Here is a 144,179-nt window from a genome sequence, read left to right on the forward strand (position 1 = left end):
GTAAATAGTCCAGCACTCGTTACTATGAATAATTACTTATGCCTGTTACCTCCGTGTTCTTATTTATATTCGTATATGACACAAGTATTGTTTTGTACTCATGATCAGCTGCATTGTCCACCATTATTCTTTTGTTAATTATTTCAATAAACAAGTTGATTTGGTACAATCAGACTTGACAGATCTAAACAATTTGATGTAGTTTTTCTACTTTCCATTTGGTTAAAATATCGAAATAACAGTCAAACACAGCCGAGAAAAAAGAAGAAAATCGACACAAATTGTCATTAAATTGTAAAATGAAACACCCTAAGACACGCGACCCTAAAAAATCAGTATTATAACAGCCATACAGTATTAGTATCGTTATTATCGATCGTCACATCAAGGTACTGTGTCAACACTTGTCTCCGGGCGTCCTCACTAACAGTCAGCAATCACTGGCTATATATCGAATGACAAACTATCTATCGAATGACAAACTATCTATCGAATGACAAACTATCTATCGAAGGTAACAATTCGGTTTCAAACATTCAACAACTGATGCAAAGTGAAATCAATAAAAAGTGTATATATATCACTAATGAAATATACTTTACAGTGAATTTATTAATTTATCTGCGGCATTCGGTTTTTAGTTCGACAGAGAGGACAATAGTACGGGCGGTGTGTTAGTGAGTGTGTGATCTGTTAGAAGTGCAATTAGTCATTGTCTGATTTCTGTGACTGAAAGTCGGTACTAAAGGGAGGTAATGTGGTTCATTTTGATTGGCTTTTCATGATAGTTGACGACGAGCGCTTCAATGAAATATCAGCAACAAATATATTGTTTTCTTATCGTGTTTCGTTACACATTCATAAGTGTTTTAGTTTCACCCTCCAACATACACTGTCGTGACCGTTCTTTCTACAACAACCCGTGAAGATCCGAGCTAGAATTGTTCTTCAGTAACCCATTATAAATAATAATAATAATGGACATTTGTTATGCGCTACAATCCACACACAAGTGCATGCTCAAAGCGCAGGGGAAAGAGAGAGAGAGAGTCAGGTATATACAAAGGAGAAAAGGTAAGTCTTAAGTCGTGATTTGAAAGCTGTCAGAGAATCAGAGTCTTTGATGTGGACTGGCAATGAATTCCATAGTCTTGGGGCTGCATGAAAGAACGATCGTTTACCAAATGAGGAAAGTCGAAAAGTTGGTACAGTAAGTGGGAGCTGGTTCTGAGATCGAAGAGTTCTGGCTGGTGTGTATACATACTATACAGTGATCAGGTCAGTGAGGTAGGATGGGGCTTGGTTGTGTAGACATTTGTAGACGGTGCAGAGAACTTTAAAGTTGATATGTGATTCAATTGGGAGCCATTGAAGTGATTTGAGGACTGGAGTAATGCGACATGATTTTGACTGTAACGAAATAATGCGGGCGGCCGTATTCTGTATTTTCTGCAGTCTTTTATGCTGAGCCCTGTTAAGACCTACAAGCAGCTCGTTGCAATAATCTAATCTGGAGGAAATTAGACATCTGACTAGAATCTTCGCGCTTTCTTCTGTGATGTACTTCCGGATGTTCCAAATCCTGGGCAAATGGAAATAGCAGGTTTTACAAAGTCTGTCGATATGTACATCCATGGCGAGATCCGACTCTAGCCATACGCCAAGATCCTTCACCAGAGGAGAAAAGGCAACCTGTGAGGAACCTATTGTTATACTATCACTTGTGATAATCTTCAATTGTTGTGATCTGCCAATAGGTAATACATTGTACTTCAGTTTTATCATCATTCAGTTTTAAAACTCTACTTGTCATCCATGTTTTTATCCGGGCTGTGAAGTTTTCAATGTTCTTGAAAGTAGCTGCTGCTGTATCTGGTGTAAAGGTATTCACAAGCTGGGTATCGTCAGCATCAGAGTAGTGGGAGGTATGGAAGGATTTCATGATGACAGAAAGTTGATTCATATACAGGAGGAAGAGGACAGGTCCCATAACGGAGCCTTGAGGGACACCACACGATATAATGGACTTCTTGGAGAGATTATCAGCAACTAACACTGTCTGGCTTCTGTCTGTCAGGTAAGAGGAAAACCATGACAGAGCAGTACCACCTATTCCAACGTGAGGTTCCAGAGTATGTAGCAGCTTCTTATGATCGACTGTATCGAATGCTGCACTTAAGTCCAAAAGTACCAGTGTAGCCATATTTCCACTATCCACGATACATCTAAGATCATTGACCAGTCTCAGCAGTAAGGTTTCAGTGGAATGATGCTGTCGGTATGCAGATTGAAAAGAGTCCAATATGTTGTTGATTGACAGATGTCTCATCAGCCGTTTTATGGCGGCTCTCTCAATCAACTTGGACAGGTAAGGAGAGGTTAGAAACTGGCCTGTAGCTTTTCATGACATTTGAATCCAGTTTCTCGTTCTTGATGAAAGGCTTAACAATAGCATCTTTCAACAATTTTGGAAATGTTCTTGACGACAAGCTTTTATTGATGATATCTGTGATGGTCGGTAGTAATATGTCGAGATGCTCCACTACAAGCTGACCTGGGACTGGATCACTCTGACATGTAGTAACGTTGGCTGTCTTGATCAGAGCACGAACTTCAGATACTGTAAAGGGTTGGAAGTCAACTAGTAGAGTTCCTTTAAACGGCATTTCCTCCTGGTGCATGACCTGTTGGGAGCCTTGGAGAAGAGTATTCCGGATATCTTTGATTTTAGAATCAAAGAAAGTATTGAATTGTTCAGCTAGTTCAGAAGCAGTAGCTGATGTCGGCAAGATTACCTCAGTTTTCCCACCCATGAGAGAGTTCAAGAATTTCTGAAGATGACGTTGTTTGTTAGCAAGATCAACAATCTGTTGTCTGCAGTATGCGCGTTTGCTTTCTTGAATGAGTTTACGACACTTACTCCTCACAGACGAGTCAATCTCGAGTTTTGACTTACGCCACGCTCGTTCCGCCCGGCGCCTTTCTGTGTTTGCCTGGTGTATAGTGCTGTTGTACCATGGACATCCCGGCTTTTGAATGAAAGTTCTAGTTTTGAGAGGGGCATGATAGTCTAGAATATGAAGAAGCGTGTCATTATACTGGTTTGTCAAGTCCTCAATATCAAACACAGGCTGTAGGAGAAGATCCGAAGCAGCAATCTCCTCACTGAACTTTGCCTTGTCAATCCTTTTCAGATTACGACATGATCTGGTGTTGGAATTGTGTGGTTGACTCTGACAGTTAAGTACAAGCACTACCACTGACTGGTCAGACAAAAGTCTGTCCACTACCGTTACACTTTTTACAATACCGTTATCATCTTGTCGTGTAACCAGTGTACTAACCACCCAGTCCAGGGCATGTCCCGATCTATGTGTTGCAACTTTAACATGCTGTTTCAAGGATTGTGAGTCCAAAAGTTTGATTATTTTCCGAACTTCCGGTTTGTCTGGTTCATCAATGTGTACATTAAAATCCCCAACGGAAATGATGTCGTGAGATGCGACTAACGGGATCGGGTGATCAGGCTCGCTGACTTGGTTGACACATGGCATCGTATCCCAATTGCGCAGATCGATGCTCATGTTGTTGATCACTGGATTGTCTGGGCCCCGTTCCTCAAAGAGATCGTAGCGCTACGACAGTCGTAAGTCTATGTTAAAGTATGGGAGTTACGACTGTCGTAGCGCTACGATCGCTTTGAGGAACGGGGCCCTGGTCCAGACTTGATTATTTACAGACCGCCACCATATAGCTTGAATATTGCTGAGTGCGGAGTTAAACAACGAACCGATCTTTCTGCATCAGAAACTGCTAACGTCAGTATCCACTAAAATACCCAACCGCTAAATACACCTCCACTTTTCACCACAAACATTGATATGCAAAGTTTCAGTCAGGATCTTGAGACCGCATTGTAATATTTCAATTGCAATTCTGCATTCTGAAGTGGTTGGTCAAGACAACAGTGTTCTGGTGGTTGTTGTTCAACAGCACGCTCCGTTGTCAAAACGCAATGTTACGGTAGTGACTCCATATAGAAGGACAAACGTGGAGAACCTGATAGACAAATGCGGAGGACTGGTTTAATTATCCAGAAACACCTCCATGATGCACAGAAGAACCATGTCACGGCTGTGGTCAACTGGCCAAACGGAACTTCTTCACAGATACGCTGAACGGTGCATCAGGAGTGAAGGGTGTTCATCCAGTATCGGATAGGCTTCTTTTTAAGAAAACGAGAAGGTGCTTATAAGTCAGTTAGTGCACTCTGTGCCAGATTTTCAACATTTTCAATGAGTAAATACAACAAATCGGAGACAGCCTAGAGGGCATGTGAAGTCATATAGTTTAGGATGTTGTCCTCTGTTACTCTCCTCCGTCCACCAGTTTCTTTGTACACAGACTTGACTTTCTCATACCTATAGGAGTGAAGCAGAAGTATGTAAAACAATTCGGCAGAGTCGAGGTAAGACCTGTGCCCTTGACCCGCGCCTGCTTGGTTCCTCAAAGATTGTAACCTACTGTTCCTATTTTGTCACATGCCATCAACCCTTCTTCACTATCAGAAGGAAATGTGCCGACATCTATTGAAGAAGTGCTTGTCAAACCTCGCAGCTCGATCCAGGGGTACTAAATAATTATAGACCTGTGTCAGACCTTTCCGTCATATCAAAGATTCTTGAACACATTGTGGCGCACAGACTGAAGGATCATTTGGAATGTAACGTCTCATGGTCTCAGTAATGAAAATGTCCTTGTTTGTGTGCAAAATAACCGCCTCTGTGCTATTGACACAGATGGTGCAGCTGTTCTTGTTTTACTGGATTTGTATGTGTGTTATTTTGATTCTACAACGTGACTAGACACGCACATATACAACATCTGTAGAACTTACTGCCTACTATCACATCCAAAATAGCAACCTCATCAGGAAATGTCCAAGCTTATGTTGCATCCTGACTTGACTACTGAAATGCTTTGCTTTACGGACTTCTGGCGTATCTCCTGGACATTCCCCAGAAGGTCAAGAACTCAGCCAGACAGCAGCCAGAGTCATAACCGGCACAAGGAGATATGAACATACTACACCTGTTCTAAAGGAATTACACTGGCTTATATCCACCAACACATCCAGTAGAACCTACCTGTCTTCATGTCCAGGGCATTGGACAAGGCACCATCAGTCTACTGAGCAGATGGTGTCCAGACATATACACCAACACAATGTTTCAGATCATCAGATCAGTGTAAGGCCAGGGCTAGTTTGTCTCACAGTCCCTGAATCACATTATTGTCCCTACTGCCAAGCTCTCTCGGCAGTGCTAAAGCCTTCAAATAAAGAATCTCTGGTCTCCCTAGGGCTCCTTTTCAATTTAAATGGGCTTGTTTGTTACTATCAAAATTATATATATTCAGAGACTAAGCATTAGTCTAGGCCAGGGCGGTTACTAGGACTTTCGGCAGTAAGGCTGCTGGATGATGTCTATGGAATAGACTTCCATTTGAGACAAGAACTCCCCAGGAACTTAATTGGAGCTTTAAATCCAGTCTGAAAACTCATTTGTTCAGGACAGCATTCATAGTCCCAAAGTGTTTATGAGCATGCAGTTTGCTCAGATTCTTACGGCGTCCTTGAGCAGTTTCCTAGTAAACTGGATACTAGCAATATAAAATCAGGTCACTTTATTCAGAATTGAAGGCCATGTGGCCAAGAGTACAACAGGTAATACAACATTGTCAGGTGTGTCGAGTTGAAATATTATAAATGATAATACAGTTATGTTAAAGTAGGTTTTTGCTTCAGGAATATACATATCCCTTTGAGAACATTGACATTTTGTATCTTCATAAGGGCTCGAAATTTGACAATTGAAGGTGGGCTGTAGAAATAGGCTGGAATACATTGGTATCTGCGTCGGTTATAAAATGGACACATTAGCAACATGTGATATTCATCTTCAAGCAAGTTTAAATTACATTTGCTACAAATTAATTCATTACATGGGACCATTATCGTTGAAAAACGTTGTTTTTGTATTTTCTAGTTATGTGATTGACATTGAATGATTAACATTCGCACTAGATCTTTGTTTAATGCGCCACAGGAAATATACAGTTCAGGTTCTAGAAGTGACTGAAATGTACTATAATTTACAAGAAATGATGAGTTACTTAGTTAATAATAAGTAAAAAATAATATGTGTATTTATAATGCGCTGAATTCCACACATAAGGCATGCTCAAAGCGCTACATATTTACACATACTTACAAAGCAAAGGTTATGCTAGAACGAGGCTGAAATTTTTGGAAAGTTAAGTTATAGATTGTAATATTTTCTGAAAAGATGGGTTTTCAGGGAACTTTTAAATGAGTCAATGGAGTGGGACATTTTGAGTTCAGTCGGGAGTTGATTCCACAACTGTGGAGCACCATAGCTGAAGGAGCGAAACCCGAATGCCCGGAGTTTCTGTCTGGGAATAGTGAGAAGGTGTCTATCTGCCGATCTTAACATTCTGGAAGGATTGTGCTTGGTGACTAGCTCAACAAGGTACTCTGGAGCCGTAAGATGGTAACACTGGTAGGCAAGACTCAGGACCTTGAATTCAATTCTGGATCTGATTGGTAGCCAGTGAAGAGCCTTAAGAACAGGCGTTATGTGGATCCTAGAGGGAACTTTGCTGACAAGTCTTGCTGCAGAGTTTTGTACTTTCTGGAGTTTTGATAGAAGTTTTTCGGAAAGTCCATAGAAGATGCTATTACAGTAGTCAATCTTTGAGAGAACCAGAGATCGCACCAGTGCATGAGCTGCCGCTGTAGTAAGGGAGCTTCGGATGCTGCTAATGTTCCGCAAATGGAAGTAACAGGATTTGCAGACTGTGTCAATATGAGCTTTCAAAGAGAGATCAGAGTCCAGATGAAGTCCAAGGTTTTTTACGGTTTTCGAAAATGGAATGACAGTGTTGCAAACTGTGACTGAGTTAGTCATCACTTGATGAAGATTCTTCTTAGTGCCGACAAGCAACGCCTCTGTTTTCGTCTCATTCAGTTTGAGCAAATGTGTCGTCATCCATGTTTTTACGTCACTTGTACACTCTGACAGTCGTTCCCACATTCGATGTGCTGTAGTGGGATTGCACGAATCAGACAACTGGGTGTCATCAGTATAAAAATGGTGGCTCACATCATGTGTACTGATTACATCTCCTAGATCTCTGGTGTAAAGCGTAAACAACACTGGTCCCAGAACCGATCCTTGTGGTACTCCACAGGATAAAGGGTTTTTCTTAGATGCATGATTATTTATGATAACTGACTGCTGTCGATTGCTGAGGTACGAAACAAACCATGATAGTGCCATTCCGGTTACTCCAAATGAAGTCTCAAGTTCTCTCAGAAGTATATTGTGGTCACTATTCCAGTGTTGTATATTAATATCTATACAATGTTGTATATTAATATCTATACAACGTTGTTTAAAATCTAACATGAGGTGATTTACATCGCCACAATATTGGGCTAACCAGACATAGGAGAATCCTGTAGTAAATAAAAGCATTCGAACATGTGAAACCCAGTTTGTGCCTCCGTTGTCATCATAGACTTTCATCATATTATAGCAGGCATTTGGGTATCTTTGTTGGCTATAAAATCTATGTCAATCTATACTTTAAAGGTTGGTAATAAAGCAAATCCCTGCGGCATACTGTAAAAGTTGATACTAAAGCAGTTCCGTCATACTGTAACGGCTGGTCATACAGCCAATTCGTCATACTTTACAGGTGGTGGTAAAGAAATACCCACAGCCATACTCTAAAGTTATAAGACAATTCTTCCTGGTTGGTCATGAGGTAATTCCCTCCATTACTCTTTAAGGTCTGTCATAATGCAATCTCTTAAGGTCAGCAGTCAAAATGCCATTCCCTCTCTCAGCCTACAAGTTGTCCATAAGGCAGTTCACTCAACCATCCTTTAATGATTTGACGTCTTCGAAAACAGTAATTTATCAAGTAAAACTAAAACACAATTCATTTGAACAAACGTGTTATTTATTTAGAGAAATATAACAAATACATGAACACAGTATTATACATCGTATACTTGAAGCATAACATAGCTGTGTGCTAATCACGAAATCACCTTTTAAAACTATCACGATGCAACTACACATTGAACAATGAATTTGTAACAATGATATTGTACAGCCAATGCTCACACAACCAATGATTAAGTTATTACATACATTATAATACAGATATTTAAGCAAGAAATCAATAACTATGTAGACAACATCGTAGTTCCAATACTTTGACCTAATAAAGTCCTTGACTTGAACCAATTATTTACTATTCATTCAACATAATTACTATACCTATTCAACGAGCTTTGACGAATCATTTGAATTGTGCCCGAAAAGCACATTCAGACACATTTAAGTAACAAATAGGGTATAACAATTTCTCAGCTACATTGACATGATTTAAATGAACAGTTACTTTCAATGGCAACAATAGTACAGATCTGCTTGCCGATGAGCACGTTGGTCCCCTACACAAGTGTACTGATATAATACATGTACAAGCCAAAAGCTCGCAGTGAACGATGCAGATTCCTGATAAACATTTACAAAACGCCCACGCGTGCGTGCGTGCGCGCATGCGCGCGTGTGTGTAATCGCATTACACCTAGAGCCATTGCGGAAATAGTTTGATAAATGATTACACTGAAGAAGATCAATCAACATTACTTTGATAAATGAACACTTTGAAAAAGAACCAATATTTTGATAAATGAACACTTTGAAAAAGAATCAATATTTTGATAAATGAACACTTTGAAAAAGAATCAATATTTTGATAAATGAACACTTTGAAAAAGAATCAATATTTTGATAAATGAACACTCTTAATAAGAATCAATATTTTGATAAATGAACACTTTGAAAAAGAATCAATATTTTGATAAATGAACACTCTTAATAAGAATCAATATTTTGATAAATGAACGCTTTGAGAATAGTACGTAGTATGAAAAATGAACACTTTGAAGAAGAATCAATGTTCCATTTTCACAGGTGCTATTAAGTATTTGTACACCGTGGGTCTGTTCCTGACGTCGGATGTAAGGAATAACGGGCTAATCGGAAGCTGGTTCTAACTCACGAGGAAAGTAAAGCGCAGTAGATACAGATGCTCCAGTCGCCTAATGTGCAGCAAATCGCTGTACAGAGTTGCTTCCCTTAGGCGTCCCGGGAACCTACTCTCATAGATTCAAACAACAGCTTCACACCGAGTATGTTTCTACGTTTGTCAGAGCCATACAAGTGCTGATGGGTTTGACCAGTAGTAAAGGTCCGAGACCTGCACTCACTTCGGGCTTCCATCCCACATCAACACAGACCATTACTAAACGCATCATCTGTCAGTTCTAATGGGCATTTACACTTCCCATTATTCAATGCTTGGTGGAATATGATCTCACCGACCCGTGTGCTTGAATAGTATAGTATAGTACAGTACTGTACAGTACAGTACAGTACAGTACAGTACAGTACAGTACAGTATAGTATAGTATAGTATAGTATAGTATAGCTTGAATAGTATAGTATAGTATAGTATTCAGTGATGTCTGGATGCAGAGTGCTATAATGATGCAGCTTTAAGTCCACGATGAGAACCAACCTGGCCATACCTTTACAACAGTATTGATGGAGGAACAAATATTCAGGGACTGCCAAGGAAGAAATAGCAGCTGTATACGCCATGATTAGGATATATCTAAAATGATAAGATGACAGTAATTGTGACGATAATAGTAATAATTAAAATGTAGAAAAGTGGCAAACAAGAACAAGAAATAATATTTTTAGATAATCCCTGATCAACATAACTCACAACAATACAATGAAGAAGATGTAACGACGATATACTATTATTATGATCGAATGGAAAAAAAGTAACAATTAACTGTCTGTCAGTTACACATGGGTCCCTGCACTACCGTAAGTGTTTTTTACACCGATATCCGATGTATAACAGCCATATCAAGAAGAATCTTGACCAGATATATATTTGTGGTAATGCAGGGGCAACGTCAAATCTAAAACACATGTGTTAAAGTTTTCATCCTTGTCGCGGGAGCGAAATTAGCATACAGTTAGCTATAAATTACGATATCACAAGGATACCATTTCAGCTGCAAGCTTAAGAACCTTCCAGGCCTCATTCACACCAATCTTATACTCAGATCAGATACCTCCCTGCTTAAGAAGTGAAGACACTTCCCACAAGAAAACCTCCTTATTTTTTAGTTTTCCTCGATTCTGCATTTTCGATCGCAGCAATGTCAGAAAACCATCACAGAAAATGAGCGTACCCTCGTTAGTACAGGAAGTAGATACCATGGCGCTCAAAACGACCGGATTGATAAAACATTAGCAATATAATAACGCGGCTGTATTTTTTAGACTTCGGATTTCTTCGAGTATATTTGATTTCGAGATAGAGAAGTCGTATATACTTGTATGGATGATCAGATCAATCGTAAAGAAGAATAAGTCTCGAGGCTTATTCGACTTATAAGATCTGCTATGGAGGAACCCTTGTATTTCCATGCAGAAATTTATTGTATCGTTACAATTTTTTTATAAATCTATTCAAGAATAACAACAGACAAATGGATAATATTACAATGATAAAATAATGGTCATGTCTAGTTGGTAAACGATAGGCACTAAATACTGGTCGCCCCTCAGGGTAACAGGCAATATAACTGTATCTAATAAAGGGAGATAACTATGATAGGCTTATTTACAAGAGGGTTATGTTTCAAACTTGCTGGCATATTTGGCATTATTAGTACCAATGACGCGCATTCTAAAAACATTGATGTAGCAAAACGATCGATACCTATTCCTTTGTGTCTAAGCATGGCTTTTAGTAATATTTCATCATACATACGTTCCTAATTAATTTCTCAAATATTTAGTGTTGGAATAGAGATCAATGCAGCAAATTCACACGACAGACGTCTGCACTTAAAGTGGATCAATATGTCAAAACATTGTCTTTAACACAATTGACAATGATGAACGTTTTAGAGTAGCAATACAATATCTCATAGCTCTTTCATTGGAAAACATCCATCAGGTAACCATATAGATTTTCTTTCGACAATATTCTGCAAAGTAGAAACAATCATAGATATCTCAAGTGCCACCCACATCTTCAATCATGTCGATTAAATGCACCATGCAAGATGCACCATAGCTATTCAATGTGTGAACGCTGTCACATGTTAGAGGGAGACTTGCCTCTGATTGCCTTACACTTCGATGAGGTATTAATGTCAATCAGTGTCATTAGTTCCCGTCAGAACAGACGCACTGCCTGCAATGGACAGCCACCTGTGGGCATCTTAGCAAAACGATCTATAGCTTGAACTGTCTTCACTTATCCTTTGGTGATGGTGTTCCGTTAGACTTGTCCCTGTCTGATGCTCTCCGCTTAGACTCGACCTCAACTTTAACTGTGTATGCTTTGAATAGTTTGTCAGTAATGGAAGCCGGAAGTGACATCAAAATATGCGCGCGCACATCTGACTTCCAATAGGGGACATAGCGTTGTTTGGGTTTGGAGGTGGTAACAGCTTTAACCATGAGATCCACGACCTCATTGGTGTTGGGTCGCGCCCGTTTCATCTGCTGTGTGATGTTCTCCAAAAAGGCGTCGAAATATTCTTCTCCGTAGTCATTTTTCACCTCTTTGGGGGTTTCTGCCCACGACTTCCGGTTCATGTCAATCAAATAGTTCTCACTTGAAATCGGCGTTCTGCAGCAAAGAATAAGTATTGTTGGATATTAGATAACGGAATGAGATGTATATGTAGCCCAATTCATGGTGTAGCATGTAAAATGAAGAATACCAGATAAAGAAGAAAGAATATACTCCGAAACGTCGTGTTCCTCAAATAAAGAAGTTGACATCCATAAATTCTCGCTTTGAGGAAGAACGGTGTTACAATAACTTACTTTATCTGTTCTGCAAATAACGTAAACCATACCTTTTTATATTTATCAATATTGTTATTGTATATTTCATATCATCCTATACAAGATCTGACATTAAACACTTGAAAAGTAATACTCGAAACTTGCTGTGTAGGCAAGACCTTCTCCGCCCTTATTACGCCACATAAATAGAACACAGATTTTTAAGAATAATGTTTGAAACTTCCTGGTTCTTTCTGTTAGAATAGCGTCAAATGAATCTACTTCAGGTATTATTGTTCTGACCTTCTCCGTTTATGCCCTTGTCATGCGATAGCGACCATTTTACTGAGCATATTCAGTCCGCCCATCAAAGACATACGTAGAGTGAGTGAGTGAGTTTAGTTTTACGCCGCTTTAGCAATATTCCAGCTACATCACGGCGGGGGACACCAGAAATGGGCTTCACATATTGTACCCATGTTGGGAATCGAACCCGGGTCTTCGGCGTGACGAACGAACGCTTTAACCACTACGCTACCCCACCGCCCCAGACATATGTAGAAGTGGTACTGATCAGTGAATGTGGAGGTTCTGTATTTAGGCTAAATTTTAGTTTACTCTGGAAAGTATGATACGATATGAGAATATGACAGAGAACAGTAGCGATTATCTGACGAAACTGGTTCCATGATCAGTATACATCAATGAACTGGTTATTGCGAACAGAGAAGGTATGTCATGTTCTACCGGAAGAAGCACCACTGGTGGTTTGTAATGGGAGGAAACAGAGAAGTCTTTATGTTGTTATCAGTTGTAAGACGAACCTGTACAAGCCTGGTTCGATGGTGATCACGCTGACGTCAAACTTTGCCATCTCCAGACGCAGACCATCCGAAAAGGCAATACAGGCCTTCTTGGACATGGAGTAGGCAGAGAACGCGGGGAGAGTGAAGCGACCTGCAACAGACATTCACCGTTACCACACGAGGACCAAAGTGGCGCAGAATGCGCAATACATTTTTTAAACATACTTTACGTTTTAACGTATAGAAAACAATATACTCGGTCATTTGGTGACATATTTCAACAAAAGTACAATTAACTGACAAACATTCCTGGTGCATGTGTTGAGAATGATCCATTTGAGTGTGATATTCTAAGTGCACTCCTATGTTTACAGAAAGCTGCTTCTTATACACTGATAGTTAGTGAGTGAGTGAGTTTAGTTTTTTACGCCGCTTTTAGCAAAATTCCAGCAATATCATGGCGGGGGTACACCAGAAATGGGCTTCACACCCTGTACCCATGTGGAGAATCGAAACCGGGTGTATGAACCCATTTCTAGTGTCCCCCCGCCGTGATATTGCTGGAATATTGCTAAAAGCGGCGTAAAACTAAACTCACTCACTCACTATCAGTGTAACGAGCGAACGCTTTAACCACTAGGCAACCCCACCACCCTTATACACTGATAGCATAGAAACCGGCTGCCTCGCATGACACTGGTTGATGCGATAAGGAGAAACCAATGCATGACAACAGAATACGCACGAAAGAGTTTTATCTCACTCGCAGGTTGTTTCCCAATGAAGAAACTGAACAATTTGTATCATTTGTAATAAACATCGTTCATTATAAACTTGACGAGCTCTTCATAAAATGAAACTCTTATGCAAAGTGATGGGACTTTAAGCTCCCACGGACTTCAGTGGGTACTTTGCTTACAGTCGTATCTCAAAACCTCATAATAGTCGCATCTCACAACGTCATCTCTCAAACAGACGGATCTCACAACTTCATCTCTCAAACAGGCGTATCTCATTCCGTAATGCCCCAAACAGTCTCAAAACAACTACATGTCTAACACAGTTGTTCTCACAAGTGTTTGTGAATGCAGACTTGATCTCTCACTATATGCCTGGAATAGTGCCGATGTGACGTAAAGCCCAACTCAACTCAATTGTTCTCACAACGTTAATGTCTCAAACAGTCGTATCTCACAACGTCATCTCTCAAACAGACGTCATCTCAAACAGCCGTACTTCATCTCTCAAACAGTCATATCTCACAACTTCATCTCTCAAACAGTCGTATCTCACAACTTCATCTCTCAAACAGTCGTATCTCACAACGTCATCTCTCAACCAGTCGTATCTCACAACGTCATCTCTCAACCAGTCGTATCTCACAACGTCATCTCTCAAACAGTCGTATCTCACAACTTCATCTCTCAAACAGTCGTATTTCACAACGTTATGTCTCAAACAGTCGTATCTCACAACCTCATCTCTCAAACAGTCGTATCTCACCACGGCATGTCTCAAACAGTCGTATCTCACCACGGCATGTCTCAAACAGTCGTATCTCACCACGACATGTCGCTGGTGGTACGATGCCTGTACGATATGTAAGGGAAGTGTAAAGACAAACGATGGAGGATGGCATCTTGTTTGAGCAACACTTGACGCTCGAGTGTACACTAGGGTGGCTTGTTTGCCTCGTCGGCTATGTAGGTTAGTTCAACTGACATACTGTTCAAAACCTAATCATTTAAACCTAAACCCTTGCTCGTCTTGAAGTACTCGACATGGTCCCAATGACCCCCGTCCCCATCTCACCTATGGACAGCCCACTCCGGGCTCCAATGCTATTGTACGAAGAGGAGCTTTCTGGAGCGGAAGGTCGGGAATTACACTAATTTCGTTGTAACTGTACACTTAGAGTGGAACCCTGAAGATAATGAAACCGTGTTTGTGTTGTGGAACGTCAGGTATTTACAGGAGTGCTACATTTTGTAGAAAACCATATGTCTAAAACAGTCGTATATCATACCGTAATGCCCCAAACAGTCTAAAAACACAACTACATGTCTAACATAGTTGTTCTCAGAAGTGTTTGTGAATGCAGACTTGATCTCGTCACTATATGCCTGGAATAGTGCCGATGCGACGTAAAGTCCAACTCTACTCAATTGTTCTCACAGCGTTAATGTCTCAGTCAGTCGTATCTCACAACGTCATGTCTCAAACAGACGGATCTCACAACGTCATGTCTCAAACAGACGGATCTCACAACGTCATGTCTCTAATACAGAATACTACACTCGGTCTCATAACATACGAATTATACCAAACGAGTTTCCTTCTTATGGTATCTGACCGAACGAAAGCGAGGTTTAGAAACCATAGGAAGGTCACGAGTTTCGTATAATTCGAATGTTATGAGACCGAGTGTGGTATTTTATTCATTACCCACGTCTTACATGGTTTAAATTGACAAAATAGCGTATTTTTGTTATTTTTATCGTTTCAAACCGAAACCGGTTTCATAAAGAGGGTGCGGAAGAATATTGTTCTGTAGTACACTTTTGCATGACGTCACACTGTAATGACGTCACTACGCCGTGCTCGTCTGCCCCCTTGGTAACCGACGTCACGATGCATGTCCGTTGTCATCGCCTCGTACAGCCTCCTACATTAAACTACTCCGTAGTACCCCGTTTCTTAGTTTGCAGTTGCTTCACTCGGCTAACATCACTGGTGGAAACTTTGCGTTTATGTTTTTCGACTCATATAATGTCTCAGTTCGACTCCCAATTAAACAGCGATACGGCAACGTTCGCAATGTTTACATTCCCACAATGCAATTAAGTTGTAGAATGAATGAATTCACGTGTTTGTTATGAATGAAAAAGTAGTTCCGTCACAGCGTGACCTAATTGAGAGGTCATCGGTTATCCAATCAAATCGTTAGAATCTCAGGTCAAGTCGTTACAAAAACAGCACACTTCGGCACAGGCTAATTTGCATATCACGTGACCGGACTTTTCTCTTGTTTGTAAACAAACGCGCATATTCATAATATGAAGAGACTGGACTCAGGAAAGCTTTTCGGCGCTCTCTTCATATTGTTTTACATTGTTACATATATATTCTTCCACAACTGCGACAGTAAGGTCTATGACAGTACATATTTAGATATCAAACTGGCTGCATCGTTTGCTCTCCATCAGCTTCGATGACAGCACGTGGAGCCGTACAACCTATGTAAACAAAGAATCGCTGCGCAAATCGAAATAGTGTTACATGTTTTCGGATATTTTCTCAGTGAAACTAAACCATTCTATTAAAGATGTTTAGTTAGATGTGTAGACTCGTCAAAAATAAAAGAGTAAAATAAATCTGTACATTATATTGAATGGACATTGCAAGATGTGACGAATCGTCACATTTTTATGGCCTGTGGCAGAGGTACTATGCTGGCTTGCCGCATGGAACTCTGAGTAGGAGAGTGCAAAAACAGGTCAAGGCGATACGATACTGGTGTGACGTACGAGATAAGTATGCAACTACCCATACGTTGACGACGTGGGTAATAAACAGTCGTATCTCACAACTTCATCTCTCAAACAGTCGTATCTCACAACTTCATCTCTGAAACAGTCGCATCTCACAACTTCATCTCTCAAACAGTCGTATCTCACAACGTTTTCTCTCAAACAGTCGTATCTCGCAACGTTATGTCTCAAACAGTCGTATCTCACAACCTTATGTCTCAAACAGTCGTATCTCACAACGTTATGTCTCAAACAGTCGTATCTCGCAAAGGTATGTCTCAAACAGTTGTATCTCACAACGTTATGTCTCAAACAGTCGTATCTCACAACGTCAAGTCTCAAACAGTCGTATGTCACAACCTCATCTCTGAAACAGTCGCATCTCACAACTTCATCTCTCAAACAGTCGTATCTCACAACGTTTTCTCTCAAACAGTCGTATCTCGCAACGTTATGTCTCAAACAGTCGTATCTCGCAACGTTATGTCTCAAACAGTCGTATCTCGCAACGTTATGTCTCAAACAGTCGTATCTCGCAACGGTATGTCTCAAACAGTCGTATCTCACAACCTCATCTCTGAAACCGTTGTATCTCACACTGTCATATCGCTGTTAGTACGATGTCTGAACGATAGCAGGAAGTGAAGAGACAAACGATGGAGGATTGCAACATGTTTGAGCAACACCCGAGTGTACACTAGAGTGGTTTGTTTGCCTCGTCTGCTGTGTAGGTTAGGTAAAACATACTGTTTAAAACATCCAACCTACAGCAATCATTTATACTTAAAACCTCGTTGATAATATCTTATCAATAGACCACCTACCAATAAAGGTGGTAACGTGATACCGAGTGGCTGACTCATCAAATACCCGAGTTCAGAGTCCACATGGGTACATGTAAAGCCCCTTCTGTGTACATCTGTGGCTAAAAGCGGGAGAAAACGCTAACTAATCATTAAAATTAAATCATAATATATGCTTCATTAAACGGTATGATATATGCTTCATTCGGGGTTGTGATATATCCTACATTCAGGGGTATGATATAAGCTTCACTAAACGGTATGATATAAGCTTCACTAAACGGTATGATACATGCTACTATTGTCTCATCTGCTGACAATTTCCCTGTACATGTATAAATCCCCGAGAGTCATCACGGACAATTCCCCTCTACATGTATAAATCCTCGAGTGTCATCACGGACAATTTCCCTCTACATGTTTAAATCCCCGAGAGTCATCACGGACGATTCCCCTGTACATGTATAAATCCTCGAGTGTCATCACGGACAATTTCCCTGTACATGTATAAATCCTCGAGTGTCATCACGGACAATTTCCCTGTACATGTATAAATCCTCGAGTGTCATCACGGACAATTTCCCTGTACATGTATAAATCCCCGAGTGTCATCACGGACAAATTCCCTGTACATGTTTATATCCCCGAAGGTCATCACGGACAATTTCCCTGTACATGTATAAATCCCCGAGTGTCATCACGGACAAATTCCCTGTACATGTTTAAATCCCCGAAGGTCATCACGGACAATTTCCCTGTACATGTATAAATCCCCGAGGGCCATCGAGATCTACGGACAGTTTTGCCGCGTCATGGAACAACAAGGCGTGTGGGGCGCCACATGGAATACAGCGCAAGCAATAACATTCAGTTTGTGTTGACTGAGCCCTTCACATGCTCGGTATACGGTACTTGACACATTATGTATACTGGAGGCTGACACGTCAAGTGTGTGGGTTTATGTACAGAAAATACTGTCCTCCGAACGCGCCCCGATACACGCTATGTGTCCTGTCACAGACCCTGCAAAATGAGTAATGAAATAATGCAGAATAAACTCAATAAAAACCCGAACTCCTATATCAATCAAGTCTTTTGTGTGGAGGTTTTACGTAATGCTTCCTCGTGTTCAGCGCCGGCATGGAACTTGTCAAATCTCGAAGTTTATGATGTGTGTCAAATCCTGAGCGTGGGCATGTAATGAGAGGATATTGGCGTGCAAATGGGGTTCAATCAGTCCAACTGGACTGCCCACGCTTTCCTGTCGAACGAACAAAGTTTTTTAACAACATTCAACTGCGAGCGTGTATGCAGAACTGCAACAAGTGTCTTATGTTACTACAAATGTCAAACGTCATTATCTGTTATTTTCTCTTTAATAGAAATGTCCAAGGCAATATAAAATGCACACATTTGTTAAATTATTGCAATATCGGAAAAATGCATGGTAAACCAACTGGGAGACCATTGCGAGTACTTTAAGCAATTGTACAAGAAATAACACTATTGAGATACGACAACTTTACACGCATAACCATTGAGATAGGTTGTAGGAAAAAATGTCCTTGAAAATAAATCATAGCTTTGGGTCATAGGAAAAAAGTCATAAACTCAAAAAAAGGTCAGTATTGATAAATGTATTTTTTTAACAAGTCATTACAATATTATCATCAACAGCACTACCACATTTGAACCTAACTTATATAATTAATGTAATCATTCAAGTAAAATACATGACATCAGAAAATGCACTGTCATCATAACACTATCATCTGCAACAGCACTACATCAGTCAGTTGTCCTAGCATATTTTATTTAACCGAACGTTCCAGCCAATGCCGTGAAGAGTTTGAGTCTTACGGCCAGCGTGTCTTATATTAGCTGCAAGAAGAAGCCATTTGAGTAAAAGCATTAACTGATAATCCCATGATTTCATTAATCGGTGTGATATCGTCAAGCTCAAAGCAACTAAACAAATAATCATATGACTTGTGACTTTTAATCCCATAATCCTTTAAGAACTAAACAAATAATAATAAGTTCATTTCTCCTGTTTTGATAAGATCCAATTGCTTACAACATCACACTGAAAGGAATAATTATCTTAAAAGTGAAATAGTATAAACAAAGTAAATGGATGTCAGGACGTTTTTGTAACAGTAGTTGTTGTTGAAATTAGTTTTTTACAAATAACTGGAGAACAGGATGTTTTTATTATTGACGATAAAAGTGAAATATATAAAATATAGTATATACAAAGTAAATAACTGGAGAACATGATTTTTTATAATAGTTATTTTTCCTATGACTTTTTTTCCATGATTTTTTTCCTATGACATTTTTTCCATGACTTTTTTTCGGTCCACCATGAGATACGACAACACTCTCCGTATAAGTTTTGAAATGCGACAACACTAAACGTATAATTACTGAGACTAACACAGTGTGGGCACACCGATTGTGATACTCCTAATACGTTAAGGTACAACCATTGCATTATTTTACAATATTGCTACAACTATTACGATAGAGATGTGATGATGAGTGACGTAACCTTCTCGTGCAATGCAAATTCCTCTGTTCTTTTCGACATGATGGTATCTGGTGAGTTATAGATGCTCGCTCGTGACTGACCAGGCGCTGTACCGACAGATCGGGAAATTCGGAATAACAGCCAAACAGATTTGTGTTGTAATAAATTATTCTGTATCTCCCCGAATACTCCCCTGGTACATTCGTCACCGCTCCACGCTTCATACTATAACTGGACAGAGGACATTCGGTATGTCCCGGAATGAAACGAGCAATTACGGTAACCAAGGCAACTGAGCAAAATAAAATATAATACCCCAAACTTATCCTATGTTTAAATGTTAAATAGGCATTCAACATTCCACGCATGCTCACACTTCCTAATGCTGTGTGTGCTTCAGAAATAATATCTCACACATTTGCCACTCAGGAATCATATAGGAACCCCATGCACAGGCACACTGTTCCACATGCTTACGGAAACAGCGACTGGAACGGGTAAGGGAAAGGCAACTGGCTGTTGTTGGTTATGAATTATGAATTGTAATGGAAAATCAATCAAAGTAGTGACCAGGCTCCCGATCCACAAAGTGTTCGTAGCGCTACGACATTCGTAAGCATATGATGAACTATAGAGTTACGACAGGTCGTAACGTTACGAACGCTTTGTGGATCGGGATCCAGGCTTGTGTTATCTTAAACTGCTGGGCAAAAGATACTACACATTTGAAAAATTGGTTTTGACCAAAAATGTCGCTGAAACACTGCAATCAGAGCTTCCCAAACATAGCTAGTGATACTCTTATTAACATCGAATAAGCAGTTGGTTGTTATCGTCGGGCCATGAGGGACCTAATGGGGGTATACTGTTCAGGGTAGAACACATATTTGATTTGCAAAACACGAATTCCAGTAATGAAACGAAAACAGCAGGCAGACGATCTTCATCCACATTTAGATGATTTCGTATTTTAGAACAAGGTTTGCGACGTTACTACTGACCAAACCGAAAGCATGATTGTCATAATACTTCGCAATGTTCTGAGTACTGACTGTTGACCTCCCTCGTCAGGGCCCTTTAATGTAGCAGTAGCGCCTTACAAATTTACACGAACAAATAATCACTTCGAATGTTCTGTCATTCACGTTTTGCTAGATTTAAAAGAAAAGAGAAGAAACCCAGAACTAATGTGTCTGTACATTAATAACTCAGGCCATAGCTACCTCCTTGTCTGACGCCAACACGCTGAAATATCAAGGCTGAGAATTTGTGTGTCAGGTCCTGACGGTTGTGTCGGCTAAGTAATCAAAAACATCCTCGAATGTCAGTCTCTCCCCTTTGGTATTTCTTACGAAATTCATTCTTCGCTAAAGAAGAAAAAAGCGTCAAAAATACTTCCTGTTTTCGAGGCGTCATAAATATTTAACAAACGTTGTGATTACATCACTGTGTGTAATACATACATCATCCAAACACAACAAGAAGACCTAATCATTCAGTTCTGAATAATGGATGCTAATCTGGTGAGAACGTGGTCTCTCCCAGTCGAGCCTGTCCCTCTTTCAAGCGCGGTTTTCTATTGGCTTTAAGTAGACCATACCATCGTAAAATACCTCTGTATACCAGACTTCCGTCATTACGGAACCCCATTTTGCCAATTGTTTGTTATAACAAGTCGTTTCCTCCCGCCTGCAGGGACTTGGTGGTCTGTGTAGTAGCTTCAGTTACAATAACACTTAGTTGCTCCACACGTGTTCGGCCCACAAAAGAATGAAGTTACACGATACACTGCTGTGATCGTCAGATTCCCATCTCTAGCGCCTGGTTAGCCGGAAGTCCTAATGTTAATGTCGGCACTGTGTAGAATAAATAATACGTTCCAGTCTCTATTGAATTACTTAAGGTAATATTTTTTATGGTTATATCGACCTATGTTGGAGTCATCATTGCGACGTATTGTGATAATATACTACTCAGTAATAATGTGAGCGGGATTTTACTGTTAGCATTTTTCAAGCATGACCAGGAATGGCTTCATATATTGCACCCATGTCTAGAATCAGAACATTACAATCACAATCATGTATGTAATGGACCAACATTACAATCACAATCATGTAATGGACCAACATTACAATCACAATCATGTAATGGACCAACATTACAATTACAATCACAATCATGTAATGGACCAACATTACAATCACAATCATGTAATGGGCCAACATTACAATCACAATCATGTATGTAATGGACCAGCATTACAATCACAATCATGTAATGGACCAACATTACAATCACAATCATGTAATGGACCAACATTACAATCACAATCATGTAATGGACCAACATTAAAATCACAATCATGTAATGGACCAACATTACAATCACAATCATGTAATGGACCAACATTACAATCACAATCATGTAATTGGCCAACATTACAATCACAATCATGTAATGGACCAACATTACAATCACACGATACAGCGGTGATTTACTATGTTTAAACACCAAAATACACCTTACCGGCACACCATGTAACCACTTATGCAACATTTGGCACTGATATATCCCTCACTGCAGAAATTCAACAGAGTATAACACAAGTACCCGTGTTAACGAACTCCGTGATATATACCGGTAGATAAATGTCAGACTTCCCTCCTCCGTATGCTCTCTGCAGACCGCCAACTTCTCAGAGGGGTGATAAACATAGCATATCCTTATCTCACACAGTTAAACCATGATATTCTTATCTGGAACCGTAAAACTATAATTTCTCTATCTAAAACCGTAAAACTACAATTTCTCTATCTCAAACCGTAAAGCCTGCCGATCGGTATGATTCCAATAATGATTATACAATTGCCAGCTTTAACCGTTCGCGTGAAGGTTATCCTCCTGAAAATGTAGATACTGCAATCATTAGGATATAGCTTATATGGCTAATTATGATAAAGGAAGGTATTACCCAGCAACTGAAGTTCGTAATCTTCTTTTCAGTTTTCAGATTTTTACATAAATTTCCTTAAGTTACTGCAATAACAACAGATAGATGGTATCAAATAGGTATGATTTTTTGTCACTCCCTACACGCCCTGTTCATTGTAACATTCCTGAAACAGTCGTGCTGGGTGAACCTTTTGTATTATGAGAAATGTTTACGGTAGATGGGCCAGACAATCCAGTGATCAACAGCACAGGCATCTATCCCGCCTCTTACGACAAGCATGGGCTACTGAAGATCAATTCTAACCCGGATCTTCACGGGTCTGAAAAATATAGGAACAGTGGTGATGACACCAGGTGTTGGCGAGAAGGGAAAGCTGTGTGCGGTAAAAGAGCAGGCTGTGAGCAGTTTTCCCGTGGACACACCAGAAACCTATGAGTGTGGGTTCGAATCCTGGATGGCCCCGTAAATGTTTCACATCCGTGTTGGCGGGGGTTACGGAAGTGGTAACCATCTGTGACCTCCATCACCTCTGAATGTCCCCCCTCTATAAGCTGACGCGAGGTGATACTGAGTGTTACTGTGAGAAGCGGCGTAAAACTCACATCACTCACTCACTCATAGTCGCTGTATGGCTGAAATATGCCGATGTGATGTAAAACTTCAACTCAACTCTGCATCATAACTGAAACACCGATGCGCGTGAAAAACGAGCATTAAAAATTGAACGGGCTTTATTCGAATTATTTGTAATGGCGGCCCTGATATTCCGAGGCTGATGAACTACTAGTAGGCTGGAGAGACAGTGTATGACGGTCTGCCAACAACGCGGCACGAGCGTGAGATCAAATTAACATCTGACAGGTGCATGAGCTTAGTTTAGCACTTTTTTATACAAAAGCAATTTCTCAACTTCTCGTCAAGTACCCATCTGAATTTACGCTGTACTGCAAAAACAACAAAAGGAAAGTCAACCTTTAAGGAGAGTGCTTTCTGACAGCTAAATTAAAAACCTTATTATTAATAAGGTGACTCACAGCCTTGTCACTCCATGCATTCCCCTAATGACCCAGAGACATAACTATCTTACAGTTCTACTTGAAGTCGTCCGTCCCACGGTGTGTGTTACAAGCAACATATACACACGAGTTCGCCCAAACAATATAGCCGTTACAGTGAGTGAGTATGGATTTAGGCCGCTTTTTGCACTAAAATACCTGGACACTAGACACCAGAAATGGTCTTTACACACTTAACTATTTGGTGTATTTAAACCCTGGCCGAGACGAGAGAACGTTTTAACTACTCTACCCCTATACAGTTACCATAAACATATAATTAAATTACCATTAAATCAGTATGTAGTTAAGAAGATTATATTCACTTGATATTTCCCTTAGCCAAGCAAAGGTTCCTCTAGTCGTGAATCGAATTCCAAGCTTTTCTAACACTTAGCTGACAGGTCTTTTAACTAACATAGTGTAAAATTGTTCATAAAGCGTTACTGCAATTAATTGCCTATGATTTACGTATACGCTAAAGGGTTTTCTTTTTGATGGCACCTATTGGAGTAACCGAAAAACGACACTGAATTGGATCAGATATTATTTATCTAATGTACATCAGTCTGTTTGTGTTGATGGTACACACTCTTGCCAAATGGAACGTATCTAGGGCGTCCCCAAGGGATCAGTGCAAGGTCCACTATTGTTTACACTCTACACTCATATTGTAGGTGACATTCATATCTAATATTATCTTGCCTCACACATAAAATGTAATGTCGTTTTCTGATTGACTGAGCGCTCTTCTATTATTTTTAATGTACCCCGCTTACAAGAGAGTAACATTTTACATGTACCCCGCTGGGAATGCCGAACTCACTTGGTGCTTCATGGTAGTAATTCTTTATCTCAAATAACATTGAATCACGTGTGATCTACGGAAATTACCGATGTTTTGCGAATGCAAATCGATGGGAGGGAGATAACTCTAAATTTGTTTTTCTTGTCGTCTTGTCGTCTGGTACTCCATACTACGATCCGATACCCGTGCTTCAAACAGTTCAAAATTACCATTGAGGTGTTCGGTAAGATAAATACGTTGTTCACTGGTCCCTCGGGGCCCATGGGTTGATGTACCCTCGATGTTTGTTATGTTCCCTGAGCCCCCTCTATCGAGACCAGTGAACAACTTATACTATTTTTTTCATTTTACGCAGCCATATCTATATCTCCCTTAAACCGCTCAACAAAACATCTGGGTAAGACTTCCGCCCGTATCCCCCTTACATTTTAACGATGAGGAAACATTTCTTTAAGTGGCATTTTTAGAAGTTGAATATGTGTTTCAGTATGTTCAGATACAATTAAAAAACATGTTAAAACTCATCCTGATGAGGAATATATGGTAGATTCTGTTGATATGATTTGAATGGAATTTAAAGGGGGGGATACGGGCGGAAGTCTTTCCCTGCAATGACCTTTTCAACAGTCTTCCCGATTATCTATCTCCAGACACCAGAAGGTGCAAAAATCTGCAGCCAGAACTATCACAAGACCAAGCAGATATGATGACATAACATTGAATTCCCATGAAAGAACGTATTCAGTTCAAGGTTCTCACTCCGAATGGATTGGGACAAGCTTATCTTTCTGATCTTGTGTAGGCCCATGAACCTTAACGATCACTACGGTCTGTCTTCTTCAAACATCCAAATCCTGTACAAAAACATATGGAGATCGGGCATTTCAGAACCCTACAAGGAATAATCAGCGCCCATGGCTCAAAGCGCTTTTGAGCCGCAATTTATAGCCGTAATATACCAGCTACATACGTGTATAGTTTGATTAACACTGAAGGCATTAAAAAATTCATGTGGCGGACTTTACATACGTCAAACGTTGCTGGAACACATTCCCTTCAACCAGAAACAATATAAAAAAACAACCAAGTCAGCGAGATTGTTTGTCGCCTCTTACGACAAGCATGGGTTGCTGAAGACAATACTATCCCGAATCTTCACGCCACATGCATCAGTGAATATTTGTCTCACTTACCTGCCAAACTGGCCACATTGATGACTCGTCCTCTAGACGGGCGTATTAAAGGTAGGAACGCTTTGGTTACTCTCACAACGCCAAACACATTTACGTCCATGACCCTTTGGAACTGGTCGACAGAACACCACTCGATCTCCGTGAACACGGCGATACCTGCATTGTTCACTAGGGCCCATAACACTGAAATGAGATTTACCGGAAGAGTCTTACTACTTCTGTATAAGCTGTAAATGTGGCAGATTGCAATTCCCTTACACGCGTCCAAGAACTAATGTGTATGTAAAACACGCATTTATACCCGCTGAATATGTGTCTTGTATTCGTGCAGCATGTCTGATCATTGATAACACTTGTGATAATGGTTTAAAATAGCAGGGGGCTACTATTTGATATCAAAACCAATACCTACGAAACAAAAACACCAGATTTAAAACTATGGTATATGTACGCACTATAATAAAATGATAAAAATAACAAGGAAACATTCTCCGAATCTGAGTGATTTACTGTGTTTGGATCCATTTAAAACGTGTCGGATTCTTATCATAATGATGCAGACATTATGGGGAATATGTTTTTGTTTCCAATTCGTGCAGATAATATTTCTTAAAGAGAGTGTGCATGTTCTTATGATGCACATTATACGGCACAGTTGTCTTAATTTCTGATTACACATGACCAGAGGTGATACTTATGTTTTTGACCCCTAGCATACTATTCCATATGACATCATGATTTTATATACAGACCGTCTTACAGAAGCCTACTCTTCTGATCATTTGTGCTTTTCAGCAGAGAGGGAAAGATTTCAAACAAGTGGTGGAGGTTCCAACCGAACTGGAATCCAGAACGTAAAGCTTCATTAGAGCTTAACCTTGGCTTGTTTCAGGCAAGCAGCAACACATTCGTCTCATTACTGTGTAGCGACTGCCGGAATGGGTCTGTGGGCGATGATTTGTATACGTAGGGGTTGTTTATTTTGGCTCGTCATATTTAGGTACTACCGATATGATCATGGCTGTAGGCAAGTGTTGAACAAGGAGGTAAACAGTCACCATGTTTGGGGGTTAATTTTTTTATATTTCGTCGACGTTGAACGGCAGATGCAGTTGGCGAGTAGGCCCGAGAACCTGACACATGTGACCAAACTTCAGCAGTGAATCAGATGTGCCGATAATGTACGTTCCAAATGTATACAGACGTGACTTTAAAGCATCATGTTACATGTTATGTAGGCTTGGAAAAGTCTGATTAAACTAATATCTATATGTGTACAAGAATTACTTGAAGCAAGGTCTGTATGACCTTTGCTTGAAGCACGGTCCGTGTGTGGTTTACTTGAAACATGTTTATGTGCGGTTGTAAATATTAAAACGGGACTCGGTAGCTCAACCGACGCATAGAGAGAGATTTTTCATTGCATTCGCTGAAGCCCTGTTCCTTTCGGCAATTAAGAATATAGTTTCAAACTTTTTGAAAAAAAAAATTCAATATTTGATTTCGACTGCAAATGTCGGTGTCGGGTTCACCTGTGGATCACTGGGACATACTAGTATATCACTTACGTTGACCGTCACAAAGAAGATAACGTACGTGAAACGATACAATAGTTCATTTGCCCATGCGTAGAGGGCCAAAGCAATTTAAGTTTTGGCTTTGAACGGCCAACACTTGTCAAATAGTACAAAACGCTGACACAACGCCCATTGAAGCTTTGTAGGGGGTTTAACTGTGTAGTTAGTCTTTACCATATCAACAGACGTGCAACGAAGGCGAAACCATTCTGCCGACAGCTTCTCTAAATGTTGCAATAACAATTTCCTTTCGACGTTAAATATAATCACCTCGGATACATACATGAGAGCATACTGCGAGCACGTATTAGAGGTAGATACGATACAATCATTTATGTAAATTTCCATCACCACGGGCCTTGTAGCCGATGTCGAAAAGATAACGAATGACAAACAATGTGTGGTGCACGTCGTAACGCAGGTTCTACACTGTGGCATACACAGTATTCTGTAATAGTCTCACCATTGTCTTTAAGGTTTTCTTTGACGTATTTCAGGGCTCCGCGCACCTGCCAGTCGTCAGTGACGTCAACCTTTACGATGTGAAGTTTGTCCGACGTCTCCTCATCCAACTGCCGTGCACCCTCTCGGTCGGGCATCAGACATCCGGCGAACACAGTGAAGCCTAGTTTGTCCAGCCTCACTGCCAGGTTGTAGCCGAAGCCGCTGTCACACCCTGGAACAGGAAGAAAGAGGGTCTAACTGCATGAGCAAACACCGCCATTTTGAAATAACGTCATATGTAAATGGATCCTCTTCACCGTAAGCAACTAACGGGAATGTGTTCAGTGAATGAGAAACATCGCATCGTTTCCCTAAAAGGAAAGTGGTTATGTTGGTAGCGTGTCATGTCATAGGTATCGAGGTGTTTATGAAAGAGTGGATGTTTTTGCTTTAACGCTGCTCTGAACAGTGATTCAATTAAACCACGGTTCAGATTGACGTGGGAGGAAAGGCTCAAATTATTCTTTAAAATATCTTGCACTTGCGATTTAATTTCTTCGATGAACAGTTGCATTATTTATTAACTTTTTACAATGAATAATTATCAGTTGTAGTTATGTCTTATGATCCTCCAGCATCTGGATTGTCCTGTTACAAAAACACCTAGCAACCAGTTAATAATAACAGTAAAAACCCGCTCCTGATGACCTCCTACTCATGACACAATCTAAACATGATACTGAATTTGACATTAACAGGTTTGAACGTGCAATTATTTAGGTGTTGCGGTAGCCACCAAGATTCCTCTTGCCTCCTTTATACCACTTGAAGACGAAGCTGTGTTTTGATTAGATATGACATGTGTTCATGGCCCCTTCTCCAGGAGCACTTAGTTGGGGGAAACATGAATCATGTTAGGAAGGAACATTAGTTTCTCTCACTGCTTGACAGAGGTATACTGTTTTACGTCACCTCGTACAGACACTCGCCTCTATACTGCTGGTGGTAGGATGTGTGTGGTTGTGTCATCTAGTAATAAGTGCCGCCCTTCACAGTCAGTTGTAACATTAAAAATACACAGCAACATCACTGAGGTTTCCGAATGTCACTTTTACTTTTTCTGCCCTATTGAAATTGCTTGCTTCTATTTGTAATTCTTCCTTGAAACGTATGTAGGCTTAATATCCACCGTCTTAGAAAAAACATATGTGCGTCATTTGTGGTGTTTATAATGAATGGAAAGGTCTAGCGATATAGAGGGCCTTGAAAATTGCTGACTGCATGAAGGTTTATTGCTGCTTGGAACAGGGGATGGTAAGGTAGCCCTGTGTTTGAAACGTACGCTCGTCATAACCGGGACTCTTACAGGGACCAGACACGCTGGATGTCGTCGTTTAAACGTCGCGTAGACGTTGAATATATACAAACCATTCACATGTTGCACATCGACGTGAAGCTGGTTCCCAGTGCTAACTGGTGATATCATCAGAATGTTAACAGGTTCGACGCCGTGGCGAGTGGAAGCCGGAGTTACAATCTGGGAGGTTTGATACCCAGTATAATGACGTTATGGTGCTGGACTATCGCTTGGGGTGGGGGTGGTGGTAGGGGTGGGGAATAAAACAGTACCCACTCAGTCTTACGTCACAACACACCCAGGGGGTCAGATATGCACCCGTTGTCATAAACATCATCAGTGTAAGTTCTTTAAGTCGGTATGATGTTAAACATTTTTCACACAAAAAATAATCGTTTACATGACGTAAAGTTTTAACCTAATACCCAGTACTCATATGTGATTGTAAGGTTACATTATGTTTTTTTTCTGATATACCTAGCCAGACATGACTGACGGAGACCGTGTGTCGTATGCAACATTGCCTGGAAGGGCGTCAGAACATTTCTGTCAAATCAGGGTTGACGTTTTAAAGTTATATGCATGTTTTCATTGTGCTATGAGATGACTGGACTCCAGACTGACCTGCTGGGTGAGTTATTCAGCTCCACATAACCTGCTCGTCCTACCTGTATCACGTGTCGACTCCCCTTAAACTCTCCCCCTGGTGTGAGTCACTACACATGCAGGAAAACCGTAGACGTTATAGTGGAATACTACAGCTGAGACACGTTCACAGAATGATTATTCCGTGTGTATGACAAGCAATGTTAACCTATCCAATGTGTGGTATCACAAACATTGGTTACTATAAGTAATGTGTGGTATGACAAGCGATAGTTATTCAAGGTAGTGTGTAGTTTGACAAGCGATAGTTGTACAAGGTAGTGTGTGGTATTACAAGCGATAGTTGTACGGGGTAGTGTGTAGTTTGACAAGCGATAGTTGTACAAGGTAGTGTGTGGTATTACAAGCGATAGTTGTACGGGGTAGTGTGTAGTTTGACAAGCGAAAGACAAGGTAGTGTGTGGTATACAAGCGATAGTTGTAGTGTGTGGTTTGACAAGCGATAGTTGTACAAAGGTAGTGTCATGTTTGACAAGCGATAGTTGTACGGGGATAGTTGTAGTTGTAAAGGTAGTGCAGTTTGACAAGCGATAGTTGTACAAGGTAGTGTGTAGTTTGACAAGCGATAGTTGTACAAGGTAGTGTGTGGTATGACAAGCGATAGTTGTACGGGGTAGTGTGTGGTATGACAAGCGATAGTTGTACGGGGTAGTGTGTGGTATGACAAGCGATAGTTGTACAAGGTAGTGTGTGGTATGACAAGCGATAGTTGTTCGGGGTAATGTGTAGTTTGACAAGCGATAGTTGTACAAGGTAGTGTGTGGTCTGACAAGCGATAGTTGTACAAGGTAGTGTGTGGTCTGACAAGCGATAGTTGTACAAGGTAGTGTGTGGTATGACAAGCGATAGTTGTACAAGGTAGTGTGTGGTATGACACGAATTGTTTACAATAATTAATTAGTGGTTTGACAGGCGGTGGTCTAGCAAGCAATAGTTGCATTATTCAATGTGTTGTAGAAATGTGGATATTTTGAACTTTGAATCATAAGTGCCAGTATGGACACAGTGATGGAAATGTCATCCAAGAAGTGTTCCCTTAGTCATGGTGATGCTATCCGACAAGTTACTATTACTCGACATTCCCTTATCAACAATGGACAGTTCCCCTGGATGGGCACTTGACCCTTTGGTCGCTGTAGAGCAATCGCCGCCGACAGCGACGCGTCAAACAGAAACACTTGGCGGCAATCCTCGCCTCTATATATGGACACAACAAGCCTTCATATCCATGTATATGGCTGTGACGTAACCATGACGTCAAAAAACGGCCCAATTGTTCCCGAGTTAAGTTGTTATGAATGAAACCGATCCAGTTACGTTAGCAACCGAGTATAACTTTGACCTTGACGGTTTGAGAGGTTTCTGTGTAAGGCCAATCCTTTCTTAACATCGATTGACAAAAGGGTCATCTTCGTCATGATAGCACTTTTCAAAGAAAGATCATGATGCATGCAGCGTATATTAAACTGGGGTTGATATTTCAAGCGAGAACCTGTATTTGTTAAACATCACGTGCATGTCTCACTATCCACGACCGAGGAGTCACCATATTGACTTTACATTGAAAGAAGAGGAAGCAGTAAGGTTATTACGAGACTACCCACTTCAAATGCTGCCGACATTCCAGAGTTTCGCAAGATTAGTAGATAACAGAGAAATAACACTGAAAACGGAACCCTATACCTAGAGGAACACACAGGAACACACGTTTCTGTGCACCGTCGTGCTTCTGTCGTATGGTCATTCCTTGTCGAAAACTGGATTATCACCTATCCGTACCTTGAATCTGAGTTAATCAACAGAGAAAATTACCTGTATAAAATATATCCCGAATGCGCACACTGACTGTCTGTCTATTAAACAAGCATATACTGTACAATAATTGATACTCGCAGAATCACAATATCACACATGAGTTAAACCAGCATTGATGGATGCTCGTGATGTCCGGCATTGTCTGGTTCTGAGTCAATGTCATAAACACCGATGATATAATATTATAACGGTAATATTGCAGTCTCAAACACGAACACGTGCTTGTATCAGCATGGCTCAAGATGGAGCTGCCTACCGGTCTTCTGATGTACAATACGGCACGTTAAATTGGTTAATCTGGCTAGGTATTCTCGAAACGTTGTAGCCCATTTTTAACACATTGGCTGCGATCAAAGTTAAGAATTCTTAGGGCTACGAACGTTTCGAGAATAAGGGCTGGTGTTAACGTGGTGTTAACGAATTCGAAATCACCATCATAAGGTTCTGGCTCGTCCAAGGGGCGCAAATCTAAACTATTTATTACGGTGCTGTAGACACCTGTGCTAGCACGTTACTGATGTCGTATGTCCATCTACTGATTTAACATTAATTACAAAATTTGCAAGAGTGAGTTAATGAAAATATTATTCCACCAGTTTTAGCATTGTTGCCCATGCAGGTAGGGACACAAAGCATAAGTGTCACACTTGGTATATGGGAGATAAGACCTGTGACGAAGTTTTTATAACATTTAACTACTCAATCGCACGTTTATATTAAGGAAGCAGTGGTACCAGGTAACGGGTTAAGTGCACTGAGAGTGCATGGTACAGACTGTGCTCGTTACCCGACTGGTGGAGCTGACATAAGAGGAGGGAGATTACTAGTACAGATGGATGTTGCGATACAGATACAACGTGCTCCGTCTGCAAATGTTTTTCTACTTGAATATTTCAGCTATGATACCTGTTTGTAAGGTCCTGGGCTACACCGCGGTGCATGCACTGAATACACGGGGAGGTTGTATAGGATATCGGTTTACCTCGCAGGCCCAGTTGTTGCTTAAACACACAGAGCATATGGAGTTATACCCCAAGGTCTCCATAGTCGCATTAATGTGAAGGACAATCTCACAACAGAAACGGAGATACAAGACAAACAAACAAATAAAAAAAGGCCCCCAGAACAAACATACGACAACACAATATGTCCTAAAGTACTATAGTTATGAAGTCGGACACTGTGTTGTAGCGGAGATGGGCTACTGAGGTCGGACACTGTGTTGTAGCAGAGATGGGCTATTGAAGTCGGACACTGTGTTGTAGCGGAGACAGGCTATTGAAGTCGGACACTGTGTTGTAGCGAGATGGGCTACTGAAGTCGGATACTGTGTTGTAGCAGAGATGGGCGGAGACATTGAAGTCGGACACTGTGTTGTAGCGGAGATGGGCTACTGAAGTCGGACACTGTGTTGTAGCGGAGACAGGCTACTGAAGTCGGATACTGTGTTGTAGCGGAGATGGGCTATTGAAGTCGGATACTGTGTTGTAGCAGAGATGGGCTATTGAAGTCGGATACCGTGTTGTAGCGGAGACAGGCTATTGAAGTCGGATACCGTGTTGTAGCCGGACGTACCAGGTGTTGTAGCGTGAGATGGGCTACTGAAGTCGGATACTGTGTTGTAGCAGAGATGGGCTACTGAAGTCGGACACTGTGTTGTAGCGGAGATAGGCTATTGAAGTCGGATACTGTGTTGTAGCGGAGATGGGCTACTGAAGTCGGACACTGTGTTGTAGCGGAGATGGGCTACTGAAGTCGGACACTGTGTTGTAGCGGAGATGGGCTATTGAAGTCGGATACTGTGTTGTAGCAGAGATGGGCTATTGAAGTCGGACACTGTGTTGTAGCGGAGATGGGCTATTGAAGTCGGACACTGTGTTGTAGCGCAGAGATGGGCTATTGAAGTCGGACACTGTGTTTGTAGCGGAGATAGGCTATTGAAGTCGGATACCGTGTTGTAGCGGAGATAGGCTATTGAAGTCAGATACTGTGTTGTAGCGGAGATGGGCTATTGAAGTCGGATACCGTGTTATAGTGAAGATGGGCTACTGGTGCTGGATACCGTGGTGTAGTGGGGAAAGGCTGCCAGTTCATGAGTTACCGTGTTTTAGCGGAGACAGGCTAAAAACAGAGACTAGTTGTTAGTCTAAGGCTATTGGAGCCAGATACCGTGTAGTAACTAGAGGATATGCTACTTGTGCCGGATACTGCCATGCAGCAAGGGCAGGCTACTAGTTCATGAGAACAGTCTACTGGTGCCAGATACCGTACTGTAGGGGATACAGACTTCTAATGCATGATACTGTGTTGTACGGAGTACCAAGTACCCGTACCTGAAACTGTCTGGACAGATATAATTGCGCGGTAACACCAACATATTAAAAACATCACTTTGGGATGCTGACTCGGTACTGCGACAAATAACACCTGGAGATATCCATACATCGTCCTCGATTGTCAATACTAGTTTCGATCGCCTCGAGATAGATCAATTCCGGAAATCGATAACTTACACATCAGTTAACCCACTCCGTGCAGCAGCACTGACTCCTGATGGACCACCCGTGATTTGGGCTATGCGGTGTGAGGTATGAGCCCTGGACAAGCATTTGAAACCATAAAACGTTGTCATTTGTTATCTGGGTACGAGTCAATATCAGAAGTAGGCCGTGTCCACCGTACTATCTGTTAACTTGGTTACATTACAATGGAACGCCTACACCCCTCAAAGTGAACTCACCCATGCTCAGTAATAACGGTATCCCTTGGGTACTCTCCAACTCACCGCTCGTGGATGATCAGTAAAGGTGAACACGTACTTGATTGGAATAAGTCGATTTTAATTATATGTTTTTATAGTGGATGTCCTAGATTTTAGAAATAGTGCAAGTGAGAACGAAGTCCAAAGAGGATCAAGTGCAATCACCCAGTTTTTCTCGTTTTGAGCAAATGACCATTATTTGTTTGAGTGGCATTCTAGAAGTTCTTGATATAGGGATGACAAGACTTTATGGATGATCAACTTCTTTATTTTGACAATGGCGACGTTTCATGTTTGAAAACGGTATAAGAATCTATACCGAAACGTCGCCATTGTCAAAATAAAGAAGTTGTTCATCCCCAAAGTCTTGTCAACCCCAAATTAACATAAATTTGAAAGCAAGCTACGTCTGTAGTACGACTATAGTCTATACTCTGTACACGTCGATACATACACACTATATACAGGTGTCTTCTTTAACGAGACATGACGATATATCAACGATTTATTTGAATTCCACGTAAATTCATAATCATTCATTACGTCATTTCAGTTGAACCAGTAAATGTTTACAGAACTAATTGAAAATCGTAATGCTCCAACCGTAATCCATCACATGTACCAGTAAATATGTCGCCGCCAGCACAGAGAAACACGCCGCCTGGGGCTGTCACGTGGTGAGTGCAAGGTAAACACGGGGTGGTTCATTACAGGTATCAAAGAATCAAGCACGTCTAGCCGCATCGGGTGTGTGATACCCGCACTGCCACCCGGAAAACCTCTGTGGAAGGTCTAACTCGAAGCATATGTGTATGTCGAAGTATGTATCGCGTCCTAAAAGTGTACATAGGTATTCTTCTATACATCGACATACATTATTTCTGCTCTTTCTCGCAGGATATTTCTTTTCCCAAGTATCTCCATCGTACAAAAAGTGTTCATTTCTTTTCTTCTATACACCAGCATAGTGGTTAAAGCGTTGGCTCGTCACGCCGAAGACCCCACATGGGTACAGTGTGTGTCCCCCATCGAGATATTGCTGGAATATTGCTAAAATCGGCGTAAAACTAAACTCATTCACTCACTCTTATTTCTCGAAGTATATGTGTGTATTGAAGTATCTATCCCGTCCCAAACGTATTCACATATACTGTCATACACACAAGATATTTGTATATTCTACCCCTGTTGTCTCGAAACCGTTACTTACCTCGAGGTATCGACCAGTTCTTACGTGTGTCCACATTATCTTATAAACAGAAAGAACATGTCATGTTCGTGCTACACCGCAAAGTCTTGCTACGTATATAACGTCTTCAAAACATCTGCTTCCTCGAAGGTTACACGTATCTTGAGGTTACCACGCTACCGATGGATGGCGTTTAGGCTAAATTCCCTGAATTCATACCAATACACTGTGGTATGGACAGTATGATCAATGACATCATCAGTAATAGTGAGTTATTAATGTGAAGGTACATACAGCTACCAGGACTGCATCAGGTAAACGAGTCTGGTTCAAGCTTGCTGAATCCCTATATCCAACTATTTACCAAAGTAAATCAAAGAAGGGCGGTTGGGTAGCCTAGTGGTTAAAGCGTTTGCTCGTCAAGCCGAAGGCCCGAGTTCGATTCTCCACATGGGTACAATGTGTGAAGACCATTCCTGGTCTCCCCCGCTGTGGTATTGATGGAATATTGCTCAAAGCGGCGTAACACCACGCTCACTCTCACTAAATTAAGAAACATTTCTTGGGGCAGTCCAATTTGAAAGTAGATAAAAACTAAAGTTATTAAGATCTCTGACAAACACAGAATCTATTCCGATATATCATCATGGTGTGTTTATGTGCACCCGTCGGACAGTGATGACATCCGGTTCTTAGTGGATGTTCCCGTCAGATCTCAGATCAGTTACTTCAAAGTATGTCGAACACGACTCCCTCACACCTTACAAAAGAACACACAGTTCACCCTCATCAAACTATTCCGTGGTTTCAAATTACAAAGGGTATCAACTCTTTCCCGTGCCGAGAGCATAAATCTTCAGATCACACACAATAAAGTGAGGTGATGACTGTGACGACACATGATACCTCGGAGATGGTGTGTGGACACGTACCCATGTGATAACCGATGTTGGAATGTGACGCAGTAGGTCAAGTACATGGTCAAGGGGAGACACTGACCTCAGGCACACTCGGGCTACACATCCACCAGCTCCTTCTGCGCAGTAATGACGTGTCACAGAGTAAATAAGATTTATTACAAATGTGCTGATCTGACAGAGCGATGTCGTAAATTGTGGTAAGTGGCTGCCAGAGACTGACAGAGCCTAATGACCTGGGATGGTGGGCGCTGTAGGCGCTATTGATCATACCAGCGCCATGACCTTGTACACCGGACTGGAAGGAGCAAACGCATCCCATATCTGCAGTTATTGCACGGCGCTGAAGATTATTTCTAAGTTGCCAGTGCAACACTATTATGAACAATAAACGACATCGTTCTTCCCATAGAATAGGCATTACAAATATATTTTTAAAAGAAAAAGTACCTGTTCGTGCTGTTACATATGAATGACATAAATAGGACGTATTGTTTATAATAATAATATAATAGTCCAATTTTATAGCGCCATTCCAGGATGAATATCTTGCTGAAAGCGCAATTATTATTACCCGGGATAACCCAAGCTGCCTGTGAGGCGCTAGACAGTTAATAGCCACATGCCTTATCCCACCGGGTACCCATTTTCTGCTGGGTGATCAGAGGCAATTATGAACACTCACTTGCCTAAGGTGAGACCACATGTATCACATGCGCTTAGAAGAACTGGCTACCTGTATCCAAGAGTGTGATACGTACATACTTTAGTGCACAACTGTGTCTCACACACCGTCCCCACATACTAGCGCTACAGTGTAAAGTGTACGATAACACTAACTATCCTTCAGCAGTCAGTCCTAACTCTGTAGGCAGCAGGCAAAACATGCAAGGTGTTAACTGACGTATGTGTACATGAACGAGTCATCGACATTCCTTCTCACAGAGAAGTGTTGCGGCTTCATTAAATGGCCTTTGCCTTGTGTGTTGTTTCTCAATTCTGCACTAACCCCACCCCGTCCCCACCCCACCAGTCTCAGCCCCCACCGACCTGCTCCCTCCCTCCTTCACCCCTTCTCTGTTGCCTGCCTGCATCCCAATCTCCCAGTGATGGACCCTAGTCATGTTTCACTAGGATTTGTAAAGAAAATATACATACAGTGGCGAGTGTTGTCTATATAGGCTGTACGTGAAGCTGCGCCAGAACTGTCAAGTTTGAGGACAGTCAGCTGCTGGAGTGAAGGCTGTATTTATATCCTTGGTTTAGTTCTCTGTAGAATCATAAGTTTACTCCCTGCGTGAGTTGTGGTCGCATTGTTCACATTCTGACGACATGGGGTGTAACGTGGAAAGGGCGGCGATACGGGGAAGCAACACAACCGCGAAATATGCCCCAGCAAGAAATTCGAGGGAAGTGAGGTGTAGCGATTTCATGGAGGTGGAGAGTGGAATATAACAATGGACTTAAAGTAGAGATTTCTTATTATTGAAAAAGTGATGTGGCTGTTATTTCACGTATGCTTTTATTTAATGGTACGCTCGGAAGATCCGAAACAGGTACTTTTCCGGTAGCTTGGCAAGGGCCGCTAAGGTGTTTAGGTGGTAATGTAAGGGTGGGGCAGGGTCTCGGATGGTATAGGTATATACGGATAAGAACAGGTAGGGTATTTGGACAGAGGTGGATGTTGTGGCGGGTGGTATAGACGGATAAGGACAGGTAAGGTATTTGGACAGAGGTGGATGTTGTGGTGGGTGGTATAGACGGATAAGGACAGGTAAGGTATTTGGACAGAGGTGGATGTTGTGGTGGGTGGTATAGACGGATAAGGACAGGTAAGGTATTTGGACAGAGGTGGATGTTGTGGCGGGTGGTATAGACGGATAAGGACAGGTAAGGTATTTGGACAGAGGTGGATGTTGTGGCGGGTGGTATAGACGGATAAGGACAGGTAAGGTATTTGGACAGAGGTGGATGTTGTGGCGGGTGGTATAGACGGATAAGGACAGGTAAGATGGTAAGCGTTATAGCTGGGTGAGGACAATTAAAGATGGGGTGGGATTACCCTGGAGGGATAGGACAGGGTGAGGGAGGAAGTAGGTGTTAGACAGGGTAGTATAACGTGGTGCGAGGTGGCCGGAAAGGGTGATGGTCATACGCGGATCTAGAGGAGCCCTGGTTGTAGCTGTCGTAGGGCTAAGGTGACCGTAACTCCCATAAATTAACACCCGTAAAGATCCGGGTTAGAATTGATCTGAGTAACCCATGCTTGTCGTGAGAGGTGACTAACAGGATCGGGTTTTCAGGCTCACTGACATGGTTGACACATGTTATCGTAACGTAATTGCGTAGATCGATGCTCATGATGTTGATCACTGGATTGTCATATCCAGGCTCGATTATTTACAGACGGCCCTTATATAGCTGGAATATTGCCGATTGCGGCATTAAACAACAATCAACCCATACTTCAGCACAGACTTAACGGCTGCCGGTGGGCCAAGATCGCTTTGTGGGTCGAGTACTGGGGCGGTAGGGTGTACTAAGGGTGACAGGAAAGTGTGGATGGGCTGGAGATGCTGTGGATGGAGTAAGAAAACCAGTCTTGGGTATGGTTGAGAGTTGTGTTTCAGTAGGCCGTGAGTCAATGTCACAACAACCAACAGACCCGGCACAGCAAAACGCCAAATACAAAGACATTTAACTTGAGGCCTATTCATGTGTAAAATATACTTTTTTACTATTGAATTAGCTTGACATGCATCGAGATACGCCCACGTGCACATACATAATCGTGTACCTTCGTCATAGCCATCCACATACATTAGTCATTTGTCAGATTAGTTGAAAGTATCAAGTTTCAAACACACGCCCAAAAACAACCGAAAGTCATTTCATATGGGAGTGTCTGCCAATCTCAGTACAACCTTCGCCGACGACCACGGATTAAGTACCTGCTCTACATGTCTGTCCTAATGCATGCATGCGTGTCCTTACAACCAGGATTGTACCAGGTCAAAATGCATTGCTCTTCGTGAAGACGATCCTTATCAAGCAATTGTAGGCAAGACATGCAAAATGCTCTGTGACTTATATACTGGCTTTATTAGACTAACAACTAGTCTCTGAAATGAAAATATTTTACAGAAAAAAAGATCATAATGCAGAAAATGAAATATAATGAAAAGGAGCTCTGGGACTTTCTTCATTTCAGATGACTGTGGAAATCTAGACTTGCCACATATTCTACACTTGCATGGGCTTTCTTGGATATATTTGTTTCAGGGTCTGTATGACAGACTATGGCTTAATGTACACGCAGTTCAACGCGAAGAATATATATGTTACTAGCTAGCATCAGTGTCTAATAATGACAACAATAACGACAAGCATCATCATCATCATCATCATCATCTATATAGCACATAAGGCTCTGTATCTATACCGAGCACCCCTTGTCATGTCCTTGTTTCAGGAAATCTGGTAAATGTTATAAACAAGTGACATATTGTAACTGCAAACAGATTTATGTAACTGTGTCTGAGGGTCTCGGCACAAAGGAGAACGCTGTGAAATATTGAACACAGCCTGTGACGCCCGCTGCCGGGACCAACGTCCTGTCATACACTGGCGGGTAGTATTCCCATGGCCCTCGTCGGCTCTGTCGTCATATATTATTTATTTCACAAAATGACGACTGTACCTGAACACAGATTTACCTGATTGTTGATAACGATTTCTTGAACGGCTTTTTACAAAATGAAATGAATCGTACTGTGTGATATGATATGGATATGTTATGAGCAGTAGACATTCAGATGTTTATGAAATGTATTGATTCTCAATATCTACTCAAATTATTGAAGGAAAGTGATGATAAAACGGGTGAAGTTCAAGCCCTCCTCAAGTCCGGACCGTGTTAATTCAGTCTGTCAGGGAGTAACGATTTAATGAGATGGGTTGCCGGGGTTTGAGATTAAGATTTAAGTTTATGAGCTCACTGTGTCCCTCCCGACAAGAACAGTTGTTCAGTTATTATATTTAGATGAAGGGGCATAAGAACTGTATTTTGTGGACGACTGTCTGAAGGGAAGGGCACGTAATGCATCTTCCAACAATGCGTGGCAAAAGTAGTTGTAACAGTAACAATTAAAACACACATGAGTATTTCTTGAGATCACCCCAACAATCAAATGGTTGCTTCCTTACCGCTTGATATATCGCATATTCATGGCAAACGTTAGGTTGGGTGTCAATATAAACGATAAGGGTTTGCTATGTTGACAAAAATGCCCCACGTTAACAGATTCCACTGTTGCCGAGAGCAACTGGCTCTGATCCAGGTAGAAGAGGGAGGTCAAACGTTAAGAGGGAGAGATTTATAGAGACCTTCAGCTAGGCGAGGGCTCACCAACAGTTCATCAATAACCTGAGGTTAATTAAACGGGAACTAGACAATGCCGAAAAAAATACACCGTTCACAATATGTTCTTCCCTCGAATCCAGTACTAGTGACCCCCTATTCGTCTTTAGAAATAAGCAGTCGTGCTTGGTATGTTTACTTTACGCTGACACATCTAAACTGTTCTGTTGTTATTGACATACATGTCTAAAGTGCGTGTAAACTTTCCTGCTGTACCTCAGTATGTTAGCCCCACACAATCGCTACCGAATATCTGCATTTGATATAATCAAGTAAATCTGTTTAATATATTAAAAGCTGCAAATGATATAAAATATAGGAGCAAAATGTCATTAGTATTGCATAATACATTGTGAAATAAAAAATTACATGTTATCATATTACTGTTACATTTTAAATCTACAATGTCAGAACACGTAAACAGCAAATACTCTCCGTGCCTCCATGGCGGTTATCTACGGTAGTGTTAACCAAACACTCGGATTACACCTATATATATCACCACCAAACCTCTCGAGTCTTATCTCGGGGGTCTAATGCCCGGACAAGCACACTTCCATTGGGCTCATGGTTTGTAATTTGTCATGTAAAACGGCTGACCCTTTGGACTCGGCTGTCTCCGTATCAGGCCGAACATCCAGGTACTGGACAGGGTTTGGTTACGTTAGGTCACTCCAACATGTGTATTTGTTCTACGTATATACATCCAGGCGGAACGGTAGATCATGTTTCTGTCCTCGACAGAACATGAGTGATTAATGATTTTATTTATTTATTGACTTTATGTCATTCTTTCAGGTAACGATGTTAATATAACAAATATGAAATTGATCTATTCATAAGATAGTTGAATGTTTTTACGATCAGGAAATCACGATAAAAATATATATCAGTGAAACATTTTTGTCAGATTATCTAGATATTTAGGGTCATAGTTTTACTGCAGAAGATGTTTGGTTTTGCAGGTGTACAAGTGAAAACATCCAACCTACATGCAAGACCAGTCTCTTACCAAGAGGTCATTGTGCACAGGTCATTCAGCTCATTAACTACACGATCGGGGTTCTCTCGGTCATTAACATCCCTTCATAGACTCTCCTCCTTGGCCACAGTTAGCCTAGCAGTAACTGGACATCCAGTCTGATAGGGTTAGTTATCGGGAACTATGACCATAGTCCTACAGCTATCTGACCGTGTGCCCCTTACGTTTGATAACTACCGCTGTGTGGAATGTGCCTGGTCATGCATTCGGAAGCGTGTCAAATAGCTTCTCACGGTTGACGTATAAATAAGTACATCTGTATTACTAGTCACTTCAACAGCCCCAACATGTAAACTTAGACGTACATATTGGTTGTAAACTTCCGGTGGTCACTTCCGGAAGTCAGTCTCATCTAACTACTCTACTCTACTCGGCGTTAGGTTCTAGTTCATACCTCAAATTACGGACACAAGAAGAGACTGAAGGTTTGGGCGTTCAAATACTTAATATATGACTATGTAAATAGGGAGTGTGGACGATCAATATTGTGAGAGTGGTGACTATGAGGAATGTATGGTGACACTGATGGGTGCCGTGCCAATGGTGAAGAGGTCTTTGATGGTAATGGTGTTTATTGCCGTGATGTCGATTATGGTGATGTGATTGTTGTCATATTTTAGTCATGACACCAAAGCGAATGACTACAGTAATTCCTATCTTGTAAGTCTGAACCACGACTTACATGAACAATTCGGCTGTGTTGAGAAAACCGACGTTCTGAAGTCAATGTTGTGGAATATTTACACGATGCAACACTTCAGTAGTCCGTCCCATTATCGCCAAGTTCTCTGAAAACAGTGCTTACGTTCTTCATATCTGTTTATCAGCGCACTACTGAGTCATTAAAATTGTTAAAAATTCTTGACATTAGACTCATTCACCGCTAAGCGTGTTTTCATAGGGCCTTTTACCAGAGGATGACAGGTAAATTAACACACACTTTCCAAACTTTCTCTCTGGTAATTCGTTTACCCAAATTTCCGGAAATGTTTACTCTTGTGATTACAACACGTCAAGAGGTGTCGAATTTAATAACAGATATTGCCTTATAAGCAGACATCTTCATGCCGTGAGAGTGAATTCTGTGGTGGCGGGCACGTGTCTGCAGAGAGACTTTCACTGTCATACTTGACATCCTACTCAAAAACTACAAACCAGAAATAAAGAATTCACATAATCGCTACCTAGGAACGAGTCAAGATGGGTCACACGCCTTTCCATGTTGACCTACACGAACTTTATAAATGAAATTTGAAATTTGAAATCAAATATTTCTGCAAAATCAAGCTGCGATTACCTCTTTCAAGAAACTCATTTCACGTTCAGTTACCGTTAAAGAGAGATCTAATAATAGGATATTTAATGAAGCGATGCTTTTACAGCCAACAATTTCCACGGGCACACGTACCAGTTATAACGCGGCAAGCATTCTGAGAGGCACTCGTCTCGGGTGCAGTGTATACTCAGGAGCTCGCTATATATTAATTATCATAATGGGAGTAGTTTTATTGCGCTGGTTCCTCTATAAAGTTATATGCTCAAAGCGATAACATTATTACCCCCTGCCAACTGGTCGTATTCAACGCACGCTGACTATGAGGCGCTACAACGGTAACAGTCACATTGCCATCTCATCCCCCGGGTACCCACTCATAACTGGGTGACAGAGTCATGAAACAAAGTCACTTGCCTAAGGCGACACAACATGTCTTACATTTGGCAAGGTAACAAACACGGTCACCCAGTGTTAATTTCCCTCGTCCCTTCTTCAAATCGGTAAGGTGGCAATTCTTACCACCCTGCGGAATAGTAATGATGCTATAGGAATAGTCATGTTGCTACCTACTGTCGGCAATTCTTACCACCCTGATGCTATAGGAATAGTCATGTTGCTATCTGTTGTCGCAATTCTTACCACCCTGATGCTATAGGAATAGTCATGTTGCTACCTACTGTCGGCAATTCTTACCACCCTGATGATATAGGAATAGTCATGTTGCTATCTGTTGTCGCAATTCTTACCACCCTGATGCTATAGGAATAGTCATGTTGCTATCTGCTACCACCCTGATGTTGTAGCAATTCCTACCACCCTGATGCTATAGGAATAGTCATGTTGCTACCTGCTGTCGGCATTCTTACCACCCTGATGCTATAGGAATAGTCATGTTGCTATCTGCTGTCGGCAATTCTTACCACCCTGATGCTATAGGAATAGTCATGTTGCTATCTGCTGTCGGCAATTCTTACCACCCTGATGCTATAGGAATAGTCATGTTGCTATACCTGTTGTGCTATAGGAATAGCAATTCGGCAATTTACCACCCTGATGCTATAGGAATAGTCATGTTGCTACCTGCTGTCGGCAATTCTTACCACCCTGATGCTATAGGAATATAGTCATGTGATGCTACCTGCTGTCTATCACCCTGATGCTATAGGAATTCTGCTATCTGCTGTCGGCAATTCTTACCACCCTGATGCTATAGGAATAGTCATGTTGCTATCTGCTGTCGGCAATTCCTACCACCCTGATGCTATAGGAATAGTCATGTTGCTACCTGCTGTCGGCAGTTCTTACCACCCTGATGTTGTAGGAATAGTTATGTTGCTATCTGCTGTCGGCAATTCTTACCACCCTGATGCTATAGGAATAGTCATGTTGCTATCTGCTGTCGCAATTCTTACCACCCTGATGCTATAGGAATAGTCATGTTGCTATCTGTTGTCGCGATTCTTACCACCCTGATGCTATAGGAATAGTCATGTTGCTTGCAATTCTTACCACCCTGATGCTATAGGAATAGTCATGTTGCTATCTGTTGTCGCAATTCCTACCACCCTGATGCTATAGGAATAGTCATGTTGCTATCTGTTGTCGCAATTCTTACCACCCTGATGTTGTAGGAATAGTTATGTTGCTATCTGCTGTCGGCAATTCTTACCACCAGCCCTCACGTCTTAATCTCCCCAGATAATCCACGCAACCCTATCGATATTCCTCGCGACGTATCTCAACCTGCACAACTGGATAGCATCACACGCAGTCGGGCGATACACCAACTCGGTTGTTTCATTACAAGATAAAACAAGATTTTCTAATTACATGCTGCCTTCCAGATTACAAACAGAGGACGATGTCGGCACTCTTCATTAATGACGTAAAAACCTTGGTACCGTCGAATCCGACATATGTAATACTCCACACAGCGATTAGAACACACGCGCCACCTGTTCCCACTTAGCATAAGCTGTATGAGAAATGAACTCTAAACAAAAATACCAACACGTAAGATATTTAGTCTTCGACAGGTTTCCAAGAATGATACAAACAGTTTACAAACAAACTGACACTAGCCTTGTGGGTAAAGCATTCACGAATGGAGCTAAATAGTACATATACGTATACACTCTATGATACAACGAAACCCATTCATTTGTGTGTGTGTGTGTGTGTGTGTTAGGGCATGCGTGCGTGGATGCCAGAGCGCGCGCGTGTGTGTAAGAGAGAGACAGAGAGAGAGAGAGAAAGCGCGCGCGAGAGAGAGAGAGCAATAGCAAAATGATACATTTGCATATCTTAGAAGAGCCTGCCAAAGCTGTGAACATGTAATGTTGTTTTTTTATACAGTTTTTGCTATACAGGTTTCAAGCAAAACTCGGGTTCATTTGTGACATTCAGGATATTCTCGCAGATTCTTGCGGAAAGTGGCGAGTTGTGCTGCGGAAAGTGGCGAGTTGTGCTGCGGAAAGTGGCGAGTTGTGGCGAATGCCTCGGCGGGTCGAGGGTGACTGGACATTATTATATCTTGCTGAGCCAGCTTCTCCGCGTGTACAAACACTGGGCCACATTCACCTCTGGTAACCGCAAACATCCACATCGGCGGCCCATGGTATTGCTCGGCTCTCATAGCCAATCTGTGAACCATCTATATCTGAATAAACATGTAACTTCAATAGGCTATTACCCAGTATGGGCGACACATATATGTCCAGAATCACTTGATTGCCATTACTTATAAGCGTGGAATATCAACTGTTAACCCCATGTATTGTACACTGACGGTATATGTCAATGACATAATCTGTGTCAGATGACCTTGGGTAGATGAGCGTTGGGTCAGAGAAGGTGCCACCTTAAGTCTGGAGAGGGTTCGGTGAGGTGCCCCGGGGCGCCAACACAACACCTACAACAACTAGGTACTGGCCTCTCTCATAATGAGTATTGTACCTGTACAAAGCAAACTTGTATATAGAGTGCTATCACTTCAAACAGAGAACCTTACACCAATTGTACATAGGATATACAAATACACCTTGTTCGGGTTAGTTTGTCCAGCGCATGTCAGAGTGGTCGTGGTTGGTTTGGTGGCGAATCGGGTAACGATCCTCTTGCAATCGACGCGGAAATACTGTTGCTTTGGACGCCAAAGATAACTAGGATAAATGGTTTTGCTTACGATCATAGATAAATTATTGGAGTCAAACTTCCTTGATGGTACCCTGTTAAAACATGTGCATAAAATACTTATTGCACATATTTTAAAAAAAAATTGTTTTACATTTTATTCATATGATTTTCGTATTCTTCGTACATACTAATAACACCTTATAAAGAGAAATTGGAAAGAGGCGTTCAACGAGTAACAAAATAATATGAAATTGTGTTCAGTAATACGCAACACTGATGTTTGATGGGGGCATGAACAGCTTTGTTCATTACCACCATGTCATATAAACAAAATTATCTGAATTGCGAGAACCTTTACATTTAAACATCCACAAACAGCCTGATCACCGCAAGTTATAAAACCTAAGCCTGGCAAAAGGTCCAAGTTATATTTGATCTATTGCTTGTTGTTATTCAGCAATTTTCCCTTTCATTTTTATGGATATTGGTTCCGCTGCACCAACCAAAAGAGCGGCCAGCTGTTCTTAACATCATAACATCCCCTAAAGGTTTTGGAAATGTGAATGTACCGGCAGGCTGGGAACACCAAGCTCTTATGCCATCCAGTGTTGCATGTCCACTTATCCCCATACAGCATTGAATGTCCCTATATTCTTATACAGTATTGAATGTCCCTATATTCTACAGTATTGAATGTCCCTATATTCTACAGTATTGAATGTCCCTATATTCTTATACAGTATTGAATGTCCCTATATTCTTATACAGTATTGAATGTCCCTATATGTCCCTATATTCTTATACAGTATTGAATGTCCCTATTATACAGTATTGAATGTCCCTATATTCTTATACAGTATTGAATGTCCCTATATTCTTATACAGTATTGAATGTCCCTATATTCTTATACAGTATTGAATGTCCCTATATTCTTATACAGTATTGAATGTCCCTATATTCTTATACAGTATTGAATGTCCCTATATTCTTATACAGTATTGAATGTCCCTATATTCTTATACAGTATTGAATATTCTACAGTATGAATGTCCCTATATACTATACAGTATTGAATGTCCCTATATTCTTATACAGTATTGAATGTCCCTATATTCTTATACAGTATTGAATGTCCCTATATTCTTATACAGTATTGAATGTCCCTATATTCTTATACAGTATTGAATGTCCCTATATTCTTATACAGTATTGAATGTCCCTATATTCTTATACAGTATTGAATGTCCCTATATTCTTATACAGTATTGAATGTCCCTATATTCTTATACAGTATTGAATGTCCCTATATTCTTATACAGTATTGAATGTCCTATATTCTTATACAGTATTGAATGTCCCTATATTCTTATACAGTATTGAATGTCCCTATATCATCATACAGTATTGAATGTCCCTATATTCTACAGTATTGAATGTCCCTATATTCTAAAGTATTGAATGTCCCTATTTTCTTATACAGTATTGAATGTCCCTATATTCTAAAGTATTGAATGTCCCTATATTCTTATACAGTATTGATTGTCCCTATATTCTTATACAGTATTGAATGTCCCTATATTCTTATACAGTATTGAATGTCCCTATATTCTAAAGTATTGAATGTCCCTATATTCTTATACAGTATTGAATGTCCCTATATTCATATACAGTATTGAATGTCCCTATATTCTTATACAGTATTGAATGTCCCTATATTCTTATACATTATTGAATGTCCCTATATTCTTATACAGTATTGAATGTCCCTATATCATCATACAGTATTGAATGTCCCTATATCATCATACAGTATTGAATGTCCCTATATCATCATACAGTATTGAACGTCCCTATATCATCATACAGTATTGAATGTCCCTATATCATCATACAGTATTGAATGTCCCTATAGCCTTATATAGTATTGAATGTCCCTATATCATCATACAGTATTGAATGTCCCTATATTCTTATACAGTATTGAATGTCCCTATATTCTTATACAGTATTGAATGTCCCTATATCATCATACAGTATTGAATGTCCCTATATCATCATACAGTATTGAATGTCCCTATATCATCATACAGTATTGAACGTCCCTATATCATCATACAGTATTGAACGTCCCTATATCATCATACAGTATTGAACGTCCCTATATCATCATACAGTATGACGTGTAACTATATCCTCACGACGTAGTGGAGACATAAAGAAGGTCCAGCTGTAACGAAACACTGTCTCTACCGAACACTCCAGTAATCCCGGAGCTGCGATACCCAACTGTAGTGTTTAAGTGAATGAATGCATGAACTAGAGTATACACATACAGTCGGTGTGATACTGCAACATATGGCTGATGCTGTTTGGTCGAGACACCGTGTGGGCCATAGCTTCTCTACTTGGATCCTCAGCCACTCAAGTGCAGAGGAGTATTTGGCTTGTGTCAGTGTTCTCGTTGACACATCGCCGTCACAGTGTGTCGGGATACCCTCTTGTAATGTCTGTATACATAGCACAACTACAATAACATACTGCCTAAAGCATAGGCCAATCTAGCGAGGGGGCCCGCCCCGAGTTAACATCAAATGAAACTCTAGTCACCGGCGTACCATCTTGGCTTAAGCTTCTGGTAAATGTCGTGGGAACGACTCCACTGTTTACACGTGCATTACATGTAGAGATATCCCAAGGTAGATCTGATTGTGTTATGAACACATAGACCAGGAAGTTGTGGCGGGAACTGGGACTGGCGTCTACAGTGTATTCATGCACAGAATCAAAGAGCTCTCTATTAACTCAAACAACCCCCACCCCACCCGCCGATTGAAGAATATGCCAGAGGCACCACGGTAGTTGTGTATCGGTAGTGCTGTAGTGTTTACTTCTTTCGAACACATTTCCGTTAACTTTTAGGGATTTAAACCGCAAAGGAATCGATGCACAGGACCTATCGCAGTATACCGGAACAGCACATTTAAAGTGCATGTGGTGTTTTAAAATTGATAGGAAAAACTCTTATGGAACACTTGTGTCGTCTACTCAACATGCAGTGTCTTTCTTGTAGGTGGAACAGGCCAATGTATGACGATATGCTGGTTGTATGGAATAGCGATGCATGACGACATGCTGGTTGTATGGGGAATAGCGATGTATGACGATATGCTGGTTGTATTTGGAATAGCAATGTATGACGATATGCTGGTTGTATGGAATAGCGATGTATGAAGACATGCTGGTTGTATGGAATAGCGATGTATGACGACATGCTGGTTGTATGGAATAGTGATGCATGACGACATGCTGGTTGTATGGAATAGCGATGTATGAAGACATGCTGGTTGTATGGAATAGCGATGCATAAAGATACGCTGGTTGTATGGAATAGCGATGCATGATGACATGCTGGTTGTATGGAATAGCGATGCATGACGACATGCTGGTTGTATGGAACAGGGATGCATGACGACATGCTGGTTGTATGGCGAATAGCGATGTATGACGATATGCTGGTTGTATGGAATAGCGATGCATAAAGATATGCTGGTTGTATGGAATAGCGATGCATGATGACATGCTGGTTGTATGGAATAGCGATGCATGACGACATGCTGGTTGTATGGAATAGCGATGTATGACGACATGCTGGTTGTATGGAATAGCGATGCATGACGACATGCTGGTTGTATGGCGAATAGCGATAGCGATGATGAAGACATGCTGGTTGTATGGAATAGCGATGCATGATGACATGCTGGTTGTATGGAATAGCGATGCATGACGACATGCTGGTTGTATGGGGAATAGCGATGTATGACGATATGCTGGTTGTATGGAATAGCGATGTATGACGATATGCTGGTTGTATGGGGAATGGCGATGCATGACGATATGCTGGTTGTATGGAATAGCGATTTATGACGATATGCTGGTTGTATGGAATAGCGATGTATGACAATATGCTCGTTGTATGGGGAATAGCGATGTATGACGATATGCCGGTTGTATGGAATAGCGATGTATGACGATATGCTGGTTGTCTGGGGAATGGCGATGCATGACGATATGCTGGTTGTATGGAATAGCGATTTATGACGATATGCTGGTTGTTTGGGGAATGGCGATGTATGACAATATGCTGGTTGTTTGGGGAATGGCGATGTATGGCGATATGCTGGTTGTATGGGGAATAGCGATGCATGACGATATGCTGGTTGTTTGGGGAATGGCGATGTATGGCGATATGCTGGTTGTATGGGGAATAGCGAATCATGACGATATGCTGGTTGTTTTGGGAATGGCGATGTATGACAATATGCTGGTTGTATGGGGAATAGCGATGTATGACGATATGCTGGTTGTATGGAATAGCGATGTATGATGATATGCTGGTTGTATGGTGAATAGCGATGGTTGGAAAAGGGGGAGAGGCACACACACACACCCACCCACCCCTTTCTCAAAAAGCTGTATCCGTCCCTGGATACCCAAGCGTGTTCCTCTGAAGGCGTGTTTTACCAGCGTTGCGAAGGTGCTTCCCGCATAACACTGCCCGTTGTAGGAACCCGCGTGCACTGACTATATTGTACTTCATCCAGTCGGGTATGCAGTCTACCGACAACACAGCGGGAGACATAATCAGCAGAGGGAGAAAAAACCTGGACAACAATTACGCCACGTAAACGAAGTGTGCCTAATGTACGACAAAATGTCCGACAGTTCTATATCGAGCTGAGGTATATCTTAACAAAGAAAATTTACATAAACATAAATAAACGTGCTTGGTGAAATACCATTTGGGCCAGACTCCTCTACACGGGATATGCGCTGGTGATCCTGGACCGGTAATTAAGACAGGGGTATGCGTAGTATCAGATGCTACCCTCAAGTTAGTGGAACGCTCTCATCAAATGAGTGGGTGAATTTAATTTAACGCCGCTTTGACCAGTATTCCAGTTATATCGCGAGGTCGCAGCTTGATGTGGGAGGAAAGTGATGCATGTCCCAGACAGCTACCAGAGACGTGGAATCTACCTGGGAAACCTGGGGAAACAATCTCATCAAATGAAAATAGAACCGTACAACGCTGTTTTGTTTCCAAAAGACTTGAAATCTCGATGATCCTCGGTACCGCATGTTTGAGTCCCCGTGGGGTACCGGCTGGGATAAGTACCCCAGTACTCCTTGCTTATCGTTACAGCCGTCTAAGTGGAGACCTGGTAGTATGGGCGCTGGTATGTTATGGTACTCAGACACCAAGGAACACCTGAGCCAAATATCGACAGACTCCTTGTTATACATCTAGAATAATGTTGGTGGCGGCATAAAACAACAATAATAATAATTATAATAATAATAATGGAAATTTATATAGCGCTAAATCCAACCGCTAAGTGGTTAATACACATTCCTCTAAGACTTGCTATAATACAATCAAGTTTTGGGTTGACCGCGTATTACACTGCACACTGACACGTCAGCTATCACTTACAACAGAGGGGCACTAGTCGTGGTAACTACTCCTTAACCTAAATCAAGGGTAATATTTCTGTTGTGTACTATGAGGAATTGCTGTTGTGTTGTATTGGGAAACCTTTCTGTTGTGGGAATATATTTGTGTGGGGTGTAATGGGGACGTATTTGTGTTGAAGGATACATGAGATCTTGACATTTCAATTCAGGTGACTATACTTAAGTATTTTTATATAATCTGACGCTGATAACTGTACACAAATTGCATTGCCTACTTGTACAAAAGCTTGTAAATGTTTACCCATTCTTTTTGGGTCAACGGCAAATGTTGACACACCCGTACCCCGACTAACCTACTTCCCCCAGCCACTCGGCTGGAGCCCATCTGCTGGCGATACCACCGATAACAGGCAGAATGTCGTAACACGTGTGTCAATTACTTCTAAATACATCGGTCTAATGACCGTGGCCCTAGTCCTGAGACGCCCCAGGGTAATACAGATTAACACTTAATCATTTGGACCTAATTTGCAATATACTTGCTAGTTTGTGGTTTGGCGATGTCGTTCAAGGTATATCTGCCGTGGCTGATTTGGGTCAAAAGTCCACGTTTATTGATAGCCTATGTTGAAACGAACACCGTGTTATAAACGAGGTGTTACACATGTGTTATGTGTAGGGTCCAACTTCCTAGATGCCAGGTTGTGATATATTTCACATGACAGGTGATGTTTGACATGTGTCATGCAGTGCAATAAATGCCTAGTAAACGAGAAAATGAGAAGTCAATAATTGATTGTAATGTACTATTATTTCGCATATTTTTTGATGAAATATATATAATTTCTGTTTAAGGAGAAGAAAGAAGATACATGATGCATGGTATAGATGAATCTGTTATAAACAACGCAACGTTATATAGTAAATAATTATCATATATGGTGATGACAACTGATCATATAACGGTGTTAAGCATTACGTATGTCAATTTAATTATTAACGTAAATACTTATTTATGGCATAGATATAAACAAAACCGCTTAAATGATCACAGAATGTAACAGATGGCTGATAAAGCAAACCCTTAGGCGACAGGCTTGCTTCAGTATATATCATGACAGCATTCACCTCTCAGTGAAAGAAACCGCTAGACCACAACCGCAAAAGCCGAGTTCTAGAATGTCATCTGAAGCTACGTCGAGTTACACAGAAATGTCTATTCGATAGTTGATACACCTGGTTAAAAAGTCGTGCATACACAGAGTTGAACCCACTCACCTGTGATGAACACTGCCTTTCCATTGCTGCCTACATGTTCCTCGGGAGCCTTCCTCATGAATGCAAGAGTTAGTGCCACAATAGCAACATAGAAAACAATTGAAGTGATTTCGTTCGTTAACACCATAGATCGTAGCGGCTCAGGTTGAACAAGGTATACGAGCAGTCCAAAGGCTGCAGTCGTCAGTCCGAGTAGTGTGTGGTTCTCCATTGGGACGCACCGGGCACAACCGCAGCTCTCAACAAAATGTTTGTATACTATTGAGAAATGGGTCTTAAGTAAGTGTGGGGTTCTATTTATATCCGTTCCCCCAACTCTCGACAACTGTAGAATGTGATCACCGCGTTCATGAATGGGACTACAGAGCTGAGCCTTGTGTTTAGGTTTAAGACCAGTCCATTAGCTGCGGTGGGGTGTGAAGGTTGTTTACAGTTATTCAAACGCGGTTGATGGGCCTCGCGAAGCAGTTAGTACTACGGTTAATACCAATGGTTGCCCCTGCATGTACGGAATTGGAAAGGCCGTTAGTACCTACGTGCTGGCCTATGTGAAGACAGTTTGGTAACCTTGTTTGTTTTCGTGGTAATGGGGGATTGTGCAAGTGTTTGATGAATGCTACCAAGCTTGACTGCACAGCAGGGTGGGGGACATGCCAATGTAAAGTACAGATACAGGGTTCACGATACACTCCTGTCGCTGATGTCCTGAAGCCAATAGTAGGAGAGTCAATAACAGAGTAGAACGTGGACATGCACGTCAACAACTGCACTCCGGCAACAGGGAGTGTGGACTACACCATTGGGAAATATTTGATACTGCACGGAGAGAGAGAGAGACAGGGGTGGGGTGGGGGTGGGGTTAGGGAAAGAGGCGGAATGAGAGAGTGGGAGAGAGAGAGAGAGACAGATTGCAGACAGACAGACAGACAGACAGACTAGCTGACAGGCAGACACATATCTAGAGAGAATCCTATGCGTTTAACGCCAGTGCATCATATAGTATGACTAGAAATTATTGAGAATTTTTGGAAGATGTTTAATTGGATTTCTAGTATAAACAACCTTGACCAGCTATCAAGTGCTTGATTTCATTCAAGAGAGACAACTCCGTTAATCCTTTTTCATTAGTTTGTGAAGAGTTATCCCCCTTTGTTTACTTGCTAGCAGACGAAATTTTCAATGATCCTCAGTATGGATGATTTAGAGAAGAGGAAGTTGATTTTAGAGTATTGTAACAAGGACATCAGATCAGCTAAAGTGATTTCAAGTAGAACAGGCATCCCTTTGTCCACTGTTTATCGTGCATTGAAAAATATTGCAAATGGATATGGCATTGAGCACCAGGGAGGCGCAGGTAGGCCCAGAAAATTGACTGTCGGTGACAGGAGGCGGCTTGGTATTCTTGTTTCTAAAAGCAAACGAAGGAGTTTAGAAAACTTAAGGCTGAATTTGATTGATAGATGAACTGTGGCTGTCTGTAAGGAGACAATTAGAACTAAGCTGCATGCAATGGGTTGGCAGAAAAGTCGAGGAATTCTATCACCGATCATGAAACCTGAACAAAAGGAGCGAAGGTTGAACTGGTGCTTACAGCATAGAAATTTTAACTGGGACAATGTGATTTTCTCAGATGAAAGTTCTGTGTGGCTGTTTCCTAATACACTGAAATTCTGGACCAAACAAACTGAAAAGCTTTGTATCAGCGCCCAAAGTACAGTCCGAAATTTAACGTGTGGGGTGGCATATCTGTGTTAGGGGCAACGCCCCTCTGTGTATTTGAAGGGAATATGAACAGTGAGCGGTACACAGATATTCTCGAGGGACATTTACTTCCCTCTGCTCTGCTCGTGTTCTATGGAAATTTGTGGGATTTTACAGCGACAACGACCCAAAACATCGTTCAAAGCATTCACTGGCCTGGTTTCGGACCCAAAATATGACATTATTAGATTGGCCAAGCTATAGCCCTGACCTAAATCCAATAGAAAATGTTTGGGGACCTATGAAGGAAAGTGTCAATGAGAAAAATCTGACAAATATTGCTGAAATGAAAGAAGAGGTGGTCCGATATTGGGACAGCATGGACCACGACTTTCTAACTTCTTTGATCGGTAGTATGCCCCGCGGCATTGAAGCCTGCATTGCTGCCCATGGTGACTTGACAAAATACTAACTGTTCACCTGTCTTTGAATCTGGAGTTATGTTCTGCTAATATTCACATTTAATACGTGAGTAATGAGTGAAAAAAAAAAAAAATTACAATCTTTAAATTGTCAATAATTTCTGGTTGTACTGTATAATATTCTATGTTAAGGTTAAACGTTACGATGCTGTCGACTGCCTGTCAGCCATTCACTTGTAACAAGCTAGTGTAATAAAGTTACACACACCTTAATATTGTCCAACTTGTTGTCTGTCGACTGGAATAGATGTGACGTCATTACATTGTGCTGGGTCTGATGCCCGACAAACAGAAACATTCATATTGTTATTTCTCCTTTGTTATGCACCAGTGGGTAGTAACAATGATGTTTACCCACAGTTAGGCGCAGTGGAGAAATACATCGTCATCCGTGTACAAGAAATACAGGCTTATGCATATACATGTATATGTGTGTTTCGAACAAGAAGGAGGAAGAGGAAGAAGAAGAAATAAAGACTATAATTTATTTTTTTACCACAAGACACCCACTGCATTCATAGTCACAGCTAAAACAACACGAGTTGAAGAGGAGTTCCAGCTAGAAGGTTCGACACAACACATTGTGGACATGATTACATTAGAGTGAATACACAGAGAGTAGTAACCATTTCATGATTAAAACACATAACATTACATCTCACACATCCGCTATGTGTCAACTACTGTATATCCCCGTTTCAGATTGTGTCCCCTTTAACAGCGGACATAAAACCCTAGTACAATATTGTGAAACATTATCACAGACATTATCCAAGCGTAGTTCTGTGACTTTCAGAGTTGTGAATCGATCAGTAAGTACCTCCCACCAGTGTGTAGGTGCGCTGTACAATTCCAAAACCGGTGACAAGTTTCATGTTTACATTGATTGCCCATCTGTAAACAAACTTCACAAAACATTTATCAACTGAAAAATGAAACAATCCACCAGGTAAAAAACACACAAAGAGTGTCCATGAGTAAAGCAAGGTTATGTACTACCTACTATGTCTATTAGTCAACATGTTGATAAGCTATGAATCAAGTACGCTTTGTTTCCGTGTATTCTGCTGTACTTTCCTCTGATACGACAGCATGCACAGGGACGGTTGACCCGAGATTAGAGGTGCAGTTCCAACAGCTGGTCATCGACCATAAAAGCGGACACAAGATGCACACATGGAGCCATGTACATATTAGTGTGTATCCGGAATGACAAGCGGCAGCATCATATATAATCACGCCACGACCGTGCACATTGATGTATTGGTCCTATACACCGTGTGTGTGTCATTATATCTTTTGATCTTTGTCATATGCATATATCATATCATTTCATGTTCTTATCCGATGCCTGTTTCATCATTCGCCTGCATTATATAGATCGTTATTGACAAGATTTAGTGATGTGCCGGGGAAGCGAGAATGTTAGCGTGATTGACATGCCGCTTCGATGAGTTTCGACACTATTTGCTGTCTTGTGTCAACAGTTGGCGTAGTTTCAGGGCAGACACATGGACAGTTGTCCTTGAACAGTTTAGGGTAATATAACCAGTAATATTAAAATACCGTCATAATTAAAACAGTAAAGAAAGTAACAAGGTTTTTATTTCTCAGATCACGAGAAAACAAAAATGGTAAAAACATGTTATCTCAGTAGAGTATAATACATTGTATTGAGGGCGATTGTCCTGATGCTCCAAACTTTGTTGTGTAAAGTACTTGAGTGAGTGAGTTTAGTTTTACACCGCAGTCAGCAATATTCCAGCTATACGGCGGCGGTCTGAATTTTTTCGAGCCTGGACCAGACAATCCAGTGATCCACATCATGAGCATCGATCTATGCAATTGGGATACGATGACACGTGTGAACAAAGTCAGCGAGCCTGACCACCGCCTTTTACGACAAACATGGGTTACTGAAGATCAATTCTAACTCGGATCTTCACGGGTGTAAATTACTTGATGACATAGAGGTATATCAATACAGATTTAGTCAACTGAGTATATATACTGAAAGCCATTAAATATGCAATTTGACATTCATACTTTCTTTACTCACACTTTTTTCAACATATATAAACCTAACTGGCAGATATGTTTTAAGTGAACATCTGTGAATAATTTCATCTGAAAATGTCCAGTCAACAACAACATCAGTGACGCAACAACGACATCACACAAGGGAGGGGTCACTTGCAGTCAATATTGTGTGTGTCAACCGCGCGCTGCAAGACATGCTCGCAGTCTTTGGGGCATTGAAAGACACACATTTCTCAGGAACAGCTGTTGGATGGTCTGCAGCCTCTGATGGTCTGTGGTCTGATCATGACACCACCCCTCCAAAACGATCATGTTCAAGGACACAGTTTGGCGCAAGTCTTTCTCATTTACGTCGATAAATCTGTTGACGTCCATCTGCAAAGGATAAGTTAAACCTGGATTCACCTGAAAAAATGACCTCTGGCCATGTCCTGGTGACAAGATTGGCCCCATTTGCGGCCCCATCGCTGTCTGGCAAGTCTGTGGCGATGCAATGAGGTTGGACCACGGTACGGGTGACGACACCGGATGTTGAAGGCAGCAAGGCGTCCTTGCACCTTTTGGGCGCTGAAATGACGTTGACTTGTCCCAGTTGTCCTCCTTGCCTAATCATCAGCTGTTTGGAACCGATTTCGCAAGTGTGAAACTCGGACATTAAGGTTTTGTCGAGCTGTTATCACAGGTGTTGCACCAGGTCGCGGACGATCAGCAACACTTCCGGTAGCCCGAAAACGTTGCCTGAGTCGACCTACAGTGGATGGATGCACATTAAAGTGCCTGGCAATCATCACATCTAAAGCACCTTGGCTGACCATACCGATAACCTGATTCCTTTCGTCTTGTGTCAAGCGTGGCATTTTCTCAAAGTGATTGAGTTGCACAATTCCTTGTGCTTTTACAGGGCCTGGGTGCAGGTAATGCATGTGCACAACGTGTTTCATGAATGTGGTTGTGTTTACGAGAAATGTCAAAGGTTCAGTTTTAAGTATCAAAGTTCATGTGAGAGGAATGCTCCGGGACTCGAACTCGAAATGGGCCAGAATAACAGCCTTTTATCCCTACATCCTCTGTATCGCAGGAAAAAATCTTCAATAGAACTTTTGTAAGTTTCAGGACAATAAATACCAATTGCGTTTTTAAAGGCTTTCAGTATAGTTTCGTGGTGACAATTAATGCACAAACTTAAGAAACATTAAAGGGTTTCGGAGAATTCATGGATGTCAACTTCAGTTTTACGAGGAAGACGACTTATCAGAGTATATTATTATTCTTTCATCAGATGCATGAATATACAGGGGAGTTTCCTTATAATAGCTGACATCCACAAATGTTACCCCATATATGTGTATCACTTCTAAATGTCATTCAAAGATAATATGTTTTCAGAAATATTGATCATCAGCTTGCACAAAAAGGTCTTCAACCAACACCCGTCCACGAAGATACGTAATTAACGAACACATTTCATTGCGGTATCTCGCCGGGAAATTGAAAGTCAAGATTGTAGGTGAGCTAAATATGAGAACGTTAATTTAGCAAGTTTCCAAACATTAGAATCAACATCATCGTTCAGTCGCAGTTACCTATTATCTGAACGGATGTGTTCAACCTGAAGTGCAGAAAGGTTTGTGCTTTTTTACAACACATTTCATTAACTGATTTCCACGTTTGCTCCACGGATACGTCACAAGATTAGGTCCGGTTTGTCGGGGTACCCACATGTACGTGATATTAGGCAATGCCGTAGGAAGGACCCTTCCTCTGTCGGAGGTAGGCCAGAAGTACGGGGCCACCACATCATTCAGCTTATATGGAAACCCGCTAGTCCCTCTCTGTGAAGTTGATGATGAACGTGTGTGTATTGCAATTGTGCTAATGAAGAAATCATTGGTTGAAAATCAACTATGGCCATGTAATGTAATGTAATGTCATCTCAATTAGTATTTCAATAATATGATTTATATTGTAATGTAATCTCAATTAATAACTCAATAATATGTAATGTAATGTAATTTTGTGTGAAGAACTTTAAATTAATGATGATATGATTAAATCTGATAAAATGTCATTTAACAGTCTGTTTTGTATTCTCTGTAGGCATTAGCGCACAATGAAGTGGGACCTACCACTTTAGTGAAAGGGTAGAGGCAGGACCAATTTGTAACCACAGGTGCGTAAAATTGTTTTTTAAGACTGTAGGCGTTATTCCCTGTAGGCATCAGTAGACTCCACCATGACCATTGCTGTATCTGGAAGCATGCATATATCAGCCAACAATAATTAAGTATTGAAAACAATCACCATCAACATGTGCTAAACAATAGCAGCCTGACCTCGTACACATGATCGGGGTTTATTAAATACCTTCTTCAAAATGGGCAATACGGTTGAGCGTTTGTTACATCCATCTCTTGTCTACATATCACCACACAATGTGTTTCTAGTGTGACGATAAGTAGCCTTCTTTTCAGTATATTTTTATTCTCACAACTCAATACACCTAAAGACGGGAACGAAGTTGAGAAAGTCACGCGAACATCAGAGGCCATACATTTCAGGGAACCAATCATAAAACTTTCAAACAAAAATCGTTTTTGTTTTCAATCAGTGATTTTGATTTTGACCTATAAAACAGCTGCAAGGCTCAGCCATGGACAGCACGATTACTTTTCGTCAAACATTATTTAGAAATTGGTCTTTTAATGTTAAATGAATATTAGCGCGCATTACAGGACTAAACTTCATTGAACCACTGTCAGCGAATATGTCAACGGGGGAACTAGCTAACTCTTTTACGTTGACCACGACAAAGGAATACCTCGAGTCAAAATATCTTAAGTTGGTTATACAATTAACAAATTGCATTCGGAAATAAGTCGAGCAGTGATTATAACCTTACTATGATGGGACTAGTCCAGCAAGCATGATTATCCTACTCACGGCCGTACATACAGGTGCAGCCGGAATACTAGACTGTCCGACAGTGATATTGATGAATCAAATGTACATGTCCTATTTGGGATTACACTTTCTCAGTAAAGTAAAGATTCTATTTCTTTTATTAGGTTGTGTCCCATCCGCGATTCGAACCCACACTAACAGACAGATAGACAATTTATTTCAAGTATTCAAGGCCATGGCCCAGATTACAAAACAATTTTCACAAGTGTATTCATGCTGGTCTTGTTACAGATATCTTGTTACCAGCCGAAACAACGAAGCTCTCGTAAAATAACAATAGAGATGCTACACTAAACTATCAAACAATATTTCAGCATAAATACTGAAGATCTAATCATAATTTGTTGTATTTCTTATCCTAAAGACTTTATATAAAAACCTTGCCAAACTTAGTGTTACATTGATATCAGTACTTGACATAATGCAAACAAAATTGTCCATAGAAGGGCTATTTCTTACACTATTATGATCACATTCTCTTAACGCTTCATAACGCTGACAGATCATTAAGGCATGAAATTCATCTTCTACAAGAAATATTTTTTTACAATGACAATATAAGCAAAATCTTTCACTAGCAATTAAATTGCAATGCCTTCCTGTTTCAATAGCTAGCCTGAACTTATTACACCTGAATTTACAGTCAATTGAAAGATAAGACTCAACTGGTAACATTGTTTTAAATTGACAATAAGTTTGACACTTGCTCAAATGTGAAGTAATACAGTGCCATTCCTGACTCAAGGAGTCAAATAATCGCTGTTTAAGGCTGAAATAAACATTTTCACATTGCCAATATCTTGACCTATCCACACAATTCCGAAACCGTATTGAAATAAAATATTTCTCACATGAGAGGCCCATGTAGTTCTACCCACATCATCAAGGTATTTAAGCATTAAGGAAGACTGTTAAGGTAAACGATTATAATCTAAATGAATTATTCTACACCAATATTTTATTAGTATTAACATATAGTTATACTGAAGTGGTACTTTACCACATTCACCAAGTGCCATAACATCACGTGGGTTCTTATGTAACCGTAATATTCTCTTGCAGAAGCTAGTATGTACTCTTTCAATGGTTTTACAATACTGTGAAATAATTGGAAAAATCATTGTATCAAATATCTTGAAGGCATCAGTACAAGAGACAAAACCATGCTTTCTTTGATAATTATATAATGACATCATTGCCTTGTTAGCCTGGGCGGCTAAACAGCTTTGTGCCTTTGACAAAGTTGGTGTGAAAACAACCCCAAGATACCTATAATTATTAACAACAACAGCAGCAACGTACTAACAGCAACCTACCTGAAGCACAAGTGTAGGCATTGTTCATAACATAAACCGATCAGAAAGTTGATCATTACAACTTCTACCATTAAATATATACTTCCCATCAAAAGTTTAGACTCACTTACAACACTCACCATATGTTATGGTTACATCGAAGATTGATTTCTCCACTAACCTGGGGTAACCAACTGCAAACCTTATGCAGATGAACTGCACCAGGATCATGCATCAAATTGCTGAAAACCATGTGCAAATATTGTGCCATGTGAACAGCTGCGTTTTGGTGTAAAGTTTTGTTAAGAATTCAGCATTTTTCACTGATTTGAGTATTGAACTCATGACAATAATCTTTTCAACGTTACGAACATGTTTTACAAGACACCAGTTCATGTGTAAACAGTACCTTTAAACAGTATGGAACATTTTGCAAAATTTAGTTTTGAACAGTTGCCTGAAGTAAGTGGCAATATTTACACTAGTGAGTCTTAAACTTTTGATGGGAAGTAAAGTATCTGTTGGTTATTTCTGACACGGACCTGGACCTATCATCCCATGACAGGACACCCATGTCACATGTCATTCTAACTCAAGTGTAGTCTTCAGCCACAGTCTGTAGCATCTTCTTGTGAGGTCTGTTACCATCCCAGGACACCATGCATACAGGGGATGTTCCAGAGTCCAGGACGTACCAGGGTAGTGACTTGTCACAAGCTTCACCTGATGTCACTGCACACCAAAGAAGCCTTTAGCCTACCAGAAAGGAGACATTTCAATGGCAGATTGAAGAAGCAATGTCGCCCTGAACTTTGAGTATATTTTAAACCAGAATAGAAATGTCAGCTTGGTCCATTCTCAAGTGACCATTTCTGGTGTCCCCTGCCATGATATTGCTGGAATATTGCTAAAAGCTGTGTAAAACCAACTCACTCACTCACCATTCTCAATTGCATTGGTATTGGATGCAATATATACTGGATATCTTGGATCAGTTAAAACCCAAAATATCCTAAACTGAAGACAGTATTTTGATGCAAAATCATGCTAATGAATCTGGTAAATAATGTGTTGCGCTGACTGCTCCAGCAAAGATAAAAAAAAAACTTGTGGTCCTTAACACTTGTTTTATTTGCTCCACCCAAGGAGAGGACATCAATGTGTTCATCTACACACAATATTCACATACAGGAAGAAGTCTTCCCTATAGTCACACACACACTAGTCACTGCTTGGGCCGCATCTCGGCCAGGTACTCAGCATATGTTATACTGGGCCCATGCTTTGCCGGATCATAAAATTTCTTCTGGATAAACTTCCTTCCTGAGTAACCGCAAACGCCAAATTCATTCTTATCCTGTAACAATATAAACAGTTATCATATAGTGGATGGTGTAATATTAACCAATCCAAAAGTGTCTCTAACAATATAAAAATGAGGTGACATAACTTTAAGTAAGTTATATTCATGGATGAAATGTCTGCTTGCTCAAGACCATGATGAAAGGCTAACTTGCTCAAAACTCATTGCCAAACACAGCCAAAAGGCTTTGATAGGTGCTGAAGGTGACTGATGCCTGAAGCATTTCTTGTAATCTAGCCATGCACATCTATACCACACAGTAAAGATAACAAACATTGCCTCAGCACTTCCTAGATCCCAAGTCAGGTCGTCACTGCAAGGGGATGTGAGCAAACATTGTTTTACATCACATTCCAACCACATCATGATGACCTGTACATTGTTTGTCAGGGCAGGACACAGTATAACTATAAGCCAATACCAGGGACCTGTCAAAGAAGTCAGACCAACAGGACTGATATGTCCTGTCATACCTCAGTGATATATGACATTTTTCCAACTATTTGTTTTCAAAACTGTACCCAGATATATTCCACTGGCCTGGAAGTAATAAAGATCAAACAAACATGTGACCAATATTATCATAAATCAACCAAGACACCTAACATGACAACATCATCCATTTAGTCACCTCTCACAACAAACATAGGTTCCTTGGGAACTATTCTAACCTTGAATCTCTAATATGAGAACAAGTAATGAGCAGATATACAGACCAGATTGATGTAGACCTTGGGGTGTCCCAGTGCTCCACCACTGTCGCTCCACACATTGCGGGCCTCAACCACCACTACAGGGTCGTCGGCTATCAGGTTCACAGCAAACTGCTTGTTCACCTGGAAACATACATCAACAGGTATACCACACAACTGTTTTGTCAAAATGTACTCCAGAATTTATCAATACTTATTACAGAAAAACATGGTAAACACAGTAAAAGGGATAATCATATGTTAACACTGCCATATGTTCAAAGCCTATGTCTCTCACAAAATGACAGGAATAATCATCATTATCACATGGACAGTTGCAATGCATTGAATGGAAGTTAGATCTATTGTTTTTACCACTTAAGAAAGATTTCTTTGTTTCATCCTATATTACAACCATATATTCCTTACCATATATATTCTCTTCAGCAAGTGAGTTGGGTTTTACACCGCTTTTAGTAATATTCCAGCAATATCACAAAGGGAACATGAAAAATGGGCTTATCACATTATATCCATGTGGGGAATTGAACCCGGGCCTTCAGCGTGACAAGCGAACACATTAACCACGGGGCTACTCCATCGCCCTTGAACAACAGTAAGCATGTTTATCATACCAATGGACCTGATAGTACTGTTCCAATGACAACCAATAGCTGAACATGTAGATCCAGAGTTTGTATGTCAACATGCTCAACGTCTTGTAATGTGTTATCATCAGCAAGAGAGTGGCATATGGAACATACAACATTATATTCTGGCCCAGCTCTTACCATCTTGTCCTTGTCAAGAAATCTCACACGTCGGTAGTCTCCCTTTTCCCATACCTGAAATATACAACACAATCTTCAAAAACAGGCTGAATATGCTAATAGCATGGACTTAACATAACCATAACCACAAACAGATTAATCGGTGTGAGTGAGTTTAGTTTTATGCCGCACTCAGCAATATTCCAGCTATATGGCGGCGGTCTGTAAATAATTGAGTCTGGACCAGCAGATCAATCTGAAGAAAGAGGAATAAACTGACACTAAAGATAACATACTGACACTATACATATTTTCATATTCATTATTTAAAAAGAGATATTCACCATGCTCACAATGAATGTTGCCAACCCGCCTGCCAGACATTACCACCACAAGAAAAGCTGCTTTCCACGTCAACAGCTGAAGGGAAAGAGCTGACAGATTGTGAAAAAGAAGACCGAACAGCCAATCAAGAACGACTGACAGTCAACGGATCCTGTCCATGCCTGCTAAAAAGCAGTGTACCAGAGGGTGCTGCCCCAAGCGAGCACTGTCAACAGGAATGTGAAACGCTGAAATAGCCGTTGAGTAACCTCTGCCGACACACCAGCGCTCATAGTATGTCCATCTATCCTCATACTGAACGTTTGTCGAATCCCTCCGCGAAGCCAGAATTGTGTCTGCAACTGGTGCAGGAATTCCGCTTGACTGGAGGCGATTTCGGACAGTGGCCAAGCCACCCACTGATTCCTGGGATTCAGGTGGGGCACTCCGTTCTGGGATAGTAGGTCCAGTCGAAAGGGTAATAGTATAGGAGGCTGAGCCAGAAACCTGATGATCACTGGAAACCAACTTTGAGCTGACCAAAGGGGTGCAAGGAGCACAATTAGTCAAGCTGGCTGAGTGGCAAGCTGCAAGAAGACTTTGGGAATCAGCGGTATCTGGGGGAATGCCCACAGAACCCTGTTCGTCCAATCGAGCTGGTACTAGTGGTAGGCGATGTTGGTATCCGAGAACAAAACATCAGGTAATGTGTCACCATGTGTACCATGACATGTATGCAGGTGAGTCAAATATTTTTTTTCCAGTATTTGAACTGTGATTGGTAATTTGTTACACGAAGGTCACCTCACACGAAGACAGGATTTGAACCTGGCACCTTTAGTCCATATGGCCAGTCTAGCAGCCATGACTCACCAAAGTTTTCACATTTCATAGAAAATACATTGTGTTTATGTTGTGTGATTATGGCTGATTTATCCATTTTGAACAGTACACATGTTACAGCTATTAAAATGTTTCTGAATACAGATGTATAACTAAATCTCCATCGGGTAAAGGTTGATGATGCAGTTTGCATATACTATAAAAGAGCCTCAATCTCATATAAACCTCATATAAGTAAAATCAACAATGATTCTCACCAAAGCAAGAATATTCAGATGCTGACAACTGTCTCATTGGTCATCTTCCTTGGTTAGATCACTTGCTGGATTGTTTCTTGTTTTACATGGCAGTCAGTTAACTAAGGTGCTTGTTGACAAGGTACTACAGAAATATACACAAGGTACCCTTCTGGTAATACACAGAAGTACCCTCACCCTCATTGGAGTAGAAAACATAACCTAGTGTGGCACTGAAGTTGGGATCAGTCGTTGTAAATTGCATCATACTGGTACCTTAGCACATTCGTGTAGTGTAGACTTCCAGAGTGCATTAACAAAAACCTCAGACAGAGGATTCCAACAATATTATGACAGCATGTAAATAGTCAAAGTCTAGGGTAGGGGACAGACAATACAGTGAAAGATACATTAAGAGTACCATCCCACATACTGGGATGTTAGGGCAATCACCCAGATCACAAAATTGACCACTGATCCAGTTCATAGCTCCCTGTTATTACAAACAGGCTTTGCAAACAGCAGGAGACCTATTTTAATGGCTTTACTATTAGGGAGACACTGGTCATGTTCAGAAGTAAGATAGTGCCTGGCAATTACCCTAGCCGAGAGCTGTGATGGGACTACAGACAATACTCTACATACACAATTGACGAATTCTGCTCTAGTACCTAATTTTACACTGGGGACAATGTATTCATACAATGAAGTTTTTTACATAAGATGTTCTATAAGGATTATATTTTTCTTTCACAGAGGAAAAAGTGACACCTAGAAACTAGCCTACAATGTCTACGCTGAAGGGTTCATTGTTGGCATGGGAACTACAGATGTGTATGCCAGGTATATGTCTCTGTACAATTCTTGATTGTGCCGTTTCCTTGATTGGAACTGTCATACTGTTGTATTAGATACATCTGGCTGCCTTGTATATGAAACGACAAATCATTCGCGATGCACAATACAACTAGCAACCAGATGAACGGGAACACCGACTCCAACATTACGGTAACAGGTACGTTTCTGTATTTTGATTTTGTTTATTCCCGAATTTCGAAGTCTGGGCTAGAATGTACTTTACAATTGTTTACCGGGCTCAGCCCTCGCTGCTCCATTTACGATCCTTAGGGTTAGGGTTTAGGGTAAGGGTATGCCACCCTTTACGATCCTAAGGGTTTAGGGTTTGGCACCCTATACGATCCTTAGGGTTAGGGTTAGGCACCCTTTACGATCCTTAGGGTTAGGGTTAGGGAACCCCAGCAGCGCTAATTAATCTGAAAAAGTGCGCCCGGTAAAGTGCAGTACTCCCGAAGTCTGTGGTCAGGCAGTCACGCGAATGGGTGACCCCCTCCCTACTGTTTATGATACATCTCTGTATACAAAAACGTACCTGCGGTACACATCTGTAGAACCTGTGCCGACAACGACCCATTCACTAGGCTTCAGCCATGTTTACTGCCTTTGTTTAGCATATATTCCTGTGTTGAAGCAATGGGCTTCAAACTCAGCATGTCTCAATGAAGCAAACATAAACATAATGTAAGCCTAAATAGTTATAAACTAAAATCAGAATGAATAACTGAAAAGTCACATTCTGGAAACAAGTTGATCAACTTGATGATTATCGTGACTCGGTGTCATTTGAGCGCGTGCATTCTTATAGCACCTGACATCCGACCGTGTTGAGTATACCTGTCCTGTGTGTGTTTTCTCATCCACATGCGACTGAGATCCCAGGGCTTTTGGTGTGGTTGAAAGTGTCCGACATAGTATTTGCCGACCGACATTCAGTCCTGCCCTTGAAAAGGCAGCCATTTTGAATGCAGCTAATCCAAGGGGCGTAACTCTGATTTCTTGCATCTTTACCACCGTAACGGCCCTTTCACAGGTGTGTTCTTCTACGCCAGACTCTTCTCTGTATTCATTACTAATTAATGGATTGAACCATTACAGACTGAGGTAATCAGTATGCTAAAGTGTGTGCAGTCAACCAGAAATGTTGTTGTTATAAGGTGTGGAAGTTTCCAAGCCGAACTGGCTCCGGACAGACTTATTTTACCAATGCGTATATTTAGCACATTTACATGTAATAGTTGATTGAAAGATTCACATGACCATATTAGCTTGTTTGATGTTTGGCGCGCACTACCAGCTACTGGCACATGGTTGATAGACGCGTTTGAATATTCAAGTCTGGACCAGAGAAACCATTGAATAAACGACATTCCACCAGTTCGACGTATGAAGACACGCAGGCATCCTGACATATTTTGTTGTCAACAAGCATTATAATCAAAGTAGCTGTTGACCGATCCCGATCTAACCACGGGTCCAGTCACATGAGAAGAATCCCATTATTTTCAATAACCACATGTACATTCCCCAAATACTGGCATGGTTGTACTTCTATAACAAGTATATAACCAGGGATACTATACAACCCTTATATAGTCTCCCTGATATAACGTAGTGTGTTTAAAAGTAGACGTTTAGGGCCTCATTGAATCTAGAGGCATGTCAGGGCTCAGTGTTAACAGATGATGGTGTTTTATGTATGTAGGGACCGTTAATAATGTGGGATGGGGAGTGGGGGCTGGTGGTGGTGGTGTGGGTGATGATTTTTATGGAGAAGCATGTACACCCCTTAATATTTATGTACAAGGTAAGTGATACCCCCCCTGCATGTCATGTACAATATCAATGACAATATAGTTATGTACCAAATTGCTGACTCCTCTACCTCCCTAGAATAAAATTAAAATGGGTGACCCCACCCCAGCCATAAATTATGAGCGGTCCCTAATATGGCTATGCAAATAAAAAGTATAAACAGCTACACTCCAAAAATATGGTTGAACCTGTCAGGATTTGGTTGTACATCTCAATGGTGTCTCTTTATTGAATATTTACATCGCTAAGGTAGTTCTAGCAGTATTGTGGGGTGCATGATGTTTGAATTGACTTAAACGTGCTGTGGTGAGTTATTTCTTGAGTCGATACTTGGGGATTAATATTATGATACCCGAAACCTGTCTACTATAACAATTCATATTTCTATTTACAAATAACAATATTGTCAAGGTTTTTGTCTCGGTAAATATGGCTTATTCTGTTTTCGTTCCTTCTGCTACACTTTGTGAATGTTTCTGACTGTATAGTGTGTTTGTGTAATAATAATATGAAGATATTTTACACAATGAATGCAACCTATAAAATATATGCTATCTGAGACACATATGTGTTAAATGAATTATTCGTCAAATGTTGTAGGGTGATTTGATTTGTTTTCCTGCCCTACGCCGACAATAAACTTGCGTCGATAAGAAAAAGGATTTTCCTAATCAATGAATGTCGGGCCAAGTTGTTTTAACACCGTACTCAGCAATGACAGCAGTCGGTAAATAATCGAGTCTGGACCAGACAAACCAGTGGTTGACACCATGAGCATCGATCTTGGCAACTGGGACAACACGCCATGCTTAATGTCAGCCTGACCACCCGATCCCGTTAGTCTCTTTTTTTAAGACAAGCATGGGTTCCTGAAAATTCTAACTACGGGGTTATGTCAGACCAAAGATACACCAAGTCAGATAAAGAAACATAAAGAGAGAACAAGCCGACTCAGATGTAAAAAACTAACAAAACATATCTGAATTACTTGATATGGAACTGTTTTCCTGGACAATCCACGATCAACCTCGACCCCTCTCACACGAGAGTACGGGTACAGATATCTTGAACCACATCATTGCGTATGGTTTCACCAAAGCTGTGAGACCTGAATCACTTCGGGTTTTCATTGAGCTGACAAAAAACAAAAGTGTTATTCAAAAGCTGCGTGAAAACTCCTCTCACTCGCTGCACATCTCGAATATACGCAGAAGTAATTTCCAAAATTGAAAACTTGCTTGAAGATATGTCCTGTTTAGAGTGCACCACTTTAATTATATATGTTCTGCTAACAGTGTGCCTTCTAGAGCTTAACAGTTCTGAGTTATGCGTGTGATTTTGGACGCCAGACAGAATTGTTTGATACATGTGTCTATGAATCACTATCAAATAGTGTGTTAAGTATTTGCAAAAGAGTGAGTAGTGCATCCTGCCCCACGGGTTGCAACAGTACGAAACACCTCTGGAACATTTGATCGAGGTATGGATAGAGACCTGCATCCGACATTATAGTTTTCACTGATGCGTCATTTTGGAGATATCATCGAACTTAACACTTTTTACAAGCTTTAATAAGGTCTTTAATGTAACAATATGCATTGAAACCATCGTTTCTGATAAGCATCGTTTCTGAGATTTATCCTATAATAGATCCTCCACAATGAAACTGGATATTGCTGGTGGTGTGGGCATCGATGTGAAAGTCTGCCTGGCCTGGGTTGGAGATGCATTTACCGCCAATCTTAAAGTTGTTAAACTGCCAGTTGGTGACCCTTCCTCCAGAATTCCCTGCAATCTCGTTGTGGAGGCTGTCGTGGCCAGGTTGCGACTCCACTGACAAGTTGACGATGCGGACGTTGGAAGCCGTACCCGATGCCCCGTTTGCCATCTTCCAGTACACGATACGTGGACAGGACCCTTCTACTCTAATGTTGGTAAAGACGACATCACTCATGGCAAAATGCTTTGTGTCACCAGCGAGGTCAAAAACTGCATCGTTGTCGCTGATCTGGCAGTTGGAACCTTTGAAAGTGCACCAGTCGGTGTGAATGACGTCGATGTCGCTGATTCTGACCTTCTTCATGTCTCTGCCGCTCCACCAGCCGTTCTGGAAGACAGCTCCGTTCTGCATCTGCCAGATGACCACCCTCTGCGCCACCATATTGTCCGTGTATACCTAAACATAACAAACACGTTCCAGTTTTGTTTATACATTACTCAAATGGGAAGTAACATTTACAGTGTTCTATATTACATGTGTTTATAGGCTGTAATTGAAAGAATGCATCGAAGGCTGTTCATCCGGACAGTGCTTTTCCTTGGAATCATCTCATCATGTCTGGGAGCTGTTCCCTGAACCCTATTCATCCGTCAGTAGTGTTCCACGTAAAACCTTGCTCATCCATACTACAAAGGAGACTTAACCAGTCATTGTTAGGGACGAGTTATTTACTGTTGTGTAAACGTTCCTCACAGTTCTCTACCATCTATCTGTGTCTAAATACCTGAATAACGTATATTTCTAAATGGCATTGCGTATTCATGCTTGTGTGTAGGAACCGTGTAACTTTACACTTGTCAGACGGGTAGACAAAGTTCGTGATCAAGATTACCAGTTGTCCGACTTTTTTTTGGTGGGAGCCGTGGTGGCTGAGTTGGCTGACTTTGTGTGATGGTGATTACGTATGGAATCCGAGAAGGGACATTGTCGCTATGTCGCATTGTCGCCCTCTCAAAAACAAGTAAAGTGAGGCAAAATAAACCAAAACGCGACACGCGACATCGCGACAACGCGACATTTCGCCCATTTGTCGCATTGTCGCGATGTCGCGTGTCGCGTTTTGAATAATACTTTTCTATTCCTCCAAAGGGCAACATAGCGACAATTTTCAAGGTCAAAATATGTCGCGTTGTTGTCGCCCTATCTAAGATGTGTGAAAGAAGCCTAAAAATTCACTAAAACGCGACGCGCGACAACGCGACATATTTTGACCTTGAAAATTGTCGCTATGTCGCGTGTCGCCCTTTGGAGGAATAAAAAATAATATTATTCAAAACGCGACAATGCGACAAATGGGCGAAATGTCGCGTTGTCGCGTGTCGCGTTTTGGTTAATTTTGCTTGTATTTGAGAGGGCGACAACGCGACAATGCGACAACGCGACAATGTCCCTTCCAGGATTCCATAATTACGTGCCTGACTCTGAGAGTGTGGGTTCTAATCCCGGATGGGACTGAACCTAACAAAAGTACTAGAAGCTATACTTTTACTGAGAAAGTTTAAATCCCAAATATAACGTATTACATTTGACCACTTTCTAAATGGCATTGTATATTCACAGCGCGTGTTCATAAGATCTTTCTATACTGACGTACAAAAGAAAGTACTCACCTGGTGTTTTCGGATTGGTTGAAAAGTGTTGTGATTTTGACTGGCAACTTCGCAATTGGGCATAATATCTGTGGTGTTTTGGCAACATATTAGGAAAGTCTATGACATATATAAGTGTAAAAACTCTTTTCAAAACATTTACGTCGCTCTTTAGAAAGTAATCCAAAAGCACCAGGTGTGTACTTTCTTTTGTACGTCATTTTATTTTGATACTAGGACACAATTTGAGTCATGTACAATTCACCGTTCAACCCTAACATTAAACAAATGTCTGAATAACAGAAATCCCAAACCTTCAGTGCATCATCGTTTGCACAGATGAAGCAGTCCTCCACCAGTCCATCATGTCCAATACCAACACCATCGGAGTTGAAGGCCCACGATCCAACCATCTTCACATAACGCACCGTATTGTGATCGCTCAGTCCACGGTAGAAGTATTCCTCAGGATCCACCATAATGATCCCCTCAACTACGTGAGAATGTCCCTTGTCCATGTTGATTATTGACCATTCAAACCTTGAATCGTGCCACTTGTATATAGAAGTAGAGACTATTCCTCTGCCATAGATCTTCACTGGCTGGTTCCCAGTGGTCTTGAATCCACCCTGAACATATGCTCCTGGTGCTAAGTATACTTCTTTTACGTGGGAATCCAGTTGTTTCTGACCGTTCAGGTTGTGAAGCCCTACGTCATAATACAGAACAGAGTTGTCGTTCTTGTTTGGTTTGTGTGTCTCGGGTGGATCTGCGAACACAAGTAGTCTGTCAGTTATGTCGGGGCCTCCGTTACTGCTGCCGTAATCGTAGTCAAATTCTACGGACATCCACTTTTTGGTGTTTGACACGGTGAATTGGGCGACCTTGGTTCCCGTTCTGCGGCAGTGGTAGTTGTAACTCTTGGGTCTGACGATGCAGTTGTGGAAGTCGCGCTGGGTGTGAACTTCCACCGTCACAGAACCACCAGCGAAGGCAAATGACGTGAAGGACATCGACCGTCCTGGGTGGACATGGGATGCTTCGTGGGAACGTTGGTCGGATGTGCTGATGTACGTGAAACTCTCATGTTTCCTTCCGCCTTGACTCACATACACCTTGAATTTGTTGGAAGCCGCCGGACCCTTGGCATGTGGGTACACAATGACGTTTCCAACTGCCTCGTAGGCGAGGGTGACGAGAACGACCAGAACACAGAGACCGACCATGCTGTGGCGGGAACTGCCGACTTTGACAACAAAACTTACATATGTAGTTGGTGACGCGCGTGACCATCCCGTCTAATCAGAAACAACCATAACCTTGTGCCACTAAGATAAGTGTCTACATTCTATAGAGATAAAACCCCGAATATCAAGTATTATGCAATATGTGTTGGATAATTGGAAATGTATCTATTTCTAAAACATATGTCACGACTGCATCGTATGTGGAATTTATTGTTTCGGTTTAAACATATCCTATTCATGAAACAAAACTATTGGACACAAGTTGTCCAACTTAGAAAAGCTTTTCCTTTCAGAGCAGTTACATAGTATTACGTATATTTTCATTATAGATAAACAGAATGTGTGAAAATGGAAAAAAAGCAGACAGAATTAAGAATAAAAGTAATACTTTGCTATGAAATTACAATCTGAGAAATCGTTTAGTTTGTTGTCGTTTACATACATATGGATACATTTGAAACAGGGCTCGATTTAAGCATTTAGAACTTGCACTGGCGCGACCTGAAACTACTAAATGCAACCTCTTATGTATATCAACATGCGCCCCAGTGCATGTTAATATTTTAATGTTCAAAGAACACAGAGACTTCAGGTGGAAAACAGAATGATGAGGAACTGACTTGGAACAGTGACTCTGATTATTGTAGGACAGTGACTGAAGGACTTGCTGTTCATGAAAGTTTGGGAAGTAAGATAACTACATATTCCTATTGTTATAATACTGTTCTAAAGCGGCTTTACCAAAACTCAAGCATTATATAAGATTTTATGACTATTAAGCAGTTAGGTGCAACCTGGTTTTGTTTGGTGCAACAAGGTGATTTCCTTAGGTTGCACTGGGTACAAGTAGACTTCATTTCCTTAAATCGACCCCTGATTTGAACATATTCTGATTCTCACTGATGGAGGGACCTGCATTGCTATGTTAAATGACATCGGGGCAAGGGTATTCTATTATGTAAAATATTATTTAAACCAGCAAACACAGCATCTCTCTGTGGAATTACAGTGGAAATTATGAAAGATAAATGTTCATCATTCTCATACTGACATACCGGACCAGTTGTAATTTTCTAATACCATAGGAAAAGTAAAGAGGCACAGAGTTTTTAATCAATCGTATTTGAGCCTTAAATGCTGAAGCAGATTCAAGTTTCCCCACATCTAATGGTAGACTGTTCCACAATTTAATTGTTGAAGGAAAAAAGAATCAATTGAATGCCTTAATGTTGTAGATGGTTAAAGAGATTACTCGAGTTGCGTAAAGTTATACCGTGTCAGATAATATAAATCTTTCGAAATGAAGAAGCGATATCATGATATCAAATAAACACAGCTTACATTTCGTCCTGCGTTCTGAAAGCAGTTTCCAACCCGTTTAAGAGTATAAAATCTGTTCGGCGTGCCATAATCATTTACGATATTGCGAACCAATTTCCAATATAAAGATTTTATAACAGCATAAAGTTAAAAATATATTCATCAAGGTTTGAAAACTTGTCTTGTAACTAACGTTGTCACGCTGTTTTCTATTTGTAAGTAAAATCGATTTCTTTCTTTGATACTTTGGCCCTTTTCCTACATTCGCGTCTGATGTTGCAGTTATACCATTACATAGTTTGTCCTTAAGTCTTACAGACACCCCATGCTTGTCGTAAGAGGCGACTAACGGGATCGAATTGGTCAGGCTCGCTGACTTAGTTGACACATGTCATCGGTTCCTGATTGCGCAGATCGATGCTTATGCTGTTGATCACTGGATTTTCTGGTCCAGGCTGGATTATTTACAGACCGCCGCCATATAGCTGGAATATTGCGTAAAACTAAACTCACTCACTCACTCACTCTCACAGACACATTTTTAGATGGCACATAGACTCTACATTTATCTACTCATCGAAGCGGTCGTAAACGCATCACATGATTCATCCACATTATTACAACTCGTGAAACAAGGAAAACTAACCTGTACTTCCTATAGGTGCGTTCAGCTTGTTTTAAATACCATCACAAGACTTGCCTTTCATAGTCGACATTGACATGTCTACATCTATATAAATAATATGTCCACTTATGATCGCTTATTGTTTTATCAATTCTATCACACCACTTTCTGACATGTATATCCTCACTAACTTATACCTGGATCTAAAGTGTACTTGCAGTTTGTGTGACTCTGGTGGGTTCTTTTACGACGTTACGCCGAGTCTTTCCAGCCATGATATCGGTTACATGAAGAGTTGAGAAAGTCAATTTTCATTTTAAATCATCAACAATTGCTAACAAGAAATATCTAAAGCCGATTCAATACTGTTGTCAAATCTACTCCAACAATTTACTTGACTACTTTCTCTAGGCTGAACATATAAATAGAGATGTTTTAGGAAGAAATACCGTTATACAAAAGGTGTCGTCATAGATATTTTCTAGTTCTATATGTTTCTTAAATACTGAATCCTTGTATATACATGTATACTGAGAGAAACAAATAAAGATATACAGGGTAATTCAAGCGTACCTTTAATATTTTCCGGTTTACATCATCAGCTTTGAATAGTTCTGTGGGAGGAAATATGAGAATAAATAAATGAACAGTGCCTAGCTCTCGTTTGTTTCGCATGACCTTGTTCTTGTCCCTGTAGCTGACAAACTCAACCACCCTGCTTTGGGCTTGGCCTGGTGACTTCTTCCCAATGCTGTGACAACTGTCTATATCTGCGACCGTTTTAAAACCGTGAACATCCCTTGGAACGTCCAGAACAACTCTGTCTACAGCCTCATTGTCTCCAGGGTTTAGTTCAATGACTCCTGTTATCCTGAGTTTCTGCGACTACATGTATGTTGTTTAGGCGGATCAACGATACGGGATGTTCTATATTTGACGATTTCTATATTTATTTGTTTAGAAACATTCTCTGTAGCTGACGTTCTATATTTACTCATTTGTTTAGAAAACATGTCCGATAGCATAATTAGACTGAAGTGAAAAATATCTATATTTTGTCTTTAAGATGAAAACAGTAATTATGATTGAAGCAAACGACCCTATCGAATTTCCAGTAAACGAATATATATAACATTGCCATTTGTTTGCCATAACAATTGGAACAAACATGGGTTATCTGATATATAGTCAAAGAGGTCAGTAGGCTGTATAAACTAGAATACTTACATCTAGTGCTGGGCCGACAATCACCACAATGGCAGTGCTTTTCTTCACGTTAGCAATCAGCGTTCCCCTTGTGGCCTGCGACCTGACAGTCTATCCCAATCCACAAGGACAGAAGGCGTCTGACAAGTTCAACATTTACGTCAGTCAAGGTGGTGCCAAAGAACGGAGCTTCACGTACATCTCCACTTCCGACAGCAGGGTCCAGTATTCGGGAAGTTACTGAAGGTCCAGCCAGGACGATCTGTGTCGTGGACGTCGTTTTCCTTTTCTGGAGCCGCTGTCGCTGTTGAAGTGCACACCCACAAGGACTTCCGCAACTGTCTCATTCGACCAAAGAGTTATGGCTTCAAGTGTCACCGATCGGGAACTAAGGTTGCCCTGTTCACTGTAACAGCAAACACGAAGTTAATGTCTGTGGAGTTTGACTACGACTATGGAAGCAACAAGGCCGACATAAAGGACAAACTGTTGGTTTTCGCTGACCCACCAGAAACATCCATCCCATCCAGGCATGACCCGTCGGTTTCTGTACTACGATGTAGGCGTGCACAACCTCCATGGCCAGAAGGTTCTGGATGGGCACATCAAGGAAGTCTATCTGGCACCTGGAGCTTATGTCCAAGGTGGTTTCAGGACAACGGGAAACCAGGGAGTAAAATACACGGGAGAGGAGTCCTATCAGGCGCAATGTACAAGTTTCACGATCCAGACTTCCAATGGGCTCTGGTTAATATGAAAAAGGTGATCATCACACACTGGAAGGCATCACTGTTGTTGACCCTGAAGAATATTACTACATGGAAACTACTACTATGGAAACAGCAACGTTGTCAGAAACGTCAAATTTGTAGCAGGCTGGACCATCAACTCTGACGGATTTGACGTTGGCGAGGACGGTTTAGTGGAGGACAGTTTCGTTATGGCGAATGATGACTCAATCAAGGTATGTGTATAAGTTACAGCACAAGTTACAGATAAACCATATGTCACTAAATGATCGGAATCATTGAAGGTAATGAACCATGATTATCTAAATTGTTAAGCAGTATTGTTGATACCAATGTATTTCATAACAATGTAGAATAGAATAGAATAGAATAGAATAGAATAGAATATAATAATACTTTAATGCCTTTTCAGGAATTTGTGTTACATCACCAGAGCTACTGTCACATTAGAGATACCAAACATATTTACATAAATTCTTTGATTAGGCATCTTCACATTGGTTTAAGAGAGATATGGTACTTGGAATAAAGGATGTACGGGCTCTCTTAGTTTTCACAATTGGAACTTTGTAGCGGCGGCCTGAAGGGAGAAGGTTGTATTCGAATTTAAGTAGTGAGTACGGTCAGATATGATTTTGACAGCTTGATTCACGATTTGCCGCTCATATATTGATGATAAACATTCAAATCTGACTCCAGCGATTTTACTTGCAGTGTTAACAATTTTGTCTATTTTAGATTTGAGATGAGTTACACGGTATTACCAGAGCATCATCCATTGCAGCTGTTCCATACGGGCTTGACCATCAGACGAACAGTGGTGTGGCAGATGCAGTTCGGTGCTATCTTCCAGATGGGTTGGTGGACGGCCAGGAAAGTCCATGGTATCCGTGTCTCCGACGTAGACATCATACACATGGACTGGTGTGCTTACAAAGGGAGATAACTGTCACCTTCAGCCTAATGCCGCCGTCTTCACGGTGTCCGGCCATGAGTTTGAAGTCCATGACATCATTCTGAAGGACATCAGAATCGAGGGAGAATGTCGAGACTGGTGGAATGGAAACTCTACAATGGAGCTGTGGGAAAAGTTAGCAATCTGCGTTTCGAGAACATCAATGTCGAATCGGTGTCGAGGAGCATGCATAACGATATATCAGGCACAGCGGAGCTCATGTCCAGAACTGGGAGTTTGTCAATCTCCGGTATGGCGGCCATTGTATCAGTGACGCGGGGCAGGACACTTTTCTGTTGACACCCACACAACAAACAGAATCAACTTTGCATGTGGTACTGGTCATATCATTGGATGATAGTCGCTGGAAATATATTCTATGTTTTAAAACACGCTTTATAATATTTGTTCGAGAGGATTGCTCTGTTCAGAACCCACACTTGTCGCCATGCACTGTGGATGATGTTTGACGGGTATGACAACACGAGGTTGGGTTAGATCGTTCTTCATTCAATCAGCCATTTGTCAAACTGTTCACCCTGAATTAGCTCAAATATTTTGCCACACTCCACTCACACGCACGTCGTAAATCGACACATTCCTACAACTCGGAAACTGATGTTGTCTTGAATTTACATTTTCGACGAAAGTGTAACAAGTAATACCCAAAACATGGACAAGGGTCTCACAAGTAACATTTTTTCTTTATGTTTGACTTTTACTAGAAAGATTGTGTATACTAGGACAACCTGATTAGTAGTATCATTTACTATAGGCTGTCAAATGCATCATCAGTTGTTTCCATTCTTCATGCACTTCATTTTGTTTTGCAACGACAAAGTACCTTAGGAGGAACAAGTTCCAGAAAAATCTACTTCAGAATACAAAGGGAAAGGGTTACTATGACGGTGTTCAAATTCAGTTATCAAATATATATGATAATGATATGAAAAAACGAAGAGGAGCAATAATGATATATTTCCACATAAAGGCCAACGACCTGCGTAAATAACAAAATTCATTGCAGCATTGAAATTAAATGATATGCGGAAACTCAGCAACTCAGAAACACGTCTCGAGCCTATGTATTACCCTCGGATTCTTTCAATTTCTTTCAGTCATTTAGATCTCTTTGTAGCATACCTAACACGAAAATGTAATATTGGATGTGGTAGAATTATCAATTATGAATCGCCCTGCGCCGAGGGTTGAAATACAGCGTCCGCTTACAGAGAAATTAGCAACTAGCCAATCAGTCACATATCCGTTGGGTTTATTGCCTGCTATTTCATTCCTGAGGGTGGCCAGTACTTGGCTGTGATCAACTGAGACATCTATAAACCGGACGTTGGAGGAAGTACCACGTGTCCCTGCCGGCATTGTCCAGAAAACAAAACGAGGACACAAACCTTCCAGACGAATGTTTTTAAATATACTAATTGACTCATGTTGATGACTCTGACGTTTCCAGCCAGATCAGACACTGCATCGTTTCTACTTAACATGTCACATTTCGGGCCGCGGAAAGTACACCAGTCCATGTGAATGACGTCAATATTGGTGATCTTCACTCTGTGAAGGTCACGTTCAGCCCACCAGCCTGTTTGGAAAACGGCGCCATTTTACATTGCCAGATGACCACTCTCTGTATCGTCATATCATTGTTGTACACCTGAAACGTAATGGGATATCTGATCATTATCGTGGTACATAATATCATCTATATACATGGAGTTTAAGGGTTTTCTTCTGCGCGGGAATTCTTTTTCGTGTGCATACACATTTACCAACATTCTGCTGATTATCCTGGATTATGCTTCGACCATGATTGTTTTGCCTAAAGTAATGTTTCAATCTGTAGCGCTAGCTCTAGAACAAAACTATATATATATATATATATATATATATATATATATATATATATATATATATATATATATATATATATATATATCTGTTACCATAATTATGCAAAACACACAAGAGTTGCTGGATGTCAAAGTGTTACATTACCTTGAGTGAGTCATCATTGGCCATGATAAAGACGTCCTCCACTACGCCTCCTACTCCCATCTCAATGCCGTCGCTATTGTATGGCCAGGCACCCACCATCTTAACCTGTTTGATTATGTTGTTTGGACTTCCGGCAAGCATGAAAAACTGCTGGGGTCGCTTAACGTGATACCTTCAATTGTGTGATTGGTGCCTCGTGCAGTGTTGATCAACGACCATTAAAATCGTTTGTCATGGAATTTGTACTTTCGGCCTGAACAGATTCCTCTTCCATGGATCCTTGACCGTTGTGTTGTCCTCGGTGATGAACCCTCCATGGACAAAGCTCCGGCACTGATGTACACTTCTTTAATGCTGGAGTTTAAACTGACTTGACCATCAAGATAATGCACACCCACACCCAAAGAACAAAACGGAAGGGTCACTCTTAGAGGGAACATCTCTCTCAGAGGATCAGCAAATATCAGCAACTTGTCGACTATTTCGGACTTCCAACTGCCGTAGTCATTATCAAACTCTACAGACATCATGCTAGAATTCCGAGTCACTGTAAACCTTGCCGTATTGATCCCGACCCTACTACAAGCGTATCCGTAACTTGCTGGACGAACCAGACACTGACTGAAGTCAGTCAGCGTTCTGACCTCAACCACTACTGGACCACTACTGAACGCAAAGACGACCAGGATACAGAGCGGTTGGGGTGAACATAGGGAATCTCGGCATGTCTGTGGTTCGAGGTCGTCTGGTAAGTGAAGGTACTCAATAATGGATCCCCAAGACCAACCAAAACCTCATACTTATCTGATGCCTCCATGGTCGGAGGTGCAGGGTATATGACCACCTCGGACACACCCGCCCACAACAGCCATTACTAAACAGATCGCTGAAAGAATCTCCATGGCGTTTGTCGGTGACTTCGCTAAGATGAATGGCTACCTGATAATGAATCTACTTCGCGGAATCTTTTATCACGTCGCTTGATATGTACAGGATCGGATAACGAGTATATTAGCCCATACAAGACATTTCAACATCTCAGACAGATATATTGTTTCTGTGGATAGCGTGTTCTGTATGGGTAGCATGCCGGTGATTCACGTGACTTTGATGCTGGCATGGCCCCATTGTTATTCTTTGTTAGGTTTGATGAGGGTGTATGGACGTGTCTGCCTTTTACGCGTATAGATACATACAACAGTATGGTGTGTGTTGATGTGTTTTGCATTGATTTACCTTGAACTTTGATTTTTTGCACATTCAAATATATGGTTTAGTAGTTGATGCTTCATATACAATCATGTTTCGAGAGACATTTCGGCATTGGCATTACATTGGAACACCTGTCAGTACTTTTTCTTTATCTTCAATGCAACAATATGTTATGACATAGAGAAATGTAACCTGAGACACACTCTGTTTACGTTATCGCGTATACATAGATAAACAGAAAGGTATTTGTCAGATGGAACACCGTCGTCCAGGCCACAGTGATAAGAGATACAGGATATTAGGGTAAACACTCTGATAGATTACCTTTAGTTGTGTTTACTTGTTTAAGACTGCTGTACATAGGCCCTCTCAGTCTTCACAAATTACTGCTCTGTGCATGTTGTTTACAGCGCATCCCAGCTCGGCATGAAAATAATCGAGTCAAGAGATTGTCGTTAAAAGGAATTATTCTCCCGCAGGTACAATGACACACAATGAACCCAGTTCACTGAGCCTGACCAGTATCACGTATATTCTCATAAACTCGTTATCTGATCCTGCTTCTGATAAATAACCGACAAACGCCATGGTGATTCTTTCAGCGATCTGTTTAGTAATGGCCGTTGTGGGCGGGTGTGTGTCCGAGGTGGTCATATACCCTGCACCTCCGACCATGGAGGCATCAGATAAGTATGAGGTTTGGTTGGTCTTGGGGATCCATTATTGAGTACCTTCACTTACCAGACGACCTCGAACCACAGACATGCCGAGATTCCCTATGTTCACCCCAACCGCTCTGTATCCTGGTCGTCTTTTGCGTTCAGTAGTGGTCCAGTAGTGGTTGAGGTCAGAACGCAGACCGACTTCAGTCAGTGTCTGGTTCGTCCAGCAAGTTACGGATACGCTTGTAGTAGGGTCAGGATCAATACGGCAAGGTTTACAGTGACTCGGAATTCTAGCATGATGTCTGTAGAGTTTGATAATGACTACGGCAGTTGGAAGTCGAGAAATCGACAAGTTGCTGATATTTGCTGATCCTCTGGAGAGAGATGTTCCCTCTAAGAATGACCCTTCCGTTCTGTTCTTTGATGTGGGTGTGCATTATCTTGGTGGTCAAAAGTCAGTTTAAACTCCAGCATTAAAGAAGTGTACATCAGTGCCGGAGCTTTTGTCCATGGAGGTTCATCACCGAGGGACAACACAACGGTCAAGATCCATGGAAGAGGAATCTGTTCAGGCCGAAATTACAAATTCCATGACAAAACGATTTCAATGGTCGTTGATCAACACTGCACGAGGCACCAATCCACACAATTGAAGGTATCACGTTGAGCGACCCCAGCAGTTTTTCATATTCGCTGAAGTCAAACAACATAATCAAACAGGTTAAGATGGTGGGTGCCTGGCCATACAATAGCGACGCGGCATTGAGATGGGAGTAGGAGGCGTAGTGGAGGACGTCTTTATCATGGCCATGATGACTCACTCAAGGTAAATGTAACACTTTAGCATCTAACAACTCTGTGGGTTTGCATAATTATGGTTACAGATTAATTATCAATTATCAATCCGTCATGTTTCTAATATATATAGTTTTGTTTATTGCTAGCAGGGCCACAGAGTGAAACATTACTTTAGGCAATACAACCATAATCAAAGGATAAGATCAACAGAGTGTTGATAAATGCGTATGCACATGAAAGAATTCCCGCGCAGAAGAAAACCCTTTAACTCCATGTATGTAGATGATATTATGTACCACGATAATGATCAGATATCCCATTACGTTTCAGGTGTACAACAATGATATGACGATACAGAGAATGGTCATCTGGCAATGCAAAATGGCGCCGTTTTTCCAAACAGGCTGGTGGGGCTGAACGTGACCTTCACAGAGTGAAGGTCACCAATATTGACGTCATTCACATGGACTGGTGTACTCTTTCCGCGGCCCGGAATGTGACATGTTAAGTAGAAACGATGCAGTGTTCGATCTGGCTGGAAACGTCAGAGTCATCAACATGAGTCAATTAGTATTTAAAAACATTCGTCTGGAAGGTTTGTGTCCTCGTTTTGTTTTCTGGACAATGCCGGCAGGGACACATGGTACTTCCTCCAACGTCCGGTTTATAGATGTCTCAGTTGGATCACAGCCAAGTACTGGCCAACTCAGGAATGAAATAGCAGGCAATAAACCCAACGGATATGTGACTGATTGGCTAGTTGCTAATTTCTCTGTAAGCGGACACTGTATTTTCAACTCCTGGCGCAGGGCGATTCATAATTGATAATTCTACCACATCCAATATTACATTTTCGTGTTAGGTATGCTACAAAGAGATCTAAATGACTGAAAGAAATTACTAGAGGGTGATAGAAATATTTCACGTGTTTTATATAGTTGCTGAGTTTCCGCATATCATTTTAATTCAATGCAACGTTTTGTGTGTATGTTTCTACATGCCGAAATAAACAACTATTGCTCCTCGTTGTCATCTACTCTTTATAACATACTGATTATATATAGCTTGTTGGTGTTGTGATGTCCCAAAACGTCCTCTCTCCCGCCATCTACGACTAAATATAGATGCATTGAGTGACGTTCTGACTGACTGACTGAGTTTGGTTTTACGCCGCTTTTAGCAATATTCCAGCTACATCACGGCGGGGACACCAGAAATGGGCATCACACATTGTACCCATGTGTGATTCGAACCCAGGTCTTTGGCGTGACGAGCGAACGCTTTAACCATTAGGCTACCCCACCGCCCCGTGACGTTCTGGAGTTAAATTACGTTAAATGTGAAGGTTGAAATATGACTTCAAAGCAATATGGGCCGGTTGGGTAGCATAGTAGTTAAAGCTTTTGCTCCTCACGCCGAAGACCGGGTTCGATTCCCAAATGGGTACAATATGTGTTACTCACTTCTGATACCCCGCCGTGATATTGCTGCAAAATATTGCACACAGAGGCGTAAAACAATACTCACTCAAAGCGGTGAAAGTCTGGTCCCTGTGCTAGTGTACATGCAGTATGGATGCACATCCGTAATGGGACCTTCTGACTTCCGCGGTCTATTGTGAAGGAACGAGAAGACACCCTTGAGAACATTAGGTCGTCTTCCCTTTCAGTGTAACCTTCGATAATTACATCAATCCAAACTAGGTAAATTAATGTGCCAGCATTGTAATGAAATATTATCACAGGATGACAGACAATTATATTCCTTTGTAAATTGACATAAACTAATTTAGTGGGAGGTTTGTTTTTGGTTACATGGCGACCTGTATTGCCCTTCTTATGTAAGTTAGTCTTATCTTAATGGGGCATAACATAGTCAGTCATGGGGCCGTTAAAGGTGAAAACGTGCACATGTATATAACCTAGTTCTACGTAACGTGCGCACGAACTGGAACTCAAGCAAGGGTGCAACAGATTTTCACGAGTGATGTGTCAGGGCATACTTTTACACAACAGACACGTAATCCCTTACCTCGCAGACAACACACACACACTGCTTCTGTATACTTGGATTTTGTTCTTCATTATTAAACATACTCTTTCTTCACAAGATGTGAAAAGCGTCCTGTTTTATATATCAGGTTTACAACATTCGAGCCTTAGCAAAGTTTCGGAAGGGTTTTGGTAGACATAGGAGAACACATTCTACCTTTCACGCATCACTGACAAAAGAGGTACCTGGTTCAATTCCAAATATGGACTTGTACTGTAGCCTCACAAGTCTTTGTATTTGTTTGTGAAACCCATGCTATTTCGCAATATCCCAGAATCGTCACTATTTGATACTGATTCATAAACACAATGATATATACGGACAACAGAATCTGCTATTAGAAGAAGGTTCTCATGATTATATACGGGTTTTGTCAGCCAATAAATATATGTTTAGAGGTGGACGGTGATTATGTTATGAGAAACTGGTATGTGTTGGAAAGCTTGTTTATAGGCCGTCATTTTAAAGCCTAGAATATCGCCACGCCGACTGCATCGCTAGACATCTAACAAATGTATGCAGGCGTAATCCCACGCTTGGTGTTTATATTGTTTGGGTTCACAAGAGAAAAATATAGTGTAACGTTAGCTGTATATGTCACCTAAGACTGAAGTCAATAACGAATGTTTTCTTGTAATGGACTATGACGATTTCATTGTTAATTTAAGTACGTCATTGGATAGACAAAAATATCACCGAATGAAACCACAGGCAGGGGATATTTTGGTTTGAGATGTAATTACGGAAGTGAGTGAGTTTAGTTTATGAGGGCTTTTAGCAATATTCCAGCAATATCACGGCGGGGACACCAGGAATGGGCTTCTCACATTGTACCCATGTGAAGAATCGAACCCGGGCCTTCGGCGTGAGGACCAAATCTTTAACCCCTATTTTACCCCACCACCCCTAATCTACAGGGAAACGATACACTATGGCTGTGAAAGGATAAACTGTCACCAATTCTCACAGAGTATGCCCAATTTGAAAGACTCAAATTGTAAAAAAATAAAGACAATATTTCTGTCACTTGTTGTTGCTGTTTTTTTTAAGAAAGTGTCACGAACGAAAATCAGAAATTGTAGCACTCAAGGGGATCTTGTAAAAATTCCATCACATCTCATGCAACACCACACGATCGTTGTCATCTACGTGACTGTTCTTTATGGTGGCTGCATAACACATTGAAGGGAGATATCATTCACAAAGTTCAGTCGTTAATGCAAAAGTTGTGGTTCGTTAAGAAAACAACATTACATGTAACATCCTCTCCACTCAGTTGAGTTTGTTAGCATTATAAAATAAACTTTATCAAGGCAAAGCTCTGGAAAATATCATTTTATGTTATACTGTTAAATGCAGTTCTTTACGCAAAGAAGACAACAAAAGAATCGACATCTGAGAGGTAATATAATGAACTTCACAACATTTAAGAAAGGAAATATTATTGATCAGGTTGTCAATATTATGAATGCCTTTGTAACGTAGATTACAGATTTGCACCATACTTTGAGGAACGAGTACAAAATTGAGGGGAAAGATATGCTGCAGTTTTCTTAAGAGATCGAAATATCATATGTTTAGGGTTAAGATCAATATATTTAAAACATCTATGTGACATAAAAACAATTGATACATGCTTCACGAAATACAACTTCTATCAATCTTTTTGAAATGATGGCTACCGACTCCCAAATATAGTGATCATTTCCAAATGCTTCTACCAAAGAAATTCTCAACAGTAGAACAATTGTTTTGAAATATTCTGAAACTACATCTCTCCAATGAAGTAAATTAACAAGCAATCTTACCTGTTTCATGGGGAATTATCCGAATATAGATGAAGTTTCCTTCCAAATTTGAATTTCGTGAAATGTCACTGAAGTGCTGCAATCATGTGACAGCAACCGGTGGCAACTGTTGTAGGTTATGGAATTATGTGCCAGGGTTCTCTGACTTTGCTACGAAGCGAAATGTTCTATTTCCAATTATATTTTGTAAGATTCCATATCAGGTGGTAACGTAGATTTCATAACGTAGATTACTTTCACCGTTTGCAAACTACCATGATCTTGACTGGAAGCATATTTCACTCCCTTTTCGGTCTTATTACACTATGAATACACAAAGCATTCATTCTACTCACTTTCACGGGTAGCTGTTAGTCATGTTTCCGTACAGTAATGGTAACGTAGCTTTCATGCTTAACACGACTATTTTATAGACCGGGTTCGTCTTTGTGTGCGGTTATATATGGTATGATGTGTTCCAAGATGACACTTTTGTACATATACTACATCCAGTAAACACTTGAGAGCTTTCAAAACAAATGTTTGTCAACACATATGCATTTTACACTGCATTTTATATTCGGTAACGTAGATTACCGCTATTGTGCGACATATTTCTGTAGTGTCACATTTGTTTTGTTTATTATGATAATCCTTCATTTTTTCATAGGTTTTACATTCATGTACGTACAAAACTATGGGGAGTGATTTTAAACGCCTATGATGGTACACATACTAAGTGTATCCATTTGTTTAAACACTACAGCTTTGGCGACACCAAGAATGAATAAATTGTGACACATATTTTGGTTGTTACAAACAAAATGGCGATTACCAGTTGATTTCTACGAATTATACCATGTTAACTTAGAAGTACTGGATGCGTCTTTGACTTTTATTCGTGTTTATTCGTCTGCTAAACAAGTACAAATCAAAACGACATAAGAAATGAGCAATTGGGCATTCTCTCTGAGAATTGGTGAGAACAAGCTGCCTGTGGAAAAGTCCTGGCGAATCTAAAACGACTGCAAGGATTTACGTGTCACCCCACAACTTACTGCACGTCTATATCACAGGCCAAGACGATAGGGACAGGAATATACTGCACAACTTTTGGATAATATTTTATCCTCAAAGATGGTTTTGTATCCATCGTGCCTAATGCCTACAAAAGCCAAAGCCCTATCTCATGTCAAGGCCAGCACTGCACGTCCCCTTTGAACACGTGAGTGATCCTGACGTCATTGGCAGACGTGTACGTCAATATCCGCCCTCCACTCTCATCGAACTCGATCGGTGCTGCTCTCACACGCCTCAAGATGACACCGGTCTACCCATACGATGGGTTTAACCCGACATTACACCCCTGTCACACTTTCGCGTATGTCAAGTGCTTATGAGTTCCTTATAAAAAATCAATACGCAGCCCGTACGCTCAAAATTGCGAAATGTTTTGATTATTTTGACTGATGTGTGACGCACATCTAGCATATAAATAACGAATTCAGCGTATCCACTGCGTATGAGGTACGTATGATTTGCGTAACACTATTTTTCTAGCCGCAAATATCTGCATATGTAGTGCCGAGCGTATTTCGGACGCATACAACGTATGCCTCACGCACTTCCGACGAATGTCAGCCGTATTCCGAGCGTATTCCCGATTTATGAAAATTGCGGGTGTTTGCTGGTGTTTTCGTTACCAGTGCAGATCACATAGCGTGAACATCAACCTTTTCGTCAACATGGGCCGTCCGAGCCATCATATTTACACCAAATCTCGAGTGTACCCTGAATGTTCGGCAAGCTGTGCGTTTCTCATTAGTTACAAATAAATACAATGTGCCGCCCGATCGCAGGACAAACCGTACTGATTTATGCAATACGTCAACATTCGCTAGGAGTTCGGTCAGCGTGCGTTGTATCTGCGCTGCAAGTACGCTATGTATACGCCCAAACTACGCGGCTCATAGCTCGTGCCTGGGAGATCAGCGTATTGCCGCGTATGAACCGCTTATCCTCCACGAACACACAGCAGACTTACCGCGCTCGACTGATGTGGGGCGGATGCACTACGTATTCATAACTTATGACCTGTGTGTAACAGCGTACACAGCATAGTTTTGTCCATGCCCAAAGCTATCAGGCATAATAGGCCGTCTCTGTGCGCATGCCGGCGTACATAAAACTTACTCAAAACGATTGAGATGCATATGAGGTGCGCATTCTGCGTACGACTGCGTATGAAAGAAATGTCAATGCGCAACCTATAAGGAATAAGAATACGCAGAAGTGTGACAAGGCCCTTACTAACGTTGTCTGCAAAATGCAAAATTCAAATTTGACCCCGAGCTCTTCAACGACCCAGTGTTCCACCATCTCATCGAACCGATCTGATCGCCTAGTCCTAATCAGATTAAGGATATAGTCTGTATTGGTCAAGACCAGAGGGATCAGAAGATCTGTCGTGATGATTCCAACTTTAATCAACCTAACTGACATAGTACCCGACAATAGCAGGACACGACTCAATGAAAGATGTGAGAACAAGAATGTTTTAACCAGTTTATTGTAACGGGTGGGGACGTCACCCATACAACTACCCTACCAGAGGTGGATGATGGCCACGACACTCAAACGTCACATCAGCTGTTTGCTCGTCAATGACGAAGTCTGCCGCCGGTGTCTTTTAGTTGTTGACGCAGTGGCCTCCAATGGTCAAATCAATGAACTTCCAGTCGACGATACGTCCATTTTTGGAGCCCGACAATTCATTATGCATCTGGTCGTGTAAAGGTTGTTCATCAACACTCAGATTCTCCACGATGACATGAGAGACTGTGCCATCTGCGTCATCAAGGAAGGCATATCGGACGATTCTCTGTACCAGTCCCTCGACCCGGATGTCCTTGAAGTGTATGTTGGAGATGTGGAAGTGTTTCGTGCCGCTGTTGTCAATGACGGCGTCGTTCCCGCTGACATGCAAACACCTGCCCTTGAAGTCACACCAATCAGTAGTATGTATGACGTCACAGTCTTCAACCGAGACGTCGTCCACTCTCTCAGTATCATATCCGGTTAAAAGACGCCGCCATTTTGCATTTGCCAGATTACCAAACGTTGATTTTGAGATGGTCCCCAGGAACTGAAATGTATACATGATAAATATTCAAGTGTTAGTTCTTCAAATACTGATAGAAATCTGAGCAAAATGAGAGTGATTATGTTTGCTGTTGTCTGGAATATGTACAAGTTCTTATCGACGTAAACTTCATGTGTCAGGCCTTTGTGTCCCTTAAAAACATTGAGATGCTTATGGCACACAGCACAAGCAAAGCACAAGCCTACTGGAGAAATTCAAATTATGAAATTGTATGTCTGATCCTCCCCACATCCTTTACGATCTCCTTAAATAAAGATACAGAGTGCAATTCAGATTTTGTCCCAAAACTCTTTCTCCGTGTACACATTCCTGTACACATGCCTGTACACATAAAATTCATACAGATATCAAAGAAAACACCTACTTTAACAGAGGCGTCATCAGCGATGATGAAGGTGTCCTCCAGCAAGCCGTAGTCACCCTGGGCAACTCCGTCAGTGTTGCCTGTCCAGGCGGCCACCATCTTAGCATTCCTCACCACATTATGGTCATGCAGGAGCCTGTAATAAAACTTGGCTGGATCCACCATCGTGATTCCTTCCACAGTTGTGTGGCCAGCGTCTCCCTGGATGATGGCCCAGCCAACAGCATCGGATTTGTGAGCAAACATTTCAGTGGAAACGATACCTCGTCCATGGAGTCTGATGCCGTCACATCGGAGGTCCAGAGCACCATGGAGATGGGATCCAGGGGCAAGGTAAAATCTCTTTGATTCCAGATTTACAGTCGATTGTCTTCGTGCCTCCAAGTTTGTGCACCCCGGGTTCGTAGTACAACACACCGTGATCATGAGGATTGGGCGTCTTACCTTCTGGAGGGTCGGCGAAGATGAACAGCTTGTCTCTGATGTCAGTAGCATAGCCATCACCGGTGTCGTAGTCAAATTCAACCGACATCATCTTCAAGGCCTTATCTATGTGGAATATTGCAGTTTTCTGCCCCGATCTCTGACATTTGTAGTTGTAGCTTCTTGGTCTGACAGTGCACCTGTGGAAGTCCTTGACTTTGTATGGACTTCAACCGTCACAGGTCCACCTGTGAACGCAAACTCGTCCAGGACTGGGTCCTGTTTTCTTCTCAGCTTCTTCGTTGCGTTTTTCAGCTGTGCTCATGTACACAAATAATTTGTGTTTGTGCCCACCTTGGTTCGCATACACGTCATACTTGTTGGATGGATTCACCCCGTTTCCAGGGCTATCATACACGATCAGGTTTGCACCTGCGCTGCACAGAAACGCTAAAAAACAACAATCAGTGACATTCTAGCTTCTCGGGCTGGTAGTGGATTTTAATCTTTATACCATATGCGAGTAAAATTGGGGCAGATAAGAAACATTTGTCAGCTAAGAGCCCAACTTTGAAGGGTAATGTGACAATATGTACACATCCACTAAAATGACCAAAGATATCATTACGTGAAGACGTTTTAACGAATAAAGGTCGGTTATAATGTGCTACACAGAGCCAACAAACACCATGTGAACAGTACTCGGTCAGATCACCTGGTCAAAATGAAAGTATCTTACCTCAGCTGAAAACGGCGAAAATCACAATAATTTCTTTCCCCTAAAATACAACTATCAACAGCGAATGGTCATCAACATGAAGTGACCACGTGACTCGTCGTCTCATGCGTGGTTGGTGATTCTACAATTGATAGAATATTTACTGTGAAGTCACTAATTCAAAAGTATTTCTCCCGAACCAAGGGTAGATTCTATTGTGAAATAAAGCTTTGGGTTCTCTCAGCAGAGGTCACTGTGTGTTTGGTCAACAAGATATTGAATGCTGAATTTAATTCGTCGTATGTGTACTCCAAAACATCAGCTCTTTGCAGTTTTGACTTTCATCGATATTGAATTTGCAAACAAATTTTCGAGGTCGAAATCCGAAATTCGTATTAAGAATGTTAGATTCTCAAACAATAACTTTTCTCTTGTATTTATCCGAGATGTTGGTTTGCCCTATATGATATAGAGGTATTAGAACAGTTCCATGCAAAATATTGTAACCATGTCCTTGGTGCTGGCAATACGGTATTAGCGTTGGCATACCTTGCACTGCTGCAGCTGCGTTGTATATATAATATTGATTTGTACGGTAATATTGTCTTCCAGGTACATTGTATATTGCATCACGTCGTTCATGGAATCCCTAGGTGGTGGTGTAGCCTAGTGGTTAAAGCGTGCGCTCGTCATGCCAAAGACCGGGTCTGATTGCCCACGGGTACAATGTCTGAAGCTCATTTCTGGTGTCTCCCGCTGTGATGTTGCTGGAATATTGCTAACAGCGGGTACAATTAAACTCACTCGCTCATGGCTCAGCTTATTCTTGTTAATGGTTAGTGGAAACACAGTGTTACTGTCTTAAGCGCTACCTTTGAAGGAGCAAAACATAAGAAATTTATCATTACTTTTGTATTTACCTCCAATATCAACACTGTAATAGTGTTTACTATAAGCATTGCTTGAACTTACTTTTATCAATATTGTACCAGCTGTTTAAAGGCAACGGGCCGGGTGATTTTCTTTAGGTGGACAGGGAACACACGTCAGTAACAAAATCTATTTAGTTATGAATCTCTTCGCAGAAATACGTCCACTACCATTTACACACAATAGATCATTTCGTTATTACATTGATTTGTTTACGTGCAAGAATCTCACAATGATCTAACATCAGCGTCTTTGAGTGTGTACGAAAATGAAAACGCGGCCATGCCAAACCTAAGGGAAAACTTTCTTTAATTCATTTGGGAAATGTTACAATTACCCGTGATGATCCAGGTTAGAATCGGTCTTCAGCATGGACTGGGTGGTCAGGCTTGCTGACATGGTTGATACATGCCATTGTATCCCACACATGTAGATTGATGCCCATGATGTCGACTCCCATTTATAGACCACCGTCATATATATGCTGAGTGCGGCGTTAAACAACAACGATTTGTTATAAAACCTGGTGACCATAGATACAGTTACATATCCCTCTCTTCAGAACTTCAAAAATAAAACAAAATGCTATCTGGAGTTTATTGAGAAAACAAAATCTGAAATATTGGACTCGTAACATTTATGTACAATTTAGAGGCAAGACATTTTGACAAGAATCTGCAGTACTCCCTTCCTTGTTGATCTGTTGCCTTACACAGTATGAATCGGATTGTCAAAGTCAAACGAAGGTTCAACTTCACCTTCAGGTTAAGCCCCTTCCACTGATCTACCTGTCTAAACTAGTAACAAAGGATAACAAACGAGTGGAAAAAATATTGACAATACCCAAGACAGTGTGTCATGGGTGATGATTTCATCTTTTCCTTTGTGCCCTAAAATAGTTAAACGTTACACTTCTTCACAACTGAGTACGAGTGAACAAGTTCTTTTCGACTCTTGCTGAGCAGTTGGTTGATTATTGTTACAACATAAAAGACTTCAGATAAACTTTTCAAAACGGTTTTAGACAGACATGAGGAGGACATTTCCAAATCCTGAAGCATCAGTGACAGAAAATGATCGACGCAATTCCTTATTTTGACTCATACAAAATAGCTCCGCTTTTGTTTGGTGTTTTCAATGGAACAATTGCCTTGCCTTTGCACATGTTTCTGACGAGTTACACCAGCGACCCGGATTCCCCCACCTTTTGCAATGGACCTTGTCGCTCTTTATGAACACAGTATCAATAACGGTTTAAAGTTCAAAGTACATCAATTTATCGATACGAAGCAGGCATTTAAATAGGAATTATGACAAATGTAGTACATATAGCTGCTACTCTCTGTTTCAGATACAAAAAATATGACTGACCGATCTTCGCCAAGATTTCGGGTTCAAACTGTCCCCTAGTAAACCAATTCGTGTTGATGTGGTGGTCGACGACCTTGTATGTATGTAAACTACAGGTTGACTCTTTCAATAATAGGAATTAACTGGAATATTGTTGGCTACTGGGGCATTATACTTGCGGCATAGAGAAAGCAACATTCACTTGAGTCATGCGAGTATGCATACCCCGCGCCTGAGGCCAGTACGTACAATAATACACCTGAAAGTTGGACAGGAACTTTATGCAGGGCTGCAATGGACTCGGATGGTGCAATGAGCAATGAGCCCTTCAACGACAACTGAATACCGTTGTCACAGACTAATCATGTTGATAACATATACGGCTTTATGAGGTAAGAATATTTCCCGTCAAAGAGGCATTTTGATTTCAAAACCAAAATATAATTATAGGAGCAATTCTTGTGGATATTATTGTAACGGGGATGTCTTTGTGTCCACAAAAACACAACTCCGTTGAGTCTGTAAGTCTGTTTATTATTTTGGTAGTTGTTTTTACACAAAGTGTACACATCAAATCTGAAATAATACATGTATACATAGCGCTCAGTCAAAATATCTATTCCATTAAATTCAGTTCATCTCATTTGCAAATTGGTTTTATGCATACCATTATTACCGCTGAACATATACTACAAACTCAAAACAAATGAACATCCACAAAACTAATAGTTCCGTTACATATTCAAATCCGTAGGAGTGCAATTAGGGAATATCTATGGCATCTTCAAAATAACCATGAGTGAGTGAGTGGGTATGGTTTTACGCCGCTTTTAGCAATATTTCAGCACTATCGCAGCTGGGGACACCAGAAATGTTCTTCACACATTGTACCCATGTGGGGAATCGAACCCAGGACTTCAGCGTGAGGGAGCGAACGCTTTAACTATTTTGCTACCCATCGCCCCTCAAACAGCCATGACACATCTCTACGTGTCTTACCATCTATGGGACAACTTGTATCAAACTTTGCCTCATGTTGTGAAACACCAACATTGCACCAAGCACCAACCAAGGACTGAATATAGTATGCCTTAATCAGCATGGAAATGATAATTCTAACCAGTTAATTAATGTACAGTATGTTTGGACTCAAAACATAACTGAATCAATTACAAGCGAAATTATTGACACCAACAACTTCTAACTATAAGTCAAAAGTATACCTCCACCAAATGCATAAATACAGCTATGATGAATACTGATTTAAACTATCAATATAATTAGACATATTTTTGTATTTGTTTCATTTTATATGAAACCAAGTGAAACTAACCTGTAATTCACCAATTCAAAATCCTCCTGTTTGCCCTTTATCCACCACGCCAGGTTAGTGAACAAACTCTACATTTTCCTGATGCATCTAACTTCAACATGTTGGACATCTTCAGCCAATGAAAGCCAGGGGGCAAGACATCAGACCTGACCTCAATGAGAGTGGGCTAATTTGCATAGGAACTACTTTTAACCCATCACCCAGTGTTGGCTATAAATAAATCATGGACTTGTGAAAATAAAAACTGTTTTACCGACAATTGTATTATTGTTTAAGGTGTTATGAATTGATCACAAACGGGCAAATCAGACAGATAAGACATATTAAAATAGATTATTTCCGCTTATTATTTCCGGTAGTAGGTTTTACACAAAGTGTACACAAATCTAAAATAATATATGTATACATAGGTGATCAGTCAAAATATCTATTTCATTAATTAGAGTTAATCTCATTGCACATTGGTTTTATTAATACAACTACTTTACAACAAATAACAATGCTTTAAGTTCATTGTCTTCATGGTGTAAATAATTTGTGCATCTGTTAATCATTAAGTATCCACTCTCTTCGCAACTACATAAAACCGATGTACTATGCAAATATTCAATTTGAATGGATGAATTAATCTACTAGTACTTCAAAGCAGTTCGATGAATTACATTGGTCTAGCATAAATATTGTTCTGTACATCAAATCTATGAACATGCAAATATCAATCTGTGTCAACACAAATTACAGATTATCAATGCATCAACATTATAATCAGCAGATTACAGTCAGTAGAAGCTTGTCTGTCGGCTTGGTTTTTGCCAGATCCACAAACTACAATCAGCCCACAGATTACAGCCAAGTGAACACCTTGTTTTGTCACTGACAGATCCACAGATTACAATCATGGTTGATTGTTACCTTGACAACATGTATCCAACTGGTCAACAGGACAACTAGTTTCGACAACTAGTCGGTCATTGGAGTCATCACTCTTTCCAATGTCATCATGGTCCGATGTCACGGACGGCCTCTTCAGGTACAGGCGCTTTCTAAGTTGCGACTGGAACATAGGCATCTGTTTGAATTGTCCTTTAAACTCCAAATCGGCAAACCCTCTCGTTTACCAGGGTCAGAATATCCGCAAGTGATATTCAGGAAAGTCCTGAATTGTCTTGCACAGTGTCCGTATATACGGAGAGCCAGTGGCGTGATAACGGTATGCAACGAATCCTGCAATGGTAGCATATATGCAACTTAAACTGTCCCAAAGATTGGAAGAGTTGTTCCCTCGAGAGAGGCATCAAGGATCGATGTTGCATCGGCATTAACGATTGCTGGCGGATGCTGCTTATCCCCTGACATGCCTGGAATTATGAACAGCTTGGGTTTTGCCGGCTAGACTGGGGCACCGCTGGGCAGAAAACAGAGATGTTAAACTTTCAATGTTGATTGGCAGTTGATCGGCTCCGAAAATCTTGTTCTTTGACCCATGAGACATGATGAGAAACAGACAAACATGCTGTTCGATGTATGATCCAGTTCAGATACATGGCGCATTTCTCTCATGAGTGTTGAAACATCTTTGTTCTCAATGAGTCTCATATCAAATGCAAGGGGTCCAAATGTTGATTCGATGTTTCTAACGTCCTGGTCAGCTCCGGGTCGATCTGACTTGTCTTCAAACCTTTTGTTGTTAACAATAACACACAAACCAGCATTAGCTTTCACTGGATAAGTTTGAACTCCAACGCGGTGGTCCCGACTCATACTGGCCACGTCTACCTGTGACGGACTACTGTTGATTACAAAATCTTCCCAAGACTTGCTGAAGAACCGCAACCAGCATTTCTTTTATGTTATGTCCCGTTTCAGCTGATACAGTAAAGTGGCCCTTCACTCGCAGGATCTTGTTAATGATAGTATCCCTCCGAAAGCCTCCTCTATCTAACCTGTCACATTTGTTTCCCAATAGATAGGTAATTGGATTTCTTGTCGTCAAATAATGCTACCGCATGTAGATCCTTTGAGCACTGTCGATGGTAGTTGTTTCCTCTCTGTCGTAAAACAGTAAACATGCATCTGCCTTACGGTATTTAAAGGTGAAAAGAGTTTTATAGAACTTCCAACCTCTGTATTCTCTGATGTTTACAAGAACTGGAATTCCAGTAAGCTTTTTCACATCCAATTCCTCAACGTAACACCTCTCACCAAGTTTCAGCTTTTTGCAGTGTGGTGCAGTGGCCAGTTGCCGTATGAAAAGAGATTTGCCCGATCCTTTAGCCCCGATCCAGGGGTCACAGGCCCTTGACGTTCAGCCATCACGAATATTTTCTTGGACCTATAAGATAACAGATAGTACACAACAAGGCAACAGCATGGTCAGTTCAATGTGTTTTACATTACAACTGGTCAAAGAATAACATATAAGGTTATCGTTACCCTAGCCTGTATTCCCTATCCAAATATATTTGACAGAGATACACAGGATGAGAGACACTCAATAGCGGTTATTTCTCAAGAGCAAGGCCTACGTGACTCCCGCCCAACATCAGGGATATCAAAGTTCACTGAATATTCAAAGCAAATAGAAAACAATATGATTTATAGGTTTAAATCATATCGCAATACATCAGTTATTCTATTGCCTCTGGTGCATGCGTTATCTTCCTTGACATTGCATGCGATCACAAGTAACGAGCGGAATGAAGTCTTGAGGAGTTATTTCAACTGGACAAATTTAGTAGTATCATGTAACTCCCATTGCGGAGCAAGTGAATGTGACTGAACATTAAACAGTATGTCCTTTATACAATTCCCTGTATAAGGTGTGAACAGTGGAAGCTGTATAATCCTACATGTGAATTATCCGACAATCTGTGAATTCCGACATGTTTTGGGGGTTCCGGTAGCGTTCATCTATATTATCATCATTTAAACATTGAATTATCCGACATCAGTATATTCCGAATTCCGACACCATTTTCTGCTCCCAGTGACACTATCACGTTGTACAATCCGACATCCTCTCCCAATATTGGACTAAAATAGTGTGAGAACGCCTGTACCTTTGGGTTTTTTCAATTTTACAAGCTGAGCGGCAATATGCATGTATTAAAAATTAAAGAAACGCCAGTCTGCAATGGATAACTTTTTCATGAAAGTGTGAATATGATTGTGATTGAGTAGTCAGCATGGTATGTAAATATATAGAACGTCACGAAACATCCGAATGCACTAGTGTGACGTTCTGTATTTATTATATACCCTTTCTTTTCTAGTTCTTGTCCAAGGGGCACATTTAATAAGCAGTGAAGAAAAAGGACTTAGTACATGCTTGTAACCAACTGGTATTCGGGATATATGACTAACCTGCTTGATGATACTTTGAGCACTTTGTTCACTTTCACCTTTCGGGTTCGGCCCAATTTCATACAGCATCAGTGGCTACCTACAAGTACCTAGCCGACGTCTTGCTGACAACTTCAAAACAGGAAAGCAGTAACAATAATTATTTAATGTCCTACATTATTAGAAATGATTGAAAGGTACTTCTCGACATAACCTCATTACCATTCTCGATTATCCATTGAAACGTAAAACCTTCTCCAAATTCCAGTTAAATATTCATATATTATTTACTTCCTGGTCTCATTTCCACTACACTCGTACGTATATTCCATTTCGCCCCAAGGTGTAATGTGAGCATATCTAGCCATCAACAAGCCTATATGTTATTGCTTGTGGTCTATGGTTCACAGTTTACTATGTTTTACGGTTGCAACCAACATTAATTTTGATGCTTTTCCAGCCAAACAAAATCGGGGAATTACCTGTTCCATTTCATAATGTGAAGGGCTACTGTGTTAAAACAAATGGCAAAAAGTATTTAACTCACGAAACAGGTTTAAACTCTATCCACCATATGTCAGGTATTCCGAAGAGTTGTTGACTGAAATGAAGGCTTGGTTGCAACGCGCAACACTGCACCACTGATCTAGCTATCAATAGGCCTGATGCATTGATGTATTTTCCAGAAAGAAAACTCAATGGGGAACATTTATGAAATAAAGCTTTTGTCAGGCCCTTATCTCTCTCCGTTATTGTATATACCAGGTTTGAACCCCCAGTTAACTTCCTGGTCACCGCGAACCAACACTTTCCTGATCACGTGATGGTATTGTCGCCCTATGTCGTGTTGACCTCGAGGAAACAGTTTAATGTGAATCGCCTATGAACTCTTTGGTCTTCGTAATGTAGGCTTGCCGGGCTTGTTGTATGCCTTGTTCTATGTACTTATTTTTCTCGGCTTCGCTGACGGCAGTCTTACGAGACTTGGTTCGAATCTCATGTTTCATCTCGTGGTACTTGGAGAGTTCAGAGAGGACAAAACGAAACTCCTCCTCCGAGATCTTGTTATCTGTGAGTGCCGTGGAGATATGGTCGCTTACCATGTTCAGCTTTGCTTCAACCAGGACCCTGATCTCGTCGTGCTTCAGTCTGCAGGATGCAAACTTAAACACCAACCCCACCAACCCTGACACCCCAGCTGTTATTTCAATGCCCAGCACTATGGGTGCGGCTACGATGGTGGTCAACAAACCGACACCTACTGCCCCTAGTCCCATGCTGGTTGTCATAAGGGCGGTATCGGCCCCGTCCACGACATTGAAAGCTCTATGGTATTCTTGCATAATGCTGCCCGTCTGTCGCGGTCTTGCACTAGTTGGCGTTTTATGTCGCTTAACTGACTCAAGCGGAACCTCTTCTACGACGGGGTACAGTCCCATCCTGTGCGTATAATATATACTACAAGATATTTTTTAATTGGTCTTCATTTAATAATCGATCAGTGTACTTGAAGTTTGTAAGGCCTATCCAAGGGGTTAGTTGAATAAGGGAAAGGTCAATAGGTAACGTTTGTTTTATAATAACCATCTCGGAGCTTATTAAGGGAGGCAGCACCCCCAAGTAGAATGAGGCTTTCCGAGCTTAGTTGTATGATGATTGACAAGGGGTGGGCAAAAATGGATATGAATCTGACAAAGCTATTGTCACCCCAGGTAAAAAGCGCCAGGGTGCAGCCCCCCATCCAGGCTTCTCAAAGTCGTCTTTGATAAAGACTTCTATGATGAGTGTGGAACCTGGGGACATCATCATAGAATATGGTAGGCCAGTGTATAAGTTGAATGATAATTGTGTAACACTGGGTGTATCTAACATGTAACCCGGATGATGTGGTGTTTGGGAAACTCTTGTATTCCGCTGATCTGCGGTGAAACCCCCGAGCAAGATACCGTTTTTCTTAATTTCGGTGATATGCCCATCCTTATCAAAAGAGATATAAGGTGCGGTGAGGGTCATGTTGATCAACCATTCGGGTTCTGTAAAGTCTACCAGGGACACCCGCCTATACACGTTGTCTTTCAAGTGTAGGACGTACAAGGTGCCTTCCTCGCCGGGCAGATAGAACCCCTCCGTGTCTCCTAGGTCATTAAGCGTAACGTTTGGGCGATGACGACTGGTCATTGCTATAATACTATTACAACATAGTTTCCAATTGTCTTTCTGATAGTGGTTCAGGGGTGCACCTCACGCCCAGGAGGTGTATGTTGTCGGGTAGGAAGATCTTGGTGAGGGATATCGTGTCTTCCACGGTCACGGTGACCCCCTGCAGACTGGTGTGGGAGTCGACACCCACCCGCACGTAAACAGTGCAAACGTGATACTGGTTCCGTTTCACCCACCGGAGTTTGATTCCCTTCACGACTTCGACTTCGTCCTGCGATAGTTCCCCTAGGTAGACTTGGATGGCCAGCGTGGAATTTGCTGGTAGACCTTCTGGGATTTTGACCACACCGCCGAATTCAGACGCCAACTAAAATGCCACGTCTTGCACCCCTGGTTTACTTGATAGCATGTGGGCCGCCAGACTCGAGAGTGGGCTGATGATTACACTATGCTTCCACGCTGGGACTTAAACCACGAGCATGGTTCCATTGTTCATGACTTTGTTTAGGTAGTTGTCTTTGTTCTTCGTGAACACGTAGGGGGAGCTGAGACTAATGTTGAGAAACCAGTCGACTTGAGCGGGTAACAACACCCACTTGTCATCGTCGGTGAAGACGAGGGTATACTGCTTGTTTTTAACAACGGCCATGCTCTCAACATCTTCCAAGTCGAACAGTTTGCCTCGGAATGATGGGTATACCGACCATCTATCATCACCGATGCGGACTAGGTCGAACCGAGTGTTGAGGGCCGCTCCTGAGGTATCTACTATATCACCTAGGGTTTTACCAATGGAGGGGACTTCAACGCGTTTGTAAATACTGTTTTTAAGCTGCAAGGCATATAGGTTACCATCTACTACAGGGTCGTCGAATCCGCGTGTGTCCCCGAGGTCGGAGATCCCCACATTGACGCATTTTTTCAACTTCATTCCGGCACCATGTGCGCTAGTCATTTGATGTGCTGTGTTATGCTGAGGTATCCTATATTCACAGGATTATGCCTTATATCTAAAACCGATATTACGAACTCAGGGATGGTGTTAACCTCTTGTACTGCCGCGGTGAAAACGACTCGGTTCTGCCATTGTTGTACTTCTTCATTTTCACCGGTACGGCTCACAGTATCGTGGAAGGGTGGCCACCTTGAATGTTGTCCGTTGTGCTCAGCTGACCGAGATGAATGCACAGCTCTCGGTACGGTACCAGGTCGGGTAACTTCGTGCCTGTGACGGTAGTTGTGGGTTTTATCTCATCCGGCAACATCCCGAGTGTCCTTGCCAATGGTCGGCCCAGCCTCAAGGGGTTTATTCCGTTGTTGGTTAACACCACTGTGCCGTTTGAGTCGTTCATCTTGAGTTCGGCTCCCAAGGGTTTGAAGACCTGATCACTTAGTGAGCACACACTGTAGTAGCCGTCGATTATCTGGTTGCGGGCACCACTGACGAACAGCTTATTGTTGCTGGCGTTGATGTTGGTCCATGGCGGCAGGAAGGTGATATCGCAGAGTGTGACTTCGAGTTGGCCCGACGTGTTATTGATCGCGTGCATCAGCTGAACGGCCTCACCACTCGTTATTCCTGGAAGTGTTACGTACATGTTAGAGTAAATATACCCATTATATAATACTTTAAAAATGTACAAACTGGGAGTGTTTTACCCTAAACTGGACATAGATTTCCTGCACATGAAGATCGTGGTCGCGGCTGGGTTGTATTTCGGAGCCCCGTTCACAGATGTGTTTGACGGGTATAGGTTTTCGGTGACTAAGGCCAAGGTAGTCCACGCCTGGTTCGACAACCTATGCAGTTCTGGCAGAATCAACTCACGTTATCCGTGCGGCTTGAAATTGACCGATACTCGGCGGGGACCGCTGAGTCAATCTGTGTTCACGTTTCACGTGTACTACCAGGTCAGGCCTATCCTCAGAAATCAGCGCTCCACTCCTACAGGACAAAGCATGGGACGCAGTAAACAAGCCGTACGACAGACGGGCCATTGCGTTTGCAATGAATTCGAACTAGACCCGAAGACTGATTGGCGTTTGCCCGGCCTGAACCATGGGTTGGGTATCCCCATCATTCACAACATGCCCCTCGTGGAAGCCAGCAAAAAGACGAAAGAATGGGGGTACAAGTCGTATCATCACATCACAACAAACGAGTGGGATGACCATTACATGGCTTTCGATGACAGCAAGGATTACTGAGTCTGGAGGTTCGAGCAGCCAGCCGTGGATGACTGGAAAAGGTTCATGCTGGACACATCGAGAGTGTTCACTCGTGCCGGTGTAACCAGATTGAACGACTCGATTCGAACGTACGTGTGGGCGCTGTTGGGTGCGCAGTGGCAAACGCTTTCCAACATCCTCGGTAAGAAGACTGCTTACAAGGCTCAGAAACAGTTCGTTGTTAACGTTGAGGATGCTATCAATGCTCCAGTTGATCCAATGCTCCGAGCGATATGCAACTGAGAGTAAAAAAGTGGTGGGTTACAACAACGAAATAGTCATAGCCACGGCCGGCCAGAAGTTGGGTGTGAATGCAGGCATCAACGTGAGTCACGTCCCACCTCCCACGGGTGAAACGGGTATAGTCGTACCAACCCCGAAGCCCAGGGTTCAACCAGGGCGTATCCTCAAAGAAATCAGCGCTCCGCTCCTACAGGACAAAGCATGGGACGCAGTAAACAAGCCGTACGATAGACGGGCCATTGCATTTGCAATGAATTCGAACTAGACCCGAAGACGGATTGGCGTTTGCCCGGCCTGAACCATGGGTTGGGTATCCCCTTCATTCACAACATGCCCCTCGTGGAAGCCAGCAAAAAGATGAAAGAATGGGGGTACAAGTCGTATCATCACATCACAACAAACGAGTGGGATGACCGTTACATGGCTTTCGATGACAGCAAGGATTACTGAGTCTGGAGGTTCGAGCAGCCAGCCGCGGATGACTGGAAAAGGTTCATGCTGGACACATCGAGAGTGTTCACTCGTGCCGGTGTAACCAGATTGAACGACTCGATTCGAACGTACGTGTGGGCGCTGTTGGGTGCGCAGTGGCAAACGCTTTCCAACATCCTCGGTAAGAGGACTGCTTACAACGCTCAGAAACAGTTCGTTGTTAACGTTGAGGATGCTATCAATGCTCCAGTTGATCCAATGCTCCGAGCGATATGCAACTGAGAGTATAAAAGTGGTGGGTTACAACAACGAAATAGTCATAGCCACGGCCGACCAGAAGTTGGGTGTGAATGCAGGCATCAACGTGAGTCACGTCCCACCTCCCACGGGTGAAACGGGTATAGTAGTACCAACCCCGAAGCCCAGGGTTCAACCCACACCACCACAGCCCCTGCCACTACACCGGGTGGCTGAAAACAAGGAACACGTCAATCATAAAACAGCGCTGGTGGTTGGCGGGATCGCGGTCGGCTTGGGTCTCACTTGGTTAAAAATTCCTTAGCGGCTACGTACACCAGCCCAGCCACGGCGACATAATGGCTAACGCCTGCAGGTTTTGACCGTTTCGCGACTGTTTTCGACAGCGCGCTAAGTAACCACGAGATGATGCTACCCAGGATGCCGGGCAGGGCTTCGGCGGCCTTACCAGCTAGTTTAGCCAGGGCTTTGCCGAGTGATTTCAGATGTTTTTTTACACAGTCTCTGACGTCGCCTGATGGGCTTGGTGTTGGAGGCGTACCTCCACCCTCCACCGCCAGCTTTACAATACGACCAGGGGTTTATATGATGAAGCCCAGTGCTGTAAGAACTCTGGCGATGGTGATCCCTTGCTCTCGGAAGAGGATTCGGATCCTGTCAGCCAACGTTGTGTCCTCATTCAGGACTCGATCGATGGTTTCCCGGACGCGGTTGATCTGAGATCGAAGCTGTTCCCGGTTCAAGGAAGTGGATTCCAATCGAGTCCGCCTCTCGTCTTGTAAGTCATGCAACCGTTTTTCGATGATGGTTTTCAGAGACTCGTAGTCTTGGACCTGACTGAGTTTTATTTTCTCGCGAGCGATGTGCTCATCAATTTTGTTCAGTTTCCCCATATTGTTCACGAGTTCTCCACGAACGGTTCGCAATGCCCTGTCTAGCCCTTGCAGTTCTCGAACAGGAAATTCGAAACCCGGCAAAGGTTTGTTATGATATGTGTCCAACAGTTTTTTTTATACTGTCCGACGTTTCTTTGGCATCTCCATCATCGTTGAGTTCGGCCCTGACGTCTTGCATATCTTAGGCGACCTTTGGGGGAAGCTTAGGCCGTGCGCAAACATAATCTCGCATGTTTAATTCATCACGGATCAGTTGCCCACCATGATGCCTGACTAACGTAGACAAGGCAAGCGGTTTTCTCGTGTGTTTGTTCATGAGATCGATCCCCGGATGAGCTTTCAATCACAGCGTGCCCTTCTTGCAGATGGTAAACTTGAAATAGTCTCGTCCCCATGGATTGACGTAGTTTCTATCTGACTTCAACACGTCGTAGTAGTCGTTGATGGTCGATTTTAAAAGTTCGTTGCTAACGGTGTTGCCCATGAATGAGGTGTCATCGTAATCCACATCAGCGGATGCACCAGCACCCAAATCATCCATCGGAATGTCATCCATTATATTAATTATGTTAAACTTATATATTTAATGTATATAACAATGTCATATGGTAGGAAGCTAGACCCTTTCCGGAGATGAAGGGAGCCTCTAGGCGTTAGAGCCGCGCGTCAGTCGGTGACCATTACCAACAATCCTAGCAAGATAGACCAGCATTCAACATTACGTTGACCTCTGACAACAACAAACGCGAGCTCGTTCGGAACGTAGGTCGGGCCATCGTCAAGGAGACCACCATCAACATCAGCGGCAACGAGGTGTTGAGTATAGATGACAGCAACGTGTTTTACTGCTACGCTGACCTCTGGAAAAGCGAGGGAGAACGCGTCAACAACGTGTACCAAGGCATAAACAAGTCGACTAGGTTGCGCGTCAGTCACGGCTTCACAGCAGACCCGCTCGATAAGATCTCGGGTGAAAAGGCCATCGCCGAAGCCTACAGGAACAGGTTTTGTGCCGTTTTTTGCGCCGTTTTACCAGGCCTCCGCGCTGGGCGATAGGCTTGAATACGAGCTCACATTCAATGACTACAGCAAAGTTGTGCGTACGCCGAATGGTGATGAGGCCAGTTATGCCATCGACAACATCTCTCTGGAGTTCGACATTGTCACTAGCCCGGAGCTGGCCAGGCAGGTTCGAAACCAGTACTCGAGGAAGGTGGCCATTCTGTACGACTGGATGCATACTGCGGCATAGAGCGATCATACAGAATAAGAGCGACACGCTGTGGAATATCAACCTAAATGTGGAGGATTACGAGCCCTTCCGAAGGGACAGCGAGAGGTTTTTCAACCCCGAGATCACGAAAGTTGAAGTGACCATCGAGGGTGGCCCAACCAGCTGTTCAGAGCCGGTATGAGGGCACATCAGCAGTGAGACGAGATAACGAAGCTACCGACCCAACACCAACACGTCATCAAGGACCAGAACTAAGCTCCGTGCAGATTGGTGAATACCTGACCACGAAGCACGCGCTATGGTTGGACATGCGATCCAAGGACGACGATCAATTGCATGGCAGCGGACGTCGCGTCGACAACGGCAGCGAGGGGATATCCATCCAAATAGCCAAGAAGGCTCAACCTGCGGGCAAGTTGAAATTATATCTGTACGTGCAAGCCATCTATTGATCTACCTCACGATGCGCACTGTGCCATAGTGTGCGGGCAGACTGGTTGTGGAAAGACCGTTTTCATGTTGGATATGCTGGAGGGATACTACCGATACGTCTTCGAGAATATCGTTATCATGTGCCCTACTCTGCACATCAACAAAACGTACACGGAAAGATCTTGGGTGATGACAGACCAGGCCGTGCACAAAGTTGACGCCGGAACACGTCTGCAGGATTGGTTGAAAGCTTATCACGGGAAAGTTAAAGGGGAGTCAACGCTGTTTGTACTGGACGAGTGCAGCGCTAATAAAGAGATAACAAAAAAGAGAGACATGCTATCGTATTTAGCCTTCTCCTGCCAACACACAAAGCACAGCGTTTGGGTGCTGACTCAGAAGTTCAACTCGGTACTGAAAGACCTCAGGGAACAGACGCGATGGGTAGCCTTATTCCACTGCAAGGACAGGGATTCGTTCGAGGAATGTTTGAGAGAAAACGACGTGATGAGCAAACCTGAATGGGAACAAGTGAAAAGGCAGCTAGCCGAAACTAAGCAAGCTAAACTCGTGCTCAAGACCGACCAACCTGTGGCTGATGAAGTGCTAAGCAATGGCTGAGCAATGGCTTACCAATTAAAAGTTACTATTCTATATGGCTTGTGAAGTGCTCATCGTGTTTAATCTAACCTTCATCTCGCTGTGTTTCGCCTGTAACGGTTATTATATCATTAGAGTTAAGAATCGCTTGTTACATTATAGGATGGAATGCAACGAACTGCTCGAACAACTGTTGGTGGAGGGCGATAAGAGGCCTGATGGCGACAAGCGAGAGAAACTAATGGCGCTGGCGGTCGGCGGCAAGGCTAAACAATACTTTGGGGACTATGCTCCAGATGAAATCCAGAAACTGGCCACCGATGAGGTCGATAAGCTGTACGCGAGATACGAGTCCCGGCTCAGGGCCGAGATGATGAAGACTATAGGCTCGACCATGACGCAGATCTACACTGGTTTGGCGTAGTATGTCCTCCCCATTCCCCCGGAACGCCAGCTTTACCTGTGGGAGGACCTCGAGAAGGACCCCTTTATCCAACACGCTTTGAGCGACGTCAGCTGCCTGCTGTACCATTAATATGGTATGTTCTTAGCCCCGGTGACAGCGGCGATCATCAAGGTGAAGCATTGTCAATTTAAAGAGGGGAATAAGAATCATAATAGTATACAAGATGGATGCTGCCCAGCCAGTGACAATAGAGGAAATCCCCGACACAGGAGGCCTCAGTACAAGTCACCAAGCAGAAGAACCCTAAAAGGGTCGCTGCCGGTAGAAAAAGTGGTCTAGCCAAGCAACATAAGAGTAACTATATATGGATTGTAGGCGCAACTGCTGTGGTTGCCGCGGTTTTCATGCTTTATAATAGACCACAAGCACCAACCCCACCCCCAGCACTAGCCCCACAGCCGGTAGACGTAAACCCGCATATTATGTTGTAATTAGATATATGTTTCTATATCATATACTTCATGTCTGAGGAAAAAACGTTCGTTAACGAAGCATACCACGCCACCCTGGTAGCCGGCCTAGCCGTAGGATACACTCGGTTGATCAAGACGGTCCTCAAACAACCGACTATCAAGCTCAACTTCGACCTGCAGGATATGGGCATGCACATCATGAACTTGGGTATGGTGATGGCCACCAAGGATATCCTCGTGAAGCAAGGGATCATACCGGGGAATATTTTGAAGTAAGTATATAAGCATATATAGGATGGCTACGATCGTTATGATGGTCGGCAGGGCTTTAGTCAACGCCCTGGCATTTTCCGGAAGTAATTAGCTGTTCTCAAAATTAAGGGGAGTCGAACGTGGCCAAGGTAGAAGCGGAACGAAAACGGCACAACATAGCCGTGGAGAAACTGCAAGCCACGCAAGCTGAGTACGCGAAGAAACGTATGCAGAGGCTCAATTACATTAACGAATGACTCCAGCGTGAGAACCATGCCGTTCAAACGTTCCATGACATCGACGACGCAGCGAGAGAATACTACCTACTAACCGGCAAACAGCTCGAACCACTCCATGAGCCCACACTTGCTCAGTACTACACACCATCCCCGGGGCAAAAGGACCGATAACTGACCTTCGTCATGCTGGGTCTAGCAGCAACTGCGTTTATCGTAAAGCAATTAAACTAGGTCCCCATATGAGTATACCAAAGATGAGACCTGCCCCGTACCGATGCCAGTACATACTTATGGGGAAGACCTCTGGTAGGAGATGTAGGTATGAGGGGTACTGCTGTTTTCATAGGAGGTGTTTCGCGAACTACATGTGTTCCGTGTGCGGTATTGGAGTGAAATGTCACTACTGTTTATGTAAAGCCCACGGGGCAAACGTAGTCAGGCACCAGCTTATCTACGAGAAGAAAAAGGACTACATAAACGAATGTAGGCGCCTCCTTAGTGTGGAGACCTAATTAGAAATCGTTACACCTAGGTATAATGATGCCTGCGTTCACACGAACTACTGTAACCCCGAAAGGTTACCTGAAAAGCTGGCGGATGAACAAAGCCGAAGGCATACCCGTCATCGCCATCGCTGGTATACTCAAAGAGGAACTGAATAGCCTGGGGCGCTTCACATTGGAAATGACATGGGCTAAGGGTGGCGTCAGGTATACTTTCCCCTTCACAGGTGGGCGAAAAATCACGATTCAACCTGAGCTAGATAAGAACCTCAACACAATACGAAGTATACAGGGCTGCTACCCCCAGGGGTTCGTGACCAAAATGGTCTACCTAAGTATAGCTGATTATGACGCTAAAGTGGACCTACTGGCCCCAGCCCTCCACCTGCTCACAGCAAAGTTCCATTAATTTTTTCGATTAAGGTTGGAGGAGTTACCTCCCTTGTTGGCGGTCCAATTAGAGATTGTATACACCTGGGTATAACAATGCCTACTGTCCGAGAGCTCAAGCAGATTGCGAGAGAACGAGGTGTAGTGGGTTACTCCCGAATGAGGATACCCCAACTGTTTAGATTACTCGACATACAACCCCCCAGTCTGAGAAGGCCTGTACCTTTGTTGCACTAGTATGACGTTCTGTATTTATTATATACCCTTTCTTTTCTAGTTCTTGTACAAGGGGCACATTTAATAAGCAGTGAAGAACAAGGACTTAGTACATGCTTGTAACCAACTGGTATTCGGGATATATGACTAACCTGCTTGATGATACTTTGAGCACTTTGTTCACTTTCACCTTTCGGGTTCGGCCCACTTTCATACAGCATCAGTGGCTTCCTACAAGTATCTAGGGACGTCTCGCTGACAACTTCAAAACAGGAAAGCAGAAACAATAATTATTTTATGTCCTACATTATTAGAAATGATTGAAACGTACTTCTCGACACAACCTCATTACCATTCTCGATTATCCATTGAAACGTAAAACCTTCTCCAAATTCCAGTTAAATATTCATATATTATTTACTTCCTGGTCTCATTTCTACAGCACTCGTACGTATATTCCATTTCGCCCCAAGGTGTAATGAGAGCAAAATGTTGTGCATTACGAAATGTAGGGCCCTGGCCAGGTCAGGTTGTTTGCATACAAAGGAGCATATCTAGCCATCAACAAGCCTATATGTTATTGCTTGTGGTCTATGGTTCACAGTTTACTATGTTTTGCAGTTGCAACCAACATTAATTTTGATGCTTCACCAGCCAAACAAAATCGGGGAGTTACCTGTTCCATTTCATAATGTGAAGGGCTACTGTGTTAAAACAAATGGCAAAAAGTATTTAACTCACGAAACAGATGTAAACTCTATCCACCAAATGTCAGGTATTCCGAAGAGTTGTTGACTGAAATGAAGGCTTGGTTGCAACACGCAACACTGCACAACTGATCTAGCTATCAATAGGCCTGATGCGTTGAAGTATTTTCCAGAAAGAAAACTCAATGGGAAACATTTATGAAATAAAGCTTTTGTCAGGCCCTTATCTCTCTCCGTTATTGTATATACCAGGTTTGAACCCCCAGTTAACTTCCTGGTCACTATGACCCTGAACCAACACTTTCCTGATCATGTGATGCTATTGTCGCCCTATGTCATGTTGGCCTCGAGGAAACAGTTTAATGTGAATCGCCTATGAACTCTTTGGTCTTCGTAATGAAGGCTTGCCGGGCTTGTTGTATGCCTTGTTCTATGTACTTTTTTTCTCGGCTTCGTTGACGGCAGTCTTACGAGACTTGGTTCGAATCTCAAGTGGTACTTGGTGAGTTCAGAGAGGACAAAACGAAACTCCTCCTCCGAGATCTTGTTATCTGTGAGTGCCGTGGAGATATGTTCGCTTTACCATGTTCAGCTTTGCTTCAACCAGGACCCTGATCTCGTTGTGCTTCAGCGCTTTATGATGCAGTCTGCGGGATGCAAACTTAAACACCAACCCCATCAACCCTGACACCCCAGCTGTTATTTCAATGCCCAGCACTATGGGTGCGGCTACGATGGTGGTCAACAAACCGACACCTACTGCCCCATGTCCCATGCTGGTTGTCATAAGGGCGGTATCGGCCCCGTCCACGACACTGAAAGCTCTTTGGTATTCTTGCATAATGCTGCCCGTCTGTCGCGGTCCTGCTCTAGTTGGCGTTTTATGTCGCATAACTGCCTCAAGCAGAACCCGTCTATGGTTTCCAGTGTCAACGACGGCGTGCAGTCCCATCCTGTGCGTATAATATATACTACAAGATATTTTTTAATTGGTCTTCATTTAATAATCGATCAGTGTACTTCAAGCTTGTAAGGCCTATCCAAGGGGGTTAGTTGAATAAGGGAAAGGTCAATAGGTAACGTTTGTTTTATAATAACCATCTCGGAGCTTATTAAGGGGGGCAGCACCCCCCAAGTAGAATGAGGCTTTCCGAGCTTAGTTGTATGATGATTGACAAGGGGTGGGCAAAAATGGATATGAATCTGACAAAGCTATTGTCACCCCAGGTAAAAAGCGCCAGGGTGCAGCCCCCCATCCAGGCTTCTCAAAGTCGTCTTTGATAAAGACTTCTATGATGAGTGTGGAACCTGGGGACGTCATCATAGAATATGGTAGGCCAGCGTATAAGTTGAATGATAATTGTGTAACACTGGGTGTATCTAACATGTAACCCGGATGATGTGGTGTTTTGGAAACTCTTGTATTCTGCTGATCTGCGGTGAAACCCCCGAGCAAGATATCGTTATTCTTAATTTCGGTGATATGCCCATCCTTATCAAAAGAGATATAAGGTGCGGTGAGGGTCATGTTGATCAACCATTCGGGTTCTGTAAAGTCTACCAGGGACACCCGCCTATACACGTTGTCTTTCAAGTGTAGGATGTACAAGGTGCCTTCCTCGCCGGGCAGATAGAACCCCTCCGTGTCTCCTAGGTCTTTAAGCGTGACGTTTGGGCGATGACGACTGGTCATTGCTATAATACTATTACAACATAGTTTCCAATTGTCTTTCTGATAGTGGTTCAGGGGTGCACCTCACGCCCAGGAGGTGTATGTTGTCGGGTAGGAAGATCTTGGTGAGGGATATCGTGTCTTCCACGGTCACGGTGACCCCCTGCAGACTGGTGTGGGAGTCGACACCCACCCGCACGTAAACAGTGCAAACGTGATACTGGTTCCGTTTCACCCACCAGAGTTTGATTCCCTTCACGACTTCGACTTCGTCCTGAGATGGTTCCCCTAGGTAGACTTGGATGGCCAGCGTGGAATTTGCTGGTAGACCTTCCAGGATTTTGACCACACCGCCGAATTCAGACGCCAACTGCAATGCTATGTCTAGCACCCCTGGTTTACTTGATAGCATGTGGGCCGCCATACTCGAGAGTGGGCTGATGATTACACTATGCTTCCACGCTGGGACGTAAGCCACGAGCAGGGTTCCATTGTTCATGACTTTGTTTAGGTAGTTGTCTTTGTTCTCCGTGAACACGTAGGGGGAGCTGAGACTAATGTTGAGAAACCAGTCGACTTGAGCGGGTAACAACACCCACTTGTCATCGTCGGTGAAGACGAGGGTATACTGCTTGTTTCTAACAATGGCCATCTTCCAAGTCGAACAGTTTGCCTCGGAATGATGGGTATACCGACCATCTATCATCACCGATGCGGACTAGGTCGAACCGAGTGTTGAGGGCCGCTCCTGAGGTATCTACTATATCACCTAGGGTTTTACCAATGGAGGGGACTTCAACGCGTTTGTAAATACTGTTTTTAAGCTGCAAGGCATATAGGTTACCATCTACTACAGGGTCGTCGAATCCGCGTGTGTCCCCGAGGTCGGAGATCCCCACATTGACGCATTTTTTCAACTTCATTCCGGGACTTTGTGCGCTAGTCATTTGATGTGCAGCGTTATGCTGAGGTATCCTATATTCACAGGATTATGCCTTATATCTAAAACCGATATTACGAACTCAGGGATGGTGCCCCGAGTTAACCTCTTGTACTGCCGCGGTGAAAACGACTCGGTTCTGCCATTGTTGTACTTCTTCGTTTTCACCGGTACGGCTCACAGTATCGTGGAAGTGTGGCCACCTTGAATGTTGTCCATTGTGCTCAGCTGACCGAGATGAATGCACAGCTCTCGGTACGGTACCAGGTCGGGTAACTTCGTGCCTGTGACGGTAGTTGTGGGTTTTATCTCGTCCGGCAACATCCCGAGTGTCCTTGCCAATGGTCGGCCGAGCCTCAAGGGGTTTATTCCGTTGTTGGTTAACACCACTGTGCTGTTTGAGTCGTTCATCTTGAGTTCGGCTCCCAAGGGTTTGAAGACCTGATCACTCAGTGAGCACACACTGTAGTAGCCGTCGATTATCTGGTTGCGGGCACCACTGACGAAAAGCGTATTGTTGCTGGCGTTGATGTTGGTCCATCGCGGCAGGTAGGTGATATCGCAGAGTGTGACTTCGAGTTGGCCGGACGTGTTATTGATCGCGTGCATCAGCTGAACGGACTCACCACTCGTTATTCCTGGAAGTGTTACGTACATGTTAGAGTATATATACCCGTTATATAATACTTTAAAAATGTACAAACTGGGAGTGTTTTACCCTAAACTGGACATAGATTTCCTGCACATGAAGATCGTGGTCGACGTAGGTCGCGGCTGGGTTGTTCGGTGCCCAGTTCACAGATGTGTTTGACGGGTATAGGTTTTCAGAGATCAGCGCTCCGCTCCTACAGGACAAAGCATGGGACGCAGTAAATAAGCCGTACGATAGACGGGCCATTGCGTTTGCAATGAATTCGAACTAGACCCGAAGACGGATTGGCGTTTGCCCGGCCTGAACCATGGGTTGGGTATCCCCATCATTCACAACATGCCCCTCGTGGAAGCCAGCAAAAAGATGAAAGAATGGGGGTACAAGTCGTATCATCACATCACAACAAACGAGTGGAATGACCGTTACATGGCTTTCGATGACAGCAAGGATTACCAAGTCTGCAGGTTCAAGCAGCCAGGCGCGGATGACTGGAAAAGGTTCATGCTGGACACATCGAGAGTGTTCACTCGTGCCGGTGTAACCAGAATGAACGACTCGATTCGAACCCACACCACCACAGCCCCTGCCACCACACCAGGTAGCTGAAAACAAGGAACACGTCAATCATAAAACAGCGCTGGTGGTTGGCGGGGTCGCGGTCGGCTTGGGTCTCACTTGGTTAAAAATTCCTTAGCGGCTACGTACACCAGCCCGGCCACGGCGACAATGGCTGCCTACAGGTTTTGACCAAGCCACGCGACAGCGTGCTAAGTAACCACGAGATGATGCTACCCAGGATGCCGGCAGGGCTTCGGCGGCCTTACCAGCAAGTTTAGCCAGGGCTTTGCCGAGTGATTTCAGATGTTTTTTTACACAGTCTCTGACGTCGCCTGATGGGCTTGGTGTTGGAGGCGTACCTCCACCCCCTCCACCCATCAGCGATACGACCAGGGTTTATATGATGAAGCCCAGTGCTGTAAGAACTCTGGCGATGGTGATCCCTTGCTCTCGGAAGAGGATTCGGATCCTGTCAGCCAACGTTGTGTCCTCATTCAGGACTCAATCGATGGTTTCCCGGACGCGGTTGATCTGAGATCGAAGCTGTTCCCGGTTCGAGGAAGTGGATTCCAATCGAGTCCGCCTCTCGTCTTGTAAGTCATGCAACCATTTTTCGATGATGGTTTTCAGAGACTCGTCGTCTTGGACCTGACTGAGTTTTATTTTCTCGCGAGCGATGTGCTCATCAATTTCGTTCAGTTTCCCCATATTGTTCACGAGTTCTCCACGAACGATTCGCAATGCCCTGTCTAGCCCTTGCAGTTCTCGAACAGGAAATTGGAAACCCGGCAAAGGTTTGTTATGATACGTGTCCAACAGTGTTTTTTATACTGTCGTAGTAGTCGTTGACGGTCGATTTTAAAAGTTCGTTGCTAATGGTGTTGCCCATGAATGAGGTGATATCGTAATCCACATCAGCGGACGCACCAGCACCCAAATCATCCATCGGAATGTCATCCATTATATTAATTATGTTAAACTTATATATTTAATGTATATAACAATGTCATATGGTAGGAAGCTAGACCCTTTCCGGAGATCAAGGGAGCCTCTAGGCGTTAGAGCCGTGCGTCAGTCGGTGACCATTACCAACAATCCTAGCAAGATAGGCCAGAACCAAACGCTGCTGGTTCGATTCCCCAATCTGGGCGAGAGAACGACCTCATCGTTCGACTGGCATTCAACATTACGCTGACCTCTGACAACAACAAACGCGAGTTCGTGCGGAACGTAGGTCGGGCCATCGTCAAGGAGACCACCATCAACATCAGTGGCAACGAGGTGTTGAGTATAGATGACAGCGACGTGTTTTACTGCCATGTGACCTCTGGAAAAGCGAGGGAGAACGCGTCATCAACGTGTATCAAGGCATAAACAAGTCGACTAGGTTGCGCATCAGGTACGGCTTCACGGCAGACCAGCTCGATAAGATCTCGGGTGAAAAGGCCATCGCTGAAGCCTACAGGAACAGGTTTTGTGCCGTTTTTTGCGCCGTTTTACCAGGCCGCGCTGGGCGATAGGCTTGAATACGAGCTCACATTCAATGACTACAGCAAAGTGGTGCGTACGCCGAACGGTGATGAGGCCAGTTATGCCATCGACAACATCTCTCTGGAGTTCGACATGGTCACTAGCCCGGAGCTGGCCAGGCAGGTTCGAAACCAGTACTCGAGGAAGGTGGCCATTCTGTACGACTGGATGCATACTGCATCATAGAGCGATCATACAAGATAAGAGCGACACGCTGTGGAATATCAACCTAAAAGGTGAGGATTACGAGCCCTTCCCGAAGGGACAGCGAGAAGTTTTTCAACCCCGAGATCACGAAAGTTGAAGTGACCATCGAGGGCGTGCTCAACCAGCTGTTCAGAGCCGGTATGAGGGCACATCAGCAGTGGGACGAGATAACGAAGCTACCGACCCAACACCAACACGTCATCAAGGACCAGAACTAAGCTCCGTGCAGATCGGTGAATACCTGACCACGAAGCACGCGCTCTGGCTGGACATGCGATCCAAGGACAACGATCAATTGCACGGCAGCGGGCGTGGCGTCGACAACGGCAGCGAGGGGATATCCATCCAAATAGCCAAGAATGCTCAACCCGCGGGCAAGTTGAAATTATATCTGTACGTGCAAGCCATCTATTGATCTACCTCACAATGCGCACTGTGCCATAGTGTGCGGGCAGACTGGTTGTGGGAAGACCGTTTTCATGTTGGATATGCTGGAGGGATACAACCGATAACGTCTTCGAGAATATCGTTATCATGTGCCCTACTCTGCACATCAACAAAACGTACACGGAAAGATCTTGGGTGATAACGGACCCGGACGTGCACAAAGTTGGGGAACACATCTGCAGGATTGGTTGAAAGCTTATCACGGGAAAGTTAAAGGGGAGTCAACGCTGTTTGTACTGGACGAGTGCAGCGCTAATAAAGAGATAACAAAAAAGAGAGACATGCTATCGTATTTAGCCTTCTCCTGCCAACACACAAAGCACAGCGTTTGGGTGCTGACTCAGAAGTTCAACTCGGTACTGAAAGACCTCAGGGAACAGACGTGATGGGTAGCCTTATTCCACTGCAAGGACAGGGATTCGTTCGAGGAATGTTTGAGAGAAAACGACGTGATGAGCAAACCTGAATGGGAACAAGTGAAAAGGCAGCAAGCCGAAACTAAGCAAGCTAAACTCATGCTCAAGACCGACCAACCTGTGGCTTATGAAGTGCTAAGCAATGGCTTACCAATTAAAAGTTACTATTCTATATGGCTTGTGCTCATCGTGCAAAATTTAACCTTCATCTCGCTGTGTTTCGCCTGTATCGGTTATTATATCATTCGAGTTAAGAATCGCTTGTTACATTATAGGATGAAGTGCAACGAACTGCTCGAACAACTGTTGGTGGAGGGCGATAAGAGGCCTGATGGCGACAAGCGAGAGAAACTAATGGCGCTGGCGGTCGGCGGCAAGGCTAAACAATACGTTGGGGACTATGCTCCAGATGAAATCCAGAAACTGGCCGCCGATGAGGTCGATAAGCTGTACGCGAGATACGAGTCCGGGCTCGGGGCCGAGATGATGAAGACTATAGTCTCGACCATGACGCAGATCTACACTGGTTTGGCGTCGTATGTCCTCCCCATTCCCCCGGAACGCCGGCTTTACCTGTGGGAGGACCCTGAGAAGGACCCCTTTATCCAGCACGCTTTGAGCGACGTCAACTGCCTGCCGTACCATAAATACAGTATGTTCTTAGCCCCGGTGACAGCGGCGATCATCAAGGTGAAGCATTGTCAATTTAAAGAGGGGAATAATAATCATAATAGTATACAAGATAGTATACAGCCAGTGATAATAGAGGAAATCCCGACACAGGAGGCCTCAGTACAAGTCACCAAGCAGAAGAACCCTAAAAGGGTCGCCGCTGGTAGAAAAAGTGGTCTAGCCAAGCAACATAAGAGTAACTATATATGAATTGTAGGCGCAACTGCTGCGGTTGCCGCGGTTTTCATGCTTTATAATAGACCACAAGCACCAACCCCACCCCCAGCCCTAGTCCGACAGCCGGTAGACGTAAACCCGCATATTATGTTGTAATTAGATATATGTTTCTATATCATATACATCATGTCTGAGGGAAAAACGTTCGTTAACGAAGCATACCACGCCACCGTGGTAGCCGGCCTAGCCGTAGGATACGCTCAGTTGATCAAGATGGTCCTCAAACAACCGACTATCAAGCTCAACTTCGACCTGCAAGATATGGGCATGCTCATCATGAATTTGGGTAGGGCGATGGCCACCAAGGATATCCTCGTGAAGCAAGGGATCATACCGGGGAATATTTTGAAGTAAGTATATAAGCATATATAGGATGGCTACGATCGTTATGATGGTCGGCGGGGCTTTAGTCAACACCCTGGCATTTTCCGGAAGTAATTAGGTGTTCTCAAAATTACGGGAGTCGAACGTGGCCAAGGTAGAAGCGGAACGAAAACGGCACAACATAGCCGTGGAGAAACTGCAAGCCACGCAAGTTGAGTACGCAAAGAAACGTATGCAGAGGCTCAATTACATTAACGAATGACTCCAGCGTGAGAACCATGCCGTTCAAACGTTCCATGACGTCGACGACGCAGCGAGAGAATACTACCTACTAACCGGCAAACAGCTCGAACCACTCCATGAGCCCACACTTGCTCAGTACTACACACCATCCCCGGGGCAAAAGGACCGAGAACTGACCTTCGTCATGCTGGGTCTAGCAGCGACTGCGTTGATCGTAAAGCAATTAAACTAGGTCCCCGTATGAGTATACCAAAGATGAGACCTGCCCCGTACCGATGCCAGTACATACTTATGGGGAAGACCGAGACCTGCGGTAGGAGATGTAGGACTGAGGGGTACTGCTGTTTTCATAGGAGGTGTTTCGCGAACTACACGTGTTCCGTGTGCGGTATTGGAGTGAAATGTCACTACTGTTTATGTAAAGCCCACGGGGCAAACGTAGTCAGGCACCAGCTTATCTACGAGAAGAAAAAGGACTACATAAACGAATGTAGGCGCCTCCTTAGTATGGAGACCTAATTAGAAATCGTGTACACCTAGGTATAATGATGCCTGCGTTCATACGAACTACTGTAACCCAGAAATGTTACCTGAAAAGCTGGCGGATGAACAAAGCCGAAGGCATACCCGTCACCGCCATCGCTGGTATACTCAAAGAGGAACTGAATAGCCTGGGGCACTTCACATTGGAAATGACATGGGCTAAGGGTGGTGTCAGGTATACTTTCCTCATCACAGGTGGGCGAAAAATCACGATTCAACCTGAGCTAGATAAGTACATCAACACAATACGAAGTATACAGGGCTGCTACCCCCAGGGGTATGTGACCAAAATGGTCTACCTAAGTATAGCTGATTATGACGCTAAAGTGGACAGCAAAGTTCCATTAATTTTTTCGATTAAGGTTGGAGGAGTTACCTCCCTTGTTGGCGGCCCAATTAGAGATTGTATACACCTGGGTATAACAATGCCTACTGTCCGAGAGCTCAAGCAGATTGCGAGAGAACGAGGTGTAGTGGGTTACTCCCGAATGAGGATACCCCAACTGTTTAGATTACTCGACATACAACTCCCTCCCACGGTGAAACAACTCAAACGCCAAGCGAGAGAGCTGGGGTTGACTGGTTATTCCCGCATGAGGGAAGCCAGGCTAGTCGCACTGTTGCACGACCCCGTACAACCTCCCCACACTGTGAAACAACTCAAACGGAAAGCCCGAGAGCTGGGGTTAGTAGTTAATTCCCGTATGAGGAAGCCCGAGCTCGCCGAACTGTTGCATCAGCACAGAGTCGTTTACCTAGAGTTTGTGCGCACTGAACGCGCTGTAGGTAACTATCTGATAGGCTGGCGCATGCATGTGGATACGAACATAGACATCGGCGATGTCAAGCCGCTGATCGCTGACAAAGTTAATGAGGAACTGAACGATTTGGGAAGTCTAAAGTTTCAAATCACAGTGAAAATGTCGCTCGATAAACAGCAGAATGGTGCTATTGAGTACGTTCAACCTTACTTCCGGGGTATACAAGAAGTCATGACGAGACTATAGATGAGTCCATCAATGTCAGTTTTCAGCATATACGAGAATACCTGGAAAGCTACACGCACAGGGGGTCTGGGTGGGCCGTGGACAAAATCGATAAGGTCTATCTAGACATAGCTAACTACGTACCATTCAGGGGGGGGATCGTACCTAGGCTTACCCCCCTACTACAAGAAAAAACAGGCCATGGTCAACATCAGAAACAGAGGGGACGATTGCATGAGGTTAGCGATCAGGTCAGCCTTGTTTCCAGCCGACGTTAATTCGAACATGCCTTCTAGCTATCCCCAAGATGATGGGCCCAACTGGGCTGGTATAGACGAACCCACCCCCATATCCCAGGTCACCAAAATCGAGAAACAGAATGACATAGCCATAAACGTATTCGGGCACGAAGGTAACAAAACGATCGTGCATAGGATTAGCCCAATGTTGGGGTTTCCCCAACAGGTTCCCCGATGATCAATATATTCATGATCCAGCGAGGTGATAAGTATCACTACGTGTGGATAAAACACTTCAGCAGGCTGTTTCACGACCAATCGAAATACAACGGGAAAAAACACTTTTGTGAACGATGCCTACACGGCTTCACGCGAGCTGGTTTATTAGAATCCGGGAGGATTGCCTAGGCGTGGGACAGACGGCCATTCGAATCGACATGCCCAAGGAAGGCGACAATGTCCTAAAATTCGACAACCACAAGAATCAGATGCTAGTGCCTTACATCATCTACGCCGACTTCGAAGCTTTGATCAAAAGCGTTGACATCGGGCCGACCCCAAACACGCACAAAACGCAGGAGCACGAGGCCTGTGGGTTCGGATATGTGGTCGTCCGATGTGATGGGGAAACCAAAGCTCCCGTAGTGTACAGGGGTCCCGACGCGGCTGAAAAGTTTCTAGAGTGCTTGCAATGGGAAAAGAAAGCCATCAGGAAGAAATTATACAATGTCGTTCCCATGCGTATGACCCAAGCCGACCGGCGAGCCCACGGCTGCAGCACTCACTGCCATGTGTGCAATGGCCCGCTGGACAGTGATTCGGTGAGAGATCACTGCCATGTCACCGGTGAGTACAGAGGCGCCGCTAACAGCACGTGAAACTTCAAGCTCAGAATCAACCCCAAAACCATCAACATCAACGTGGTCTTCCACAACTTGAGAGGGTACAACTCTCACTTGATCATGCAGGCCATCGCAACCTGACGTGCATCCCCAACAACATGGACAGATACAGCTCCTTCTCCCTGAACGGCCTGAGGTTCATCGATTCAGTTCAGTTCCTGTTGTCGTCTCTTGACAGTTTGGTCAAGGCCAACGATGCCTTCCCCATCACTGATCGAAGCGTTGGATAGCCATCGACGGCATCAACACGTACGTGTAATGGCATGAGAAAATTCAGTTCAGTTCCTGTTGTCGTCTCTTGACAGTTTGGTCAAGGCCAACGATACCTTCCCCATCACTGATCGATACACCGACGACGAAAATCGGCCCCTGCTGATGAGGAAGTGTGTTTACCCCTACGAGTACATGGATGGCTGGGCCAAGTTCGCCGAGACCTGACTACCCCCCATCGACTGGTTTTACAGCAGCCTGACCGACTCGACAATCATCCAAGACGATTACTCGCATGCGATTAACGTATGGAATAAACTGGACTGCAAGAATCTGTGCATTACCACGACCTGTACTTGAGAACGGACGTGCTCCTGCTGGCTGACGTGTTCGAGACGTTTAGGAGGACGTGTTTCAAACAGTATCAACTCTACCCCGCATGGTACTACACCAGCCCCGGTCTCTCTTGGGATGCCTTGCTGAAGAAAACCAGAGTTAAGCTGGAATTGCTCACCGATTACGACATGCACCTGTTCATCGAGAAAGGATTGCGAGGCCGGATCTCCATGGCTGCCAAACACTACGCGAGAGCCAACAATGAGTACGTGAAGGGCTATGACTCTAGCAAGCCCACCACCCACATCCTCTACCTTGACGCCAACAACCTGTACGGCTGGGCCTGTATCTACCCAGCGGGGGATTCGAGTGGGTGCCTGAGGTAGACGTCATGAGCATAACGCCGGATTCGGAGAAGGGTTACATACTCGATGTGGGCTTGGAGTATCCAACAGCATTACACAAGTCACACAATAGCTCCCCCCTGGCTCCAGAATGTTTGACGGTAGACCCGGACTGGATGTCTGACTACCAACGGAACCTGCTGGGTGGACGGGTGGCCAACGTTGAAAAACTCGTACCCAACTTGATGACCAAAACCAAGTACATCGTTCACTAGCGCAACCTACAGCTGTACCTGTCACTGGGTATGAGGCTGACTAAAATTCATAGGGTGCTCAAGTTCAACCAAAGCCCCTGGATGGAGCCCTACATCAGAATGAACACAGACCTGCGAAAGCTTGCCACCAGTGACTTCGAGAAGAACCTCTACAAGCTCATGAACAACTCAGTGTTCGGTAAGACGATGGAGAATTTACGAAAACACGTGACCGTGAAGCTGGTTCGGTCGAAAGAGGAAGACAAGCTCAGGAAACTGATAGTCAGCCCGACATTCAACCAGAGCAAGATATTCACCAACGACCTGGTGGCCCTGCACATGAGGAAAAGCCACATCGAATTCAACTGGCCCGTCTACGTGGGGATGAGCATCCTCGACCTCTCCAAGCACATGATGTACGACTTTTACTACAACGAGCTCAAGAAGCAGTACAACGACAGGTGTGTAGTGCTGTACACGGACACGGACTCCCTGCTGATGGAGATTCGAACCGAAGACGTGTACTAGGACATGAGAAAACACATCCATTTATATGACACCAGTGACTACCCCAAGGACCATGCCATGCACAGCAAGGTTATCAAAAAGTCCTCGGTAAGATGAAGGACGAGTGTGCCGGCACGCCGATCACCGAGTACATAGGCTTCAGGCCTAAGATGTACTCTATCCTGAAGGCCGACAACAGTGAGATCCGAAAGGCGAAGGGTGTCAAGAAGTATGTGGTGAAACAACACATCAAACAGGAAGCCCTGTTCAAGACCCGCACCTTCAGGCATCAGATGAACACGCTGAGAAGGGATGGACACAAAATATACGAACTGACGATAAACAAGACGTCCCTATCGCCGATGGACACGAAGCGTTGGATAGCCATCGACGGCATCAACACGTACGTGTAATGGCATGAGAAAATTGAACCAAGAACATAGGTGTATGTATACTATGTCACGGAACCAAACAAAGTTTGAGGCTATTTACTACAGCCTGCGTGGGTACTGGAAAGGAGCTAGGGCCATACACAAGCTTGCCAAAATGGCGAGAGTACCCCCAGACGAGGCCAAAACGTGGCTTGAAAAACAAGTCCTGTGGCAGATCTATTTACCGGCACCACGCTACGTGCCTCGAAGAAAGTTCGGCATTGCCGTACCCAATAGTGTCCACCAGACTGACCTCATGTTCCTACCCCACGACAGGAGGTACAAGTATGCCCTAACCGTCGTTGATGTTGCCAGCCGCTACAAGGTAGAAAAGCCCTTAACTGCGAAAGATGCGGCCCAAGTAGCCCGCGGATTCGAGCGCATACACAAACGCAGTCTGCTGACATGGCCCACAGAGCTGCAAGTCGACCCCGTGCGGGAGTTCATGGGTGCCGGGTCACAACTGCTAGCCCAACACGATGTCCAAGTCAGGCGTGGCGCGGCCGGGGCTCATCGCAGCCAAGCCATAGTTGAGAGATTCAATCGGACTTTGGCCGAGCGCTTATTCGGACACCAGTATGCGAGAGAGATGGTCAACCCAGAAAAACGATCGACGGAATGGGTAGCGCAGCTACCTCAGGTGGTGTCGGCTATCAACCACGAAACCACCCGTCTCACTGGCAAGAAACCGGCTGACGCTATCAAACTGAAATCAGTGATAGCTGAACCGGCTGCACCATCGCGTGGGAAGGAGAAACAGATACCCGATAGGGCCCTCGTGAGGTACCTCTACCAGCCGGGGGAACACGAAGGGGACACTCGGAAACGAGCCACCGATCCGACATGGTCAGTCAAAACTTACAATATAGATAAAGTGGACATCAAAGCCGACGAGCCGAACTTGTACTACTTGAAAGATGGGCCAGAGAGAGGTTTCGTTAGAGAGGAATTATAGATCATACCATACGGCACAATGTTATCCCCCAAGCAAAACATTTAACACTTACCTTGTCGAGTGATCCCAATAGTATCCTGTAACCAGCTCATTCACATTAAACTGTTTCCTCAAGGTCAACACGACATAGAGCTATCATAGTGTCACGTGATCAGGAAAGTGTTGGTTCGCGTCATAGTGACCAGGAAGTTAACTGGGGGTTCAAACCTGGTATATACAATAGCGGAGAGAGATAAGGGCCTGACAAAAGCTTTATTTCATAAATGAAGCTTTACAGAGTCTTCTGTTGGACTTGATCTCGTACCGCTACTGTATATACAAGGTTTGAACCCCCAGTTAACTTCCTGGTCACTATGACCGCAAACCAACACTTTCCTGATCCTAAACCGGTGCATGACTAAATGTATTACAATGTACAGGTGCGAACACTGGAAAGATCAAGTGAATGCAGGCTTTCAAACAAACTAATTTACCTCTAATCCCATAACATGAAACGCCATTATGCCACCACTGCGGCAAGAGCACAGTCTTGTACCATCATAACCCGTTTGCTATTTGCCACCAAACGGTATCTAATAACCCCTCAGAATGCTTGTAATAACCACTCAGCAGACTTCTATTAACCACTCAGCAATCTTCTATTTACCACTCAGCAGACTTCTATTAACCACTCAGCAAGTTCGGATTTGCCACCCTGCGGTCATTTATTTACCATTCATCGGCCTTCTATTAACCGCTCAGAAGGTTTGCTATTGCCAACCAGCATGTTTCTCTTTACCACTTAGCAGGCTTCTATTCATCACAGATTCCACACATGGGTACAATGTGTGAAGCCCATTTCTGGCGTCCCCCGCCATGATATTGCTGGAACATTACTGAAAGCGGCATAAAACAATACTCACTCACTCTATTCACCACTCAGCAGGCTTGTGTTTACGTCTCAGAAGGTTTTGCAATTTGCCACCCAGCAGGCTTCTATTTACCACTCAGCACGTTTAATACCACTGAACAGGCTTCTATTCACCACACAGCAGGCTTCTATTTGCCACTCAGCAGGTTTCTATTTACCACTCAGCACTTCTGCTATTTACCACTCAGCAGGTTTCTATTTATCACTTTATGTCAAACATTTTACAACCCGGAAAAACCATGAAACTGTCAAAACTAACACATATCTGTTTTCCTTTTCATGCCCAAATGCTCCCAAATCACTGAAGGCAGGTTACTGTAACATCCAAGTTGACACCTATATCCCCAACCCGCTCAGGTGTTTAAATGCCAGAAATATGGACACAGTGTAAATACCTGCACATTGTCTGTTGTGTGTGCTCACTGTGGTGAGAAGACACACACAACATAAGATTGTAACAGTGATTTCAAAAATGCATCAACAGCTCAGGCGACCATTCATCTTTTTCTAAAGAGTGTCCGATTTTGAAAGAGCAAATGGCGATTAACAAAATCAGATTTACCCAAAATATCACTTTTTCTGAGGCAAAGAAACTTATCTGTTATGGTGCAGTTGCCAAAACACCATCTGAGTCTAACTCTGAAATAACAAAATCATCCACTAGCTGCCAAACAACCTTGACTTGGGTCAATTGCGACTCTCCACAGCTTTTGTACCCTGCGATACCATCTCAGACTGAGGAATCACTTCCTAGTACGTCAAAGTCTTCTTCTGATCATAAATCATCTTCTCAATCACGCTGAGAGTCTCAATCGTCATCTGATAGTCAACAAATTGTTAAAAGTAAAATCTAAGCCTGATGCTTAAAAAAACTCAAAGTGGCAGAGCCCCAAAAGGGTCGCAAAATAGAATTCAGTTGTTCAACAAATATGGATCTCTTGAGGAAATGGACGTATGTTTATGATCAAACAAGCATTGTAATTTATACAAAAGTTACACGTTCTATCCCGTTCGAGCTCACTTTACAATTATTGTTTGGACGAGTCAGGACATCCTAAGAACTACCTTGGTGTGACTCAGGCTTAACCAACAGGTAGCATGGCTGGATCAACAGAACACCATCGTTCGTTCATAAATGCTACAAGACTAGACTTGTTGACAGGACTGCTGATGTGCTGTCCCATTGTCTTGGTAGTGGTTTGTTTTTGCCAACAATCTTGACTTCTAGCGCCGGTGGCGATCCTCTTTTGATTTGCTCCCCTGCTTTGATTGAATCTTGTCTGGCATACCTGTCCCAAACAATATCAACTCTGATTTAGTCTGTTCGATTCAGAATTGAAGTGAAGTTGTCCCAATGCATATCAGGCCAGTCTCCAAATGTGGAAGCAGCTCCCTTTCTAAACATTTGCAATTTTGCCATTCCATCATCAACTATATGAACTGGCAACATTCTCTCTTCTGCTAGTATAAGCAGCGAAGGACCAAAAACTTCCTTTTAAAGTTCATTTAACAAACCGCTTTTGATGTTCTTTCTTAATGTTCCATCTGAATGAGGCATTGTAAAATGAACACTAGAAATGTCCATGTTCACATCAGGGTTGACGACAAATCCATTCAATCTTCCAAATGAATGATGTCTGCATCTTGTAAACATTGAAAGTGGAGTTGTTGTCCCAAAGGATATGATTCACAGCCTCTTGTATATTAAACAGATTTGGGCAGAGCAAAGGGATTGATTCCCAAAAAGGCTGTAAAGCCCAGGAATGAGAAGCTTCACACAACAAATGGATGACAATTTGGATGTTCAAGAAACATTCAATACATCTTGTGGCCAGTTTGTGAGTTTTATGTATGTACCAAATAATCCAGTGATGTCTGTAGATGACACAAGATATTGAATGAAAACCTCCCACCAACATCCACTAGTCTAAAACATCACATTGAGCGAGTAAACTACCAAGTCCATGTTTGGAAACAGTCTCTGCAACCAATCATGAACATTCCTTCACCAGCTGACCCTGGTTGGAGCATTTGTGATGGTCAGTTTATCCCTATTCTGATGTCGAGAGATCCTGCTCCCCATGGACTGGTTGAACTTACATCGTGTAAATGCAAAAGGTCAACATGCCAGCAGAAAGAATGATACAGTGTGCACAGAGGCGTGTCTTTTTGTATGGCAGATGATTGTTGCCCGAAAACCTTTGACTTGTTGCCAGTAGATGACTCCGATTCGGACATGAGTGAGTAAGTTTAGTTTTACACTGCACTCAGCAATATTCCAGGTATATGGCGACAGTCTGTAAATAATCCAGTCTGGACCAGACAATCCAGAGATCAACAGCATTAGCATCGATCTACGCAATTGGGATACGATGACATGTGTCAACCCAGTCAGCGAGTCTGACAACCAGATCCCGTTAGTCGCCTCTTACGACAAGCATGGTTATTGAAGATCAAGTCTAACCCGGATCTTCACAGATCCGATTCTGACATGAAGTGACATATGAAATGAAAGAAAGTGAAAAGGAGGGTTCATTGCAAGCTTATGGATATATCAAAAGTGATTAAGAGTTATCTGATAGAACAATTATAATACCTACAACCAAAGGTTTGACTGACCATATCATTGAAATTTAGCTCTATTCCTATACTGTATTAAACATTAGACACCAAATGAGTTGTTTGGATTTCATATCAGTACAAATTAAGTCCTCCACTAAGTATATGTAGTTAAACTACAATGGCGGCCATTTGGGCGGTCATTTTGAATTCTGTGTAATATATACAAAATCCTAATAACATGCGGTCACTCTAGAAGTAAAGAGAAAACCAAAAACAACTTGTTTTAGTAACAAAAATAATGTTAACTGCTGTTAAATAAATTACCATCACACACTTCCATGAAAAGTCGCAGAATCGTTAAAATAGCCCTGTCTAAAAGAATATGCTGTAAAACATTACATCACCACGATATGGCCGTACAAAATGACTTGTTTTGTGCCCAAGCCATCACTCTAGGATAAATAAATGTCAAAAAACATCAAAAGTATCAACTTTGGATGTAAATGGAAACATTCGGTGTTCATTTTTATAAAAAAAATTTAGTGCTGAGAAGTGAAAACACGACAAAACAAAATGGCGGCCATTTAAAAAAAATATTCAATACAAAATTATGTCAAATAATTTCTACATCCTTTAGCAGTATGCAGAAGTCAAAATGAAAGTGATCAGATTGATAGAAGTAAAATTATCAATGATTAACTTTGAGGTGTTGTCGGGCAGCAAACCAAATGTGACGAAAATGCTCGCGATCCCCCACCACATATAATGGCCTGTTAAAAAAAAATGATACCACAATCTGAGAGTATTACAGGCCTTTTCATGAGCCCATCATACTAACTGAAAAAAGTGTCAAACAAAATCAGTAGTGGAGAGGCAACGAAATCCTATTGCTAGGCCCCTTTTGAGATTCTCCTCCAGGACTATATCTGAAAATGTCCATTCTAGGGCACATAGCTTGTCGCCCTCCAAACAAGTGCGGGGTAGATCCTCAATAAATCCCCCCGCAAGATAGTTTATTCTTGCTAAACAGAACGTTATCCATAGCCCTGTTGCACTTACTACTAATCTTTAGGCTGTTGCAGTGCGACTAACTTTGCACGTTGCGTTTACATTATGCTCTCTCTACATATCTCCGTCTTCAACGTTTCACAAAACTGATCTTCAAGCTCTATATGACCAACTCCCGAAGCCCTGTATTATTATGGGAGATGTAAATGGACACAACCCACTCCGGGGTAGTGCAAATACAAATGCTAAAGGTAATTACTTTGTTTAGATAATTATTTATGTATTTATAATGATGGTTCCAACACATATTTACACCCTGGTACTGGAACCTATTCTGCTCTCGACTTGTCAGTCACAAATTCAGAACTACTAAATGAATTTGAATGGTCAGTCCACGATGACCTCTGTGGAAGTGACCATTTTCCTACTGTACTAAAACCTGTAATTCCATCTGATGTACCCCCATCATCAAGGCGGAATTTTATGAAGGCTAACTGGGTTAATATGAAACACTGTGTGCTACAAAACTGAAACCTGATCTCTTTATTGACGTTCCTGATGCTATCAACTGTTTTTCTGATGAACTGAATACCATAGCTGATGAGTGTATACCGCACTCCTCTGCAAATCCACATATCCGAAAACCATGGTTCAACGATGAGTGCAAACAAGCTAGGAAGGCAAGGAAAAAAGCAGATCATTATTTTCGTCGCCATCCTATGGTGCATAATTTAAATAAATTTAAAATGTTAAATGCTAAAGCGCGGCGTACCTTTAAACAGAATAAACGCCAATCTTGGCATAATTATGTATCCAAAATACATTCTCTAACGCCCATGTCCAAGGTATGGAACATGGTCCAGAAAATTAAAGGTAAAGGTACTAAATCTAGTGTCCATCATCTTAAACATGGAGATCAATTACTTACCAAAAAATTAGATATTACGAATAAACTAGGTGAAACTCTCGCTAAACACTCTTCCTCTTCTTATTATGTGCCTAAATTCCAACAATATCCAAAACAAGAAGAAAGGAAAACTATTAATTTCAATTCAGTAAATGGTGAAGATTATAATGAAACATTTTCTACTCAGGAACTCCATACTGCTCTTGAGCAAGCTCACGGTACTGCTACAGGTACTGATAACATACATTATCAACTCCTGAAACACTTACCTGAATCATGTTTGGAGACGCTATTACACATTTTTTATTATATTTGGACGTCAGGGAAATTTCCTTCCTCATGGCGTGACGCTACAGTAGTACCAATACCTAAACCTGGACGTGATCATACGAATCCTTCCAAATATCGACAGATTTCACTAACTAGCTGTGTTCGCAAACCATGGAACGCATGATAAATAATCGACATTTTTGGTACTTTGAAACTAATAACCTTATAACAGATATACAGTGTGGTTTCCGTATAAACAGAAGTACTGTCGATCACCTAGTGCGTTTGGAATCATTTGTTAAAAACTCTCTAATTAATTAACAACACCCTGTGTCTATCTTTTTTTATCTTGAAAAAGCATATGACACTACGTGGAAATATGACATTTTAAAAAATTTACATGGCTTCGGATTGCGAGGTCGTTTGCCCCCAATTTATAGCTAACTTTTTAAATGACAGACAATTTCAAGTCCGCGTGTGTTCTACCCTGTCTGATCATTACAATCAGGATCAGGGTGTCCCACAAGGCAGTATTTTGTCTGTGACTTTATTTAGTATCAAGATCAACAGTTTATCTAAGTTTTTTGTGGATGATTTTAATGTTTCTTGTCGTAAAAATATGCATACTATTGAACGGCAATTGCAGTTGAGTTTAAACAAAATAATAAATGGTGTCTTGAAAACGGCTTTAAATTTTCTAAATCCAAAACAAATTGCATACCTTTCTGCCGTAAATACAAACCACATAAAGACCCTCAACTGTCTCTGAATGGCACACCCATCAAAGCTGTGGAGGAGGCCTAGTTCTTGGGTATTATTTTTGACTCACACTTAACGTTTCTACCACATATTAAATCCCTTAAAACTAAATGCCTGAAGGCACTTGACTTGTTGAAAGTCGTTTCCAATTCTAAGTGGGGAGGGGATCAAGCTAATGCGATCATTGGTACGTTCCAAACTTGGTTATGGTTCCATCGTTTATGGTGGAGCCTGCAAAAGAAACCTCAAACTATTAAATTCTGTCCACCACCAAGGTCTAAGACTTTGTCTTGGGTCCTTTAGAACCTCTTCTGTTTACAGTCTCTACGTCGAGGCCTATGAGCCATCTCTTAGACAACGCCGTATAAAATTATCCTTGCAGTATGTAACAAAACTATATTCTAATGAGTCAAATCTTGCATTTAAATGTGTTCTTAATCCTCTTTATGAGGATCTATACAATAAAAAGTCTTATCTTGTTCCGCCTCTGGGGCTAAGGGTCAAACCTTGCCTTTCTGCTGCTGGCATTGAGCTAGAAAATATCTTTCCTTCCCGTTTGCTTTCTTCTCCTCCTTGGCAATTGGTTAGGCCACACGTTGACCTAACATAACCACATTTAAAAAGTCAGAATAAAAAAAATTACAGTATAAACAAGAATTTAGTCAATTAAGAAATAAATATAATACATACAAATCCTTATTTACAGATGGGTCCAAGGATGGTGGCGCAATAGCTTGTGCCCATGTCATTGGCTCCAAAGTAATATCTTTTAGATTACCTGATAACAGCTCTATTTTCCCAGCAGAAGCTAACGCAATATCAACAGCCTTAAAATATATTAATAAACACCCTAAATATAAACAATACATAATCTTTTCCGATTCTCTTTCTTGCCTTCAGGCTATCAAAACTCTTTCTTGCAAACATCCACTTTTAATCAAAATTATTGAATTACATAATGATCTTTCTACTGGCCAATACGACATCGTCTTCTGTTGGTTACCCAGCCACGTTGACATTTCCGGGAACACAATGGCCGATTTTGTTGCTACGGCAGCACTCAACAAATATGTGACATCACTTCTTATTCCATACTTTGATTACAAAGCTAGCATTAGAACTTACATCCGTGATCTGATGCAAAAGAAGTGGGACACCCAAGTAGGTATCAATAAATTACAAGCAATAAAACCAACTATCGGTTACACCTACTTGGGTTGTCAGTCCAGATTTGAAGAGGTCATCATACGACGATGTCGTATTGGCCACACAAGATATACTCATGAGTACCTATTTAAAAGGTGCGGATCCTCCGTTTTGTATCCCTTGTGATGAAAGAATCACGGTCAAGCATGTCTTGCTTGACTGTGTTGAATATTCCATCACAAGGGATATCTATTTCAAATCACGAACTATGAAGGATCTTTTAGTAATATAAGTTCTCATTTAATTATTGCATTTTAAAAAGAATTAGATTTGCTAACTGATTTGTAAATAGATAAATATTTTATGATTAGAAGTTTAAATAAATAACCTAGATTGTTAATGGCTGTACCCTCAAGGGGGGTTGAAGTATTGTAAAAATATTGTCCTCCTGAGAGGGTATGTAAGACCCAACATTTTCAAAGTCAAATTAAACTTACCAGGATTCTTAAACGTAGTATTCTTGTTACTTTAATTTTTGCTAACATTTCTTACATTCGCCAGCAGCTGAAGGGATGGTGTAAATCCAACTAGGGTCCATGCAGGTAGCAAGGTACTGTAAGTCCCCATGGTCCCTAGTATGGTCGTCTGCCTTCTGTTGTTGGCGATTTATAGCCTGTTTTTATATTGTATTGTCCCAATAGTGCTATTAGTTTTAACTTACCACACTAACTTTAATTCTAATTGTGATATTCTAGTTGTTTAACCGTCCTTCGTCGACAGGTTTTTTTAATATACATATATTCCATTTCAATGTCAAATATGTTCTCGTCACGATATGGCTGCAATATTGCCGATGTGACGTTAAATAATAACTCACTCACTCTATTTACCACCCAGCGGCCTTCTATTTACCGCTCAAAAGGTTTGCTATTTGCCATCCAGTAGGTTTCCATTTACCACTCAGCAGGCTTTCTATTTACCACTCAGCGGCCTTTTATTTACCACTGATCCGTGAAGGTCCGGGTTAGAATATTGATCTTCAGTAACCCATGCTTGTCGTAGGAGGCGACTAACGGGATCGGGTGGTCAGGCTCACTGACTTGGTTGACATATGTCATCGGTTCCCAATTGCTCAGATCGATGCCCATGATGTTGATCACTGGATTGTCTGGTCCAGACTCGAAAATTTACAGACTGCCGCCACATAGCTGGAATATTGCTGAGTGCGGCGTAAAACCTAACTCACTCACTCAGCAGGCTTCTATTTACTACTCAGCATGTTTGCTATTTACCACTCATCGGGCTTCTATTTACCACGCAGCAGGCTTCTATTTACTACTCAGCATGTTTGCTATTTACCACTCATCAGGCTTCTATTTACTACTCAGTATGTTTGCTATTTACCACTCATCAGGCTTCTATTCACCACTCAGCATGTTTGCTATTTACCACTCATCAGGCTTCTATTCAACACTCAGGGGCGGTGGGGTAGCCTAGTGGTTAAAGCGTTGGCTCGTCACGCCGAAGACCTGGGTTCGAGTCCCCATACATGGGTACAATGTGTGAAGCCCATTTCTGGTGTCCCCGCCGTGATGTTGTTGGAATATTGCTAAAAGCGGCGTAAAACCAAACTCAGTCAGTCAGTCTATTCACCACTCAGCATGTTTGCTATTTACCACTCATCAGGCTTCTATTCAACACTCAAGCCCATTTTTGGTGTCCCCCGCCGCGATGTTGCTGGAATATTGCTAAAAAGCGGCGTAAAACCAAACTCAGTCAGTAAGTCAGTCTATTCACCACTCAGCAGGTTTCTGTTTACCACTCCGCATGTTTGCTATTTACCACTCAGCAGACTTCTATTAACCACTCAGCAGACTTCTATTAACCACTCAGTAGACTTATATTTACCACCCAACAGACTTCTATTTATCACTCAGAAAGTTTGCTTTTTACAACTCAGCAGGTTTCTGTTTACCACTCCGCATGTTTGCTATTTACCACTCAGCAGACTTCTATTAACCACTCAGTAGACTTATATTTACCACCCAACAGACTTCTATTTATCACTCAGAAAGTTTGCTTTTTACCACTCAGCAGGCTTCTATTTACCACTCAGCAGACTTCTATTTACCACTCAGCAGACTTCTATTAACCACTCAGTAGACTTCTATTTACCACCCAACAGACTTCTATTTACCACTCAGAACGTTTGCTTCTTACCACTCAGCAGGCTTCTATTTACCACTCAGTAGACTTCTATTTACCACTCAGCAGACTTCTATTAACCACTCAGTAGACTTCTATTTACCACCCAAAAGACTTCTATTTACCACTCAGAAAGTTTGCTATTTACCACTCAGCAGGTTTGCTATTTACCACTCAGCAGGTTTGCTATTTACCACTCTGGAGGCTACGCAGTGGAGTACCATAATAAACTTGTTCTGCTCGCCACCGAGTACAGTATCAACGTAACCCTGTGTGGTATGTCACTGGGCGGGTGACCTAGAACGATTACCGCAAGACACGCCTTTGTCAATGTAACACGACTGAGTAGTAGGCTCCCAGATTGTATCACGATCACCACCAGGTACAGATATGCAGTATACTATCTAGCTCTTGTGTCACGCCACTGATTCATGACCCCGCCTTCCTAAGCAAGTAATGACCAGATCAAACTTTAAGGAGGGTGTTTCGGCATTTACATTATTCAATGAGCGAAATGGATAGGTAGCCCATTTCATTTCTACAATTTTAAAAAACAGCACGACCTGCATTTGTGTTGATACCTGTAACACAACATCACCCCTTTTAACAGATAAGTGCATACCATCTCCGCTTTTAGACAATGATATATCTCGTAGAAGCGATGAAGTAGGAATTTCCCAACTGTTTAAGTTCCTTTCTAAACTCTTCATTTTTCCGAAGCTGATATTGTCTGTTTGAACTTTTTTCACAATTTGAGCGGGAAACAAATACCAAGATGGCGACAGTAGCGATTTCTTTCGGCACAAAACCAATATGTCCGTGTGTATTTTACACTTGTACATATTGCCATACGTAGGTTCATCCTGCAATATTTCTAACACGTCTCCCCTCTTCAATACCTCAGTTCTTCACCGTTCTGAGGTAGCCGTGTTTCTCTAGCCTCCTCGTATCATGATTTGACCCTTTGACCGAATGTTGAGGTTATGCGCAGCAATGTCGCCTGTGCTTTGTCCACCTGCTTGATAGAATACTGTACCGTCACTGTATCTCCAGTAAGACCGCCCTCCATCTCCTGAGTAGTTCTGTGTCGTCACTGCTCGTAGAACCTGTACTAGCAGTGAAATAACAGTTTTACTTGTTGGCCATAGCAGTTAGTCTCTCTCGTTAGTTGTATAGTGTCTATGCGTAGTCAGTGACTAAGCTGCCTTGAACATTATTTCAGGTATATGACGGCGTGTCGTCTGATGCAGATCGTAGACCATTACTGGTAAAGCCTTTAAAGTAGGGCAATTGAAAATCCTGGAAACAAAAATGCCAGCTTGGGGACTCCATGGCATGTTTTATCACACGTAAGGGATGCAACTGCAAAACGTATTCTCACATCCGAGACAACGCTTCACTATCTACACAACGTCTCCTCAAAGGATTTATCAAATGTAAATTTATTGAACAATAAACCAGAGCATGTCGTTCTTTGTCTGGCAGACGAAAACACGTTGTTATTGATTAGGTGGTCGTACCACTACCTTTCCTTGAGTGAAATATGTCAGTCTGAGCTGACTTCCATATGGATATAGGGCATGGATGAGATCTTCTAGGAGATATAGCTTCAATGGTTTACAGTGATTTGCAAACCATAACGTCCCAATGATTCGACAGACCTGTGTAATATAGTTTCTAAGATGCTTCGGTGAAAGATCAAAGGCGCCAACAGTACTTTATCAGACGATAATGTGCACTTTTTGGATTACGTCACAATGTATTGACGTCACTGCGCCATTCTAGTCTGCCCTTTTTTTAATTGAAAACTCATAAAGAGTTCGAAGAATGATTGTAGATGATAAATATAATGGATAAGCCTCAGTGATGGTTACGAAATACAGTTTGCTCTACCACCATGTATAGTGTAATAAAGCACACTTTCGCCCTGAACTATTATAGTTAAAGTACGATGACGCTTGCGTTTCCGAGTGCTTTAACGTTATATAGTTCTGGGCGAAAGAGTGCTTTATTACACTATACATGGTGGTAGAGCGAACTGTATTTCTTTTCTAAGATGCCAAATTTAATACTTTCTAAGGATAATTACGATTTATTAAGACAAAAAGCAAACGACGGTGTCGGTGACCTCAATTAAGAATCCTCGCACAGGGCTAACTGGCACGCTGTTCTATTGATGTGTTTCCACCAGTGATGTTAGCTGCGTGAAGCAGCCGCAAACTAAGAAACAGAATGCAACGGAGTAGTTTACTGTAGGAGGCCGTACGAGGCGATGACAACTGACATGCATCGTGACGTCGCTTACATTGTGACGTGATGCAAAACGGTTCGATTACGAGGGGGCAGACTAGAATGGCGCAGTGACGCCCATACATGTAATGCAAAAAGTGCACTTTATCGTCTGATAAAGTACTGTCGGCGACTTTGATCTTTCACCGAAGCATCTTAGAAAACCCTTTAGCACCAGCCAAGTACCCAACCAAGTAAGCCAATTTGATCACGCGATCCTATAGAGTGCTTCGTCCTTTCGATAGAAATTACCCACAATGCATTAGCGTCGGCCATTTTGGTAGGCACGGTACTGGAACGGTTGTCGCTATTTCACTCTCGTTCAGAGACTATATTTATCGAAGAACTCGCAAGTCATTTCACTGCATTTCTCATCATTGTTCTCTCATTCGACTACTCCTGATTATCAACGATGCAGAATTATAAGGAGACACTCGATAAGCAGGCACATGCAAGGTATTTGGAAAAAATAGCGGACATTGGAGATGTGGATCCCTATCAGATCGATAAGCGTGAATGGAGCGTGGATCATGCTTTGTTTCCGAATGTGATCTATCTGGACCTCGAGAACTATCTGATCTTTAATCCAAGTCCTTATTACACCATACAAGACTTTCAAAACTACAGGAGTTTAGAGGCTTATGATCGTTTTGTGTGCGGTTGGGTGAGGGAAGTTTCGGCACACGAGTACAGGACAGCTCAGAAGTCGCGAAAAATTATAAAGGCAAGAGTTATGCATTCACAGTCCCTTTCGGATCCAAGCTTACATCCATGGATGATATGTGATGACAACAGGATTGTCTCGGCTCACTGTAATTGTAAAGCCGGACTTGGTGAGAGCTGTTCTCATGTTGCTTCAGTGTTGTTTTATTTAGAAGCTACAGTAAGACTGCGGGAAGTCAGTACAGTCACCCAAGCCCTAGCTTACTGGATGTTTCCAACATCAAGGACATCTGTGGATTATGCCTCACTGCATAAAATTGATTTCACTTCGTCCAAATCCCTGAAGAAACAACTGGACAAAAAGATTTGTCAAACACAAGGTGTTGATACAGAGATTCCAGGTAGGACACCTGTCAAGAAGATGCACAGTAAAGTCTCCACGTCAAGACTCAACACATTTTTTGAAGCAATCAAGGATGAGGAGCCAGTCTGTCTCTCTGTTAACAGGACATACAGTAAGCCGTACACACCAAGAAGCCTACAGACTCAGTACCCCCTTGTGTTGACAGAACGTTTTGATGCAAGCTGTGTTACTATGTCAAAAGAAGACCTCCTACACCATTGCAGAAACATTTTGTCGAACGTAACTGTATCAGAGGAAGAAGCAGCAAATGTTGAATCTGCAACCAAGGACCAGGCGGATTCAACTTTGTGGTATCGCTTTCGTGCGGGTCGCATAACAGCTTCAAGGATGAAAGCAGCGTGTTCGACTCCCTGTGAGGACCCTTCATCCAGTCTTCTGAGAAGTATTTGTTATCCAACAGAAACTAAGTTCACCAATGCTGCTACACTTTGGGGATGTGCTCATGAGGAGACAGCTCGTCAAAAATACAACAAGGTTGTCGCTGTTGATCATCAGAATTTTAAATGTGACACAAGTGGTCTTCATATCAACCCTAAGTTTCCGTACCTGGGGGCGTCACCAGATGGGCTGGTTGACTGTGATTGCTGCGGGACAGGATGTCTGGAAGTCAAGTGTTCTTTCTGCATGAAAGATGACAAAGTGAGAGGAGGGAAAGGTTCATGTCTTGAAGAGACTGCCACTGGCCTACAACTAAAGAAGAATCACCCATACTATTTCCAAGTTCAGACGCAAATTTATGTATGTGATGTGGACTATTGTGACTTTGTGATGTGGACAACTGAGGACATCTTTGTTCAGAGGATCGAACCCAATCCTGAACTGTGGCAGAATATTGTTGAGAAGTCATCAAGGTTGTTTTCCACAGTTGTCTTACCAGAACTTGTTGGAAAATACTACAGTGCAAGAATTTCCTCTCAAGAAGGTTCAGTAAATGCTGAAGCCAACAAGTCTACTCCCAAGCACACCTCGAACAGACGTGGAATCAGGAAAGAAATCCCCAGAGAAGAAAACCCTGCAAGAAATTTCACTGTACACCAGGTCAAACAATCCAACCACAAGCACTTCCGGAACGACAGTAAAGTCTACATCCAAGAAAGACGCAACACGCCCAAAGAAGACAGACTCAAAGAAAAAAATTCTCCCTTCATCTCAAACCACCCAAGACATTGAACTGGATACATCAGATGAAAACCTTAGACTGTATTGTATCTGTGCTGGTGCAAAACAGGGGCGGATGATTGCCTGTGACTCAGATGATTGTCCAAATAAACCCTTTGAGTGGTTTCACTTCAAATGTATGAAGTTGAAGACTGAACCTAAGGGTGATTGGTTCTGTCCTGATTGCCAAGAAAGACAGTTTCTGACCAGTGTCCAAGGGAAGCGTTAGTTATTGTCGAGCAAGCATCAATGATGTGTCTGTACAATGATTTCACAGTGAAAAGAAAATGTTTTGGTAGTGACACTGAATTATATTTGCAAAAAACATTACTGTAGCAGTGACACTGATTCGCAAATGAAAAAAAGAAGTGAATACTCAAGAAAATTTATAGTTGTTATTGCCACACACAAGGAAAAAAAACAACCAAAACATGTCTGCAGTTTTCTCAGTCTTTATTGATGAGAAATCCAAGCTGCACTGATGAGCCTTGGGGAGGCGAAACATGTTTATTGCATAGGGGATGATTAACAGGGCTTGATTTAAGAAATGTTAACCTACTTGCACCAGGTGCAACCTAAGATAAAGACCCAGTTGCACCAGCCAAATTCCAGCTGCAACGTCAGAGGTTTCGGTGCACATAACATATATCCGTGATGTAGTACCTACGAAACTATAGTCACACAGAGCTGTCATACCCGAGACGTGTCTATGAATAGCAATGCTTCAGTGCCATAGCTATTCAAAGTATAGAAGAATAATGAGCTGACATACCAATGCCTATAATGTTAGAATTATTGTTGACCTCTCAAAAATGTACTTGCGCCATGTGCAAGTCAGACTCATAACTTATGTTGCACTTAGTAATATTAGGTTGCACCAGTGCAAGGAACAAAGCACTAAATCGAGCACATTAATATATTCTTTTCATCTTACATTATCATGGTAACATGCATTTGCATAAACATCAAACATTACAATGGTAGACATGGATCTCTGTAAAACCACTTTCATTCATTCTTCGGTTTGTTTTTACTGTTAACAGAATTTGTCACTCAAACATGTTTCGCCCTCCCAGGGCTCATCAGTGCAGCTTAGGTTATCCAATCATGAAATAAGAATTTGTTTTTCTTATCTAATTGGGATAAACTGCAGACATGTTTTTGTTTGTTTTTCCTTTTCCTTTACTAAATATTAATCAAGCCCTGTGACAATGTTACTGAAGCGAGCTTCTGCAAGCAAACCTTTGATGGTTAGTCGAATGGTACAACAGAGGGGCACAAATTAGTTAGTGAACAACAAACTGTGACTATCTTGTCCAGTATTACATACTCTTCTTCAGGTTTAGAAATGAGATAGTCAATTGGAATGGTGGCACCAAGGATCATGAACTTCTGCCTGACTGTTGCAATAACCCTTTCAACATGTATGCGAACATTCGCAATTTTCCTTGTTCCTTCTACCTCTGGTCCACACATTTGCTTTTTCCCCTCATGAATGCAGGATATTTCACTTCAGCGCCAACGAGTACAACTAATTCTTTAATGTCAAACCCTCTGTCAGCTAGAATAACATCACCATGGCTGAGATTGTCAAGAAAGTTTGAGTGGGCAGTCAAAAACTTGTCACTGGTTCTTCCACCCCATCCTTTGGAAATATAACTCACAGACCCTTGTTGGGTAATTCCAATTAAGTATTTGGCAGTATTGTGGTGCTTGTAGCTGGACCAAGTTTGTGCTCTTGCTGTCAGATTTGAGGGGCGATCAATAAAAATTTCAAAGCAATCAATAATGCAGGTAACATGCTTTCCAAAGTGTTTTCGAAAAACCATTGGCATTGTCTCGTAAAGTTCATCCCTGTCTGGCCAACGCACTAGAGGCCCCATGATATCATGCATCAAGTGCAATGTATCTAAGAAAACCTTTGACACTGTGGTTCGTGAAACACCAAAACGATAGCTGAGTTCTGTAATTGGTAAATTAAGTCGCAGTCTCATGAGCGTCAGAATTATTTTCTGGAATTTGTTCAGTGAGCTATTTCCATTTTCATGCATATCGGGTGCTAGAAGGTTGAACAGTGCCATCAGAATTGTGAAACTTGGTAAACCTGTGTAATATTTCATTTTATCATTGTCATCTTCAAAATCCTCAGGTAAATTGGCTTTCATTTTGTGTACAATATTCTGCAAACACTCATTCTGCTCTTTCAGTCTTGCATTCTCAAATTCCAACTCGGAAATTCTTTCATTTGCAAATTCAAGCTTTTCTGCATCTGTTAACTCAGTATCGGTTGCTTCTGTACTGTCAACACCATCAACTTCCTCTGCACATGGAGGTTCAGAAACCGAGGCGCTTAGTTCCAAAACAGATATTGCAGCTTCATTCATCTTAATTGTCTGTTTTCGGTTTTGTAACCTCTCGTGGCGGATCGCCGACTTCGTTGGAGATTTTGCATCATATCCCAGATTCTTGTTGGGAACCCAGTCTGGGTTTGTTTCATCATATTTGTTTCTTGCACCTGAAATATCAAAAGTAAATGTTAAACACTAACATTTACCTCATATTATTTTGTTGCAGTGATAAAGTTTCAAAATCGAAAATAATGTTACAAAATCAGCTTGACTATCTACCTCCGCATGAGACTCAAATTGTTTTGATATAGATTTTAGATTAAAGACCTAATTTGAAAACAAACAACATAACACATAAACTTTGTTAACTTATGACAATTTCACAAGTAACTACGATGTATACATAAAATCAAAACACCAAAACATCAGACTTTACAGAGTGAAAACCATGTCAAACTTTCTTTGTAGGACAGACACGGTTGATATACATTTCATTGAGGTATTATTACATATCTACTGTACATATGTTGATTACATTGTTGCCATTCGATAAATAAGCAACGGAAAATTCAACAGAAATTATGTCATTGTAGGTAAGATGATTCCTCACAAATGTGCAAAACTTGACTTGGATCTTACGAAAATGAAATTCATGAAAAAACATTTAGGCTGCACTAAATTAACATGTAAGTCTATGGAAATTACGTCAAGTGTCCGAATACTTTTTGAACGACTCTGTATATGTAAAAAGTCTGTTGAATATATAAAAATGTGTGTATAACAAGTACCTGATATGAAATGATCAGAGCACACACGAAGCTGGTTGCATGTTTTTTCATCGACATCCGCCCGGTTGACTGCAGCAAGCCAGAGTCGTCTACAACACTCGCTTTTCCTCTCAGTTGCTTCGCCTTGACCTTTCATGACAACTGGGATACGATAAAAGCTAACCTTATCGCGACCCGACCGGTTGTGACACTTAACAACGGCACAGGTAGTCGGCATATTTGCATAACAATAGGACGACTGAGCCTTTGTTGACACAGACCGCCTACCGAAATGGCGGCTGCTGGTGCATTGTGGGTAATCGGAAAAGGCCGGAGCACTCTATTCAGCTGATGAATGAATGAAAGAATGAATGTTCTTTATTTCCACCAATGGTTTGATGAGTTATACATCCAGTTATGTATATATTTTTAGAGCATAACACACATTTGTGACAAAATAGAAAGTTCAATAATATTTGAAAAATTCAACAGAACATAAAAAAATCATAGCTCTTGGCAACAGATGATCACTGGGCAATATGTACAAAGCATTGCATGCTATTCTTATAAATACAGAATGCTGGCTAGGTTCCATGCACTGATGCGTTTTGCAATAATGCTCATGAACCTAGCCCAGCTATCGAGGGTCATGTCCTGCACAACCGGAGTAATGGAACCAAGGTATGTGAGGATTTTAACCTCGTCTTCAGCATCTTCGAGTCTCATATACGTGTCAAGAGACACGTTATCAAACAGATGCTCGCTCAGTGCGTTCCTGTTTTCTACCAGCTTGTCACAGTATAGGAGTTGATGTTTTACAATGTCCTCACTTTCAGTCTCGCATATAAGACACAGTCCAAGTGTGACGGGCAGTATACCCAACTTTATCAGAGCATAGACAGGAGGGGTGGCCATGTTATACCACAAACACAGGTTCCAGAGACGATGAGGAGAGAGGCGCGTATGAATGGCACCAAATCTCTGCATATTTGGACGCTCTTGGAGTTTATTTCTCCATTCAGTGTGTTCGTGGTGGCATATAGCCTTCTGTACCATGGAATTCCATACATTTTTGCATGGAAATTCTCCTGTTGTCATGAAGGTGTCAATGATATCTGAAAATCCATATTTGTGAGCTGCATTCAAGAGGTCATGGGCAATCGATCTTGTACTTTTTACCACAGTAGACATATATTCCGCGAATCTCAAATACATGATAGGCTTCACAATACTGGTACTGGCTGAGCGACAGAGTCGGCCCCAAAACAGGAGCTTTGATTTATCTACTCTGCCTTGCATTGACCATAGCCCTAGTACCTGAGCTGTAGCAACTGAAGGAGATCTCTTGTGGAGGTTCTGGACTCTTCTAGCAAAGTAGCGCTGGACAATTTCCATTTCATTCATCTCAGTGCTGCTGATATTGCTCCATAGCTCACATGCGTAGAATGCAGAAGGAAAGATAACTCTTTGCCAGATATTGGACGATGACACAGGGTTTAATCCACCAGCTCGTAATCCTACATCTCGGAGTGAGTTTATTGCTCTTCTCGCCTTGGCACATGCACGAGTTGTCCTTTCTCTTGCTTTCTCTGTATGCATGATGGATCCCGCATACACAGTGTTGGATTTGATTGGCAGTCTTACATCCCCGATTCTGAAAACGGGTTTGTTGAGATATTTTGTAGAATTTGTGAAGGACAGGACACAGCTCTTACTAGCGTTGTATGTCATTCTCCAACGGCAGGCATATTGGTGGATCTTGTTAAGAGCCACATTGAGACCATGTACAGTAGTACTGACGACTGTGGTGTCGTCAGCAAGTAGAACTGTCGGGATGTGATTCGTGCCAATAATTACTCCACATTGTAATTGGTCTAGCTCCGAAATAAGGTCATTGATGTAGACTAGAAACATCCATGCTGATAACACTCGCCCTTGTCCTACTCCTTGGTGGATATGAAACACATCACTTGTCATCCCGTTGTACTTTACACGGGCTTGTGCTTCTTTATATGATTGCTGGATTAGATGCCATGCACGATCCTTCACACCAATAGTGTGTAGTTTCAGGAGGAGTCCGTCGTGCCATATTCTGTCGAAGGCCTTCTCGTTGTCTAGGAAAGCAGCATACACGCTTGAGTTCCTATCCAGTTGCAACGTCAGAGGTTTCGGTGCACATAACATATATCCGTGATGTAGTACCTACGAAACTATAGCCACACAGAGCTGTCATACCCGAGACGTGTCTATGAATAGCAATGCTTCAGTGCCATAGCTATTCAAAGTATAGAAGAATAATGAGCTGACATACCAATGCCTATAATGTTAGAATTATTGTTGACCTCTCAAAAAATGTACTTGCACCATGTGCAAGTCAGACTCATAACTTATGTTGCACTTAGTAATATTAGGTTGCACCAGTGCAAGGAACAAAGCACTAAATCGAGCACATTAATATATTCTTTTCATCTTACATTATCATGGTAACATGCATTTGCATAAACATCAAACATTACAATGGTAGACATGGATCTCTGTAAAACCACTTTCATTCATTCTTCGGTTTGTTTTTTACTGTTAACAGAATTTGTCACTCAAACATGTTTCGCCCTCCCAGGGCTCATCAGTGCAGCTTGGGTTATCCAATCATGAAATAAGAATTTGTTTTCTTATCTAATTGGGATAAACTGCAGACATGTTTTGTTTGTTTTTTCCTTTTTCCTTTACTAAATATTAATCAAGCCCTGTGACAATGTTACTGAAGCGAGCTTCTGCAAGCAAACCTTTGATGGTTAGTCGAATGGTACAACAGAGGGGCACAAATTAGTTAGTGAACAACAAATTGTGACTATCTTGTCCAGTATTACATACTCTTCTTCAGGTTTAGAAATGAGATAGTCAATTGGAATGGTGGCACCAAGGATCATGAACTTCTGCCTGACTGTTGCAATAACCCTTTCAACATGTATGCGAACATTCGCAATTTTCCTTGTTCCTTCTACCTCTGGTCCACACATTTGCTTTTTTCCCCTCATGAATCCAGGATATTTCACTTCAGCGCCAACAAGTGCAACTAATTCTTTAATGTCAAACCCTCTGTCAGCTAGAATAACATCACCATGGCTGAGATTGTCAAGAAAGTTTGAGTGGGCAGTCAAAAACTTGTCACTGGTTCTTCCACCCCATCCTTTGGAAATATAACTCACAGACCCTTGTTGGGTAATTCCAATTAAGTATTTGGCAGTATTGTGGTGCTTGTAGCTGGACCAAGCTCTTGCTGTCAGATTTGAGGGGCGATCAATAAAATTTCAAAGCAATCAATAATGCAGGTAACATGCTTTCCAAAGTGTTTTCGAAAAACCATTGGCATTGTCTCGTAAAGTTCATCCCTGTCTGGCCAACGCACTAGAGGCCCCATGATATCATGCATCAAGTGCAATGTATCTAAGAAAACCTTTGACAC

At 42.3% G+C, this 144,179-nt stretch overlaps 3 protein-coding genes across 3 annotated transcripts; all 3 read right to left on the bottom strand.

The window, feature by feature from the left end:
- Nucleotides 1-10,309: 10,309 nt before the first annotated feature.
- LOC124268036 (D-beta-hydroxybutyrate dehydrogenase, mitochondrial-like) lies at nt 10,310-53,394 on the bottom strand. The gene is made up of 5 exons (XM_046703044.1): nt 53,028-53,394; nt 27,715-27,927; nt 25,675-25,857; nt 12,815-12,947; nt 10,310-11,829 (listed from the first exon to the last, which is right to left on the bottom strand). The coding sequence occupies exons 1-5, from the start codon at nt 53,236-53,238 to the stop codon at nt 11,448-11,450; spliced, it is 1,122 nt and encodes a 373-aa protein (XP_046559000.1). The 5' UTR covers nt 53,239-53,394; the 3' UTR covers nt 10,310-11,447.
- A 9,224-nt stretch (nt 53,395-62,618) lies between these two features.
- On the bottom strand, nt 62,619-67,580 carry LOC124268037 (NADH dehydrogenase [ubiquinone] iron-sulfur protein 6, mitochondrial-like). The gene is made up of 4 exons (XM_046703045.1): nt 67,427-67,580; nt 64,353-64,406; nt 63,586-63,705; nt 62,619-62,863 (listed from the first exon to the last, which is right to left on the bottom strand). The coding sequence occupies exons 1-4, from the start codon at nt 67,547-67,549 to the stop codon at nt 62,732-62,734; spliced, it is 429 nt and encodes a 142-aa protein (XP_046559001.1). The 5' UTR covers nt 67,550-67,580; the 3' UTR covers nt 62,619-62,731.
- A 2,380-nt stretch (nt 67,581-69,960) lies between these two features.
- LOC124268038 (dextranase-like) lies at nt 69,961-73,056 on the bottom strand. The gene is made up of 2 exons (XM_046703046.1): nt 72,088-73,056; nt 69,961-70,580 (listed from the first exon to the last, which is right to left on the bottom strand). The coding sequence occupies exons 1-2, from the start codon at nt 72,997-72,999 to the stop codon at nt 70,041-70,043; spliced, it is 1,452 nt and encodes a 483-aa protein (XP_046559002.1). The 5' UTR covers nt 73,000-73,056; the 3' UTR covers nt 69,961-70,040.
- Nucleotides 73,057-144,179: the final 71,123 nt, after the last annotated feature.

This window comes from Haliotis rubra, unplaced genomic scaffold, assembly GCF_003918875.1.
Source record: "Haliotis rubra isolate DU_JTF1 unplaced genomic scaffold, ASM391887v1 Scf1358, whole genome shotgun sequence".
In the NCBI taxonomy this organism is placed as follows: Eukaryota; Metazoa; Mollusca; class Gastropoda; order Lepetellida; family Haliotidae; genus Haliotis; species Haliotis rubra.

Coding starts and splice junctions, on each gene's coding strand:
- LOC124268036 (XM_046703044.1), bottom strand. CDS start 53,238: ATGGAGAACCACACACTACTCGGACTGACGACTGCAGCCTTTGGACTG. Junction 25,858..27,714: donor AGAAAACCTTAAAGACAATG/GTGAGACTATTA, acceptor ATCTCATTTCAG/TGTTATGGGCCCTAGTGAAC. Junction 11,830..12,814: donor ATCGAACCAGGCTTGTACAG/GTTCGTCTTACA, acceptor TCTTTGCTGCAG/AACGCCGATTTCAAGTGAGA.
- LOC124268037 (XM_046703045.1), bottom strand. CDS start 67,549: ATGGCTGCCTTTTCAAGGGCAGGACTGAATGTCGGTCGGCAAATACTA. Junction 63,706..64,352: donor TTCTTGACAAGGACAAGATG/GTAAGAGCTGGG, acceptor GTATGTTTCCAG/GTGAACAAGCAGTTTGCTGT. Junction 62,864..63,585: donor CCAAGGTCTACATCAATCTG/GTCTGTATATCT, acceptor ATATTGTTACAG/GATAAGAATGAATTTGGCGT.
- LOC124268038 (XM_046703046.1), bottom strand. CDS start 72,999: ATGGTCGGTCTCTGTGTTCTGGTCGTTCTCGTCACCCTCGCCTACGAG. Junction 70,581..72,087: donor CAAACGATGATGCACTGAAG/GTTTGGGATTTC, acceptor TGTTATGTTTAG/GTATACACGGACAATATGGT.